This window comes from Trichomycterus rosablanca, chromosome 12 (assembly GCF_030014385.1).
Source record: "Trichomycterus rosablanca isolate fTriRos1 chromosome 12, fTriRos1.hap1, whole genome shotgun sequence".
NCBI lineage: Eukaryota > Metazoa > Chordata > Actinopteri > Siluriformes > Trichomycteridae > Trichomycterus > Trichomycterus rosablanca.
The window spans coordinates 4,366,113-4,488,008 of record NC_085999.1 but is presented as its reverse complement, the minus strand read 5'-3'; the positions used below and the strand labels follow the sequence as shown (position 1 = coordinate 4,488,008).

Below are 121,896 nucleotides of genomic sequence, written 5' to 3'. Positions count from 1 at the left end.
TCGTCAAAGTGCAAGTGATAAGATGCATACGGCTGCTGCCCACGTGTCGGAGGGGGCGTGGGTTAGCTTCGTTCTCCTCAATCAGAGCGGGGATCGGCATTGTTGGAGAGGAAGCATGAGGCAATCGGGCAATTGGACGAGCTAAAATGGAGAAAAAGGGGAGAAAATGCATAAAGAAAAATATAAAAATAAATACATTCAATCATATTAAAGAAAATCTTTGCATGTTATCAGTAGCCATTGGTCAAACAGAGTTTGTAAGTGAGCGAGACAAAACAAGTGTCATATATAAAACCTAACTGCAATAGATTTTTTTAAAGCAGTGCTAACAACAACCACAAACCAAAAAACAAACAAAAAAAACATCCTGTTGTTGATACTGCTATTGTTTACAGCTACCACGGTCTGGCAGACAATGCTGCTCCAGTTTACCCTCAGTCAACTCCTCCAACTTTAACAGGTAACGAGGCAGATCATGACACCGTCACGTCAGGAGGAGTGTAGCACCTGCATGAACAGAAAGGGTGTAGAAAAGGGACAGCGCAGAAATAAATACTAGTTGTTGCAATATGAAGCTACTCAGAGTGCCTGTGACAATGCAGTAAAGTAAAGTGGAAAGCAAGTAAACCAAAAAGAAGCCTTAGACACCAAACACAGGTGACACCCCACTGCACCAACCGGCACTGTCTGCGCCCAGCGTTTGGTCCAAACATGGGGTCTGCTCTGGAAAACGGGCTAAATCAGGGCAAATCCCAAGTAATGCTGGCAGAGAAGCTGGCAAATCTGTGAGGGAGGAACCATAATAAATAGAAACACTTCCACCTGGAGCAAACTGAGCCTCCATGACTCATCTGCCAGCCAAATTTGGGAAGGCAGAAGGACATGGTTCCGGAACTGAGCCACACCGTCAGCACATTAGGTACAATATGAACAGTTCTGAATGTGTGAACAGGGCGTAGACCCAGCCATGTGCACAGTGTCTGTTTACCCACACCGCTGGGAACAGTAGTAAATCCTCTCCAGTGATGACTGTTATACTGCACTTTATAGGAAGCTGTAGCAATCCCCTGCCTCACACACACACACACACACACACACACACATAGTTCGACATACCAAAATAAACCACAAAACACACAAGTGCTATAAAGGCTACACACACACACACATACACACATATAGCATACCGTAAGTGTAAACCAGTTATTGATTCATGCATAGGAAGTTAAACCCCACATGTAACCTTACACAAACACATTTTTTAGAAAAGGATGCAGCTCCAGCAGGCTGGGATTGATAAACGTTATGCAGGTTTGTCTGAGCAGAAAAGCCATAACCACTGGGGGGAAAAGGTAATGATCGCCCACCACAGGCCCTGTGGTAATCTGGAATGTTCCACTCTTCAAGTCTGCTGTTATTAAAACATGAAGAAAATTCACAATCAGTCCAGAAATGTGGGAAAGTGTTGAAGAAGAGGAATTTTTTGAGGTTTGTGGACACAAAGCTGTAGGGATGGTGGGTTGCTGCTTTAATGGACTCTTAAAATCCTAAAGGAGATCCAGATTGTAAAATAAATAAAATGAGTCAATGGCTGGCCTCACAACTCAACACAATAATTACAAGGTGTGTGTGTGTGTGTGTGTGTGTGTGTGTGTGTGTGTCTGCTTAATTGTCTAATGGGCCTAGATGGCCAGTTTCATCTTGGCCAAAAAAGCTTTTATTTAGGTCAGTGTCTTTTTTGTTAGTGCATACTGTAACCAAATGCTTCTTAAAATATGGGGACACTTCCTCATCAATCCATGGCCAAAGACACCAGTGCTGAAAACTCGACCTCACATCTACACAGACACGCGATTGGCTGTGTGTCTGTAGGGGGAGGGACAGTGGCTAAAACAGGGTTTCAAATCGCTGGGTAATTATGTTCTCCTCTGACCTGTTGAGGTGCCTGCATGGGGGCGGATGATCTTGGATGGCAGTGCGTGGCTCTCCACCCATGATACTGCGACTTGTGAGACCCTGTCCCTGGCAGGTGAAAAAAATATAAAGGATTAATAATAAAATCAGTTATGGAATTGTCCTTGGAAATGTCATTTATTAATCATTCATTCATTGTCTGTTGGACCACTGCTTTATCCTGGTCAGGGACACACACACAGCAATTTTTAGTTTTACTACAATTGACCTGACTGCATGTTTTTGTACTTGTAGGAGGAAACCAGAGCACCCAGAGGAAACCCGCGTTGGCACAGGGAGAACATGCAAATTCACATTGGAATTTTTAAGCTTATATGTACACTCTCACTTACTCACTTAGGGTTGGGGGGGGGTGCTATCCCAAGGCACACAGTAACACCCTGGACGGGGCGCCAGTCCATCGCAGGGCAGACACATACACACACATACACACACACACATTTACCTATAGGACAATTCAGTATCTCCAATTAACCTGACTGCATGTTTTTGGACTGTGGGAGGAAACCGGAGCTCCCGGAGGAAACCCACTCAGACACGGGGAGAACATGCAAACTCTGCACAGAACCCAGGAGCTTCTTGCTGTGAGGCGACAGTGCTACCCACTGAGCCACCGTGCCGCTCCTTATATGTACAGAAGGGGCAAATTAGTGAAATAGTGCTCTTATTCAGGTGCAATGATCTAGCCACTGATTTTCCATTAACGGCTGTGTATAAAGTGATCTTACCTGGGTTGCTGTCAAATGATGGGAAGACTGGCAAGTACCAAAACTGGAGAAAAAATAAACCCGCATTAAAATTAACTGGCAAGTTGCGAGTCGATGTGTGGGCTGTGCTTTTAATTACAGCATTTGCCAAAACAGTTAAAATATCACAGTATTGAAAAAAAAGTTGGTTCTTAAGTAAGCAACAGCTGACATGGCATTATTGCTTTTGTCAGTGCCAGCTGTTTAAAATCATGAGCCTACTACAAGAAGCAAATGTTATGCCTCCGATGTAATGAGAAACATGTCGAAATGTGATTGAAGAATAAATTGCGAGCCTGAAACCGATGCCGATCCAACAGTGCAGTCATGCATTCACAATGACGTTCCTAAGGAAAATAATGCAAATGAGGAGAGAGAGGATTCACAGTCAAACTTCTTTATTCTGTACTTTTACAGAAGTTAAATTTGACATCTTATTCATTACTTCACATTTCTTCTTAAATGGCATGAAAGGATGTGAGGGGTTAGAGATACAAGTGAGAAGCTCGGTGGTAAACCATAAAAAATCAGAAAACAGTCAAAAAGTCTGACAAATAATTCTCAAACTGCCTTTCTTTTTGTCTCTCTCTCTTTCTCTTTCTCTCTCTTTCTCTATAAAAATATGAGGCAATGAAAATGATGTCTACTTTGGCTATCCCAAAGTAACACTAGCAGAATAAAATTATGCATTATTTATATTGCAATTAAGGACCCTTCTAAAATTTCATTTTTTTCCCTTCCACACACAGACATGCTTTTCTCTCACTCTGTCTCTCCCCCGTTTTCTCATCTCTCTCTCTCTCTCTCTCTCTCTCTCTCTCCCTCTCTCTCTCTCTCTCTCTCTCTCTCACGTGCAACCATAATCATAGTTTAAGATCTGAATTTGATTATCTTTTGAATAAATAATCAGCAGAAAGGATGAAATATAGTGATAATAAAAGAACCCATTTTACAGCTTTACTACAATACTAAATTTCTACTTTTTATTAATGGCATAAAATGCATGAGCACAATTCTATAAAAAATATGTATAGAAGACGAGAGTTTAAAACATACTTAGTTATTATTTAAAAATTAATCCTGGAGAATAGGATAGGCACAATTTTAATGTTTAATAAAATGTTATCCTGGCAAATTATATCCATGCTTATAACCTACTCACATTAATAAATAATATGATATTATATTTATTCATGGTCTGTTTTACCACTGCTTTGTCCTGGTCATGGTCACCATGGGTGCAATTCACTGGGCAAAAGGTAAAAAACACCCTTGCCACATGGCACACACACACACACACACGCACGCACGCACGCACGCACGCACGCACGCACACACACACACACACTGGGGCAGTTGTAGTCAAGCGGTTAAGGTACTGGACTAGTAATCAAAAGGTTGCTGGTTCAAGTCCCACAACTGCCAGGTTGTCACTGTTGGGCCCATGAGCAAGGCCCTCAACCCTTAATTGGTTAGACAATATACTATCACAGTACTGTAAGTCACTTTGCGTCCACTAAATGCCGAAAATGTAAATGTAGGGCGATTTTAGTCTCAGCTCACATCTCAGCATGCCTACTGGATATCTCACAATGTATGTCAGCTCATCATCTAAAACTCAATCCCAGCAAGACAGGTCTCTCATTCCCGGAGACCAATCACCAACCCAGCACCTAGTCATCTATTTTGATAACTCCCAGATCAGACCGTCTGATAATGTAAGAAGCCTTGATGTTGTCCTGGATAACCAGCTGATCTTCTCTTCTCGTGTAGCCAACATGACAAGATTGTGCCGGTTCCTCCTCTACAACATCAGGAAGATTCAGCCATTTCTCTCCATGGAAACCACTTAGACTCTTGTCCAGTCACTTGTATTCTCATGGTTGGACACACACACACACACACACACACACACACACACACACACAGACACACACACACACACACACACAGCTAGGGCAATTTTGTCTCTCTAATTAACCTGACAGCATGTCTTTGGACTGTGGGAGGAAACCAGAGAACCAACAGGAAACCCACATGGACACAAGGAGAACATGCAAACTCCCCACAGAAAGGATCCAGATCACTCCACCTGGGAGTCAAACCCGGACCTTCTTGCTACCCACTGAGCCACCATGCTGTTTCAGTATTTAACTATTTAATTGGGTAGCACTGTCTCCTCACAGCAAGAAGGTCCTGGGGTTTGATTCCCAGTTGGAGCGATCCGGGTCCTTTTTGTGTGGAGTTCGCATGTTCTGCGTGGGTTTCCTCCGGGAGTCCAGGGTGTTACTGTGTGCCTTGCGCCCATTGAAAAGCTGGGATAGTGTCTGGTGATTTTCGTCACTCAGTGACTTTCATATTAGTACAGTAATAGGATGCCACTGTTTCTAAAAGGGTCAGTTTATCAAATAATTCATCTGCTAGCACAGTCCTGGTTAACTAAAGTGCTGTATCTAAATTGTGGACTAAAAAAAATTGAATTGAAAATATCTAAATGCAAACACAGCTCAGCTCCTGAGTGAGATGTCATACAAGTTCAGGAAGTGTGTATATCATTACGTTGTCCGGCCATTTGTAAAAGCCACTGACAGGATAGAAAAAAAAGTCTTTGGCAGCCGCACAGAATCTATTTTCCTTCTTAGACTTTTCTGAATTGTCTGAAGAGACAGGCATAAAATTAAGATCCCCGTGCACAATGCAAGGCATCAGCTAGAGCAACATAAAGCACATTACCACTGGACTTTAGATCAGTGGAAACTAATTGTCTGCAGCAGTAAATCAGCCTTCACCATCTGGCAGCCTGGACTTGGTGAATGCCAGGAGAACAGTAGCTGTCTAAATGAATAGAGCTTTTAGGAACTAAGAAAACGCTGAACACTGATGAGTCTCACATTGCTTTTACACACCACACAAATGACTCCTTAAATACAAATGCACACACAGCTTTTTCTATTATCAGTGATTTATCAGTCTATAGAGATGTACTGTACTGGACCGATCTCATCTCTGTTTGCAGTACAAAATAAAACACTCGAATTAATAATTTAATTTGATTATTAGAATGTACCACACCTAAATGTACCTACACCTAGAGCAGTGGTAGCTTAGTGGTCAGGTATTCGTTAATTAAATAAAAGTGTCTACTAAATGCCAAAAATGTAAATCCCACCAAGATTTTGGGCAATTGTACACTGTAAAAAATGAGGTGTTAAAATTACTTTAAAAAATTAAGGCAATACTTTTCATGGATCTTTTTGAGTTGAATTAACTTTCTGTTCTATTAAGTAAATGGAACCTATCTAAGCCACTTAAAATATACTTAAATAAATTATCACAGTATAACTAAATCACTATGTTGAGACAACTTAAATATTTTGAGTGGGGGGGGGGGGGGATTAAGTTAAATCTACTCAGGTTTTGTAATAAATACAACTAAATAAAGTCAAAATGAAGGACTACAAATTCAAGTTGTACCAACTCATTTTTTTAAGTTCTCCCAACATCCATGCAAACTATTGCCTTCATTTTTTTGCTTTTGTATTTCTTAAAATACAAGCACGCTTAAACTCAAAAAATTAATTTCCAGACATCAAATATAGCGATTCAGCTCGCTAGCAAAACGGCATTACCAAACTACATAACCACCTCCCATCTTTGTCCACACATCGAGTTCGTGTCCTAGCATTTAGCTAGCGCTCCCTAGCTAGCTAGCGAGTTCGGAAATAGGACTTACCGAATTACGTTTACCCAGACTAAAGTATATTCATATATAGCGATTTAGGTTAACTCCTCTGATTAAGATGCATACGAGCACCAAAAAGCACAACATTTAAGGTTATCAACCTTGAAATATGAGAAGCAGTGGTTCAACAGAAAGTTTAACTACAGGAAAAATGAGCTCACAATTTAGAAAGCAAATCAGTTAGCCAGTTGTGGCTTTAATGTCGACATACATCTGCAAATATACTCTTACAAAGTTATTTTACATGTAGAAATTAGGTTCTGACATACTAATATTTGAGGCATGGCTGGATTACTGACCGGGCCCTTGAGGTCAGGGGGCCAGACTATCCTTAATCCGTCCTTGATTTGAGGTGATAAGAAACTTACCTTAAATCAAACGTTTATGATGGCGCCCGTTGCAGCTTGCCTCTCTCTATGTAATTGGAAATAAACCTATTTAAGTTTCACACTGGTGGAGGATGTTTTTTCTCAAGTGCAGTGTTAATATAAATAAGAATTCTACCCAGTTTAAGTGACTTATGTAAAAAAAGCAGCTTTGAGGCAGCACGTTGACTCAGTAGGCAAAAAGGGTCTGTGTTTCATTACCCGGCTGGATGGCAAAGGTCCTTTCTGGGTAGAGTAGAGTTTGCATTTTCTCCCAGTGTCTGCGTGGGTTTCCTCTGTTTGTACAGATTAGCTGTGATTAATGGTTACATTACAGTTTTTTGTTTTTTTTACTATTGATACAGTAATTTTAACTGATAGTTCAACTTCTGTGACCACATTATATTAACTGCATCATTCTGTATGGCAACAAAAGAAACTGTGGTATTATAATGATTAAAAACCTTATTAAACCTCCTCCACAACACATTCAGAATGTCTCTCCTTTTCAAATTCACAATCTCCTAAAAATTCTCTGGAATCTTTTCACTGGCTTTGTGTAAGATGCTAAATGAATCCTGTGCTATGAAAGTTCCCCAGGGGTCAGCTGTCGGAGCACTCTGACGTCCTTATATATAAAACATAAGGCAGACATACATTTAAAAAATACACAGCACGACATTATTGTCCTTATTGTGACATCATGTGAAAATGATTTTGTCACGCACATGCTTTCTGCTTCCTCGGGGCACGGCTGTGACACAGTGTGAATTGCCTCTCATTATCATAGTGTCACGCTAATTTAGAGGAATGGTAGCGCGAAGCCCTGGCTTTATTGTGTTATTGGGCTCCAAGCTGTGAAAATACAATAAAAAGTAATTACCCACATGGAGTATTAGATAAACAGCAAACAAACATATTTTTGTATCTGTCAGGGTTTGAGTTTCATCACGAGAGAAGTTCTGTTGAGAATCTATTGAGGTTTTCTTTGACTATGATTGGTAAAATCTATTGAGGATGGAAAAATAACATAAATCAGTAATGTAGAGGATTTATATAGCAGAGCTTATGAGAAGCAGTGCCAGCCTTTGCCTTTAGAACATATTTAATCCTCTCTTACAAGTCCTGAATAATTGTGCTGGAATACTGAGCTGTTCCTTAAGAAGAAAGTCTTCCAATTTTCAAGGGATGGAATAAATTGAGATGTAATTAACCGTCTGAGCTTTAGAACTTTCCATAAGTATTTAATTAGGTTTAATTCTGCTGACTTAAAGGTGCTTAAATGCTTAAGCAAAAATAGGTGGTAAATGGTGTATTTGGTGTACAATAGGAGGGGACACAGTCAGTAATCAAACCACTCAATTGACCCAAAAATGATCGAATCTCAGCTCTGCCATCCGGCTGGGCTGGACAGCCACATGAACAATGATTTGCTGTTGTTCAGGGATGGGATGAGCCAGACCAGGGTTCCTCATAACTGGTGCAATAAAGACCCCTGCAGTCAGAGTTGAGGAATAATGCTGATCAGGGTGTGGCTCTCTGTGCACAAGGCTGATCTGCATATGAACTCGCCTCAAGCAGGTGAAAAGAGGCAGTCGGTACTGCTCATGTGTCGGAGGGGGCGTGTGTCATTTGTGAAGCTCCTCAGTCAGCAGTGGAGGGTTGTATCGGTAGAGCTAAAGCGTAACGCAATCAGGGTAATTGGATACGACTAGATTAGGGGAGAAAATTGGGGGGAAAATCAGAGAAAAAAAAAAAAAAAAAGACCCAAAAATAACTAATTAATTTGTTTACCTTTTTAATGCTGTTTGTGCCATTGAAATGGCAACCAAAGCCAAGTCGTACCACTACATCCTATAACTTCAAGTACCCGAGTGCCTTAAACCTCAAATTGACCTTCATTATGATGAATGGACTGGGAAAACAACCATTAACATGTTCTTACTCTGTCTGTACTCTCTACTTCTTCATTTGGGTCTCAGTAACTCTGCACGGATGCTCTATCTCCCTTTCCCAGCCTCTCACCACTGACAGTGTGCAGCTCCCTGCTCCTTCCTCTTTAGGCTCTCGAGGTTGTGGGCTGATACTGATTTTAGGAAACATGATGAAAGCTTACTAGATAAAAGGTAAAGCCCTTAAACCAATGTTTTTGTTTTTCTATCCGAAGATCAGAGAGTGCTCAGGTATAGTTATATTGCTGTCTCTGTGGAAGACTGGAACAGGAAGAAAGGAAGGAAAATAAATTAAGATGAATTAAGATCACATAGTAGGGCAGGTCAAACCCTTTGAGAGATTATAATTGGCTTCTAAACAAATAAGGTCTGGTTTGATGAGTAATATGGCCTTACGGGGAATGGAAATGAAAAAGAAAGACTGGAATGTCAGGGAAGTGAGTTGCTGCCTTCAGTTGCTGATGAAATGTTCAGGTAGGTTTCAATCTGAGGAATTAGCATTTTCAAATATTTATTTATTGAAAATAATACAAACAGTAAAACATTGGCATCAGTTTGATTTTCAATTTGTTAATACACAAATGATTAGGAAAACATTGGTGAAACCAATAAACTGAACGGCACCAGAGTGGTACTGCTACACTAAATTCAAGTTTTGGTAATATTTTGAAACATGCTCATATTTGATGATAATTTTTTGTAGTTTTGTGTAATTGTTTATTTATCTTGTTTAATGTTTAGTCTAGTTAGAGATGAACTCAGACAGCATTATGACAAAATGGCCAATATTGATTAATGTCTATGTACTGTATATTGTTTCTGTCACCTAAATTAGTGATCAATAAAGAAGTCAACACTTCAAAAACTACAGTATTGGCAATATATCTATATATCTATATATCTATCTATATATATATATATATATATATATATATATATATATATATATATATATATATATATATATATTCTATTTGTTTATTAAAACATTTTTTCCCATTTACTCCCAATTTAGTGTAGTCAATTTGTCTTTTGCTGCTGGGGGATCCCTGATTGCAGTCGAGGTGGGTATATTGCTGCTCAGGCCTCCTCCGACCCGTGCACAGCCCTTAGCGGAACCCTCCTTCACACATGAATTGTGCACAGGCGCCTCTCTATCTGCTAATCAGGGTCCTTACACAGCGTTTGAAAACCCCACCCACATAGTCCGGTCATCCCGCCCAAGCAGAAACCTGTCTGCTGCAGGCACTGACAATTATGCCTCCTAGATGGCACCCAGCTGACCGGAGTTCAGAATCTCGGCACTAGTGTGCTAGTGGAGCACATTATTGACAATATTGATGGAAATCTATTTTTAATAAAAAAAAAAAGTTATTATTTTTATTTTTTTATTTATTTTTTTTATTAATTTTTACCCCTTTTTCTCCCCTTTTAGCGCATCCAATTGTTCAATTAGCATCGTGCTTCCTCTGTGTCTATGCCGAACCCTGCCCTGACGGAGGTGATTGAAGCTAACCCGTATCCCCTCCGAAACACGAGCAGCAGCCAGATGCATCTTTGCCACCCACACATTGACGAGTTTGGCGCCACCTAGCGTTGCATGCGGAGAGACACACCCTAAGGGCACCCTCTCCCATCTCTGTGTAAGCGCCTCCAATCAGCCGGCAGAGAACGCAATCGCATTCTGACAGAGAGAGACCCACATCCGGTTCTTTGTCCCACCCCCCACATGAGCAACCGGCCAATCGTTGCTCATACAGTGTATCACAAAAGTGAGTACACCCCTCACATTTCTGCAGATATTTAAGTATATCTTTTCATGGGACAACACTGACAAAATGACACTTTGACACAATGAAAAGTAGTCTGTGTGCAGCTTATATAACAGTGTAAATTTATTCTTCCCTTAAAATAACTCAATATACAGCCATTAATGTCTAAACCACCGGCAACAAAAGTGAGTACACCCCTAAGTGAAAGTTCCTGAAGTGTCAATATTTTGTGTGGCCACCATTATTTCCCAGAACTGCCTTAACTCTCCTGGGCATGGAGTTTACCAGAGCTTCACAGGTTGCCACTGGAATGCTTTTCCACTCCTCCATGACGACATCACGGAGCTGGCGGATATTCGAGACTTTGCGCTCCTCCACCTTCCGCTTGAGGATGCCCCAAAGATGTTCTATTGGGTTTAGGTCTGGAGACATGCTTGGCCAGTCCATCACCTTTACCCTCAGCCTCTTCAATAAAGCAGTGGTCGTCTTAGAGGTGTGTTTGGGGTCATTATCATGCTGGAACACTGCCCTGCGACCCAGTTTCCGGAGGGAGGGGATCATGCTCTGCTTCAGTATTTCACAGTACATATTGGAGTTCATGTGTCCCTCAATGAAATGTAACTCCCCAACACCTGCTGCACTCATGCAGCCCCAGACCATGGCATTCCCACCACCATGCTTGACTGTAGGCATGACACACTTATCTTTGTACTCCTCACCTGATTGCCGCCACACATGCTTGAGACCATCTGAACCAAACAAATTAATCTTGGTCTCATCAGACCATAGGACATGGTTCCAGTAATCCATGTCCTTTGTTGACATGTCTTCAGCAAACTGTTTGCGGGCTTTCTTGTGTAGAGACTTCAGAAGAGGCTTCCTTATGGGGTGACAGCCATGCAGACCAATTTGATGTAGTGTGCGGCGTATGGTCTGAGCACTGACAGGCTGACCCCCCACCTTTTCAATCTCTGCAGCAATGCTGACAGCACTCCTGCGCCTATCTTTCAAAGACAGCAGTTGGATGTGACGCTGAGCACGTGCACTCAGCTTCTTTGGACGACCAACGCGAGGTCTGTTCTGAGTGGACCCTGCTCTTTTAAAACGCTGGATGATCTTGGCCACTGTGCTGCAGCTCAGTTTCAGGGTGTTGGCAATCTTCTTGTAGCCTTGGCCATCTTCATGTAGCGCAACAATTCGTCTTTTAAGATCCTCAGAGAGTTCTTTGCCATGAGGTGCCATGTTGGAACTTTCAGTGACCAGTATGAGAGAGTGTGAGAGCTGTACTACTAAATTGAACACACCTGCTCCCTATGCACACCTGAGACCTAGTAACACTAACAAATCACATGACATTTTGGAGGGAAAATGACAAGCAGTGCTCAATTTGGACATTTAGGGGTGTAGTCTCTTAGGGGTGTACTCACTTTTGTTGCCGGTGGTTTAGACATTAATGGCTGTATATTGAGTTATTTTGAGGGAAGAATAAATTTACACTGTTATATAAGCTGCACACAGACTACTTTTCATTGTGTCAAAGTGTCATTTTGTCAGTGTTGTCCCATGAAAAGATATACTTAAATATCTGCAGAAATGTGAGGGGTGTACTCACTTTTGTGATACACTGTATAGCCACTCAGCTTCGAACCGGTAAAGCAAGGCTGGATTCGATACCACGCTTCTCAGAATCCAGCCCTGGTTGCAGCGCGTTTCTTTTTACCGCTGCGCCACCTGAGCGGCCGCATAAGTGTGTTTTTTAAAGAAAAGGTTTACTTTTTTTTTTACAGCTTTTTTTTTTATTTAAACCCTTTTCCCTATCCTTTACACATGACAATTAAATGTATTGTTTTGTGTTTATTTTAGTTTCTGTTGATTTTTTCCGTCACACATTATTTTGAATTTCAGATCATGGAATTGCTGTGCTGTACACTGATTTTTATACAGCTATTACACAGAAGAACAAATCACTTTCATCAAATTTTACGAATTTAATACTTCATTTAGAGCATTCAAATCTTGAAAAGGTCAGAAATCTTTGGCAGTTTATGGCTGATTTGCTAACATTACCAACCATCATCCATGTGCAAGAATTTTTTTCTATTTTATTTTATGCATTTTCTCCCTTTTTCTCCATTTTAGTGTAGTCAATTTGTCTTCCGCTGCTGGTGGATCCCTGATTACAGTCGAGGTGGGTATATTGCTGCTCACGCCTCCTCCGACCCGCGTGCAGCCCTAAGCAGAACCCTTTTTCACCCATGCACTCTGCACAGACGCCTCTCTATCTACTAATCAGGGTCCTTACACAGCGTTTGAAGACCGCACCCACATAGTCTGGTCATCCCACCCTAGCAGAAACAGTAGCCAATCAGTGACTGCTGCAGGCACTGCTAATTATGCCTGCTAGATGCCGCCCAGCCGACCGGTGGCAACGATGAGCAAGGATTTTAAAGAATTATCAGTACAGAAATATAAAGGTTGGTTATGTATCTGAAATCTTACCTCTGCCATCCAGCCACAAACTACCAAGGTGGCGCCCAAAATCCTTGCTCATCGTTGCCACCGGTCGGCTGGGTGCCATTTTGTGGGCATAATTGGCAGTGATCAGATTGGTAGTCTGTGGCTGGATGGCTGAGATAAGATTTCAGATACATAACCAACCTTTTTATTTCTGTGCTGATATCTTGCAGGGATAATTGGCAGTGCCTGCAGCAGTCACTGATTAGCTATTGTTTGTGCTAGGGCGGGATGACCGGACTATGTGGGTGGGGTCTGCAAACGCTCTGTAAGGACCCTGATTAGCAGATAGAGGCGCCTGTGCAGAGTGCATGGGCTTTGTACTACAGTTCCGGAGACTTATTGAAACTTTAATAAGGTGTTCTGCGATTAAAGCTGTTATGTGTTGATAAATAAACTTGTTTTTTTATTTATTTATTTATTTATTTAAGTATAGTAACGTTTGCAGGCGTCTAGAAGCTGCCATCCACGTTTTTATCCACCTCAACAACCTAAAAACATTCACATCACACATACGTACTATTTATTTATCCTTTATTAAATAATAATAATAATAATAATAACAATAAAAAGAACATTTTCTGTACAAAGTCTACAAAGAGAACATTTCTGTATAATCTGACCAGTGCCGGGATGTCCATGTCTTTTGGTGTTGGCCCCCTGTCCCAGACAGAAGAGGTAATACTTTCACAGCTCTGCAGCAAAGCTAAACAGGTCAGAGCTCCAAGGCACTTGAAAAGAGTCAACAAAGTTCAGTGACAACAGAGCTGGACACACCGTCTTTCTCTCCGAGCGATCCTTATCGGCTGCTGCTTTCGGCACATCCTAATCAGTGCACCTACGAGCCCCGGCTCCCAGCATGCCTCTGTACGGGACGGCGGGAGCGTGTTGTTTTTATTCCGCTCACTCTCCCTCGTCATGGTGAGACAAACATGCTGTGAAATTTCAATCCGTGTTTGTGTTTTACAGCAAACCTGCTTTTGTGGTGTAGCTGACCTTTACTTTTCAACAACGCATCAAAACAAGGAGACAGTCTGAACTGAAAGAAAGCATAAGGCCCGATTCTACCAAGCTCCTGAAGTTTTTAAATCCAAGAACTAGTGTTTTACAATGGCTCTCATCCAAATACAGTTCACTTAAGGCTCGGCTGTGGGTCCGTGTAAGAGGTTTGGGATTTTTCTTAGCACCTTCGGTAGAGTAGTTCTGTGCTGTGTTCTTTTCCTTTAGCGTATGGGGTAAGTGAAGGAAATGCAGACGTTCTCTCCACGCGTGGATGAATTAGCTTCCATTCTCTTTAGTCTCTAACACTCTTGAACCAAGTGGCTCCGATTTCCTCGCAATCCATAGGTTGCAAATAAATAATTCTGAAATGGTTCACACAGTGCTTCACCATGTGTACAGATCCAACAATCAAATGCTAAAAAAAACAAAACACGATAGACGAGCTGTAATACTTAAACCTAATGCACTGGGTCAAAGACTTTTTAAGGTCCAAATGTTTCTTCATCTACCCGCTTTAAAAAACAATGTTGCACAACATAAACAGACTGAACGTGAGCGTAAGCTTAAGACTGGCAAGAAATTTGACACAGCGTAAAACGGTGTGATGGCTATGGTACAGAGCAACAACTCAAGCAGATGTGCATAAAGACACAGGTCTAAAACTAAACAACATGTCCACAATCTTCTAGACCACGTCTTTCACAAATGGAGGCAAAGACTTCACAAGCAATGATCCGTCTACAAAGTCCTAATGCCACTCACTTCTAACTCCCATTAGATCTTTTTATATCTTTACAAATCTATACTCATATACACTTTCCTTAATTTGCTTCGTTATATTTGGGATAGGCGTTCAGTTGATATGTGTCGATATTTTCTTTCACACCTGCCGAGCGATCTGCTGCGAGCATGTGCTTCAACGAATCGGCGATCTGCTCAGAGTGGAGCGTGGCAGGAGAGTGAGGTTTAATCACAGTCTTTGACTAAGCTGTAGAGAGGCCAAAACGTTCCAGCAGGTCTTTATGCTTCTGAGCAGCAGCGCTGCTGGTTGATGACTTTTTGCTTGATGCCGTCGTACAGCTCGAAGTTGTAGTTCTCCAGTGTGGTGGAGCTGCGTGACGAGAGGCCGTTGTAGGAGCACGTGCAGTAGAGCAGCAGACCGGCACACACCGCACCCAGCAGCACACCCAGAGAGCTCATCACGATGATGGTGACCAGGATGGGGTCAAGCGTTAACAGCCAGGCGTTTTCCTTCTCGGAGACGCGTGTTACCGGAGGTGTCCGCGAGGGCATGGGTGTGCTCCAGGCTGAGAACGAGAAACCTGTGAAGAAGAGAGACAGACTTTCAACCAACTGTTCATTATTCACAATAATTGTCTATAAATTCATTCATTCATTTTCTTATCCGCTTATCCAATTAGGGTCGCAGGGCTGTGCTAGAGCCTATCCCATTCTTTCAATGGGCGCAAGGCAACACCCTGGACGGGACACCAGTCCATGGCAGGGCAGACACACACACACACACATACACACACACACACACGCAATTCAGTGTCTCCAATTAACCTGACGGCATGTTTTTGGACTGTGGGAGGAAACCGGAGCTCCCGGTAAAACGGAGGCAAACTCCGCACAGAAAGGACCCGGACCCCCCCGCCTGGGGATCGAACCCAGGACCTTCTTGCTGTGACGCAACAGTGCTACCCACCGAGCCACCATTGTCTATAAAACAGATATTAAATTAAGCTTAATAGCCAGAATAAAGAAGGAAAAAAGAGGAGGGGGGCTTTACCTCTGTCTAGGTGTTCTCTGTTATCGAACTGGGGATTGTTTCCGAATTCAATAGGTCTGTGTTCTGAAAAGGAAACAAAAACAGAAAACATTTAATGATGCTGAAAACCTATTAGGACAAATTACAAAATAATGTTTTAATGTTAAAATAATGTAATAATACCAAGAAAATCAAAGTGTAACTAGCCTGAATAACACACACTGTACATTTACACATCTCTATCATTATCAACTACCAAATAAATGCACACAACTGCAAAACACCCCCAAAACCAGTTTTGTAGAAAAATATTACTTTATTATTACATTCCGCACAACATTTTCCAATACCATAAAATTTAACAAGCTAAAATATTTCTCAACTCTTTTAAAACAGGCTGAAATGCTCACAAATGGCACATAAACAGACAATCCCAGTCAAGACCCAATATACACAAAGAGAGGATGCTGGGAGTGAACAGTCACTATGAATAGAAAGAAGATCAGAGTCTGTAGTCAAAGCATGAAGAAACAAATAAAACACATACAAAACCAAATGTTACTGATTTACTAAACAAAGTCAATCTTAAAAGTGAACTTGCTGCTCTCTGATTAACTTAGTGATTCAGAAAGATTTCAAATGAACATAAAATATCCAGAAAATGACATTTTTCTCAGAAGCAACTTATCAGACTCTGCATACACAGTGTATTTTGTGCTGAGACAGACTTTTGGCACCGTAAGGCCAGTACACGGCCTGAAAGACCCTCCTAAGTGGTTTTGCTCATTAATATAGTTTGATGGACAGTAAAAGGAAAAGGTCCAGAAAAAAAAGAATGCTTACGGCAGGCTTAATAAAATGCAATCAAGCCATTATCTAATTAGAAATATTTAGAGCGCAGAGGGGCGGCCAGAGCTGATTTAAAAGCACATCATGATCATCAGATTGGATTTCTGCAAACCTTTCAGTTTCAGTGAAATAAAAGAAACATATTAAACTGCTTTCTTCAGCAGGAGATCATAAATTAAACACAGTCTGAAGCAAAATTAAATACTTTAATGGTATTGCGACTAATATGCAAAAAGCTTGATGTCAGAATTAATCACACAAGCTTATGAGCTAGAAAAGACTCATGGGTCCACAGTAAAAGAGCAAGAAGATAAAATGTGTGTAAGTTAATTCTTTATTATGTAAGATCTGTTTAGCAAAATATATTTTAATTTAGTCAGTCAAGAGTATGAGGCTAGCACATTTATTCATCACAATGTAACTACATCTTCTGTTGTTTTACCCCAAGGTGGTTCTGACGGAAACCTGTTTACCCTCTCGAGGTTAAAGACTGCAAGTCGAGACTGCAGTGCCAACAATGCTGCTCCTACTAGATGTGACGGGAACCTGGCGTGTTTGCACCAACAAATGTCCAGAACTTTTTGGTCTGTTGGTCCTGGATTCTGTAAAGTTGCTTTGAGACAATGTCCATTGTAAAAAGCTCTATATAAAGACATTTGACTTGACAATATGTGATGCCAGCCACCATCCCTTCAATTGCCATACATGCAACATAATTGGCAGATTCCCATCTAGTAAAATCCAGTTATGCTCTCTTGGACTTCTGGACAAAGATATCCAAGGTAATTTGGGGGCTCAGACTTAGAGGCCCTATATAATGAAGCAAAAGTATTTCCTCTGGCTAATCTGTCAGTGGTATTACATTGTAATTCAGTGTATTCATTTTTTTATGCATTTTCTCCCCTTTTTCTCCCGACTTATAGCGCATCCAATTGCCCGATTGCGTCATGCTTTCTCTCCACTAATGCCGGCCCCGGCTCAGATTGAGGAGGACGAAGCTAACCCACCCCCTCCGACACTTGGGCAATAGACGTATGCATTTTGTCACCTACACCAGACAAGATCAGCTGCGGACCAGCCCTGTGTACGGAGAGACACACCCTGACCCGCACTCTCTCCCCGTCTTTGTGCAGGTGCCACAAATCAGCCAGCAGAGGTCATATTTGCATTGGTCATGAGAGAGTCCCTATCCGGCTTAATACCACACCCTATATGAACAACAGGCCAATCGTTGTTCATGTGGCCGCTCAGCCCAGCCGGCGGGCAGAGCTGAGACTCGATACGATGTATTCGAGATCCCAGCTCTGGTGTGCTAGCGTGTGTTTTTACCGTATTGCCACCTGAGCGGCTCAGTGTTTTAAATTTGAACTTATTCCAGGTTCCTGTACGTTCTTTGCGAGACCAAAATCTTGACAACTGGTTTACAGACTGCTGCTATAAAAATAGAAGCGCAAGATCTTAAAGAACAGCTTTAATGCCAGCTTGAAATACGTGTGATAGACAGGCTGCATGGTACATGTTGTTATTACAGCAGCTGTAATTCCGTTAACAAGGATGTACTGTATGCAGGGATTAAGGCAGGAAAATAATGCCTGGCTAGAAAAGAAGAGAAACTATTTTCTCTCCGAGCGTCATCACGGGCCTGTCAGGTCAGGTGCTCATCCTGGCTGCCTACAAGTGGCTTTTATGTGCTTTTGTGTTCTTAAGCATACCCTTCAGACTCCGGGCCGAACCAGATCTGCCCTGTTCGCTTTGATCTCCTGCTCCGTCTTTCCACACATTTTTTGTGAAGAGTGGATTAATGGGGCGAAAATGGCCCGTGTCTTCATGATGGAAGGTTATTTTCACCTATTTCCATATGGACAATAACCCATAACAACATATGGGGATTCACTTTCTCCTTTAATCCCTTGATGCTGCCAAAACCTGAAGCGGCTGCATGAAGGCCGGCTCTTTATAACGGACGATGCCTCAAACTCATGGCTGTAAATTCTACCTTAGGCCTGGTGTTTTGGTTGTTATGTGTATGTGTGTGTGTGTGTTTTCTTTTTTTGTAATATACTGTACAATTACAATACTTTTTACAATAGACATATGGATGGCAACATAGGGCAGCATTTACAAAGACATTCTTGGTGTCTGATGTGCATTGCTGGTTTGTTACACGTAGGTATTATAACACTTGGAGCTACTGGTTACTGGTCAGAAATGTGTATGCAACTGGCTTTTTTCAGTACTGGAAACAACAGCTATAACTAGTGAATGACTAAAGGCCGCTTCTCTGGTTCTCTGACTTCATCAAAGCAAAATTCAAAATTATCCATCAACATTGCTTTACGAGTAATAAACGGGAGTTTAATTAGCTTTGTAAATGCAGCTTTAATCCTCTCAGATCTTTAGGTTGCCAAATTTTTCCTCTCAATTAGTCATGTCCAATTACACGATGGCATGTCACTTCCTCTACTGCTGCTGACCTCCACTCTTGACTGAGGAGAGCCGTGAGTAACAAACGCCCCCCTCAGACATGTGTGCAGTAGCCTACCGCTTCTTTTCACCTGCACAAGGTGGGTTCATATGGGGATCAGTATCGCGTACGGAGAGTCACACACTGATCTCCATTATCATCAATCAGCTAGCATGCGTCGTAACTGCAATCCTCACCCAATGGAAGAGCCAATCGTTGTCAATTTAGACGCCTGGCCTGCCAGTAGCAGAGCTGAGATTCGAACCTGTGTGCTAGCATGTTTTATCACTGTGCCACCCAAGCCTGTCACTGGCATTTCAACGAACCACTAATTGAATTACACTATTGAATTACAGTTTGCATGTTAAAGCATGATGAACCCATGTATTAAAGCTATCAGATACTTCAAAAATAAACATAAATTACAAAGTGTGTCACATTAAACATTACGGTTGGTATGGAAAATAAAGGCATTGACAAGTACGGTACAGCACAAAATAAAATATATTTTTGTGTATATTAAGAGAGTTGAGAGAAATCGTGACGGTAAAACCTTTAAATTTGACACAGTGTGCAGTTCTCTCACTCTGTAGTGCTATCAAATCTAAAAAAAGTCACAACTTTTAATTCACAGCTTGAGTTTAACACTTTAAATACTTACAAGTCAATAAAACACAGCCAACAACAGTCAAAATAGCAACAGAAATCAACACTGGCTATCAGAATAAGCCGTACAATAATCAGTGCATCAGTCGTGTGCATATGCGTTTCCATTTAGCCTTTCAGTCAGCAACCATGACATATTCAGTCGGATATAAAAATATTACAGAAAATAAGTAGCGTATATAAAGAGTTACCATATTTTGTAAAGGAGATAAACATTTCCTGCAAAAAGTGAGGCTCTTAGATACTGACTGGCATCGAGCAGCTCTGTGCCACTCGTACGTTTAAGGCGAATGTAGGGGCATGAAGATGGTGGGTTGATTTGAGGTGTAGAATGGCTAAGGCAGGGTCAATATTTTTGCATATAGAAAAATCAAAGCTCTTTAGATATAAATGTAAAGCAATATATAGAGCTTCACAGACTGTAAAACGAAATGCACATGTCAGATATAGATTATCCTTCCGTTAGGAGACGGGCTCAACGGCAGGGAGGAGGAAGGGAAAAAAAACCTGTAGGGGGTATAAGTCTGGGATAACAATGCCATGCAGCCACCCACGCACATACACTGATAACACTCGTACCCACACAGTACATCCAGCCACCCACTCACACATGTGCCTCCACAAGGCACGAAAAACACTTTTTTTTTTTTTCTAAAAATACAGATGATTTGTTACACTGCTGCCTGTTAAGCATCTATTTCATGCTTTCCACTCTGCCTCCTCCTTTATGATTCCAGAAACATCTCTAAACAACTCCTTTCATGGTGAAAAAGTGTGTGTATGCATTATGCAGTCCTCATGCAAACTCGCCGTTATACAGCCTGGGTTTTTCTCCTCGTACGTTGTCCTGGCAGCAGTGTGCAGCCCTTTCCCTTGGCAATAGGATTGGTCACAAGCAGGATTAAAACTGTGCCAAGTCAGGAGCCCATCCAGCCACTCACCAAGGAAAGGAGGAGCACATACACAGTGAGGTGGCTTCGTGCCATTTAGGGATTCTGGTGGCACACTTGTCTCTGCTTTGAGCTACAAGTGCAAACAAGGCAAAATCCCACACGGAGGGTCCATCAGGGCCAAATATCCATGATTTCCCGGCCTAAGTGTGTTCCTTTAGCAATTATGTGTCCCTTTTCATGATTGACAGTCTCCAAATGTCTCCAAAAGCTGGTGGATGGCTTATCCTTGGTGCATAATCTCTCTTGAACGGCACTGCAGATACATCACCGGGTGTCTGTGCCTGTTGGCGGCTATGAAGCAGCAGAAGAACGGAAAGACAATCTAGGACTCCAGCTGTCCACGTCTCCCTCGCTTCTTAGCACTGCGAACCGGGCTCACGTTTCTCTTGCTTAATAGTGAGCATGGGTTCCACGGTGGGTGCTGTAGAGCCGCCGCCCGGGTAGTGCGAGCTCTGATAGGTCACCGAATGTGTGCTTTTCTTGGCAGCCAGGTGGTAGCGATGGCAGCACAGCGCCATGAGCAGCGTGATGGACACCAGAAGCACCAGTGCGCCCCCTCCGGCTATTACGTAATACCAGTAGGTGGGCATGGGCTGCAAGGACACCGTAGTGTCCACAGTGGGGTCACTCATGCCAGGTGGGACTCCCCCTGGTGGACAGACACAGAAAGGTTGGCTTGGAGTAGAGAAGCATGCAGACAGCGTAGCTTAACGCCAGCTTTAGTTTTGCGAGGCCGATTGCTATTTTTGATTTCTCAGATCGGATTTGCAGGACGGAAAACAAAACAGACACTTGCTGCACACAGACAGGCAGATGTGCGTGCATGCATGTAGCCTCTCCCTAGCATGTATCATGTAAGCTAACCTTAAGCTTAAAGTAAATTTGAAGTTGGTAATACACACAAAGCTGCTATTTATAAAGGTTTTCTGCTCTGTGCAACCTGATTAGAATCTTAGTGATTCTTTAAAGTGTCAATAAGTAACACATAACATTACCATACTGTTTCATATTCGGCCAAATGTTCTAAAATAAGACGGATTTTATATGAATTGCAGATATTCTTAGCTAGAGAGAGTGTCATGGTGGATGTTTGTGTGCGAGTGAGCGTGCACATGCATACACTAGAGTCCCGATTCATCTCCGTGTGAGAGTCTGCGTGTGTTGTCTGCTTGCCTTCATGTCTGAAACTTGTTTTCTTTCATGCATGGATCGGTGCCGGCTTCATCTGCCTCAAGCCAAACTCCTCCATAAGCCCCATCCAGCATGGCAAAAAAAGCAACTCCACCATCCTTCCATTGCTTTCTCTCTCTCTCTCTCTCTCTCTCTCTCTCTCTCTCTCTCTCCTTTGTTTTTTTTCCTTTTTCTTTCTCTTTTTCACACATACTACACACATCACATCTAGCAAACCTCTGCCACTGACAACCCCCTACCACCTTCATCTAATCTAACTCCCTGTCTCTGTATTCAGGAGTAAAACAGGCGTGTAATTTGACTTGTCCAGATCTCTGCCTCATTTCTCCAAGAAGCTGTTCAAGGATCTGGGCAGAGACTGAAATTGAATGTGGACTCGACTAAGAAGTCCATGCGGTTCTTCCGAGCGGACAGAACTTTATATAAGGTGCTGAATTCCTCCAGAAAGAAGGAGAAGGGAAAACCTGGAGGGTGTGTGGAGCCAGGAATATGTAACAGTAAGTATGTGATGGTGCATAAGAAATATTGTTAAGCTTTAATCACACTAATGTGTATTACACCCAATGGTAGATTTGTTAAAAAATAACCATAACAATAGCATCACATAGTTTAATACCCTGATTATCGAGCTGCTACTTCATGCTTACCATCCCTCACGGCTAAATGCTCATATATTTCTGCCTTAGTGCAGAAAGCCTCTAACATGTGCAGTGAAGAAATGTTAATTTTGCATCCACACATAAAGTGATCATCACCACCATGCCGACCCCCGACAACAAAACTCAACATCGACCACAAGACATCACTGAATATTTATCATGAAACGTCAGTGGCATGCTGCGATACTCTCCATGCTTTGGATGGCAAGGTGAACACAATGGTAATGATGCCGAAGACAGTACTGACACAAAGCTGCATAAGTCACTCAGCACGTCTCTCACAGTTCCTGGGTCTGACTGGGACTGGCATTTATGCAGAGCTCTTATTCACAATAAAAGTGCAATTCTGAACCAATATAGAGCCTGGACAGAGCCAATCAGCTGCTGCAAGCTGTGCTGGGCAACAAGCACGAAGCACAAACATCTGCAAAGGATTAGAACAACCATCTAAGCGGCTATAAGATAGAAAAACTCACCAGTCATCTCAGGTGGGAACGCAGGGAAGGGTTCTAAAAAACAAGAAAAGAGAGAATGGAATCAGGAAGTGTAAACAATAAAAAGCTATTTAAAGGTTTGGCACTGATATTCACAGAAATTATTCACAGAAATTCATTTCTGTGCTCATCTTTGAGAGAACGAGGCAAAAATAACATCTTAGGATTATACTGCTAGGCATTAGGATTGACATATACAGCAAAACAGTGTTGGGTTGCATAACACAGCACACATATTTGTCTCTCAGTTTAATTTCTGACAGCTACCAACATAGAACAGGAAGAAGAGGAGTAATATGTGCAAATTTAAGACACATGAGGCCTCTTAGCAAATGTCAATGACTGATAAGTTAGCACAAATGCCAATTTTAATTTTTTAATACGTTTACATGTCATTTATCATGTTCAGCATTTAGCAGACGCCTTTGTCCAAAACGACTTACAGTAGTTAGAGTATACAATCTGAGCAATTGGGGGTTAAAGGCCTTGCTCATGGGCCCAACAGCAGCAACCTGGCAGTGGTGGGGCTTGAACCAATGACCTTCTGATTACTAGTCCAGTACCTTAACCACTAGGCAACAGCTTGCCACATAATACATTTTAACTTAGTGTTAAATCAAGATTTACTGTTAAAATCCATGAAAGGTGTAGCTTTCCATAGCATTATAAACTCATGCTCTAGTGATGTTCAGAATATTTAGTCCAAGTAAAGTAAAAATGAAACAAGGGAAGTAAAAGAATCAGATTTAGGGTGAGCCGCAAGTGACACGAGCACCTTCCAAAAATAGAAAGGCCGCTCATCGTTGCTGGAATGCAGACACAATTAAAAGCTCTGTGCGCAGCGAAACCAGAGATTTATTTGGCAGAGGTGCAGGGATTGGATGTGCAGGCTGATGAACATTAATTGAAAGAGCATTAAAATGTAAAAGCTGGGATTAGGAAAGATCATGTGCAATCCATCACAGCTAACCCAAACAAACTGTTCTGGCTTTAAAAGAAAACCTGTTTTCTTAGTGTCCACTATAATCAAGTAGTTTCTAAGTGTCCATTAAAAAAAAAAAGCACTGGGTATCATAAACAACAAGATTACTGTTGAATAATGGCTGCGTTTGTTTTGTAAAGCTCTAATTACTAATAAATCAGATTAAACCAGATTAAGATCAGCGCCAGTGATCTGTGTACAAGGGAAATGTTAATATTCTCATTCTTTTTGTTCTTATTTGGCTGAGATTTCTGTAGTTTAGCTGTCACCTTGTCCTAGGTGGAGTATGGTGAGTTGTAACTTTTACACTGATTAAAAATCAGTGTTTGTATTGTTTGCTCACATGTTTCTATGTCACTACAATAAATACAATAAAATATGTTTCTTTTTGGAGTAAAAAAGATACTCTATTTTGTTATCAGAGGAAACATTGAGCAGGTTTAGGAAGGTTATTATTAGACTCTTAACTTACCAGTGCACTGTTGCAGCTCTATACTGGAGCTCATGTGGATATTGTCGATGTAGATGTGGCCTCGAATGCCGTGCTCAAAAAAGCCCTCGATGACAACCTGATAAAAAAGGGGAGCAGTGAGATGATAAAAAGTGAGGAAAAATGTTCCACAGAGGTGAAGCACTAAAGAAAACGACTTAAGAATAAAAATACAGTGGTACCTTGTAATTCAACGTCCCTTAAACTCAAAATCTTTGAAACTCAACACCTCTTGTTGAGAAATTTGTACCCTTAAACTCAATGTTTCCCTGAAACTCAAGTAGTTTTTTAAAAATGTATTTATTTAATTTCAAATTAACAATGAACAGTCGCTTTGTTCAGCGCTCGGCTTGAGCGGTGCAGTAATACATCATCAAAGTGTGAATATGAGGCGAATCTGCATTTGTGTGGAAGAACCATCAGATTCACTCTGAATGTGTTTAGCTGGATTTTCCTCCTGTTTCACTTTTAAACTTGTGTTAGAGCTCGAGTTTCTGAGAAATTGTAAGAATCAGCTTTTTATTTCAGTGTTTAATATTATATTTGTGTTATTTTCAGTGTATAAGTGTCAAAAACAACCCCATTATTTTACATTAGCCTAAAGTATACGCAGTTCCACAGGACCATGGAACACATTAACAGGTTTCCCAAACATCCTTATGGGAAAAAATACCTTTTAAACTCCCAAAACCAATTGAGTTGAGTTTCGAGGTACCACTGTATTACAAAATCTACTAATAGAATAAAATATTACATAATGTGTTAATAATATGGTATTACATATTTACATATACTTAAATATTAATTCATATATATATATACACACACTGTAAATGAGTCAATAGGGGACTTCTGAATTTTTGCCCATAACTTCGGCAAATATTGATTAATTTTTTACATTTTTTCACTCTTGCAGCACCAGATCACAATAAATAATTTAGATTGATGAGTCCAGTTTCCCTAGAATTTGACATGTTGACCAGTGGGGCTGAGGTTTGTCCTCCTGGCTGAGCACCATGACATGATGTCACAGGTACGCTCACTTTGTCATTCAGTTTCTCTGTGGAAATTCAGCAAGTTCTTCATTAAAATTCTGTCCTCAGCGGTAAAGAACGTTTTATCTTGTGCAGTACTGTCGTCTGAGGTTCTCCGGATGTACAGGAACAATGCTCCACAATACATTTCCACTAACTATGACAGAATGTTAGATTTTATTAGCTCTCTGAAAATCAAACTTGTGCCACTGATACTTATGGTTTGCAGCCAGATAGAAACAGAAAGATTGGAGAATGTAGACATAAAATCAGCCTTCGGCTACTAATTACTTTTCTTTACTGTGCTGGCATTCTTTTGGGATCTAGTGTCAGCTCATATGTTGGAACTAGATAATGAGAGGGCAAACTCCCCCACACATTCACCTATCTGAGAGACTTGATGATTTAGCAATATTTTCTTCACTGAGCTAGACAGAATGCATCTTCTTACCTGGTATTCTTTAGGTGACTGAGGCAGGATGGTGCGTCCTTCTTTCCACTTAAGGCCTTGGTCTCCGCTCAGGGTCCAGAGCAGGGTCTCATCCTGATTGTCGTTGCGAATCAGGACCCGCAGCGTGCCCTGTGCCTCTCCCCAAAGCTGGTAGAGAAAGAGCAAGCAGAGCGGACCCTGTTCAGGCCCCACATATGGGCTCAGGAGCCTTGCACGCCTCTGCTCCGTCTTAGGATTCGCCTCCAGGTACAGGAAACTGCCATAATCTGTTAGGATGATAAAAAAAACAAGCAAACGGGTGAGTTTAATGCAGGTTTAACCTTGTGTTTGTGTGTGTAGGAGGAATGGCTACTGTTTTCTCATCTCTCAGCTGCCACTTCCTCTCTGTGTGCAGTCTGGGATGGTGTGAAAGGGTTTGGCAGGAGCTGAACATGTGAACCCAAAGCACAGACGGCAATTAATTACAGCACAACCGGCCACAACAGTGGTTCTTAATTGTAAACTGGGGAGCAAAAGGACACAAGCATTACGCTGCAAAAGTATTTCAACAATGATTTAAAGATGTAGGGTTGGTTTCACAGACAGGGATTAAGCCTAGTCCTAGACTACACAGCATTTTGAATGGAGATTCTCCATTTAAAGCTAAATGTAGTCCTGGACTAGCCTTAATCCCTGTCTGGGAAACCAACCCGTAATGTTTCATAGCTCAAAGGTTTAGGTACTGGATTAATCATCAGAAGGTTTGTGGTTTAAATCCCAACACAGCCAAGTTGCCACTGTTGGGCTCCTGAGCAAGGCCTCAGGACCTCAATTGCTCAAAATGTGCCTGCAAAACCTGCTTGTTTTGTTAAAACTTCCGTTTCCATTCCATTTTGTTGTCTTTGTTTAACTTCCTACCTCTATAAAACATGGATTCATATTGTTCAATTCTGATAACGTCGTAGCTAATCCAGCAGTTTAAACATGTAAGAAAATGACTGGGCAAGCATTGTTTTCCATTAAATGTAGGTTTTTACACCGACGATGCATAACATTATGAGCACTGACAGGTGAAGTGAATAACACTGATTATCTCTTCATCACGGCACCTGTTAGTGGGTGGGATATATTAGGCAGCAAGTGAACATTTTATCCTCAAAGTTGATGTTAGAAGCAGGAAAAATGGGTGACCGTGAGGATTTGAGGAGTTTGATGAGGGCCAAATTGTGATGGCTAGATGACTGGGTCAGAGCATCTCCAAAACTGCAGCTCTTGTGGGGTGTTCCCGGTCTGCAGTGGTCAGTATCTGTCAAAAGGAACAGTGGTAAACTGGCGACAGGGTCATGGGCGGCCAAGGCTCATGGATGCACGTGGGGAGCAAAGGCTGGCCCGTGTGGTCTGATCACACACACGAGCTACTGTAGCTCAAATGTTGAAGAAGTTAACGCTGGTCTGATAGAAAGGTGTCAGAATACACAGTGCATTACAGTTTTTGTGTATGGGGGTATGCAGAGCCGCAGACCAATCAGTTAGGAAGGTGGTCGTAATGTTATGCCTGATCAGTGAAATCTGTTCTCCCAACTCCAGCTGTTTTACTCTGCCGCTGTCCTAGTTTACTTGCTTCTCATGTTCAAGGAGAGACTTAGCCTAAATCGTAGTATTTCTCTAAGCAAACATGATTAAACATCTATTTTTTGCAACATTACATGTATTAACCAAATAGCCAATAGGAAAGGGAAAAGTCACACCTTACAGTTATCAGTATTTGTACTGTACAATATTACAGTTACTAGTTATTACAGTTTTTATCATCTCCATCCCTCAGACAATATGTATAATCAATATTATTCATTTACATGTTATGTATATTGTAAAAAAAAGCATTCTAACTCTCCGTACCTTCTATTCTTACAGTTAAAACTGAGTATCCGAGTTATTATAAGCTCGAAAACCTGCTGATGCAGTTACAAGATACGCCTTTCACCAGCTGAGGGCTGTGGTGTGCCATTAAAGTCTGAGAAGTGTCACTGTATCTCCCATTTGCACATCCAGCGTTATCATCAGAACATCTGCACCGAACAGACTGCGAGAGCCGAGCCTCGAGTTCTGCCCTATTTTTAGTCCTGCTCGTGTTTGAGTGACAGTGTGACTGGAACAACACTCCGGCTTACAGCCTACTTATGTTCTGGGTGAAGAATAAATCAATGATAATGCTGTTTCTCTTCATCAGTCAGCAATCATAGAATTTGCTCGGAGAAGCGGCGCGTCTTCGCATTAATGCCTTCTCTCAAACAAATAGTGCTTAGCATTGGAAAAATCTCTAAAGCAATTAGGGCACTTCAGTAGAAGAAGAGGCTAAGAATATGAACTAGACCTAAAAAGAAAGAGGAAGCAAGGGAGATTAATCTGAGGGGGAAAAATCTGAATTGGCACATTTCACTTTAACCATTTCCATATTAACCCTGTTTTTGTGATGGTGTGATGATACAGTGTCCATTTTATCAGCTCCACTTACCATATAGGAGCTAGTTCTACAATTACTGACTGCAGTCCATCTGTTTCTCTACATACTATTTTAGCCTGCTTTCATGCTGTTCTTCAATGATCAGGACCCTCACAGGACCACCACAGAGCAGGTATTATTTAGGTGGTGGATGATTCTCAGCACTGCAGTGACACTGACATGGTGGTGGTGTGTTAGTGTGTGTTGTGCTGGTATGAGTGGATCAGACACAGCAGTGCTGCTGGAGTTTTTAAATACCGTGTCCACTCACTGTCCACTCTATTAGACACTCCTACCTAGATGGTCCACCTTGTAGATGTAAAGTCAGAGACGGTCGCTCATCTATTGCTGCTGTTTGAGTTGGTCATCTTCTAGACCTTCATCATATCTTTGGTTGGTGGACTATTCTCAATCCAGCAGTGACAGTGAGATGTTTAAAAACTCCATCAGAAGAACAGGGTGAAAGCAGGCTAAACAATGTATGTAGAGAAACAGATAGACTACAGTCAGTAATTGTAGAACTACAAAGTGCTTCTATATGGTAAGTGGAGCTGATAAAATGGACAGTGAGTGTAGAAACAAGGAGGTGGTTTTAATGTTATGGCTGATTGGTGTATACAGTTGTACAGTACAACAAAATTCGTTCTTCGCATATCCCAGCTTGTTTGGAAACTGGGGTCAGAGCGCAGGGTCAACCATTGTACAGCGCCCCTGGAGCAGAAAGGGTTAAGGTCCTTGCTCAAGGGCCCAACAGTTCCTGCATGGCAGAGCTGGGATTCCAACTCTCAACCTTTCAGTTGATAGCCCAAAGCTCTACTCACTAGGCTACCACTGTCCACAAAACACAAGACTAGGATTAAACCCAACTTGTTATGATCGATATTGATGTGCTGTGCACCCACTTTGCCAGACAAGCCATGTGCAGGCCAATGTTTTTATATTTTCTACATGATTATTTGCTGTTGCTACAAAATGTGTTGTAATAATATTTTATTAGCAGTGTAGTTTGGATTAACAGTACATCAGATAGCTTTGGGTAGCCTTGTCTACAAGCCCTATCATTATTATGCTGCTAGAGTATTTTTGGGTTATTTTTGGTTGACAGTAAAGAAATTCACAAATATAAAAATGCATTGCTGTGTCAGAAATGTTTTCCTGAATATGAATACTGGAATGCTTCAAGAAGAGACGTCAGGAATATAAATGTGAGAATTTTATGCTACTGAGCAAAATGTAATGCAGTTATAATAATAATAATCCCTAAATAATTCAACTTCATGACACGTGTTAAACTCTTTTACAGTAACCAGTTTTTAGAGCTTAATTAATACCTAATCAATAAGCATCACTGCTTTATATACTGAAGTAAGATCAGCAATAAATAAGAATTCCTCAAGGGGCTTCACATTTAAAGGTCATCGAGCATGATGAGGTTCATTAAGCAGAAGAGACTTTTGCCCCTGTTGCACCTCAACACTCTTCAGGTCTGAAGATGAAGCTCTGTTTGCTTAAATGTTAGCAGCACTATTTCACCACGCTCTGCATCACTGCATCTGTGTTTTACTCGACTTAAGTTCATGAACCTGTAAGTAAATGGATTAAACAGGTCAGCCTGGAGTTCTTCTCTCCAAAAGCACTGTTTGGAAACGGTATAAGATGGGAAGTGATTATTCCCTGGTGTAAAGATAGAACTGGAATGAAGATTTAGATAGAAAACAGGACTGGGTGGAAGGGATTCTGTTTTTTAAATGATCTAAACACATGTAAACTCTCTTTCCAGCACCTAATTCCCTTTAAACAAGTGAGCATATGGTAAATCGTTTCTATTTACACTCTTTTCAAACTGATAATGCTCCAACATACACTGATTAGGCATAACATTATGACCACCTTCCTAATATTGTGTTGGTCCCCCTTTTGCTGCCAAAACAGCCCTGACCCATCGAGGCATGGACTCCACTAGACCCCTGAAGGTGTGCTGTGGTATCTGGCAGCAGCAGATCCTTTAACTCCTGTAAGTTGTGAGGTGGGGCCTCCATGGATCAGACTTGTTTGTCCAGCACATCTCACACATCGCACATCGCTCGACTGGATTGAGATCTGTGAAATTTGGAGGCCAAGTCAACACCTCAAACTCGTTGTTGTGCTCCTCAAACCATTCCCCACAACCCCACAAGAGCTGCAGTTTTGGAGATGCTCTGACCCAGTCATCTAGCTATCACAAACTGGCTCAAATCCTCACGCTCATCAATTTTTCCTGCTTCTAACATCAACTTTGAGGATAAAATGTTCACTTGCTGCCTAATAAATGCCCCCCACTAACAGGTGCCGTGATGAAGAGACAATCAGTGTTATTCACTTCAAATGTCAGTGGTCATAATGTTATGCCTTGTCGGTGTATTAGAGACTATTTAGGCAGTTCTGACAGTTAACTGTCTGCTTTCTTTTTAGCAAAAAAACAGAACCATGTGTTATTTGAGCAGCTTGTTAAATTAGCTTATATTAGCATAAGATTTCCATAAATCATAGATGTGGCCTTAGTCTAGTTAAGCTTCTTGGTCATAAAACTCACATTGTGAATTCCCACTTTATCCACATAATAGCCTAAATTTAGTTAAACTCCATGTCGTAAATTGTAACTTAGCAAAATTATTTTTATCGTTTCTTGCCCAAAACTACAAAGACAGGGCAGGAACACGTGCTGTTAACATAAAAATATGTCCCATTGTTTGATGAGGGATTTGGACAAAACAATGACAGTAAGCAGGAAAAAGGATGACCAGCAGCAGATAAGATGAAAGAACAGGACAGGAACTATTTTCAGTCCTTAAATTCATAATATTTTTTGTAGTATTATTAGGCTGCAGACGTAAGTATGTGTGTATAATTTCACAAGGGAAAGAGTCTTTGTGACTCACCTGCAGTGACATTACATTAGATACACAGTACTGTATCAGTCAGAGTACACGATCACGTCAAATCAGTTAAGCTAACTTTAAAACAAATGAGCATCATAAACAGTAGTGATTAGGGATGTCACGATGCACCACAAGACAGTTAAAAATCGAATCGGTTATTCATTTAGGATGAATCGATGTTCACTTTAAACAGCAGAGGGCACTGGCGCTATTCACCTTGCCTGGTTGACGGCACTTCACAAAGTTGCCAGGTAGGGAATTTTCCAGCAATATTTATTAATGTGAGGATACTTTCTTTATTTGTATTATTCACTTATTTATATAATGTTGGATTTGTTTAAAAATTTTGATTTCAGTTTTGTTACACAATAAGTATTATTTGGCATAGTTTATACCTACCTCAGAAATAAAAGAGCATTCATTATTTAGATAAATAAAAGATAAGCACAAATACAGTATTTTATTTTATTTTTGTTAAAGAGAAATAATAAAAGGAAACTTTGCCATAATTTGTCTTCAATTTCATTTTGTTTGTTTTTTTAATTTAACTTTTTTCCCCAAATTTTCTCCCCTATTCTAGTCGTGTCCAATTAGCCTGTTTGCGTCCTCTATACTGATTCGACCCTTCACCGCTGACTGAGGACGCCTCTCAACTGACATACGCCCCCTCCGGCATGTACAGTCAGTACAGACTGCATTTTTCACCTGCACGAGTCGAGTTCATACACTGATGGGCACTGTGTACGGAGGGCCACACCCACATCTGCAGTTGCACCAGTTTTGAGGACCTATGATCCGACTTCTTTTACCCCTAACCCTAAACAACAGCCAATCGTTGTTCATGCTGCCACCCAGCCCAGTCGGAAAGGCAGAGCTGAGATTCGATACGATGTATTCGAAACCCCAAGTCTGGTGCACTAGCATATTTTACCGCTGTGCCACCTGAGCGGCCCATTTCATTTTGTTTAAAAAAATCAGGGGGAAGATCATATTAGGAACCCAGTATCATGAATCGCATTGTGAGTAGAGTGTATCGTTACATCCCTAGTAGTGATTGTAACCGGTTCCTTGTGTAGTATGTCTTGATCTTATATGGCACAAGCTTAAATTTAAGCTGTTATGTAGGATGATGAGTATTGTTGCCTCCTGGGCACCTTTTTTGGGCTTCAACTGAAGCCAGCATCCAAGCAGACAGCATTTGTAATTTGTATTTGCTTTTATGAAGCGCCTGCTATATGAAGTGAATTATTTTGGCCACATTTATGAACAGCATGAGATACAAGTCTCAAAATAAAAAATAATAAAATTCAATATTTTTTAACCAAATCATGAATGTTTTATTATTGTTTTAACAAATATGATGGATGCCAAAGGCATGGTTGGCATTTTATCAAAAGTGAAGACCACGCAAGAGACAATTACAGTACATGCACAGATCTGGTTTGTCCTTCGTAAACTGAAAATTGGAGCTGAAAACACAGTCTCAGCGAGTACATGCCTCGAAGCTAAAGGCAAATGCAGTGTCTGTGCCCAGCGGTCTCCGATCCACAGAGTAAGCAAATCTTAACGATGCTTCCATTCAGAGAACGAGGAGGCAAAAAGTATTAATTCTGAAGTGCTCACCTGAAGGCACTTGTTAAGGTCATGGTAAAATTTACTGCTCATCAAAAACAAAGGAAGACAAGCATCAAGCTTCCTTAATAAGTACTTAGGTGTGTTCTAACCCTGCACAATATCCAGTGACATTTACGCTCATTTCTGTACACATACACTATATTGCCAAAAGTATTCGCTCGTCTGCCTTCACACGCATATGAACTTGAGTGACTCCCATTCTTAATCCATAGGGCAGGGCTGCCCAATTTGGGGCCCGCGGGCCAAACTTGGCCCGCTGTCTATTTTTTTTGGCCCGCCTCGCTAGATCAAAGTAGGGCTTACTTTTGTCAGTAGCTGGGAATTTCTTTCACCAGGTGTTTAACTGCTTATAACTCTAGCTGCAATCCATTAGTTGACCACAATTTTACATGAGACAGTGGATAGGAGAGGGGGGCGCTGTGGAGCTCCTGTCAGCAAAGATCAAGTTCTCTATGATGACACGAGTGAGGCTGTCAATCATGGAGCGTATGAGGCAGTGGCATATGGATAAACATAAACATTTAAAAACAGTTGGCAGCAAAGTACAGTGGCGAGGAGAAAATGGTGAATAATAATATTTTGCTCTGCATGTTTTTCTTTACAAATTTACATTTGTTCAAAGGTTTCTGCTCCTAAAAAGAAACATTTTCTATCGTCCTTTAAAATCAATAAAAGCACTGTTAATTAGAATATACAGTACTGTTTTATTTAACAATAAAAACGTGATATATTTTAATTTAATGCAATATTAAAATAACATAACCTTTTAGTTTTGGCCCGTGGCCCTTCACTGAGATTAACTTTTGGCCCCTTATAAGAAATTATTTGGGCACCCCTGCCATAGGGTTTAATATGATGTCGGCCCACCCTTTGCAGCTATAACAGCTTCAACTTCTCTGGGAAGGCTTTCCACAAGGTTTAGGAGTGTGTTTATGGGAATTTTTGATCATTCGTCCAGAAGCGCATTTGTGAGGTCAGACACTGACGTTGGACGAGAAGGCCTGGCTCGCAGTCTCCGCTCTAATTCATCCCAAAAGTGTTCTATCGGGTTGAGGCCAGTCAAGTTCTTCCACACCAAACTCGCTCATCCACGTCTTTATGGACCTTGATTTGTGCACTGGTGCGCAGTCATGTTGGAACAGGAAGGGGCCATCCCCAAACTGTACCGCCCCAAACGGTACCACGCTGGAAGCTCCTGAGAGCGACCCATTCTTTCACTAATGTTTGTGGAAGCAGTCTGCATGCCGAGGTGCTTGGTTTTATACACCTGTGGCCATGGAAGTGATTGGAACACCTAAATTCAATGATTTGGATGGGTGAGTGAATACTTTTGGCAATATAGTGTATGAAGCTTGAGTGAGGAATTGTGTAGTAAAGAGAAAACTACTGCAAAAAACTACTCCTCTGGATAAAAGTGTCCTCAAGATAATTTTAAAATAATCATAAGGGTGTGTGTACCCAACACAATAAGCTCCTTATTGGGTTAAAATGCTGCTCAGATACCTGATGCAGGTTCCAAACCAGCTTTAATAGAATTCTATGTTTATTCTGCTCCTAGGAAAAGAAAGCACATATGGAGACACTTGCTGTGTTAGTAAAAGATTTACATACCGTCAGCTCCCAGAGGCAGGTCCAGTCCAGGACTGGAGGGACTCTGCAATGCCCAGTTTAGATCTCCTGTAGGGTCGTGTGTCCAGCCGCACATATTCTGCTCGAAGTCACACAGACCTCCTAGAGATGACAGGGTGGTGGGAGCTGGGAAGAGAACGAGAGCAGAAAATAACTGATTACCTTTTGAAGACCTGTGGCCTGCTGTGTAAATAATGCAATTATTCATTCGTGTGTGCGCACATGCACACTGGCACACACACAGACGCAAACACGTGCACACACACAGTCTGAGATTTATGGTCTTGATCAAGGTCCTTTGCCTCTAGTCTGAGGAATTCATATCTGCTCTAAAAATTGAAGCAAACCAGCACTGAGCAAAATGACTTTTTCCACGTTTTACACAAAGCTACACAAAGCTAAATGTCTGCCATCACTGACCCCACCATCTTTATAACATTATGTACATATCTGATTATAATTCTTTATTCAGACCATGGAAATGCAGACGTTTTACTGCATACTGCATAAGTCTGTCTTATTCTGAGCTTCTCTCAGTCGCTGTCAGCACTTCTACCTGGTGCTTCGTTGCACGCTCACTCCAAATAACCACAAATAGTTTGCTGCATCATTAGAAAGTTAATCTGTCTACCACTTTAGTTATTTCTGTGTTCGTTGTGAATGCCACTTCACCACTTTTATTGTCTCTCACTTCACATTAACACATCGTGTAGTCTGCAGTTTGCAGGGTCTGAGCATGCGAACCTCTCCAGTCTTTCACATTATTCCATTATGCGCAAATATAATAATAACAATAAGAGTGATGCGAGCGAATGAGTATTATATGCAATATAATACAATATGCTTTACGCTATATGTATCTATCTGCAGGTAGAGTTATTGCTTTCCCTCTGATCCGGGAGAACAGGAGAGAGAAATTCGGCGGATCTAAGCCAAGAGGATTTACAGTGGCCGCATCTATATGGAGCTCTGCACCAGCCATTCATCAGCAATCAATTTAAACACAGTGCCAGCCTGCTTAGCATAATGTTAACACTCCTGCTGCACACTGCTGCTGCTCACTGAGACGGAAGACCTCAAAAAAATGCAGGTGCAGTCCATTATTAACACTGGTGGAAATATATAGTTCAGCAGTATTCATCTAGAACTCATCTCAGCATGCTGTAAATAAAGGTGGGTGCGGAGTTATTCGGTAACATGCTGACTCGTACATGTAGCGCCTTTTATAACATATAACATATAACACACATGAATGAAAACCAGACCTAGGCTTGGATTTTAAATTAAGACATGATTTATACTTTGACTTGGGTTGAGACTTCCAATGTACATATCCGAATAAATTAAACATCGAATATTAACACACTTGTGACTTTCACTTTTTGCAATAATTGTGTTTACTATTATTTTCTAGACATGTAAATAAAGTAAATGAACACTTTTTCCCATTTTCTCCCAATTTATCATAGTCAGTTTGTCCTCCACTGCCGGGGGATCCCTGATTGCAGTCGAGGTGGGTATATTGCTCCTCCGTCGCACGCAGCCCTTAGCGGAACCCTTTTTCACCTATGCACTTTGCACAGGTGCCTCTCTATCTGCCAATCAGGGTCCTTAAACAGCGTTTGAAGACCCCACCCACATAGTCCGGTCATCCCACCCAAGCAGGGACATGTCTGCTGCAGGCACTGCCAATTATGCCTGCTAGATGGCGCCCAGCCGACCGGTGGCAACGTCGAATTTCGAACCGAGGAGTTCAGAATCTCAGCGCTGGTGTGCTAGCGGAATATTCCGCAGCGCATAAAGTAACACTTTAAATAAACTCTTTTATTTAGTGTAGTGTTGTAAAAGATGTATTTGTTTATGATGTTATTAATTATTCATAAGAGATTAAATAAATCAACATAAAGGCTTTTATATGATATAAGAAGATCAGTATTGGTGTCTCAATTTAAATCATTATGTTTATGATGATTTAAATAGTAGCCAAACATATCAGGACAACCATGTTTTAAAATACAAATACCTAACAGCGACCTTACCTCAGTTAACTTTAAAGGTTAAACATATAGTCCCACTGATGAATTCTATCAATAGAAATGTCAATATCCTTACAAGCGTTTCATTTATTCAGACTTGACCTGGATGTGAGCACAGACTGGGTAGAGGGTCAACGATGTAACAAAATGCCAAAGAATCATAAAATTAAACATTAAAATGCACCCAAACCTAAACAGACACATAACCAGCTGTATAGAAGATAAAAACACTCACCCTCTGTCAGACTCAGGCTGGTATTGTTTGGTCTGGCATTGCTGATACAGTTTTATGATATTGATCTCAGATTATAAGAGTTGAATGCTATTCTGTTTTTATTATTAATGCTATTATATTACTACATTATTGGATCTCACTGCATACTATTGTGCTAACAGTTTTATATACAGTATAATACACTATTTAGAAGAGTAGTAAGTGATTCCGATTGCTGTACGTGTTTTTAACACAGACATGTACAGGCTGATGCGATGCTCTACTCACTGATCTATAGTAACCAATCACTGCAAGGATTGGTAAAGATTCTGAATGCTTCCATTTAGGAGAGTAGCTTTTCTAAGCACTGTTTCAACCATCTACCGGTATTGTCACTCACCTGGTGTTCTCTGGGCTGTACTGGTCTCTTCTTGCTGGGGCAGAGTCGGGGTGGCAGTTTCAGCAATCGTAGTGGATTCTGAAATAGACAATTGAACACATTTTATAAGGGCAAAGCAAAAAAAATGAGAGCAGCCGTCTGAGAATCTGAGAAACTGAGACTCCTGACCATAGAGTGACCCCTTAAAATTTTATCACTAAAGAAGAAAATCTCCCACACATAAACACACACACACGTTCCTGCTGCCATTGATCAATGTTTCAGTCACACTGACCTTGCAGCACAGCTGTACTAATACTACACACACACACACACACACACACACACACACACTATCAAAACATGTGATCATCAGCAGTGGTAGCTCAGCAGTTAAGATACTAGACTAATAAGCAGAAGGTTGTCGGTTCAATCCCCATCACCAAACTTAACCCTTAACCCTCAATCGCTTGAATTGTATTAAGTCATAATTGTTAGTCACTTTGGATAAAAGCGCCTGATAAATGCTGCAAATGTAAGTGGGTAAAGAGCGTGCTGGTACACACAAAGAAGGGAAGAAATCCCTGAAAAACACCAGGCACAAGCATGCACACAGCTGGAAATCCATTCAAATCACACAACCCTCCACAAGTGCTTAGTGAACGCTAATGTAACATTAAAAACTTGTATTGGACGAGGGAGAGGACCAAAGGAGGGAAAGTGGGATAGAGATCAGATGGTATGCCAGTATGTGTTTCTTTTGGGTAGCATGAATAAACACAGGCAACATTACAACAGTGTTATAAAATTGCATGGACCCCATATCAGCCCTACGCTACCACTTTGTTTCTACCTTTATCTTTTTCATAATCAGGTTTTAGCTTCATGACCACTGTGTCATTTCTGTTACATTTATTTTTCCTAAATTTAGTCATTTCCAATTCTCCATTGTAGTTTCACTGCCCCATTATGCTATGTGGTATGTGATTCCTCCACCACTTATGCTGGTGCCAAGGCCAGTCCTGGAAATTGCAAAGCTCCATCTGACCTTCTCTCCCTCAGGCATGACCCTTTTTGTCTTTTGCTTACCAGGTCAGGTTAGCAGCACTGCAAAGATTTGAACTTGTGAATTCAACACACCAATTTAATTGAATTGGAAAAAATGCTGTTCCATTCTTGTTGGCAGCTTGTCTTGGCCAATCACCTTCACTTTCTAGACAAATAACACTAGTCTACTGTCTTTGCATTATATTCCCAGTGTCATGACCTACCAATCCTCCAAATATTTCATACTAATGCATTAAAGTGGAACGTTTTATATAGATACATTAAAGAAAACAGGAAACAATCTGTCTGATAATTGTCAGCGTGTAGCTTCATTAGTAATCTTACTCTTTACACTTTACAGCCTAATTGCCTCCTATTCCTGCTGACACTTCTACAGAACATGAGAAGAACGGGCAGCTATGTAAATATATTATTAATATCCATAATTTCCACATGAAAGAGGAGCCCCAGCTGTTCGGGTTTCTGACATTAAAGTCCATTAATTAGATGCCCTTTGCAAATGCAATTAACCCACAGCGAGGGCAGAATCTTGGGGAAGTGAACTCAAACACATCCAAACACATGCACCCTCTTCCTCTTTTCTTTTGTAATTAACAGGAGCAAGTGTACGCCATCACAGACGACCCCCTGTAGGATTGTCACACCCCTGTCCCCTCTTTGTGTAAAGGTCGCCTGTAGTCGGAGTATAAACAACGTGCCCTTTTAGACACATCGTGCCTGTCACTGATGACAGGAGACAGAAGAGAGAGGTCGGCCATGAGAGAGACACCACCTAAGCTGACCTGATAAAAATACTGATTAGATTTAAGTAGCTTGTATATCTAATAGCTATTTTCTACAGGCAGTGTACGAGCAGCCGAGCTGGAACCTGTCTGCACTTTACCACAGGTTCTACTACCTAACAGTAGTCAAACTTTTTCAAGCAGCTAAACACTCAATAACTTGTATTATTATTTGACTTGGTATGGATGGATGGTAGATTATGTTGATAACTCCACACACCTACACCCTCCATTCCCCGCCCTTTCCTTCCTCTTCTTGCTTTCTTCAAGTATAAAGCTATCTTTCTGGCAGTGGTAGCTCAGTGGTTAAGGTATTGCTCCAGTAATATAGAGGTTGCCAGTTCAAGCCCTACCACCACCAATTTACCAACATTGGGTCCTTGTGTGAGTCACAATTGTAGGTCAGTTTGGATAAAAACATCCTCTAAATGCCATAAATGTAAAATCGTTTCAAATAATAGGGCAGCTGAACGTTTGTCTGGCTATCAGATATCTGGCATCAGGGTTTGGGATCTTCCCAAGACAGGACACATTCTTATTGTTGGTCAAACTCCTGATTCCTGCAACGTCTTACACCCCCGGTTTGCTTTAGTGATAGATTCATTATTGAACTGTTTGGCAATTGGATCACAATAGTTGTGTTAGCAGGTTCTGTTCTACTCTTTACTAATGATTAGAGACTGCCATGCTGATTTCCTCCACTCGTTCTGCTGCGTAGGACAAATTGTTGTCGCAGTGCATAGAAAATCAATCTGGATCCTACAGATATAGATAATCTATGGTTGCAGTACTTTCTTTCCTGGTGAGAAACTAAATTCATGAAATGGCACCTTGTCACTGCATCTGGGGTAAATGTTAGTTTAAATGCAAAGGCGGATTCTGGGTTTAGCCTTTTTTTAACCTCACATCCTTTTTGGGGGTAACAGTATTTACTCTCAGCTGGCCTCTCTGCCTTCACGGCTGCTGACTAAGCTTTCTGAGCAAGAGAGGAAAATGTTCAATTATGTAGAAAGCCTTGGAGTACATCTGCACCTCTGGCAAGCAGGCAGACAGGCAGAGAGATAACCACCCAGTGCCAGGGTGCCAGCTCTGCCAGCAGATGGTTCATGGCTGAATGGTATGTTTTGTTTTGAGGGAGGATTGCGGACCAAATGTGGCACTCAGGTCAGCAGATGAGAGAAGGGACTGAAAATCAATCCTGAAAAGGACGCTGGTTCAAGCCCCACCACTGCCAGGTTGCTACTGTTGGGCACTTGAGCAAGGCCCTTAACCCTCAAATGCTCAGACTGTATACTGTCACTGTAATGTAAGTCACTTTGGATAAGGCGTCTGCTAAATGCGAAAGTGTAAAGGAGGAGAGGGAGGTAAATAAAGTTTAAAGGGGCGGAAAGAAAAAAGGAAATGAAACACACTTACTGTATTCGTGCACGTTAATTCACCCAAACCTAATTAAACACTAATGACAAAGATGACAAGGCCCCAGGATTCAATAAAAACAAAACCACCTTCCTAAAGCACCAAGCCAATTAAAACCTTCATATCCAATTAATTTAGACAAAACATGAGTGATATTTCAGCCTGGCTGATATGTTAGCATTATATTAGCATTTACTCACATAAAGCTGGCTGGCGTGTTTGTTTGGCCTGTGATAAGGACTTTGCCCAAGAGCCAGAAAAACACAACAGATCATAACCGGGTGATGAATGCATAATAAGCTGTTCATACTGAAAAACATTTCAACACACACACACACACACACACACTATTGATATTCATATTAGACAGAGAAGTGGAGATAAGCTTCCCTCTGAAACTCACGGTGCAAATAACAGCACAATATCGCGAACAGATTCTAGAGTCTGAGGAAGCAGCCAAAACACAACAGCGAAAACAAAATCCAGAAACTGAGTGTTTAGAAAAATAATCAAAGGGCAAGTCGAGACTATGTGAGGACTAAAAATGAAGGCTAAGTGATATAACAATACTGTATACATTTAGTTTAAATACAATTTAAATATCCAAGCTCTGACTGTCTGCCAATAACAATCCAAATGTATTATACTGTATATAGTGGTATAAACAGTATACTTAATGAATTAACACATTTCTATTATCCGACATTGTATATTTCTCAGCCCTAGCAGTATGATATGGATGTGTTTAGTGTAGCTAGATGCTATTAAACATTAACATCATTCTTGTACCAATGATTATTATTTCATTTTCCTTTTCCTTGTTTCCTTCTAAAATACTTCAGTTTCTTGGCGGATGGATTAAAAATATAATTGTATAGTTTATCCTGCTGGCTTCACTGCTTGGGACTCTGTTAGCACATTCCTAGCAAACCTAAACACTAAACAGCATATGACATATTAAGTAAAATATTGCAATACGGTCCAAACGTCCATAAACAGACAACCTACCTAGCAGGAATGAGGAACGGAGTGGGAAACGAGAGCTCTGGAGCTGAGCCAGTACTGACACTTGAAGTTACGTATTGAGTTCTGTTTTGAGTTTGTGTGTGTATGTGTTTATGACTCTGGGTTTGACTCTTGTGCTCAGAACTAAGTAGAAACATGTGGACGACTTTAAAGAGCCAACAAAAGCTCGCGGAGGAGACTCACTGCCCTTCAACCATCCCATACGTGGTGTCAAATTGTGACATGGAAAGAGTAAGACGGCAAGAAAGTAGAAAAGCAGAACGATCTTTAGCAGAAGGGGCTTAATGATATATTGGCTAGCATACATTCCTTACAGTCCTTCTTTAAATGTATTTACTGGTTCAGTTTTGGTATTTAGGCATGTGTAATGTATCCCTACCTAGCAGTTCATATGTTTGACAAAGGATCCAGATGAAATTCATCCACAGTAGACAGGTTTATATTCCAACCAAGTTGGAAATACACCTGATACGACTAATTAGTAATTACAGATGGTGGTCAACTGATCTGACAGGCTGTATAAATACAGCACTCCTGACAGTTTTTATAAATAAAAGTGGTAAGAAATAACTCCTCCAGTCTATGAGACATGACGTGAAATACTGAAGACTGAAATATTCCGCTGATTACATTCAGCTGCAGACAAAAACAACCTTCCATCATTTTTTTCCTCAGGTCAAGATAAACCATATTCAGTTTCCTGTGATAGACAGCTAGAGGTGCCCACACAAACATGTGGACACGATTAGAGCTCTCCACATGTCGAGTCTCCGAATGAGAAGCTCCCCTGTTCCCTTATCTCTCTCTCTTTGTGGCGCTATTGATTCTTATGTGGCAGGTTGGTGCAGTGTTGTAGAACTGGAACACTGAGGGTAATGGAGGTGCTCAGGAAAGAGATTAAGCAGCCAGAATTGCTAAGTCACAAGATCTTGTCTGAACGTGCTGTAGCAGGAACATGAAGGGAAGTTTGTGTACAACTGCTTTCTCTTCCCCATGGTTTAGATCAGTGGTATTCAAACTGTGGGGTTGGCTTGGGGCATGTGGAGATATTTAATGGGGGAAACGAGCAAAATGTATACTTGTTTAATAAAATAAGTATAGAATAAATGTACTAAATGATGATTTCTAAAGTAGTATTACATATAAAATTAAAGGTTTACATTATTTTAAAGTAATGACCACACAATTCATATTACTCATATGTACACTATATTATGTACAGCTATATCTAAACAAGCACAAAATGGGCTCAGCCCATCAAACGCAAAGTATATCCTGTAACCAGGAACTTATATATTTATTTATTTATTAGGATTTTTAACATCATGTTTTACACACTTTGGCTACATTCATGACAGGACAGGTAATTACTGGCTACATAAGATCCATCAGCCCAAGTTTCAATATCAAACACAGTCATGGACAATTTTGTATCTCCAGTTCACCTCAATTGTACATCTGCAAACTCCACACAGAAATGACCAGAGCAACTTCATCTGAGAATCGAACCCAGGACCTTTTTGCTGTGAGGCAACAGTGCTACCCCATCAAAAGCAAAGTATATCCTGTAAAGTGGACTGTGGTAGCACAGTGGTTAAAGTCCCGGACTAATAAGCAGAAGGTTGCAGGTTCAAGCCTTACCACCACCAAGTTACCCACTGTTGTGCCCCTGAGCGAGGCCCTTAACCCTCAATTGCTCAAACGTTATTCATTCATAATTGTAAGTCGCACTGAAGTTCATTCAACACTTTCATAACATTTAGGCAAGCCGTAGGCTAGTGGTTAAGGTACTGGACTAGTAATTAGAAGGTTACTGGTTCAAGCCCCGCCACTGCCAGGTTGCTGCTGTTGGGCCCTTGAGCAAGGCCCTTAACCCACAATTGCTCAGACTGAATACTGCAATGTAAATCGCTTTGGATAAAGGCGTAACTTATAAACATAACATAAAAACAAACACAAAATGCTCTATGCAAACAAACCATTTTCATAACCACAAAACACACTTTTTATCCCCTAAAAATGCACCGACCATGGCCGCAGGACATCATGGGACGCGAGACTCCCACAGCCAATGACGCACACAGGGGAAACCACCCTGTGTATTATAATGGCAAACCAATAGATATAGCTTTGGATAGATAAAGATTGCCATTTATAAACACAGTTACCATATAACTTTTGCTAAAATTCATCATTCCGTACAACAGGATGCTAGCAATGAACAACCTGGTCTGTTTTACACCCAGCATTAATGCTTTGGGTCGATACTGTATAAATACTTATACTTATGCTCTATATGTCCTACCATATATTACGTTTGCTCTACCAATCAATTTTAAGGTTTTCAATGTTTGCTGCAAGAATTCCAACTAAATCCCTACAGCCACCCTCCTGACACAGTCCTCTGGCAGGGCGTGACAGGAAGACTGCTGATAAATAATGGAAAGGCCAGTCTGATTAAAATGTCCAAGGACCTGTGTGCCTTTCACGCTCTTCTACTCATCATTGCTTCTGAGGGGCTTTTACTTATTCATCAATGAATTACTGCTGTCCCTCCCTCAATCACTTCCAGTTCCACTACCCTCACTTTTCCTTCTGATGAAGGAGAAGCGCTTAAATCAGGTAAGCAGTTTACACTGAGGCCAGAGGATTTACTATCGGAAACTTTTGTTCAGGTCCGGGTTGTCTGACGGAGGGACAGCACTGCTGCCTCTTACCATGTGTCTTTATAGGTGTGCTTGGTGCGTTGAGTCTTTTTTGGTAAACTATGGGTGTGTTTGTAGGTACATTTTTGCCCATTATTGCTTGATACGGGACTTCAGTTTTTCGAGTCAGTGCTTCCATTTGGGGTGGCTCGGTGGGTAGCACTGTCACCTCACAGCAAGAAGGTCCTGGGCTTGATTTCCGGGTGGGGTGGTCCGGGTCCTTTCTGTGTGGAGTTTACATGTTCTCCCCGTGTCTGTGTGGGTTTCCCCCAGGAGCTCCGGTTTCCTCCCACAGTCCAAAAACATGCAGTCAGGTTAATTGGAGACACTGAATTGCCCTATAGGAGAATGGGTAAGTGTATGTGTGTGTGTGTCTGCCCTGCGATGGACTGGCGCCCCGTCCAGGGTGTTACTGTGTGCCTTGCACCCATTGAAAAGCTGGGATAGGCTCCAGTACCCAAATGCGACCCTAACTGGATAAGCGGTTAAGACAGTGAGTGAGTAAGTGCTTCCCTTTGTCTGGCAACTTGAATGTGACCATCAAGCTTACTGGTAGGCACTAAAGTCTCAGCTTTGTTTATACAGATATTGGAAAGCATGTTAATATGTATATATGTGTGATTAAAGGTGATGATGGGAAATTATGAGTTGTTATTTTTCCGGTGAGTGTGAATATCAAGAACGACAATCAATCAACGTACACAGGCCTGCTTTTATTTAGAGAGATTTAGTGTGTATGAGAGGTATATTGGGGATAATAGAATGTGTGTGTGTTGGGGGGGGGGAGTATTCCTAAAAGTAGTAAGTTAAGGGCAGGGTTGGTAGAAGCAGGGCGGAGGAAACTCGACCCCCTGCGTCTTAAACATCTGGTGCACAGAAAGGCCTGCACAGCTGTATTAGTTACAGAATCAGTCATTCTGTTGCTTCTAGCCTACACGTTCAACACCGTACCGCTCTATCACTTACACACACTCACACACACACACACATACACACTTTCTTATTTCTAAACATCTAAACAAAATTAACCAACCTAACAGCTTTTGTTTTTATTCATTTTTCACCAACTTAAGAGTCAGTTTCAATGGTTATATTAATGACAGGAACTCAAGCATATCATTATCTTATGTGCGAGCAGTAATACCAACTACAGCATGGCTATAGCATCGCCAGGCTACAGATACAGCCCAAAAATACTGGCAGCTAGGGACGTAACGGTAGGTACAAACTATGCAAAACAATGCTGCACATTTCCCTTTTTGTGTAAAAAAAAAAAACTGAAATGAAATAAATCCCACATTAAATAAATAAAGAAATAATACAAATAAAGAAAGTATCCTCACATAAATAAATTTGGCTGGAAAATTCCGAACCTGGCAGTAGTGATGTCAAACAGGCGAGGTGAACAGCGCCAGGGCCCTCTGCTGTTTAAAGTGAATATCGATTCATTATACATGTAAACCGATTTGAATCGTTACACATGTGAATCGATTTTTAATTGTCTTGTGGTGCATCGTTACATCCCTACTGGCAGCACTACTCCCAGCATACTGCTGTAATTTTAAAGGCTTCGTTATTTCCATGGCTCATTTTTGCTTGCACTTTAACTGGGGTGGCAATATTTTTCACCATGACTGTGTGTGATTTCTGAACTTTAGGGGTGTACATATTTTTGCTGCATCACTTGGGAGCTCCTGTTGGTGCCAGATTTGAGCAAAACATCTGTACCAATGAAAAAATTCAATTCCAGTCTGCTTATTCATTCAGCATTCGACATGTAAACCAGAAGTTCACTCTTCCTTCGTTTTTCCTCGTACTTATAAATCTTTTTCTGACGCCAGCTCTGCCTCAGAGCCTCACCACGGGCACTTTAGCCCTGGCGCTCCTACCAGTGATGTGGACACAGAGTCAGAGCGACAGGTTGTCAATGGCGGCCCCCGGGCTTTTCTTTATGATGCTCTGGCAAGCCCCAAGGGAAGTGGGCACGTCTGTGCCAGTGTTCATCATGCTGCGACAGGTGTTACATCCAGCATGACAGAGAAGGAGGAGGAACTGAGGTGAAGGGCGACCGGGTGAACAGAGCAGAGGCTGGTACAGCAGATGTGTGCACTTTTTATCTACATCTACTCATGTGCATTTCTCCATTTGTTTTGTTTGATGGATAACTAAGACAATTTTTGGACATCAGTGATGTGTTATGTGCTCATATGTGATATGTGCTGTGTGTACTTTCTAACCTGGTAGATCACATCCCAGGATCTCCAGTCTCATCCCAATGCCAGGTGGTGACCACCGTTCTGGATACACTCGGATAAACTGGGCCACGATCTCATCGAAACGCCGAATCTCCGGTGTGTCAAAGTGTGTGTTCCCTTCAAAAATCTGAAAAGGACAGACAGCGCAGGAGTTTTAATACAGCCTCGACAGGAAACAAAAAAGAGTCTGTGGGATATTTTCCAGATTTAGGAGCCTCCCGTGGCCCGAGGACGGAGTTCTGCAAGGGAAGTTTTAATTAACACAACTGTAAATGATTTCACTAGAATGATATCAACGCTGGCAGCATAACTGAGGGTAATTGAATTGTGCTCTCAAAACGAATGGAGAAAAAGAGATGATGCATGTTAAAGGGAAGTGCTGAGCCGTTAACAGGAGCAAAAAGAAATGAAATGGCCGTTAGTACTCACTATTGATTCTGAAATTGAGACTACATCAGACCGTTAGTTCAGGCGGCGCGTAAAATTTCACATTATGCAAATAACTAAGATTGGATTCCTAAATGAAGTCACACTTTTATGAGGTTTTATGATCAACATCAGTTCGATGAGACACACACTTGTGTTTAATTCTCACCTTGTGGTGGCCGGTCTTGGGGTCGATAAAGTTACTCCAGTCTTTCCCGTTCATGCTGTGCGCCAGCCGGTACTTCCTCACAAAAGCTCGGTTCTCGGCGCTGGTACTGCCGTCCACGCCGCGGGCTCCCTGTGTGATGATGCCACGCACAGTCTTGGGGACGCCCAGATCCACCTGAAGCCATTCCTCTCCGGCTACAGGCTGCGTGGGACTCGGGTACCATCCAGAACGACTCGCGACCAACCGAGCTGCCCCCATGGAACCGTGGATGTCCCGCATGGAGGACGCGGATATCTGGGAGTCCGGGAGCAGTCCTGAGAGCATGCCTTGCATCTCTGAGCATGGAGCATCTAGAAGAGTTAAATAAAAAGACACACAATAGAAATCACACCACTTAAGTATAAGATAGGTGCCGTTGACCCCAATTATCCCCCAATGTGTGCGCCATTGGGCAGATGTTTTTGGATGTAATTGTCAAGCAAAATGAGAAAAAAAACTTCACTGATCCCCTTGACAGCATGATTAATATTTAAAAAGCCTAAAATGAGTAAATGAAAATGTGTTTGTTTTTAAAGAAGCTTCTGTGTGGGTGTTTTTTTGTTGTTATCTTTGACCATTGCATCCAGGTGCTAGAAGGCTAATCCCAAAAGAGCAACTAAGCATCCTACTCTGCTCGCTCCCACTCTGAGCACGCATGATGCCAGAAATAAACGATTGATCGTAGCCTGTGGCTTAGGAACAAAACCAAAGACGTAAAACAAGCGGTACCTATTCCACACCATCTTTATTGAATTCCACCCACACTCACAGAAAAATAAAAATAAAAACATTTTAGAACTAGTTCCAGGATTTTGAGTGACTGTTTCACGAGTGTTTTTATGGGCTTCACACTGCCTGGCTAAGTCCAAGATGCTCATCAGTTCTCCATAAGGTAGGGAGTGAGTGTACGCGCTCGTCCCACTAAAAGCAGACCTTTCTGGGCTGGATGCCCACAGGCGACGAAACACTGCAGGATCGGAGCGGCTAATATGGTGGCGAGCGCCATGTTTATGTGTCATTTGTGTCAGTGTTAAAAAAGGCCCCGTCCCTAAAAGCGCATTTGTTTTGCTTACTGTCGATTAAAATAGGAGCGAAACGCTGCTTAGTGCCGTTATGATGTAGTGTGATGGAGATCTGTGACAGGATCAGGGCATAAAAGCAGCCCACATCACGTCCACATCAGGAGAAACCATCTAAATGAAGGTCCTCGAATCTTTTTATCTCTATAAATAGCCAAACTCAATTACACAGCCTGAATAGAGCAGATAAATCCAGTGTTGAATTCATGTGAGAGGGACAATAGAGCGACCTGAAAGGTATTCATCATCTATTGTACACCACAGACTCCTGTTTGCTTTAGAGGTGATGTTTCGGACAGTTCAATTTATGGTCTAAGTCTGTATCTTCATTGCACTAAAAATAGATCTTATAGAGGTTCTATAAGTTCTATAATGACATTGCCAACATTTTAATATACTGTACATTAATAAAGAATCATAAATATAGAAAACAAACATAGTACTGTGTATCGTAGTGTACAGTACCTGTGATCTGACAGCCGTAGAGCTCAAAGCGCAATGCAATGCCGTTCTTCCACGTCTGGGGTCTGATCCGGACAAACCGTGTCAGCACGGGTTGAGGGATCCTGTTCAGAACCACCTCAGATGGGTCTGCGTTGGCATGGAAAACCTACAAAGAAAAAAGATGTATTTTAGAAAAGGATAAAAGCTATTCCAGTGATCTAGAGCATCGGTTAATGCAACCTTTCCAGCACAAGCAAACAATGATACACAAAATCCACAGTACTGCAGTCACCAGTCATCATTTCTTTATATTTCTTTATTTACTTTACAAATACACACACAGACTGTTATATCCCTGAACTTTCAGCTATAGCCTTAATACAAATAGTGGTTTTCCTGCAGATTTAAAAGAAAAATACGTTATAAAAAAAGAGGGTATGCTCCACAAACTAAACTTTGTACATTTTTGCAAATAAACGTGTTATAAAATAGCTATCTACTACATGTTTTTAAAAGTACTAAAGGTAATGTAGTATTTTGCAAATTTACAATGAGATAATTCAATTAAAACTAATATTAAGTCATTTAAAGTGCAGAAAAGCAAACCAGAAAATGGCAAAAATAAGCAATTAAGCTGCACTACACAATCCAGTCTGGCTGAAAACAAAATCAGCTTAACGTTCCTAATATCCTATTAAAGGGATCCAAATAAATCACAAAGCACAACGAATCACTTTCCTATGTTTTTGTTCTGAGCTGATAGCAGCTCAGTTTACCTCTTTACAAACCCACAGTGGAACTAGAAGATACGAGGTCAAATGACACATGATCAGTGGGGGGTGGACTCTTGGCAAGAGTCTATCAAAAACAGATTATAGCACCAGCTGACTTAAACTCTGGGAAATGCTGAGAGAAGAAAGCCCACAAAGACACGATCGGCCGAAACAGCAACTGTTCTGCAATGTCAAGGCTGTGAGAGCAAAATCTTCGTAACATTTTAGGGCCAAATCATGTGTTCCTACAAACTGGTGAAATTCTAAATAGAATGCCTTTATTTGTCATATATACATATACAGACATACAGTACAACAAAATTCTTTCTTCGCATATTCCAGGTTGTTTGGAAGCTGGCGTCAGAGCGCAGGGTCAGCCATCGTACGGCGTACCTGGAGCAGAGAGAGTTAAGGGCCTTGCTCAAGGGTCCAACAGTGGCTGCACAGCAGAGATGGGATTTGAACTCTCAACCTTTCAGTTGATAGCCCAAAGCTCTACCCACTAGGCTACCACTGTCCCTCATGCTACAGTTTTATTTTATTGTTTTAATACAACTACAAATCAGAGTAAGTTGAGGCAAGATATAAAATGCAGATAAATGAATAAATATAAATATATAATTAATACATATAAATAAATTATTGTTCAGTGATGGTGTTTGATGTAGTCCTTTCTGAGGCATCGAATGCTTCAGTGTAGGCTTGCACCCTTGCCCTTTATGCACTAAAATTCCACCAGAATCCTTAAATCATTTAATAATATTATGCACTGTAGAGGGGGAAATATGCAAATTCCTTTCTTTTCATTCATTCATTTCTTGATTCTCTGCCCATCTTTGCTCCTCAAAGGCTCAGCTGGATAATATTGCCTGTTTAAAATTATTATTATCATTATTTAGTTTGTTTTCTACCTCACTACTAGCCCTAGATTACAAGTCCTGTTTTAACTTTTTCGGAACGAATGGATGCGCATTAACAAATGAAAAGACGTTGACCAGACAAAACATGAAATAGCTTGGGTTCAGAAATATCATTCTGTCTGCAATCAAATAAAAGTCAAAGTAAATGTAAGACACTGAATTTCCATTTTATTTGCATTTTCCATACTGTCCCAACTTTTCCTGATTTGGGGTTGTACTTTCTCAGATCACCAGGTTTCTTTGCCCCACATTGAAAACTGTGGAACTCGGCAAGAAACTTCTGAGCTTTTAAAGCACCGGATCAAGCGGTGATGATGGAAAACAAGATGACAAGTTTAGATAGCTTATCTCCATCTTGCCCTCCCCTTTCTTCCCTTTCATCGCTCTGTCATTCTCGTGCCAGGCTTTGTCAGGTCACTCTCAGTAGAGCGGCAAAAGAAGTTCCGCATCAAGGCACACCGAGAAATACACAACCCTTAGGACATAACCCACCTTTGGATCCAATGATGCCAGGGGCCGACCGGCCTGGGACTGGACCGAGTCAGGCAGAAAGAATGAAACAGCATACCAAGAAAAAAGAAGAGGAGGAGGTGGACAAGCGGGACGCATTTCCCCCATCAACATTTGGCACAAACTCCCAATACATCATGAAATGAAAGAGAAGGAACTGAACTGAAGGCCCGCGGTCATTAATCACAGGGTAGATGGTTTGTTAAAAGGCATTAAAGGCAGTGAGAGTGAGGAAGTGAGAGCGGTTGGGGGGTGAGGAAGCGAGATATGGTTTGAGAATGCGGGAGATGAAAGAGTGAGCATGATAAAGAGTTGGAAAGCCTGGGAGAGACTGGTGCACACTCGCAACAGATTCAAAAACAGCAGATTGCATATCCTTTTTGTTGACTTTCACACACACACACACACACCAACAAAAGTTCATGGTTGAGTAAATGTGAATATGAACCATTTCACCACAAAACAGTAGCAGAGCAGAATAGAAGTGTGTGTTCGGTGTGTGTGTGTGTATCGACCAAGGGCAAACTGTGTGACACCAAGAGTGTGTAAGACAGCGCCGCATTTCACATTCCGGTGGTAGAACCTAAATTTATAACACTTATCGCATACTGAGTGTGGTAAATATTCATATGATCACAGGCACTGAGTTTCAAAGTTATCTATTAAGTAAAAGGCACCTTGAGGCCTGAACAGAGGCAAACACAATCAACCTGGGAATAAAATACAATTACTTCCTAAAACAGACATGGTGTACATCAGTGGCGGCTGCTGATCTTTCAAAGAGGGGAAGCTCATTGTCGGCTTACATCATAAAATTTGTCAATTTATTTACACATAAATTCTGCCCTCTGTTCCTTTTACAAGAAAATGGCCTGAAATGGGTTGCAGTTTGTCTTTCGACTTCACTCGCAAAATCCGCGATGGGACTGAAGCTCCCAGTGATTAAGTGACTAATGAAGTGTATTGCTTTGGCAATACGAATGTCCCTATTTGTCATGCCAATAAAGCTTCTTTTGAGTTTGAGTTTGAGAAGTGACGGTGTAACGCTCAAACTAGCTGTCAATCAAAATGGGATTCAGCCTTTCCACTGATCCTCCAATCATCTTGCAGAAGCTCAGCGTCCACACCCGCCCACAGCCCCATTCACCCCCAGAGACGCTCAGCGTCCGGGGGCGGGACAAAATCGAGGCATTTATCCAATGACCGGCGAGTTTCGGAGCATAAAAAGAAAACCTCAACGCAGTCCCATAGAAGTGAAGAGACGCTCAGCTTCTGCGGGCAAATGCATTGACGCTACGGGAATGTATGAGTTAAGTTAAGAAAATCGAGTCGATTTGTGATAATTAGCTGATTCTGAACGAACTCGTCTTCGAGATGAACGTGTTCTAACGCATTTGTAGTCAATGAAATGTTAACACAACTGTACATATTTGACCATTTAATTTTGGACATGCAGTCTTAGAGAAATCGCCACTGGTGTACATAAACTATGGCACAAATTAAAGTCTACACACACATGCATACATATTACACACACTTTCTACAGTATTAGAGATTAAAACACAGATCAAGAGATCAGTGAGTAAAATCAGAGACAGAGATCAAGTGCACAGTAAAATCTGGCTTATAAGGGAATTTTAAAGAAAGCACTTGTTAAATTAGTTGTGTTGAGCTATTTAAATTCTTGTGGTTTGATTGGTTAATGTACAATAGGGGATTTAATCTTTTGATTGCAATTGTAAGAGTGCATCAGGGCATTATTAAATTGCAATATCAATATCATACTGCTAAGAACTTCTTGATTACAGCTTGCTAGTGAGAAGTAAGCTGGTGGGCCTCCAAATAAACAGCTAATGCACATCAGAATTAAATTAACTGTTTCTTTTTCTTAACTTTATTATCATGAATTTAAAGAAAATGTGAATCACTCTATTAACTTACATTCTATTTAAAACCCATCTATGTTAGAATGGTATTGTTTATTTGATTTCCATACTACATCTATAACAAAAAATATACTCAATAAGTGTTATAACAACACCTACTAGCAGGACAGAGATAGATGCCATATTGGGACATATTGGGACAGTGGTGGGACAGTGGTATTCCAGTGGGTAGAGCTTTGGGCTATCAGTTGGAAGATTGTTGATTCAAATCCAGCCTCTGCTATGCAGCCACTGTTTGGCCCATGAGCAAGGCCCTTAACCCTGTCTGCCTCAGGGGCGCTGTACAATGGCTGACCCTGTGCTCTGACCCCAGCTTTCAAACAGGCTGGGATACCCGGAAAAAGAAATTCATTGTACTGTACATCTGTATATATGATAAATAAAGGCGTTCTTCTTCTACTGGACTATTTAGGGAGCGGATAATTTAGGTAAAGATTAGATTTAAATTAGCTGGGGCGACCATTCAAGGAACATCATGTTTTATTCAACTATGAAATATAAACCTTTTAGGGTTAATTAAAAACAAAAAAAGCATAGTTACTTAGCATTAACTGCTGGTATTTAACAAGTCAGAAGTGGGTAGAAAGATTGAAAATGCTTTAAAAGGAATAGGAACTCTAATTATTGGCAGAATCCTTTGGGGAAACTGGATAAAATTGGACTGAAGTGTGATGATTTCCCTCACAGTCTGTGGTCATTATGATGTTCATGGGTATTAGTTTGCTTTTACAGTATCTGTAGGTCTACAGACTTGTGATGGAGCAAAAAAAAAGACAGAAAACCAACTCTATCAGTTTATTAGGTACATTTATCAACTCTTGTATAAACACAATGCAGGTTTCTCAGTTACTATAGATATTTCAGAACTGGCTGGATGTTTTGGTAGGTGGACTTTTCTCAACCCACCAGTAAACACTACCTAAATAATAACTGATCAGCCGTGGATCTATAGATGTTCTGTTCCATGATGGAGGTGGCTGAGTGGCTGAAGTTCTACACTCTGGAATATTGCTATAGTGTATGTGCTATATGCTATATGCTATGTGTACATTACAAGCACATAACACATAATAAACCAGCAAGTGAGTGTATACTGATGCATATTTTTCTGACACAGTGATGCAGCTGTATGCAATCTTCCATTCACCGAGCCTCGTCTGCTCTTTCTTCTCACTTTCTCAGTCACACACCTGCCATTGCTCTTCTGTACCAGCTTGGCCCCCGACTGGCGTTGCACTGACAGACACACAGGTGCCGGTAATGACAGACTCCCACATGCTGAAACGGGAGGGCGACTGTCAGTCCTGCCATGAGCCGCCCGCCAGCCACTGATCCAAGGCCACCCTTACTCTCTAATTCTCTCGCTGTCTGTTATTCACTCTTGCATGCTTTCTCTCCCACTGTTGCTTCCCCATGATCTTCCCCGTACGCTTTCTACTCCCTGCCTCTGCATCCTCGCTCGCCTCCTGCACCGTACCCCGGCTATCTATCTTTATCTCTCTTTCACGCTGAACAGTGTCTCCGCAGAAGCTGCCACTCACTCACTCACTTCCTGTGCATAAGCGCCACAGCTATAACAAATGGCTGCAACACATCACGGTGACATTTGAAGGCTTCGACTAAATTGCAACCATGCATTAGCATGCACCGCACATCCAGGATTCCTACCGGTCTTGAAGATAGTGTTTCAGAGTAATCACTTCAGAGATGGGTTGGATCATGTTCCTAGTGGCTTTCGCAGGCTGTTATCAAAGTGAAAATGCAGGAGTGTGATAGAATACACCTGGGTGCATGTGCTAAGAACCATTATGAGACATACGCATGTGTATGTAATATATAACATTGTTGATATTGCTGGTATATGCTGGTTCTTCATTGGGCTTCTATGCCTATTCAAGGTAGCTCTGACCAAACAAGTCATTTACATTTGGGGCATTTAGCAGACACTTTTATCCAAAGTGACTTACAATTCTGTGACAGTATATAATCTAAGCCATTGAGGGTTAAGGGCCTTGCTCAGGGGTTCAACAGTGGCAAGCTAAATGGCAAGCAACAGTGGGGCTTGAACTAGTACCTTACCCACTGCCCTAGTCAAGCAACTTGGAACTTGGAACATCAACACTTTTTGGATGTCTTTGGATTCGCGGGAGGAAACCCACACAGACACGAGGAGAACATGCAAACCACACAGAAATTGAAACCAGGCCCGTCTTGCAGTGAGGCAACGAAACAAAGAAATAAATGTCCATTCTCTTCTTTTAATTGCCCAGTGTGTCCAATGTCCACAGATTTATGGGTTTAGCTAGATATGTACTATGCAAACCCTATCGGTCAAATAGTGTAAAAGTCATTATGCTGGCAAAACAGCATGTTTAAACATTGCAGCATTTTCTGACAAACACTTTTCCAAGCAACACTGTGTTCCAGAATGATCTGTTTTATTACAGGCATTAGCGTTTCTGTGAACATTCATTCTGAAATGGCACATAGTGCAGAAATGCAGGTAATTTTTCTTTCATTTCTTTCTTTCTTTTAATTTATACTGCAGTGACTCACATGACATTTACTTCTGAGGTCGATGGCTCAAATTAGGTTCAGAATGATTAAAAAAGCCTTATATTAAAGATAACAACACCCAGGAACTGTAATTGATGGACGTTCAAAGTAATATTAACAACTACAATAAACAAATGTGTGGATTTGTTCATCCAGTGCACTGTTTTTTTTTGCTTGTTAAATTTCCATTCTGTTTAACTGGAACTTAAGGACACTGTGTGTAATGGTAGCTGTAAGTCAAACACAGTTAAATTCTACAGGTGAAAAGAGGAATAAGATATGCAAATAACAACACATCCAGTACACCATGCATGCCCACTACAATTATATATAGGAGGTGAAAACTGGCAATTGCGGAGGGTCATTTTACTCCACGCAGGCACTTAACTAATTTTTCTCCATCATTTCCTCCTCTATTTCTGTTCTTCATGCTGCCGGTGTGCAGTGCAGGTTTACAGCCGTGCAGGTATGTGCGGGGCTGATCTCATTACAGCAGGACTGAGTGCAGTGCTGTTTTTATACTGATATACTGTGCTGATATACTGTACATGACTCTGCAGTGCTGGTGGCAGATTTATACAGTCAGGACAAATCACTTGGATGCTTCCAATCTCTGAGCCCACAAAAACATTTCCATTACAAGGTGAGGTCACTCCAGATTGATCAATGAATCTATTGACGCCCAGATATAATTGTGCTATCAAAAATATCATGATTTGCTACCAGCTTCATATCAACACTTCACTTAATAAACAGCCATTAAATGTTGAAGACTGGTTTATTAGAAAATAAAGACTTTTTGTGGAACCATCTTCTTTCTGGGAACAATGGTAGAGCTTTGGGCTATCAATCCAGATTGTAGGTTTGAATCCCGGCTCTGCCATGCAGCCACTGTTGGACCCTTGAGAAAGGCAATCAAACCCAGGGGCACTGTACAAAGGCTGACCAAACAAGCTAGGGTATGTGAATAAAGTATTTCATTGTACTCTACATGTGTATCTGTATATATTACAAATAAAAACGTTCTGTTCTGTTCTATTTTATTCTATTCCAAGCAACTGCCTGATCATTTTGGCTAATATACTGTATAATAATAATCTGTATAAAGACTATGGTTAAACTGGTCTTAAACCAAAGGTCACTGTGAATACGAATGTGGTTTATTGGGAACATAATACATTTAGTAAAGTCTAGCATGACATAGTTCAACAAGTTCAACATTTAATGTCGCTTATTGTCATTTTCTCCAGCTTTTTTTCACATGCATAAAATAATGATGCACTGTCCTTTTGAGTCCTGATAGCAGACAAATTAAAATGAACAATAGCAGCTTTTTAGTGCCAAGAATTTCAGAAAAATGGTCCATGTACACAGTTAATTACGTCTTTGGATGTACAGAGCTTAACTCCCAGACAGATGGACAGACTGGTGAGTGCGACCGAACGTAAACAGCTGCGTGAATAATTGAAAAAGGAAGTCTGCCAGTTTTAAATATGTTATTTTCTGTGAATACTTCATTACTCCCTGAGAGGACAGTGAAGGGGTGATAGTGTGCCGTTTTTGGAAAAATGCAGGCGTGAGATGAAGTGTGTGAGCGTACAGTATGTGAGTCGTCGGTGCTGGAATATTGCTGGAGTTGTGTCTGGCGAGAAATAATTGAGGTGGGTGCAGAGCAGAGGAATTCCGACTTAAATTATTCAAACTGTGTCTGGTGGCACAGGGGGAAGGTTGAAGTGGCAAATACCCTCTGCTGCAAAAGTGAAAAAAGGTAATCAATAAAAGAAAAGTAAGAGATAGAGAGAAAGGTAAAGAACAAAAGCTGTAAATGGTATTATATGGTATTATATAAATATTGGTGGATCATTCTCAGCACTGCAGTGACACTGACATGGTGGTGGTGTGTTAGTGTGTGTTGTGCTGGTATGAGTGGATCAGACACAGCAATGCTGATGGAGTTTAAACACCTCACTGTCACTGCTGGACTGAGAAGATTCCACCAACCAAAAATATTCAGCCAACAGGGCCCCGTGGGCAGCATCCTGTGACCACTGATGAAGGTCTAGAAGATGACCAACTCAAACAGCAGTAATAGATGAGCGATCGTCTCTGACTTTACATTTACAAGGTCAACCAGCAAGGTAGGAGTGTCTAATAGAGTGGACAGTGAGTGTAGAAACAAGGAGGTGGTTTTAATGTTATGGCTGATCAGTGTATATCACTCTCTAGTGTGCATATGTCCCAAGCAACTCTTGTATATGTGTATTTTAACAATGAAAATCAGAGAAAGGTGAAGAATAAACGAAAAAAAATAATTTGAAATGAACTAGAGGGTAGAGGAAGTCATCGGTTATAAATGAAGGAAATAGAGACTTGGAGGATATCATCTTATTGAAGACTGTGACTGAAATGAAACAATTTCCCTGCCGACCCAGCGCCTCAAATTGAATCCTTTACAGCCTCTCTCCACCGCTCCTCTTTCCTGGGATTGGCATGCTGCCATGCCGTACGTCTTCAAAATGATGGCACCATTGGGAACTGTGGTCAGTGCTCATACCTCTGCTCCAGCAATTACTCCAGATCACTTTATCTCTCATCATCTTCATTCCCTCGCACTGGAGCTTCCTCTCACTGTCTTTCACCTCATTCTCTCAGCTTCAGATGAAGATGTTGACAGGAGGAACTGGTTCCAGTTGGCTAGAGGCCCACAATGGCTCACAGTGGGGTGGAGGTGGGGGTGGAATGGGAGTAGCAAACAGAAAACACTGGTGGGGATCTGGAGATGTTTGTATACAGCAGATTTTGTCAAAGCTTCTGCACGGCTTCCTGTCTTGTTCTTTGTCCTCACATGTAGACCGTCTCTCTCCAGCTCTTCAGCTCCTGGCATCTGTGTCTATTTCTGCCTGTGCTTTCTTTTTAGGAGCTCATCCCATTCTAGGTCCACATTGGCACTGGTTCCCTGGCCTTGGCTTCTCTCTACTGCTGACAAGCTGCTCTGTGGCTGAATAATGGCCCAGGTGAGCTTCCAGACTGAGGTCTGACTTTATTAACATAACTGCCAGAGATTGGAGTCTAATCAAAAGCTATCTAAGCAGTAGCACAAGTTTACTTTGGTTTGGATTGAGAATAGGACTAGGCATACATAACATTAAAACCACCTCCTTGTTTCTACACTCACTGTCCATTTTATCAGCTCCACTTACCATATAGAAGCACTTTGTAGTTCTACAATTACTGACTGTAGTCCATCTGTTTCTCTGCATGCTTTGTTAGCCCCCTTTCATGCTGTTCTTTAATGATCAGGACCCCCACAGAGCAGGTATTATTTAGGTGGTGGATCATTCTCAGCACTGCAGTGACACTGACATGGTGGTGGTGTGTTAGTTTGTGTTGTGCTGGTATGAGTGGATCAGACACAGCAGCACTGCTGGAGTTTTTAAACACCTCACTGTCACTGCTGTACTGAGAATAGTCCACCAACCAAAAACATCCAGCCAACAGCGCCCCATGGGTAGTGTCCTGTGACCACTGATGAAGGTCTAGAAGATGACCAACTCAAACAGCAGCAATAGATGAGCGATCGTTTCTAACATTAAATCTACAAGGTGAACCAACTAGGTAGGAGTGTCTAATAGAGTGGACAGTGAGTGGACACGGTATTTAAAAACTCCAGCAGCGCTGCTGTGTCTGATCCACTCATACCAGCACAACATACACTAACACACCACCACCATGTCAGTGTCACTGCAGTGCTGAGAATGATCCACCACCTAAATAATACCTGCTCTGTGGGGGTCCTGACCATTAAAGAACAGCATGAAAGGGGGCTAACAAAGCATGCAGAGAAACAGATGAACTACAAAGTGCTTCTATATGGTAAGTGGAGCTGATAAAATGGACAGTGAGTGTAGAAACAAGGAGGTGGTTTTAATGTTATGGCTGATCAGTGTATATTAATAAACATAAACTACAACTAAATTACACACAGGTGATAGAAAACGATATCTATCATATAGCTGTTAAATTTTCTGAATGCCACTTCATTCCCACAGTAGTTAAATCACAAACAGTAGAACGCTGGACAGACAGAGGTTTGGATTCATTCCAGTCATGATAAAAGCATATGTGTTACATAACACACACAGCACATGGTCTTATTTCTTGTCTTAATAATGTTATTTTTAAAAAATCCTGCACCCAGCGGACACACACATAATGTTCCCGAACCGCAGTGGGTGGAGGAGTCGTGAGGAGGGAGCACAGCGTAACTGTAAATCAAACAGGGGAGGAAACACAAATGTTTGGCTTTACATCTGCTTTTCTTTTCCGGTGACGGAAAGAAGATTAAGACCTCTCGAGTCTACGCGCTTCCCGCCCATCCGAAACAAAGTAACACTTGTGGAAACAGCATAAATTGTCCTGTCACTGCGCTGATGGCTTTATCAGATGCACCGGCTCTTTTGCAGCGCGGAGGGAGCGGACGGCCACTAGAGTATGAGAAAATGCGCTGTACAGATTGGGTTGAGAGTGTGTGTATATGTGCGTGTGTGTGTGTAGGACTTGTGTCCTGGCCTGAGAGTACACAGCCTTTCAGCATGTTAAACTGTCTATCCTAGTTAGACTGAGATAGGCCAGTGAATGGTGCTCGGAAAATGGGTGTGTGCGCTCTTATCAGACCTGATTTAGCTTCGGCTGAATGAAGCTGGAGCAGGTAATTTAGTGAAGGACAGAGAGCGAGTGAAAAAGGTCATCGCTGTTGAACTGTCACCGAGGCTGGGAAGGTAGAGGGCCATTAGGCAGAACAATGCTGATGCCACACTTGCAGCATTATATTTTCTAAAATATTTACATATTTAATGTTTGATTCACTCTACATCAGGCAGTGGGTTAGGATTAGTAGATTAGCTCAAAGCTTCTGCCCGGCCTCCTGTCTTGTTCTTTGTCCTCACATGTACACAATCCTTCTCCAGCTCTTCAGCTCCTGGCATCAATGTCTATCTCTGCCTGCGCTCATCCCATTCACACTTGCATAAGATATATATATTCTACAATATACTGTATACATATTTAATGTACGATTCACTCTACATCGTGCAGTGAGTTAGGATTAGTAGATTAGCTCAGTGGTTAAGGTACTGTACTAATGATCAGTAGGTTGGATCAATTTGCCACTCTTGGGCCCCTGAGCAAGGTCCTCAACCTTCGATCGCTTGCATTGTATTCAGTCACAATTGTACGTCACTTTGTATAAACCCCAGGCAACACAATGCATCTTACTCTCTCTATACAAGATGTATCATAAAGCCTCACAAGTGGGGTGGCACGGTGGCTCAGTGGGTAGCACTGTCGCCTCACAGCCAGAAGGTCCTGGGTTCGATTCCCAGGTGGAACGGCCCAGGTCCTCTCTGTGTGGAGTTTGCATGTTCTCCCTATGTCTGTGTGGGTTTCCTGCGGGAGCTCCGGTTTCCTCCCTCAGTCCAAAGACGTGCAAACGTTTGATATTAAACTTGAACTGATGAATCTTGTGTAAGCAGTAACTACTTGTCCTGTCTTGAATGTAACCAAAGTGTGTAAAACATGACATAAAATCCTAATAAATAAATAAATAAATAATAATAAATCACGTACAAGTAAATTTAATTATTAATTTTTCTGTGACTCCAAACCACTTTAGGATCTCCGTAAAGCATTTAACCAGTTCTTACATAACGTTATGAGCTAATACTTAAAGTTTATGAAATAGAAAGCTTAGGTTAGCTCTAATTTTAAAGATGTGAAAATCCCTGACAGGGATGATGACTCCCAGTGCTAAATAAGGCATCTGGGAAATGATGCTAAGGCAGGACTGGTGAGATACCATTCACACACGACATATTTTGCCTGTAGCAAGTCTACAAGTACAGCAGAATGTTAATTATTTATATACAGACTAGTACTTACACATCTCCTCCTAAAGATCGATACATACACATATTTTTCTCAGTCCATTTGTGTGTACTGGACCAGAGCTGCCCATGTAAATCCCTACAGCCTGTGTGGTCTGCAGCGCTCCTGCTGATGCTGTACTGTTTGTCTAACACCAGTTCCTCTATATTCTGCTCTCTCAACTCCCACAACTCATTTCACACTAACAAGTTCTCACTGTGTGATGGGATGGAACAATGTGTCTGTTACACACTGTACGCTCTCCAGTGTCGGCACATTTTTAATGCCAATCCCAATTATATCATCTGGGATTAAAATGTGCCTGAAACATGCAGATGGGTAATTAGTGATACCATTTCTTTTGTTTAAGACAGAATTATATCATAAACACACAATATTTACTAGTTTTGCTAATTAATTTAGACTATAATTTAATAAAGTAATGGTTTTGATATAGTAACTGCTTCTTAATAAAGCTTAATCGTACTGAAACTCAAAACTGTTAGCACACACTACGCATGGTGATCCACAGAGGCCAGAGATTAGAGCCAGGGCTATGGCAGCAGGACTCCCATTGCTAAAGATTATAACACCCGCTGGACGTTGCTTTTTTCTGATGGTTTTTCCTCACCCCCACTCCCACTACAAATCATTACCTCAAAGCATGTTTTAAAGTCGACAATATCTATTTTTTTACATTTACATTTTTGGTATTTAGCGGATGCTTTTTTTCAAAGCGACTTACAGCACTGTGACAGTATATTGTATAAGCAATTGAGGTGTAAGGGCCTTGCTCAGGGGCCCAACAGTGTCATTGGCTTACATTGGCTTACTAGTCCAGTACCTTAACCACTAGGCCACATCTGTCCCTGCTTTTTTGGGCGGTCTATTGTTCCTCTAAACATGCTCCTGTCACTGTGTGTGTGAAGGTTTCTCTCTCACTTCCTATCATAGTTGCAAACCCTCTACCCTTTTCCCCAAGCCCCTCCACCCTTACTAATGCCTTCACATCTGCCTGTCTGCTCACTCCATCATTCTAGGCTGAGTGCTGAAGACTTGTGGGAAACGCCGTCCTTTGGGGACGTCTGCGTGGTAACTTTACCACTCAAGTTTCTCCCCGCAGCCTGAGAACAGGGAACCATCAGGGCAAGAAGTGAACCCTATTACCCAGCTAACCAATAGGAGCTTCTTTATAGAGGATGTCAGGTCAAACCAGTGATTAAGATAGAAAAATAATGGGGGATTGTGGGTTGAGATCAAAAGGGGGTTCTAAGGGTGAACATGGGGGTAGTATAAAAACTGGAGACAGTGTGTTGCATTAGCTAATGGTATTTCTGTTTTCATAGGAACATACTTTACGCCAATTACCTATATTATAAATCCCATGGAACTACTTGACATTGGAATTCCAGCATAAACAGTAGAAACCAAACTTACCAAGCTAGCACAGCCTAATATGAGCTGGAATAATCAATAGAAGTAAATCACTTTAAATGAACTCAAAGGGGATGGAAAAGGTTGATGCCAGCATTACCAGACCAATCATTTTCTTAACCAAAGAGACAGCATATCCATCAAATCAAGCCCTGATCAAACAGATGGTCACTACTTCAGATTGCACGTACACTGGCCCTTCCTGCACCAACTAACGGCCCTATTAGAGCCAACACCCCACTGTACAGACTCGTTCCATCCATTGATTAGGACACACACTCATACAGTTTTGCAGTGTTCCCCAGGGCTCCTACCTTGTGGTTCTTTCCATGACGGTAGACCATCCAGTCCTCTCCATTGGTGCTGACCTCCAACTTGAAACTGGTGACATAGTAGGATTTGTGCGTCTCTTTAGAGATAGCTCCCTGGGTGGCGATGCCCGTCAAGACCTTTAAGAAATGCAGGTCGACCTGAGAAGAAAGAACAACAAGTGATGAGAAAACTTGGGAACATGACAAAGTGATAAGAACAGAGATGTCAATGTAGCTTTTTATTATTTTAATGTTAGTTGTTTTGAAACACACACCCCCCCCCCCCCCCCGGCATTTTAAAAACAACCAACATTGCTTGACCACTTCTAACTGTGGGATGTTAGGTGTTTCATGCCACTAGCTTTACATAGTGACTGCTATCAGTACTCAGAAATAGCTGACTGGATGGTAAAGCAATTTTTTTAAGTTAAGCAGTTAAATTCGCAAATAAAAATATTAACATTTTTCCATGACTGTTTTGCTTGGTTTTCTGATTGTACTTCAGTACATTAATAGACAATAAGCAGGTAGAAACACAGCAAAAAGAAGCCATACCCAGATTTCTATTTATATTTATATAAATCTGGTATATTTAAGACCTCTCTGGTAGAAGTATATTAATCCAAACCACCTATAGGTGATCTTTTCAGCAGCAAGTGGTCATAAGCATTCAAGCCATGAAACATGACATGCATAATTGTCACGATTCCAGCCTCTATGTGCTCCTGGAAGCTGGAACTCAGGTACCCCTGCCACGCTCCTCTCTCCAGGAGCACATGTTTCACTCTCAGACTGAAGCCAACACCCCTTTTTTGATTGGTCCCCTGCTAATTAACATCAGCTGAACTTTGTCTGAGGGCATTTAAAAGGGGAGCTGGGGATTGGTCAGTGGGAGACTATTTTGATTAAACTTAGTCGGTTTGGTTTGCTATATGATACTTTGCTTTTGATTCCGTCCGTCCGTCCGTCCGCCAGCCTTTGCCTTTACCCTTGTTTGTAAGACCTGTTTAGCTATGTCTAGTCCTGTCTATCCTTTGTTTGTTAGCCTTAGCCTTTGTCCTTGTTTGTTAGCCTTTGCCTTAGCCTGTTTAGTCCTGTTTAGCCCTGTTTAGCTCTGTTTAGCCCTGTTTAGCCCTGTTTAGTCCTGTTTAGCTCTGTCTAGTCATGTTTAGTCCTGTTTAGCTCTGTCTAGTCCTGTCTAGTCCTGTCTAGTTCTTGTGTAGTTTAAATATTGATTTGATAAATGTATGTGCAATATTTGATTAAATTAAATGAAAAGTTGAAAAAAACAGGTTTAAATGGGAAACCCATCCAACTTTAGGCAACCCAGGATGATGAGATACAAGGACTTGAGGAGTTTTAGAGGTTGGGGAGTCCAGGTAAAATTACTGAATGTAGTAAAGATCAGTGGATTCGGGACCATGCCCATCTCTTCAGTATTACATGTTACCAACCCTTCAGTCAGAAAACTGCCTTTTGTTATCATATGTAGTTCTAATGATTCATATTGTGTATAACAATATTGCAAGTATTAGGTTATGACAAGTACAATATTGCCCACCTAAGTATAAAGGCACTGAGGTGACATGGTGAGAGAGATGTAAGTTCTAGGAATATAAGTTCTTCAAGTCTCTGGAGATGTGGTGTTATCAGTCTGCACCCTGACTTCAGCTGTATTAATCACTTTTGCTCAGATCAATACAAAGACAGGCCTGAGCTTGATGGCCCCGCTCGTACCCATATACACCCCAGCACTAGTGAGAAATCGCACGGTCCTTCACAAACACTTGTTCATCTCTCTGCCCCTCACTGAGCCGTTGGGTGGGCTTCTAATCGACACGCTGCACGAGCACGTATGGAGGGATCGTACCCGCGGTCCCCGCTCTATCCGCTCAGCGGGGTGACATCTGAACATGAGCCGGAAAACTGCAGCGTTTGTTATCTGTCAGGAAGGCCATTGTAGATTTTACACACACACGCTCGTACACACACGGCTCCCCTAGAGTCGCTGCTTAGGGGCACGGAGAAACACACCTTCACAAAAAATCAATAGCACAGAAGACTGCTGCTAACTATTTATTCTCAGGAAAGGACCATCATCAATCAAGTGGCTGTTACCATCAGAGTTTGGCTCGCATCAGCAACCCGCAAGAGAGAGAGGCGGAAAAGAGAGAGAGAGAGTACGGAAAATAGAAAGAGAGAGAGAGAGACTCTTAATCTTGGGGGAAGACAGACAGCCGTTTGCAAGCACGGCATTGTAGAGCATCGTTTTTTGGCTAAAAAAAATATAGAAAAAGGAGAGAGGACTAAGATTAAGACTTGTACCTTTATTCTAAACCAGAGTCCATTTGGATCTCTATGATTGGTAAGTTTGGGCATGTGTAAAAGCAGTTTTAAACCAAGTGCACTACCACTGATGTGGGCTGTGGCTTTATAACTCTGAGGTACCAACGCAATCTGCTGCACCACTGTACTCATTTAAAAAATAATAAATTATAAGGTCAACTTAATGCAACCATACATCAGTAGTTAGAGGAAAAACTATATTTATATATAGACATATGCTGCACAGCAACATTCTCACCCCTGGTTACAGAAGATCTGGTTAAAAATGAACTTCCTGTGCGTGGGTGGGTTTTTACTAGGGTGCTTTATTGTCCATCTACCTCTCAACAAACATGCTGATGTTAAATTGGCTCTACTAAGTCGTTTCTAAGTGTGAGTGAATGACCATGTGTGTTGTCCTGTCAGGGTGTGTTCTTGCCCTTCTAGGACGTACCAAATACACTATGACCTCGACCAAGTTCATTCATTCATTCATTGTCTTATCCGCTTATCCAATTAGAGTCGCCGGGGGGTGCCGGAGCCCATTTCAGCCCTTCAATGGGCGCAAGGCACACAGTAACACCCTGGACGGGATGCCAGTCCATCGCAGGGCAGACACACACACACACACACACACACACATACACACACTCACACTCATTCACCTATAGGGCAATTCAGTGTCTCCAATTAACCTGACTGCATGTTTGTGGGAGGAAACCGGAGCTCCCGGAGGAAACCCACACAGACACGGGGAGAACATGCAAACTCCGCACAGAAAGGACCCGGACCGCCCCGCCTGGGGATCGAACCCAGGACCTTCTTGCTGTGAGGTGACAGTGCTACCCACTAAGCCACCATGCCGCCCCTCGACCAAGTTAACTGTGTTAATTAAATAATAAGTAAATATATAAATATATGCTAATTTTTATACTTATAATCAGAGCAGCTACACAGTAGAGAAAAACTACAATTTTCTCTGGTTTACTAAACAACAGCAGCACCACGTTGATTGAAAAACAGTTTCTGTTTCCAAAGTGGCGTGACACCTTCCTGCAGCCGCACTGAGTCTGAGACGAAATTCAAATTCCTATCCATTACCCCAAATCCCTGTTGGGAATCGAGAATGAGGCATATAAATGAGAAAGGACAGACCGAAGTGTGAATGAGAATGGGCGAGGTATTTTATTCCGAGTGTCTCTTTCTCTCATTACAGAGAAGACTAACAATGGCTCGGCTTCTCCTAAGCCTCTGCTGTCTGTGCACACACTGCGGCGCCCATGTGGCCTGTTAATGAAATGTAGGAGGCACCTAGAAAAGGTTATGCCATTTTGTTTTCTTAAGGGTGCGTAAGAGAAAGAGAAATCGTGGAAATATAAAAGTCAAAGTGAGAGAATATGTGCAGTCGGTTAGAGTAAGCTCACCTGTATGTATTCTCTGCTCGTGTCCTCGGCAGGCGTCCAGGCGTTGTTGTCGTAGTTGAGGCGAGCCTGACGTGAAAACCACAGGCCATCGCTGAATGATGAAGAGGCTGTGATCTGGTCATCGGCGATCTGGCCTGACTCCATGCCTAAAGGATTGCTGCAGTGGAAATCTAAGAGAAAGGATAGAGCACATTAGCTACTGAGAACATGTGCTTTTAGTATTCATTGAGAATTTTTGTAGAGGTTCTGAATAAAAATGGGTACTAAGCTAGTGCACAATGCACAAAAGTCTCATTAAAAAAGATGTAACAGGATGATTAAGAAACAATCGTTTCTACTCTGGACCAATCAGAGTAGGGTAAGAAACTGATAGTTATTTAGATATCTCACACGGAAATGTAATATATGACATTCATGTCCCTATATCAATAATGGATTTTCCACATATGTTACCTGTAAGGTGATATATTATTATAACATACATGTATCCTCTGGATATATGTAGATGTAAGTTTATAACATATATGAAACGCCCATGATAAAATGTGTGTATGTACATATACTATATTCAATTTCCATGTCATTCAAGGAAGACGCTTCTTTCCTTCTTCATTATATATATATATATATATACAGGTCCTTCTCAAAAAATTAGCATATTGTGATAAAGTTCATTATTTTCCATAATGTAATGATAAAAATTTAACTTTCATATATTTTAGATTCATTGCACACCAACTGAAATATTTCAGGTCTTTTATTGTTTTAATACTGATGATTTTGGCATACAGCTCATGAAAACCCAAAATCTAATCTAAAAAAATTAGCATATTTCATCCGACCAATAAAAGAAAAGTGTTTTTAATACAAAAAAAGTCAACCTTCAAATAATTATGTTCAGTTATGCACTCAATACTTGGTCGGGAATCCTTTTGCAGAAATGACTGCTTCAATGCGGCGTGGCATGGAGGCAATCAGCCTGTGGCACTGCTGAGGTGTTATGGAGGCCCAGGATGCTTCGATAGCGGCCTTAAGCTCATCCAGAGTGTTGGGTCTTGTGTCTCTCAACTTTCTCTTCACAATATCCCACAGATTCTCTATGGGGTTCAGGTCAGGAGAGTTGGCAGGCCAATTGAGCACAGTAATACCATGGTCAGTAAACCATTCACCAGTGGTTTTGGCACTGTGAGCAGGTGCCAGGTCGTGCTGAAAAATGAAATCTTCATCTCCATAAAGCTTTTCAGCAGATGGAAGCATAAAGTGCTCCAAAATCTCCTGATAGCTAGCTGCATTGACCCTGCCCTTGATAAAACACAGTGGACCAACACCAGCAGCTGACATGGCACCCCAGACCATCACTGACTGTGGGTACTTGACACTGGACTTCAGGCATTTTGGCATTTCCTTCTCCCCAGTCTTCCTCCAGACTCTGGCACCTTGATTTCCGAAAACAGTACTTTGGACCACTGAGCAACAGTCCAGTGCTGCTTCTCTGTAGCCCAGGTCAGGCGCTTCTGCCGCTGTTTCTGGTTCAAAAGTGGCTTGACCTGGGGAATGCGGCACCTGTAGCCCATTTCCTGCACACGCCTGTGCACGGTGGCTCTGGATGTTTCTACTCCAGACTCAGTCCACTGCTTCCGCAGGTCCCCCAAGGTCTGGAATCGGCCCTTCTCCACAATCTTCCTCAGGGTCCGGTCACCTCTTCTCGTTGTGCAGCGTTTTCTGCCACACTTTTTCCTTCCCACAGACTTCCCACTGAGGTGCCTTGATACAGCACTCTGGGAACAGCCTATTCGTTCAGAAATTTCTTTCTGTGTCTTACCCTCTTGCTTGAGGGTGTCAATGATGGCCTTCTGGACAGCAGTCAGGTCGGCAGTCTTACCCATGATTGCAGTTTTGAGTAATGAACCAGGCTGGGAGTTTTTAAAAGCCTCAGGAATCTTTTGCAGGTGTTTAGAGTTAATTCGTTGATTCAGATGATTAGGTTAATAGCTCGTTTAGAGAACCTTTTCATGATATGCTAATTTTTTGAGAAGGACCTGTATATATATATATATATATATATATATGATTAAATATGTTACATATATGGCTTCTTTCCTTCTCACCAACTCCACAATATGTATATATATATATATATATATATATATATATATATATATATATATATATATATATATATATATATATATATATATATATATATATATATATATTGTGGAGTTGGTGAGAAGGAAAGAAGCCATATATGTAACATATTTAATCATATATATACAGTATATATATATATATATATATATATATATATATATATATATATATATATATATATATATATATATATGTGTGTGTGTGATTAAATATGTTACATATATGTCAAAAAATACATTACACATACATAAGCATACATATTTCTATGGGCCACACATATCTGTCAATATATGAAATTGTTCAAATTTATAATAGGTTTGATATATAGTTTGCACAAATATGACCCGTCTACAACACCTCACAACCTTTAACACATGAGGAATACTTTATATTTAATCAGTCCCAAATGAGGCATCAAATTTTAAGAGTAGAAGTAGTAGTAGTTCTAGTGATGATGACGTTAGTATAAGTTGTAGTAGCTCTAGTAGTGAAAGCAATAGTAAATGTCCCCGAATATCCAAATATGTTTCTAAGTTAATTAAATTAGGATTGAATTAGAGACAAAAACAGATAACACTTACTGTCATTGACCTCCTTTACTGTCATGTTATACTGAGCGGAGAAGCCATCTTTAGCCACGGCCATGTCCGTGTGGAAGGTGAGCGAGAGGATCCCGGTGGACGACTGGATTTCAGGCGGGATCTTGGTCCCACAGTGACGTCCAATCAGGGGTCCGACTATAAAATACACAGAAATAAACTATTTTAACCAGACACTGATTTAATTACACAACAAATGCTGGATTTTTATAATTTCCCATGGACATGTAATCAACAACAGGCATTTTTTCCATAATTCCCAGAGTCTCACGCTCAGGGTCTGGATTTTATAGCATTAAACAAGCATTTTACAGGAGGATGAGGGGAGCGTGGGGGAAAAGGACCTATGTGATTCTTATTTTAGATTAGCTTAGTTTTTACTGTAGTCATGGTAAAGTGTAAATGTGTTGAATTACACTAATGATCATCACTTTTTTACTTCTAACCTTCTCGTTTACATTTATAGCCTTCAGCAGACACTTTCATCTGAAGTAACTTACAACTGAGGTTAATCTGCGGTTAATACAGTTTAAGCAACTAAGAGTTCAGGGCCTTGCACAGGGGTCCAACAGTGATAACTGACAGTGGTGGAACTTGAACCAGCAACCTGCTGAATACTAATCTAGTACCCTCTCTGCCTGCAGAGTCACATAACGAGACCTCTTTAGCTTTTATTGCCCATAATTCTCAGGTATTTATACACTAGGCCCTGTGCATTAAATTTTGTAGAAGGATCAACCCTAAAATAAAGACACAATTGCACAGGAGACGTGGCCGTGTATCGATCCTACCATTGATTTTCCTCCCTGTAGCAGACAATGAGGATTTGAAATAGAAATGTCTCCTGAACAAACGCTTGAGATAACTCATTCTTTTCTGCTGATGACTTGGACAGCTCGCCTCTCATCATGCAGTGTGAAATAAATTCAGGGATGCCAGATAAGATCTGAAAGCTGAGACTTATTCTCAGAGGACAACCAGCTCTCATATCTGTGGACGTATCTGAGCACGTGTTCATATATGTGCGGACGGCTGGTTGATCGATTGCCGCGTGATATGAAGAGCTCCAGGACATGAGCAGGGATGAAGGATAAACACATGTAATAGCAGCCGAGCTGATGGTCAAAGTCGCCGGGAGCTTACAGGCTTTAGCAACTGAATTCTGTGTGAACAAAAAATCTATGGTGCCATGTTTAATACATAGCACTCATCTGTATTGTGTATCTATGGATGTGCTTTATTTGCACAGGTCTATTCAGGAATCCAGAACGGGATGAAGCAGGACTCATATTAGATTCTTTATTTCCCATGTTCCTGTTCTGCAAAATATGATCAATGATCAAACTTAATGGTCAACAGTAAAGCATGTGCAATATCATCTGGACACCACAATCTTGCCATCTGTGGCTGCTTATTGGAAGGAAATGCTGGGGCAGCATGGGTAGCACTGTCGCCTCACAGCAAGAAGGTCCTCGGTTCGATCCCCAGGTGGGGCGAACCGGGTCCTTTTTTTGCGTAGTTTTCATGTTCTCCCCTCATGTTCTCTGTGTGGGTTTCCTCTGGGTGCTCCGTTTCCCTCCACAGTCCAAAAACATTCAGCCAGGCTGATTGGAGATACTGAATTGTACTATAGGTACCTAGCCGCTAGGATGCATAAACCAGTGCATTGTAGTGCCGGTCCCAAGCCCGGATGAATAGGGAGGGTTGTGTCAGGAAGGGCATCCGGCGTAAAAACTGTGCCTAATGCAGATCACGATCCGCCGGCTTGGAAGGAAATGTTGGCACTCGTTTCTATCCTAGTGATCATAGTAATACTAACCGATTTCTAGGTTTATGACTATAGGATGAATTTGTTGACACACTCGTTCATGGGCATTCTGTTACCATGTGACATGGTATGATGAGCAATTAAAAATTAAAAAACGTGGTGGCTGATAGTATATCGCGAAGGAAATATGGGCGGACCCCAGTTTTGATAAAACAAGACTCCACTATATGATTAATGGATGAATAAAACACTAAATTGGTGAAGGCAGTGGAGAATTTGGGGTTTAATGGTTCAGAAATGCCAAATTATTAACCCAAATATTGAAAATAAAGCATATTCCCGTGCCCTCGCTCTTTCAGACATGGTTTAAATCCTATTGCAGTTTTATTCACGCCCTATTTTACTCTACTGATAAGGGTTAACAATCCTCTGCTTTCCCTCTTTTGTCTTGCTTTCCCTCGCTGTTCCTTTCTTCACAGAATAGCACGGCTGCCTCCGGTTATTGGCCCGACTGGCACAGATAAGCCACCAAGGCCTTGGGCTGTGCTCTCATCTTACAACAAACTGCTCTAAAATAGACTAGAAGGGTGAGTTTTATGACAGGAATCTGTCTGGGCATTATAAGACTGTAAACCTGGGAATGAGTTGACAATTCATAACCAGATGATTAACAAAAGTGGTTGACAACGTTTCTACATTGCCAGAATGTCACTATAATGATCAAATGAAGATCTCATGTGGATTCGACTGTACAGATCAGCACAGAACCAGACAATGAGGTCAAAAGCATGAAGGAACTGAAATCCTCTTAAAGGGGCACTGGATGTAATAGCCTGGCAGAAAAACATTACATGTGGCACACGTAGGATTTCGGCGTCTAGACTTACCCTGCGGCAGGCCGTCCCACACCTCCAGCCAGTCGTACTTGCACTCGCCCTCAGAGCCCTGCAGAGGATCGTTCTCCAGGTCAAACGTCATGAAGGTGAGAGTGACTTCCATGTGTGGAGGGACTACGATGATGAAGGTGCACTCCAGATTGTGAGGGTACTTGTCAGGGAAGCCAGGTGACTCGATTACGCCCGATGGACTGGTGAAGTTTCTGGAGCAGTCTGAACCTAAACGATGAGGAAAAAGGTGTTGAAGAACATCAGCAACAAGGACAAAGACTCCATTGTTCTCTCATGGTTACATTTTTGTAATCATAGCAATGGCATGAAGTCATTCAACAAATCATTATCACAGCAGTAGCCCTGGGAAAGTCCACATGTATTTAGGCCAAACACTTAGTCATGTGTCTGTTCTCAATAACCAGTATATCAACATCACTGTCAATAAGTTTTATCTTATGTCTTGAGTGTGTGTGGGACATCGCTGCAGAAAAAAGCAACAGCACTGCGCAACATTTTTATGGAAACTTCTGCACCATTGTAACTGATTATATTTAAATGCTCTAATTGTACAGTGGATCAGTGGGTAGCACTGTTGCCTCACGACAAGCAGGTCCTGGGTTCGATTCCCAGGTGGAGCGGTCTGGGTCCTTTCTGTGTGGAGTTTGTGCATGTGTGTGGGTCCAAAGACGTGCAGTGAGGTGAATTGGAGATACTAAATTGCCCTATAGGTGAATGGGTAAGTGTAAGTGTATGTGTGTGTGTGTGTGTGTGTGTGTGTATGTTTGTCTGCCCTGTGTTGGACTGGCACCCCGTCCAGGGTGTTACTGTGTGCCTTGCGCCTATTGAAAAACTGAGATAGGCTCCAGCACCCCCATGACCCTAATTGGATAAGCGGTTAAGAAAGTCATGAGTGTGTAAAACATGATGTTAAAATCCTAATAAATAACTATGAATAAATAAATATACTAATTATCACTTAAACCACTACACAGCTATAACAAATTTGACTGAATAGCACCTTGTATCTAATTTTACAGTATCACAATTACTAGCAGAGACCACAAAAATATGAGATAATGTAGATATTGCCATTACGTACTATTTACTGCTCTCATTACTAACATACACACACACAAACACACATCTCCAGTGTGTATCAGGTTAGATTGCTGATGGAACACACTAAAGCTGGTGAATATTAGATCATTCACCCCAGCTGAGAATTCAGTCTACACAGAAAAATGCTTCCCTCTGCAAAAGCGCTAAGAGTGATATCCCGACCTTGGCGCTGCTGTCAATACCAGTGCAGAGAAGCTGCTACAGCTTACACGCTCATTCATAGATAATGCAGATGCTCCTACAGGCAGGAATATCATTCAAGCACAGAACATCCTCAGACACGCAGGAGTGTGGGCTTTAAAACCGTATTACGCTCTGTGGCTATGAAAAATAACAGCAGAAGATATTACAGCCCTTCTGAGTTTGCTTCTTTTTAAGCCTTTTCTTGTCTAGATACATTGATCTGTTCCATCACCAATTTTATTTTACTTAATTAAGTTCAGTTTCATTTAATTAAGTTATATATGACTCAATTCACTGCAATACGGTTCAATTCAGTTCAGCCAATCATTTCTACTCATTATCTTAATAAGGATCGCAGGGTGTCATGAGCCGATAACTGGGACAATAAGTGCAAAGCAATTACATTTAGCAGATGCTTAAGGCTGTGTTTATACGTGTAGTTTGAGTCCCTTGGTCCGGACCAAAAAGAAAATGATACAGAATGATAAATTAGTGCATCATATGTGGATTTACACTTGAAAATGTAAAAAAAATATATAATGCACATATGGTATATATTTTGTCAGAACAATGCACAATGCTGGGCTTAATGCAGGACTGTGTATATCTGATGGTATTATTACCAACTGGAAACACAGCAAGTGGTGGTAAAATGAATAAAGAAGTCAAAATAACATCCTGTGACATCACATCCTGTGTTTGGTTTCGTTTAGATGCCTTTGGATTGTATTGTCTGTCCATAAATGGACCAGGATCTACCTGTTGAGGAGGTCTTGGTCTGCTTATTTGGTGCGCATTAGAGAAGGAAGTGTTCAGACTCAGTGTAATGAGCCGCACTAACAGACCAATCACACCAGGGTTTGTTATAATCAAACCAAAGTTGCCAAGTATAAACACAATCTAACTGACTTACAGCTGTAACCAAATACAGTTCAGATGACTGAGGGTTGAAGGCTTTGCTCAAGGGTCCAAAATTGGCAGCTTGACGGTTGTGTGGCTTAATCCAGAGACTTTAAAATCACTAGTCTACCGTGATCTACCACTAACAGATACTTTATAATTACAAGTCAAGTATCTTAACCGCTAAGCTATCACTACATCCTTACTTACTTAAATGCTTCTAAGCCTACAGAAAAAGAAGTGAGATAGTTTATAAAAAGGTTTCCTGGTTTCCTAAACTACCACTGCTACAAGAAAAAAGAATTTTCGTGACACAAATACCACCATGGTGGGTTAAACACAGCTCGATCTGAGTAACCACGGTCTAAAAACAAAAATCCTCTGGCACCTCTAGCAGACACAATTACACACCGGCACACTTCAGCGATCTGTACATCAGTCTTTTCCTAGAATAAGTGCCTCTCTTTGTAAAGCCGAAGTCAGAAAAGCAGAGCATAAGCCCACCTGCAGAGTTATTGTTTCACAGCAAGACAGCCCGGCTTTCTGAAGGATCCGCGTGAGCTCCAGGAGGCTCCTGTAAAAATGTGTGACCGACTTCTGCAGCGGAAACGTCTGTCTCTGTGATCAGCGGTGCACAGAGCAAGCAGCCATGCATAGCAATTCTCTAATTCATATTTCATACCTCTGTTGTTTGGGTCTCTTTATCTTCCCTCTTCACTATCATTTCCCCCCAGTACCCTTTCACACCAGTTTCCACTCTTTATTTCGACTTCCTCTTGCCATTTTTCTAAATTACAAGGGCAGAGCAGGAAAACATGTTGGCATCCTAAATGAAACACTCAGGGTCGGTCTGGGCTTTCAGAGCATCTTGGGTATTTAAACATATGCCCGGTCATGCTTCACCTTCAGCAGTGCCGCACGTGTTTAACATGGCAACTTTTCTCTGGCTTAGGACTGCAGTGCCAGGCAATGTGCCCCTTAACTGGCTCCAAAGAGACACAAAATTGCTGTATTAATACTAATGTGAACAGGAGTGCACGGACAAAGATGCTGTAATATGAGAGATCTGAAAAAGTGCTACACTTTCACATAGCATCGGTGCAAGCAACTACTTAACATACAAGAAACAGCCGAAAGACAAAAAGACAAGAGGGTTTGTTGGTGTGGGTGTCCAGGAATCCTTCTACTGTCCGAAAATACCAATAATTTGTGTATTTTATGCTGGTTATTTTAATTTGCTAGCAGTAATAACTAGTAGACCATGGTAGCAAATAACCAGGTCAAAACTAAGAACAATTTAATGATAATTATTAGAAGTGATTTTAAAGTTAAGAAGCTGTTTGTGTAGAGGACAAAATTTGCATTTTAGGCATTTAGCCGACTCCTTTATCCAAAGTGACTTACATTACAGTTACAGTATACTGTCTGAGCAATAGTGGGTTAAGGGCCATGCTCAAGGGCCCAACAGCAGCAACCTGGAAGTGGTGGGGCTTGAACCGGCGCTCTCTTGATTACTAGTTCAGTACCTTAACCACTAGTATACTTTTTTTGTATATTTACATATGCATATGACAACATTTACATTTCTGTTTATTAGATGCTTCTATCTAAAGCAGTACTGTGACAGTATACTGCCTAAGCAATTAAGGGTTAAGGGCCTTGCTTAAAGGCCCAATGGTGACAATTTGGCAGTAGTGGGACTTGAACCAGCTTACTAGTCCAGTACTCTAACCACTAGGCTACAACTGCCTGTTTTAATGTTCCACAAAACCCACTGTGTTTTGGGGTGGGGGGGCCACCGTATTTGTAAATGAAGTCAAACCAGTAAATGACTGTTTGTCTAAGTATGTGGGATTCGAACCCCTAGAGCTTAGGAGCTGCTTGTTTCATAAAGCTACAAGAACTCACTCAATGAAGTCATTAATCAATTCATTCAGACCAGTACAGAGAGCAACAGGTCTATAAGTAACAATGTGTATTTGTATGTGTGGCCGATCTGTTGACATGGTCCGGGAATAGATTGAGTTTGCTCAGGGATGAAATCTCGAGGGATCAGAGAACAAACAGTCCATAATGTGCAGCTCTTAACTCTTAAATAACTGTAATGCTTTAACTATTTATACATTTCTGACCAGCTGGAGGTCTGACTGCACCCCGTCCGACCTCTGACAATAAGCAGACTGAAGAGAAGCAACAACTGTGCTAGAAACAGCCTTGACACACACCCAAACACACAGCCTTGCCACCTGCATACGCGTGTTTATACACACACTCAGTGAGGGTCTACATCTTCCCTGCATGGCTCCCCAGCAGGCAGATCCTTAAAGGGCTCCTGGCACCGTGCGGAGATTAATAGCGCTCTATATATGGGTTTAGAGCTGGAGACGTAGGGACGCGCTGTCTGAGGACTTAATGAGGGTCACGGCCCCCACGAGGACAAGCCTAGACTAGCTCTGGACTTATACACACACTGTTCTCATACACACCCCTCTTATAGAAACAGTTTATATGCATGTGGTGTGTAACTGTGTGTGGCACTGCGGTAGCCGATGGCACGAGGGAGCTGCACAGAGCCAGCTGGTCTAGGTTAATGTTACATGTTGCCCTTCTACCCTACCAAACAGTTTTATGGGCCGTCTGCATACCGTATGTGCAGCTTTATCAGACACACACACACCTGCGTGGACATACACGCCAATTTAAATGCTTCTTCTATACATTTAAAATTGCACTTCTCTCTGGCACTTATGCCAGCTCTCACAAGTGTCTAAGCGATATGTTTAGCCCTCCTCCTCTGAAGTAATCACACATAAATAGCTCATTACCCGTGTCTGGACATGGCCATCGAAATATCAGGGACATCTGATCTAGCAGTTTTCATGCTAGGCTATCTATTCCATGCATGGTTTTGATGAGAGTGCCTGAATGTAAGTGTACAGTGAGGAACTGGTGGCTCAGCAGTTTCTCTACTTAGACTTTGGGCCCTTGGACAAGGATTTTAGTTCTTAGTAAAAAAACCTGCATTTGTATTAAACACAATACAGGCAAGTGTTATTGCATTAAAATAAACAGTGGTAGTCTAGTGGGTAGAGCTTTGGGCTATCAATCCAAAGATTGAGAGTTTGAATCTCAGCTTTGCCCTGCAGCCACTGTTTGGGCCCTTAGACAAGCTCTTGGCTCCAGGGGCCCTGTATAATGGCTGACCCTGCACTCTAACCCCAGCTTTACACATTTATATGTAAAAATGTATTACAGGCGTTCTAGTCTATATGGGTGCCTGTAACGGGCACACCAGCCACAGAGACGTGTGTAAACACTATCCTTGGCTATAATACAAAAATCGAGCGGCACGGTGGCTAAGTGGGTAGCACTGTCGCCTTACAGCAAGAAGGTCCTGGGTTCGATCCCCAGGTGGGGTGGTCCGGGTCCTTTCTGTGCAGAGTTTGCATGTTCTCCCCGTGTCTGCGTGGGTTTTCTCCGGGTGCTCCGGTTTCCTCCTACAGTCAAAAGACATGCAAGTGAGGTGAACTGGAGATACTAAATTGTCCATGACTGTGTTTGATATAAACTTGTGAACTGATGAATCTTGTGTAATGAGTAACTACCGTTCCTGTCATGAATGTAACCAAAGTGTAAAACATGACGTTAAAATCCTAATAAACAAACATAATACAAAAATCAGATGTTGTGGGTAATAGAATCCATAGTTTTGTGGGTTGTTTTAATCCCTAAACACTAGCCTAGCCTCACTACAGTTTCAGGTACCTTAAAAAAAAGAGTCGGAAGGAATCATTTTGCTCTTTTTACTGACAAAGAACCGACTTTCTCGCTGATGTGAATCAATGGCTAGGAGAGTAGGTGCAGGAACTACCCCTACCTGTGCTTGACACCACTGTCATGGTGAATAAACCATTAAAAAAGTTAGCATGCCACTCATATGGTTTAATTCATTTTAGTACACGGATTGTCCTAATCAGTTTCATTGCAAATCGTTCCCATTACAACAAGTCATTTACGTTTCCATGGCTCGGTTTACAGATGCCCCCAACATTCATCTGCAGCCCCGTGCCAGCAGATTACGTCACAGAACAAAACGGTGCATCAGGTAAGCTGGATCGGCAAAACATTACCAATGGATGTAATCAGCTCAAGTCTTATGTGTTTTTTTTCTCAGTTTGTGGCAATATGAACTGCTCCATTATGGTTGTTGTTTTGTTTTTTTGCAATTCATACAGCACGTAAGCTGAGTGAGCTATAGTAAATATAAAAATATGCAGTTAATTGTCAGTTTGATAGCTGTTGATCAAAATGTGAAGGTTCACCTTCTGGATCGACAATAACCTGCCACTGGTGAGCTCTTAACCTTCCCTCTCCTGTATTATTGATAAAAAAAAAAGGTACATTAACACTGTCGGGGAATAAAAATCTACTTCTGCTTTTTTTCCCTTACATTTTTCTTTAACACCCCACACACACAGTCACAAACACGCAGGATTCAAGCTTTTATCATCAGTCTTGACTGCAGATTTCCTCACATTAGCATGTCAGTTCATCTCTGCCGCCGGTCTGTTGTTTAGCCTGCAGGATCTCTGTTCAGCAGCTCTAGCATACGCTCACCCACACTTACACTAGCTCCTCATGCACGAATGTGTCAAAATGTGTTTTTTTTTTTTTTAGACTTTATGTGACCCTGTCTGCCATGCGCTGACCCCCCTCGCCTACACTCACAGCCGGTAAGGCAGGACAGCAGATCTCTAGCGTGTATCCGTACTTCACAGCATCTTGCACGCTTGAGTAAACCTCATACTTCATACCATCAGCCCTTATGTTCCTGCTCATTAATTCAGGGTAAGTGAGGGTGGAAAAAAGGTAACCCAAAACAGGCCAAAGAGAGGGTTCCTAACTGGACTGTGACAGCTCCGAAGAGAAAGGAGGAATTGTTATTGTGGTGGGTTGATGGGTAGAACTGGAAATGTTTGTCACGGATGAGTGAACTCAGTGTGTGAGAAGCTGATATTCACAGCCATCTAATACGTGTGTGTGTGTGTGTGTGTGTGTGTGTGTGTGTGTGTGTGTGTCTGGGTACTAGCAAAGACAAGCAAGTCGCCCTTTATTCATATCTGAACTGTGCTGGAGCTGCTGTAACACTCGAATTTCCCCCCCATGGGGGTCAATAAAGGAATCTTATCTTATCGTATCTGGTCTACTAGCCATGCTTTCTCTCACATGTTTTATACCAGGGTCACGACCCGTAATGGGTCACAGAGAAAAATAATAATGATTAAATAAAGGAATTTTAACAGGCAAGTAAACACGAAATGAGCTCGTACACAAACGCCCCCTTGTGGAGGCTTTACGTTACATCTTGTAAACCACAGTGGGACCAGATTGTCACAATTTTTATTAATTATGTTTATTTTGTTTTGTGTTTCATTTTGATGCATCGTTTGTGTAAAAAATCATGGACAAACTGTGGGTCGCTTGAAAAAACCCTGCAGACACACATACACACACCCATTACTTATAGGGCAATTCAGTGTCTCCAATTAACCTGGCTACATGTCTTTGGACTGTGGGAGGAAACCAGAGCACCCGGAGTAAACTCACGCAGACACGGGGAGAACACAGAAAGGACCCAGATCGCCCGATCTGGGGATCGAACCCAGGACCTCCTTGCTGTGAGGCGACAGTGCTACCCACTTAGCCACCAAAATGTGTGTCGCTTGAAAAAAACCCTGTTCTATACAACAGAGCCCAAAGTGGATCAGATGCATTTGTTATAAAACAGGGCTGGGTAATACGATCCTGAAAATGGCTATATTAGATTTGGATAAATTATGACACTCTACACAATATAACAATACAGAGACAAATCATTATTACACACAATAGAATACAATAAAATATGTTCATATTTCTTTTATACTGTCCATCTTCTTTATCTCATATGACAGATTGAAATAAAACGTTCAGCCATCATAAAACTCTGGTTCATTTGAAGCGGCTATTGCCATTGTTGCTGAAAGACGGCTCAATGGAAGTATTGGCATCCATCAGCAGCTGTTAATTCACATAAAGCTTCCAGACTGTACACAGATTTGGTGGGGGCTCGGAGCGGACTTGTAAACTGAGGGATATGGTTATGGCTGAAAAGGGATGGGGTGTGGCTGTCTGATAAGCTCATACTAGCTTTGGCGCTCACTGGCTCTTGCTACCCACCGTTCCAGCTCACTTGTGGTAGAGATCGGATGAAAGTCTGCCAACTGTAACCGTAGCAACAGAAGGATCTGATCAGAAGAAGGGTAAGTCAACGGAACTGTTATTGCTGATGGATGTAGAAATACTGTAGGGCACGAGATGCCTTAATTGCCTCACTGTTTGAGGTTAGTGAGACCTACAACATCACTACACCATCATCGCTTTGTGATGGTTGGCTGCACAGATGGGTCAGCTTTCTCCAATGCTCTCCGTCTCACGTCGCTTGTACCAGACTATCCCCTGCTAACACGTTCCATGTTGTAATGTTGTCAATTCAGCTTATTCTTTGTCTTCTTGTTTCTACACTCACTGTTCATTTTATCAGCTCCACTTACCATATGAAGCACTTTGTAGTTCTACAATTACTGACTGTAGTCCATCTGTTTCTCTGCATGCATTGATGGTCAGGACTCTCCCAGGATCACTACAGAGCAGGTATTATTTAGGTGGTGGATCATTCTCAGCACTGCAGTGACACTGACATGGTGGTGGTGTGTTAGTGTGTGTTGTGCTGGTATGAGTGGATCAGACACAGCAGCGCTGCTGGAGTTTTTAAACACCTCACTGTCACTGCTGGACTGAGAATACTCCACCAACCAAATATATCCAGCCAACAGCGTCCCGTGGGCAGCGTCCTGTGACCACTGATGAAGGTCTCAAAGATGACCGACTCAAACAGCAGCAATAGATGAGCGATCGTCTCTGACTTTAAATCTACAAGGTGGACCAACTAGGTAGGAGGGTCTAATAGAGTGGACAGTGAGTGGATACGGTATTTAAAAACAGCAGCAGCGCTGCTGTGTCTGATCCACTCATACCAGCACAACACACACTAACACACCACCACCATGTCAGTGTCACTGCAGTGCTGAGAATGATCCACCACCTAAATAATACCTGCTCTGTGGTGGTCCTGTGGGGGTCCTGACCACTGAAGAACAGGGTGAAAGCAGGCTAAAAAAGTATGTAGAGAAACAGATGGACTACAGTCAGTAATTGTAGAACTACAAAGTGCTTCTATATGGTAAGTGGAGCTTATGAAATGGACAGTGTGTGTAGAAACAAGGAGGTGGTTTTAATGTTACGATTGATCGGTGTATATGACATATAGTGGCAGTTTGATAAAAGCTTTTTCCCAGGAGGCTGTGCAGTACTGGGGAGACACAACTCCAGGATGTATTTGCCTAAGACTGCTACCACCACTAAAAACGGTAGAAGGTTTCTGCCAACACATCGCCTGCCAACACGCTAAGAAAAACAGTCCCAGTCTCGGTGCTTTCTTTTTTTGGTTTGCTGACTCTTTTTCTTCAATTTTTTTCTCTTTTTTGTTGTTTCTTCTCTCTCAGGCGTGCGTTGCGTCTCATAAATGGTTTGCCGACGCATTCTGGCATCAGGCTGGTGAGTTCAAATGAATCAGCAGCGATTGGAGAAGGAACCCAGTCTAACACAATCAAATTAGAATCTCTCTCACACGTACACATTTAAATTCACGTAATTACCCAACTATCTCTGCATCCACACAGAGATCATCTGAGCACGCACACACACACACCCACACACAATTTCACCTGAACCGTCACAAGCGTAACAAAATTATAGTACTGCCATGGCAACCGCATGCCTCCACGTTCTGACAGCTCTAATCATTATAGCCTGTTTATGATGGAAAGCCTGCGACTGCCAGATACCATAGTTCTCATCCCAGCATCTGCTCAGGGTTCAGAGGAGAACCGCCGGACATCGTTCTCACTCTCGGTTCATGCCCAGGGGAACTGTGATAGCAAGTCTTTAGTTCTTCTCGTGAGAGGAAGTGAGAGATCCTGCACTAGTAGTAAAGTGTCGATTTCTTGAGTGGAAGGTGTCGGCGCTAATGAGAGTGTTAAGTTGCAGTTTAGGCTAAGGGTCTCATTAGAATTGAAGAAGAATAGTTATTTCTAATAGTGCTTTAAAGTGAATGTGAAATTTGTTTATCCCTAATTCTAACAATCTATTTGGTTTTACTAATAACCTTATTATTTATTTATTTGATAATCATGTTATTATGCTTGTATTATTGATTCATTAAACTAATGTGAACAGGGACTGAAGCAGACTTACTTAAATTAAAGGAATAAATTGTAGTGTTTAATGTATGTGTAAATATAGATAAACAGAGAGACAGACAGACAGACAGACAGACAGACAGACAGACAGATTGATAGATAGATCGATCGATCAATAGATAGATATATAGACAGACAGACAGACAACCAGACAGACAGACCAATTGATCGAAAGATAGATAGACAGACAGACAGACAGACAGACAGACAGACAGACAGACAGACAGACAGATTTTTTTTACTGCTACTATTTCTACTATCTACTATCACTGCTACTACCTCTGTTGGTGAGACGCCATACAAAGTTTATTGTACTTGTATATAGTGACAATAAAGATTCTATTCTATTCTTTTTTATTCTATTCCATTCTTATTTATCCCAAGTTGATTTATTGTGAGGCTATAAAAGTGTAAGGTAGTCTGTAATGTAAATAAATTGATTTAATATGTACAATAAACCCATATTACTTTTAAATTTGTTGTATTGTTTTGTTTACAGCATCTGTTGTCGGCCACCCTTCTCCCATCAGCGACTGAAGATCAGGTCTCGATTACAGAAACATTCCTGGAATGCTTTGTGAGGGATGAAAGGAGAACTGAAAATGCCCGTCCGCTATTTTTTTTCTCCCCACTGCTGCTGCCTTGAACTGAATTCGTCACACTTTTTGTCGAAGAGACATAAAAGGGAAAACTGAATCACATGGGAAGATTAAGGATAATCAGGACACATCCAGGGGGCAGTGGTATTAAAAGACATAACAGTGCAGTGCTTTGTGTATCAGGGATCTGCTACTGAAACGAACCAGTCAGACATCAATCGCTTTAGTTTACACTGTAAAATAGCTCGAACATTTTCCTGCTACCAGACAAATCCTGACCAACATCACAGCTTCCTCCGGTCATTATTAGTAAATCAACACTTGTTATTTAGGTAGTAAAAATAGGACTCCAGTCCCTCCAGTACTTAAAAGCCGGTCGTTACTTGTTGTGTTGGTGGGACTTGGCACGTTGTTTAGAGGAAGGGCTGTGGTGTGTGTATCCTGTGTGAGATGGTATTGTACTATGTGCTAATGCATGCAACTCTGTCATAGAACAAACTGTGATGGTCACAAACTCAGTAACACAAAGACCTGTTAAATTCCCACTGTCTGAGAGTACAAACAATTACAGAGAATAAAAGGCTTACATTTATTTAATCTTATATCACAATAAAGACCACATTACAAAAGTACATATCTGTTTTATTACTTAAGATAAGATAAGATAAGATAAGATAGCCTTTTATTATCCCACAGGGGGAAATTTGTAGTGTTACAGCAGCTTTTTTTATTTTTTTATTACTTAGAATAAAGTACTGCAATCAATGCAAGTTAAATTTTACTGTAAAACTACAAAAACTAGAGTATGATCTTTGTGTACGTGTACAAATCATTTATGCACTAAAATTGACTCTCAGATTTAAAATGGCTAATTAAATCCCAATAAATTACTTTTACTACAGTAAATCCCAGTCAATCCCCATGCAAACATGCCTGTGAGTCAATACAAATAACACATTTCTACCGTGACAGTGGTAAAGAACGTGCAACATTGGGTGGCTTACCTGTCTTGTGGATTTCATAGCGTAGCGAAAAGCCGGCTCCCTGGTGAGCATAGTCAGACACGAATCGGATGTGGAGTACAGAACCAGATGAGATGATTGCTGGTGGGGCGATGTTACTACAGTGCCTCCCCAGTAAATCTCCAGATTCTGAATTGCCATCACGGATCTCGACGAAGTCATATCTGGAAAACAAGGGGCATAGCAAAGGACGTGTTTAAGGGCAACAGTCTAGCACAGCATTTAAATCTGTAACTTTAGCATGTTTGACTTATTGACCTGAAATACATGTCACATATATTCAGATATTTCTTTTAATTTCCTAATTTGTCTAAACAAAAATGTTTTCTTTCATTTTAATCAATCGTATATCTTGGATCTAAAGGATCGGGTTCCACCTGGAAACACTGAAAGCAAAGCAAGGATATCTTGGACAGGGTGCCAACCTATTGCAGGGCTTTGACCCCCAAAACCTGAGACATAGCCAATCAAGTCTGTGTAAACGGCCGCTCAGGTGGCGCAGCGGTAAAATATGCTAGCACACCAGAGCTGGGATTTCAAATACATCGTATCGAAACTCAGCTCTGCCATCCGTCTGGGCTGGGCGGCTACATGAACAACGATTGGCTGAGGGTGGGATGAGCCGGACCAGGGTTCCTCATAACTGATGCAATTACGACTTCTGCTGGCTGATTGATGGTGCCTGCACAGAGTTGGGGAATAATGCTGATCAGGGTGTGGCTCTCCGTGCACAAGGCTGATCCGCATGTGAACTCGCCTCGTGCAGGTGAAATGATGCAGTTGGTACTGCACACGTGTCGGAGGGGGCGTGTGTCAGTTGCGAAGCTCCTCAGTCAGAAGTGGAGGGTTGTATCGGTAGAGGTAAAGCGTTAAGCGATCAGGGTAATTGGATACGACTAGATTAGGCGAGAAAATTGGGGGGGAAAATCTAAGAAAAAAGTCTGTCTCAACGCCCAGCCAGCTGATAGCACAGCTGAGATTCAAACCCGGATTGAACCTGTAAACCATCAGCATTGTAGACAGCTGTGCTACCCAAGCGCCAATTAAACAAAAAAATACACTGTTAGCACACAGGCAGAGTGTGAGCACAATTACTGCTAACAGGACAAGAACATAGTTTGTAACAAGCTCAAAACTATACTTGCTCCCATACAAATGTATATACATGCAATTATGCGCCTGTATTCCCACACAAATGCATAAATGTTTGCATCCTGTTTCGTTGAACACCTTCATACTAACTAATGAGTTTTCTCTTTTTCTCGTTACAATTTCTGTTCCGAAGCTGCCTTTGCCCGAGGAGGTTACATACGCCGTGGTGGAAAGGAGTCTGATTTCAGTTAACTACGGAAAAAACACGTCTATTAAGCGCCCCCAACATTTCCTGCCTGATTACACCAAATGGACTCCATTCCTCAACGACACAAAAAGCTGATCCTGATGACAAGCTAATTAAAAACCGCTAAAACCGAAGACTTTACATCTTGTACTAAAACAAATGGATCATTTCAATTGTTTTTAAACTAAAACAGATGTAAAGCAGGACTGCCAGCCTGATTAGTACCGCACTATCAAACTAGCTGGTCTTGTTTTCTTTACACTTTGTGATTTTAAACTGTCTAGCTCTTTCATAACTAGCTGCAAGACCTGTTATAAGCGCAAGCTAATAACAGGGTAATAGAGAACTCAGAAAATGCATGTTGCACGATTCAGCATTTAAACATTTTATCATATTATTCAAGAACTCTCTGTATAATTGCACACAGAGGAGAAAAAGAGTGCTACCGCTAATCTAAACCCAGGTCTATTAAGTCTGTGTCTCCTTACTGTACCCGAGCAGAAGAGAGTCATTGTTCAACAATCAACATCATCAAAAGAGTCAAGATTCTCCAGCTGGAGAAGTCAACGAGTCTCAATGTGAAGTGGTTCGTCTTTTTCCAGCTGCACGCTCAACACAATAGCACTAGTGTTGATGCGAAGACAAGCCGTGTTCTTAAAATACACGTAAGTCTTGAAAAATAAATGACAAATGACAAGGATCTTTGCTTAGGCTGTTGTTTTGCTATTGACGCGTGTACAGCTCGGCTTTTTACATCAAGTGACTAGACAAGAGCCAGACAAGGTCAGCTAATCAACTGCTATTGACTTGTGTCTTCTGTAAAAACAATAGGCTGGGTTAGAATGAGTTAAATTGGGTTTGCTAATGCCAAGTTCACACTACACGATGGTCGCTGTACAGTTCACACTACTCAGCTGGATCTCTTGTAATCGGGAGTCTTTCAAGTCGGTGTGTATTTCACACTACACGACTGATCGGTGATAGGGGGTTTCACACTACACCATCTATCACCAACTGGAATCGCAGGCGAGCTTCTCTGGTCTCCCAAACTACGTTTTGTCATGAAAACAAACGCGAGAAGTGATGAGGGGTTTAATGATACCACGTCCAAATATGCACGTCAACAAGTAGCGAGTGATCAAAGTTTTGTGCGCTGATGTACAGCATATAAACAAGTGGGAAAAACAGGAACAGCATGGATTGTTCTATAGTTAGTCGGAGGTTAATAAATATTTTTTGCAATGCAACGTTGGTGTTACATTTTGTAGAGAACGATACGGTCAGAAATACTGTAAAGCTTGTGTGTGTGCCAATGTATTCTGATATAAACTATATTACGCCCCTGTCCCACCTTTTTACAACTTCTCCCCTGCGTTTCCCCTCACCCTGTATCTTGCGTTCTCATTGGCTGTTCGACATAGCACTAATTGCCAGTCGGGCAACTTAGATTCAGATATTCGACAAGCTGAATATCTCGCTCGGATCGAGTTGTTGAGTAGTTCACACATAGCGATTGAGAGCCGAGTTTTGATTGCCGAGCAAACGCCGAGTTGCTCCCCAGCCGGCAAATCTAGCGCCGATCAGTCGGCGAACGAAAATCAGGGCAAAAATCGTGTCGTGTGAACCAGGCATAACTAGCTTTTCTGTGTAAATGGTCTGATTAGAAAATGAACAGCCCAATGGGCTACATAAAAATACAGCAAGCTAAAGAACATGAGCAGCCACTTGATGGTGGTTAATGACGGACGGTTTGATTGGTGTGTCAGGACCTCTCCATTTGTCCTGTTTGGCTTTGGCTTGCTCTTGAGTTCAAAGGTCATACCACTAAATTCCCAACTGGCAGATGATGGGTTAATAAAAAGATAAAGTAAGATGTTTGAGTAGAAGTTTGCACTGTTACTTCAATAACACTGGACCCAATGATATCTGTGTAGTTCTCCAATAGGTTCTGAGGTCGACCTGCACGTTTTTATAGCGGCCAGGTCCACCTTTTCCTCTTTATTTTCCAGCCTTTTATAAATAGCCCAGCTCTGAATGATGGACGACAAAGGTGCGAAAGACATTTCAGTAGGTACACACTGTGCGCTGGGGGAACTAGAGGAAGAAAGAGAGCTTCCGAAACCTGACACTGTGTCCGGCTCATTAAGTGACAGACACCAGCAGGTGTCTTCAAAACCCTTAACACACACACACACATCTGATAAACACATAAACACATTTGTGTATGTACATCAAGTTAATCCCTCAGAAAAACAACCACACGATTACTAATTGGGGAGGCAAACACACACCACAGAGACACACAAAAAACAGTACACTAATAAATCAATACAGTCATGCCTTCAGCATTTCATTTTTATGCGTGAAGCAGATAAGCAGACAACCATCTCTGTAACTCTGTTGTTTTTAATCAGTTCAAGTAGTACAGCAGTAAAGAAAAACATATTGAGTAAACCAGATTTAAAGATTTTAGAGATTTAAATGGGAACCGGACGGATCTATCTTTTTTCGGCTGCTCTCGTATTAGATGGATCTGGTCTGTGCATTAGACTTACGCTGGATGCCACTTCCAGACGCAACCCTCCTGGTTTAATCCGGGCTTGGAACCAGTACTGAACACACACTGACAAGTGCACCTACCCAACGGCTAGGCTGTTTCAGCCAACCACCAACAAATACCAACCTTCAGACATTAGCATTTCAAATCCGTGCAGACGCCTGACCAGATAAAAGAACAAACTTTTAGAGATGTTTACATTTTCGGAATTTAGCAGAAGGTTTTATCCAAAGCGACTTACCGTACTGTGACAGTATACAATCTAAGCAATTGAGAGTTAAGGGCCTTGCTCCAGGGACCAACAGCAGCAACCTCACAGTGGTGGGGCTTGAACCAGCAACCTTTTGATTAGGAGCCCAGCACCTTAACCGCTAGGCTACAACTGCCCTCGTGGGAAGTAATGTAAATATTAAGCTTGTAAACTTTAATGTACAACCATTCAGTTATGTTAAAAAATGTATAGACAGACGGATAATAATAATAATAATAATACGAGGGATCTGCAAAGGGTTTCTGCACTTCTATGTACAGTGCCTTGCAAAAGTATTCAGCCCCCTTGAACTTTTCAACCTTTTGCCACATTTCAGGCTTCAAACATAACGATATGAAATTGTAATTTTTTGTGAAGAATCAACAACAAGTGGGACACAATCGTGAAGTGGAACGAAATTTATTGGATATTTTAAACTTTTTTTAGAAATAAAAAACTAAAAAGTGGGGCGTGCAATATTATTCAGCCCCCTTGCGTTAATACTTTGTAGCGCCACCTTTTGCTGTGATTACAGCTGCAAGTCGCTTGGGGTATGTCTCTATCAGTTTTGCACATCGAGAGACAGAAATTTTTGCCCATTCTTCCTTGCAAAACAGCTCGAGCTCAGTGAGGTTGGATGGAGAGCGTTTGTGAACAGCAGTTTTCAGCTCTTTCCACAGATTCTCGATGGGATTCAGGTCTGGACTTTGACTTGGCCATTCTAACACCTGGATACGTTTATTTGTGAACCATTCCATTGTAGATTTTGCTTTATGTTTTGGATCATTGTCTTGTTGGAAGATAAATCTCCATCCCAGTCTCAGGTCTTTTGCAGACTGCAACAGGTTTTCTTCCAGAATGGTCCTGTATTTGGCTCCATCCATCTTCCCATCAATTTTAACCATCTTCCCTGTCCCTGCTGAAGAAAAGCAGGCCCAAACCATGATGCTGCCACCACCATGTTTGACAGTGGGGATGGTGTGTTCAGGGTGATGAGCTGTGTTGCTTTTACGCCAAACATAACGTTTTGCATTGTGGCCAAAAAGTTCGATTTTGGTTTCATCTGACCAGAGCACCTTCTTCCACATGTTTGGTGTGTCTCCCAGGTGACTTTTTATAGATATCTTTGAGAAATGGCTTTCTTCTTGCCACTCTTCCATAAAGGCCAGATTTGTGCAGTGTACGACTGATTGTGTCCTATGGACAGAGTCTCCCACCTCAGCTGTAGATCTCTGCAGTTCATTCAGAGTGATCATGGGCCTCTTGGCTGCATCTCTGATCAGTCTTCTCCTTGTTTGAGCTGAAAGTTTAGAGGGACGGCCGGGTCTTGGTAGATTTGCAGTGGTCTGATACTCCTTCCATTTCAATATGATCGCTTGCACAGTGCTCCTTGAGATGTTTAAAGCTTGGGAAATCTTTTTGTATCCAAATCCGGCTTTAAACTTCTCCACAACAGTATCTCGGACCTGCCTGGTGTGTTCCTTGGTCTTCATGATGCTCTCTGCGCTTTAAACAGAACTCTGAGACTGTCACAGAGCAGGTGCATTTATACGGAGACTTGACTACACACAGGTGGATTCTATTTATCACCATCAGTCATTTAGGTCAACATTGGATCATTCAGAGATCCTCACTGAACTTCTGGAGTGAGTTTGCTGCACTGAAAGTAAAGGGGCTGAATAATATTGCACGCCCCACTTTTTAGTTTTTTATTTCTAAAAAAAGTTTAAAATATCCAATAAATTTCGTTCCACTTCACGATTGTGTCCCACTTGTTGTTGATTCTTCACAAAAAATTACAATTTCATATCGTTATGTTTGAAGCCTGAAATGTGGCAAAAGGTTGAAAAGTTCAAGGGGGCTGAATACTTTTGCAAGGCACTGTATTTGTTGGAAGCTGTGAGGGTGGGAGGAGTAGTAATCGGTCGTGTCTAAGAGACTGAGAGAGACGCTTATAGTCCAGATTTAGCGCCATCTGATTTCCATTTTTATGGACGCTCAAAGAAGCTTTAAGGGGAAGAAAATTTTCCTGTGATGATGATGTGAAAGCAGCGCTGCATCAGTGGCTATTGGTAATAGATAGAGTTGTAAAATAAAGTGTGGAAACTTTTTGAAGAACCCTTTTAATAATAATAATAATAATAATAATAATCTATTCAGTGCCTTCATTATGCTGACAGCCTGAAGGAATCTGAGGTCTCCCATGCTGACAGACCGGAAGAAGGGGCGTGAGTTATTTGGACTGGTACTTAGAGAAAGCTGCAGGCGGTTTTTGGACCGTTCTAGTTGCTGACGGAGTCCAATTCAGCCCACTCCTCAATTACCACACATACTGCCATGGCTACAATAACAGCATTCACACAGTGATAAGGACACACAGGGAGTGACGCCAGATCTCTGATCATTACAATCTGCCTGTTAATTGTCTTTCACACTTACTACTTCGCAGACGAGAATCTTTTTCACAGCTGTACTTACCCATCAAGCTTCAGGGGTCTGCACACACCCACTCCAACACACACGCTGGGGTAATCAAAGGCCACTCTCTATTTAGGAGTTTCACACAATGACCCTACTGTTTCACCATCACCCTCAAAGCAACAACTTATTTACAGTAAGAAAAGCACAAGTGAAGCTAAGAGCTAATAATACTTATTACAGCTAAGAATATAAAGCCCTGCCAAACAGCCCACATTGCTGCCAAATTCTAATTCTAATCAATGTGACCTGAACCTGCTGGTAAAGAGTTGCTTACTTAGAAAGACAACTTTGTAAGCTGCAGAAAGTGAATATGCATAAGTGTATGTAAGTGTATGTAAACGACTAACGCGGTATCCAAGTGAAACCACACCTGAGTTCACAGAGGCCGTTAGTTTCACTGTTAAAGCAAAAAGCTCATGCTAGTATTTTACTGCTGACGGTAGAAGATGGAAAATAAAAAGACAATGAATGGCAGATTCTAGTTAGAGCTAAGTGCTGTAGCCTGGTTTTAGGTGTTTTTCAAGTCTGTAGCAGGTAAAACTTAAAAGCAAGTCTTCAAAAATAGAGACAAACTGCTAGCATAATCTCATTTGCACACTCATACATATGCCTCATATGCCTGTCTATATGTAAAATGTAGCATTGCACACCCTGCACACTTCCCCACTGGACTGAGTGTATATACTGCTTATCCAACTTTGTAACTACTTGCATATGAAAATAAAGGTATTCATATTCGTATTCATAACTGTTTTCCGATTAACTCATTTACAAAAAACAATAGTAGCCTGGCAGTAGTAGCTTGGTGGTTGAGGTAGCAGAATTACTGTCACCATCAGAGCTTGAACAGTTCGAACAGTCTTAAATGTGCTAAAAGTCTTAAATGTAAATATAAAACATACTTTTACAGAATGTGAGATTTGACAAATAAAGAAGTGCATAGAATTAGGACATTTTATGTGGATGTATTAGTATAAGATCAGTACTGAGTATGTTTTAAAATGCAGAAATTAGTGTCATGCAACTAAAATGAATTAAATAAAAAATACACATCCTTTTCTGTTAATATAATGTTATTTATTATTATATTTTATATTATATTTATATATTTTATATTTTATTATATAGTGTCTGCGTGGGTTTCCTCCCACAGTCCAAAAACATGCAGTCAGGTTAATTGGAGACACTGAATTGCCCTATAGGTGAATGGGTGTGTGTATGAGTGTGTGTCTGCCCTGCAATGGACTGGCACCCCGTCCAGGGTGTTACTGTGTGCCTTGCACCCATTGAAAAGCTGGGATAGGCTCCAGCACCCCACCGCGACCCTGATTGGATAAGCGGTTAAGAAAGTGAGTGAGTGAGTGAATGAGTGAGTTTTATCTTCCAGAACGAGCCTTCTTACACGTTGTGCGTAAACAAACAAAAAAAAATAGCAACAGCAAAAATAATGGCCAAACACTTAATATATGGCTGTGTAATAACACAGAATGCTACCAATGAAGATCTGAAGCGGCGTAATTACAGCAACAATGGTTCCTACTTTAAAATTACTATTTAGTAAGCAGTGTTTAATTTGGGATGAAGGCCGTGTCAACACACACGCTGCAGCGGCACCGAATGACCCCTGCTGTGTGTGTACTTCAGCATGAGCAAGCAAGACTCGGAAATTATACCCAAATTTTTTAATACAGCTTCCAATTCAATTTATTGACATATTATTTAGTGATATTGTGCATGATTTAACACAGTTCAGGCATGTAAACACAGAACACACAGCTTTAGCCAGCTAAAGCTTACACAGATTTAGCTTTGTTACTGTAATGGATCAGTATCGGCTGATACACAGAGCTTTAATAAATGTGATATATTTATATTTGAGCCAATTTTATACCTCAGAACAATTTTGTTTACAAACAAGCCTATTGTCCTTCGCCTATGATAAATGTATCTGCAACCTAAGCATGACTTTTATACATAAGAGACTAGGACAAGTCCCCTGGAGTCCGGTTCTCTATCACACTGTCCATTGATTCTTCATTACACTTGGAAGAATAGCCATTGATCAGACGGACCCCCGGGAAGTGGTGTAGGACAAGGTTATCATCACTGCAGCTTAGCGATGTGTCATTTTACACGGGAGCAGAGCTTGTTAGTTCACCGCTGCCATAACAGTTCAAGTCTGCCATAACTACAGATTTTTTAAGCAAACAATTAACAATAAAATGAAGCAGTAATGTGTTTGTTTGAGAGCGTTTACAAACTGTCAGATCTGGTTATGTATTGAATTAGCAAATATACTTAGTGTAGCAGATTAGCATCAGTGCTAACCATCATTATCCTGTACTGATAGCACAGGAAACCTGGCAGCTGGGTCTGTCATTTCAGCTTGGAATTATTATCAGGATTCAAGACTGAAGATGCTTTAAGGCTACTGTCACAATCTATGCTCACTATTCAAAATGTCACATCACACAAAACCTTCAGCTCTCGAGGCAAAGCGGAGCACATGTGGAGTGTTTGAACACATTATTCACAGAACCGGTGCTAATCCTCAGGGTAAATACACCCGCAGTGGCACAAATAAAAGGAATAATGACTTGTGTACATACATACAAACCATGACTCGTGGAGGAAATGCACACAGACATGGGGAGAACATGCAAACTCCACACAGAAAGGACCTAGACTGTTCCACCTGGGAATCAAACCCAGAACCTTATTTCTGTGAGGTGACAGTGCTAGCCATCAAGCCATGGCATTTCACCGATCAGCCATAATGGTTTCTACACACACTGTCCATTTTATCAGCTCCACTTACCATATAGAAGCACTTTGTAGTTCTACAATTACTGAATGTAGTCCATCTGTTTCTCTACATACTTTTTTAACCTGCTTTCATGCTGTTCTTCAATGGTCAGGACCCCCACAGGACCACCACAGAGCAGGTATTATTTGGGTGGTGGATCATTCTCAGCACTGCAGTGACACTGACATGGTGGTGGTGTGTTAGTGTGTGTTGTGCTGGTATGAGTGGATCAGACACAGCAGCACTGCTGGAGTTTTTAAATACAGTGTCCACTCACTGTCCACTCTATTAGACACTCCTGATCGCTCATCTATTGCTGCTGTTTGAGTTGGTCATCTGCTAGACCTTAATCAGTCACAGGATGCTGCCCACAGGGTGCTGTTGGCTGGATATATTTTTGGTTGGTGGACTATTCTCAGTCCAGCATTGACAGTGAGGGGTTTAAAAACCCCAGCAGCGCTGCTGTGTCTTATCCAGTTATACCAGCACAACACACACTAACACACCACCACCATGTCAGTGTCACTGCAGTGCTGAGAATGATCCACCACCTAAATAATACCTGCTCTGTGGTGGTCCTGACCATTGAAGAACAGCATGAAAGGGGGCTAACAAAGCATGCAGAGAAACAGATGGACTACAGTCAGTAATTGTAGAACTATAAAGTGCTCCTATATGGTAAGTGGAGCTGAAAAAATGGACAGTGATTGTAGAAACAAGGAAGTGGTCATAATGTTATGCCTGATCGGTGTAAGTTCTACATTAGGGTAACTAATATTCATCAGATGCATTGAAATGTGTGCTGTGCTTTGTAGTCAAACCACAGTGTGATAATCCTGAACACTTCGGAGTGATCAGAATCGGTCAGAATTAATAAATCCTCCAGAAAAGAGGGACAGTGAGAATATGCACCATATTAATGCAGCAATAAGATAAAATCTAATTGGAATTTGGCACCAGCTCGAGCTCGAGACAGAGAAATAAAAATGGAGAGAGAGAGAAAAGAGAGAGAAAGAGGAAAGCAAGTTAATAAGGAATACAGAGAGATAAAGAAGAATGGAAAAAGCACCTTCAACAAGCTCATCCTGAGGTCTATATCCATTATCCATGTCATTCACGAGTGTGGCTTAGCTGATTGAATTACAGATCGTTCATAATAAATCATGTAGCTCTTTTACATTCATTCAACATCAATCTGTTTATAACCCTGGAGGGGGGGCAGGAAGGTACCGACGCTGTGCCAGGCTTGGGTGGAGTAATCTGTTGAATTACAATGCACATTGAAGTGTGAGACACAGGGGAAAAGCTGTCATGATCAATCCAACAGAGTCTTCAGCCTTGGCCTTACATGCTTACCCTGAACCTGCCTTACTTTCCACTGTAAACACCGGCACGGCATTTGTCCCGGCATGAATGCCAACACTACAGCTCTACCAGAAGAAACATGGACACTGCATCAGACCCAAGGTTAAAAACACCATTACTACAGTTCTATCAGTGTCAACACTAACGCAATACCAATCAACACTGCAACACCAGCACTCCAGTTCTACTACTTGCTACTAGCTATGACACCACTTTTGTCCTAGCATTACTTCAAATATAAGCTCAAAGGCTGATGTGTTCTTGATATCTGCAGTTTATCCAGTGAAAGAACTCTGGTACTAGCAGGGGTGTCAGTACAAACTATGATCAAAATTACTGGCAAAGTGGTCACATTACAATTTCAGTCAATGGATTGATTTAGAATTAAAGTATCTGTTAACCATTCCAGTTTAGGACAGAATTCTTTATCTGGTGAACTGATTGGATGATAAAAAATTTGCATTCACGACATTTAGCAGAAACTTTTATCCAAAGCAACTTACGCTTGCGACAGTATACAGTCTAAGCAATTGAGGGTTGGGTTAAGGGCCCAACAGTAGCAACCTGGCAGAGGTGGGGCTTGAAGCAACAACCTTCTGAGCATTAGTTCAGTCCTTTAACCACAAGGCTACAACTGCTCTGAATTTAAACCGATTTCATTCATTGGATGTGAATCAAGAGAAAGACAAAAGATGACTCCAATCCAAGAGTTTGAAATATAGTTTAGAAATGGGATGCACCAGATTAGTTAGTTAGATTTGTTACTTGATATGTGACTATACAATTTAAGCAATTGAGTTTTAAGAGCCTTGCTCAAGGGCCCAACATAGGCAACCTGGCAGAGGTGGGGCTTGAATCGACAACCTTCTGATTACTAGTTCAGTACCTTAACCACTAGGCTACAGCTGCCCTGAATCAGTTCCATTCATTGGATGTGAATTAGGAGGAAGACAAAAGATGACTCCAATCCAAGGGTTTGAAATATAGTTTAGAAATGGGATGGATGTTTTTAGATTTGGAATTTGTTACTTGATATGTGACAATATACAATCTAAGCAATTGAGGGTTAAGGGCCTTGCTCAAGGGCCCAACAGTGGCAACCAGGCAGAGGTGGGGCTTGAGCTGCTACAGCTGCCCTGAATTTAAACTGATTTGTGAATCAGGAGGAAGACAAAAGACAGATGACTCCAATTCAAGGGTTTAAAATATAGTTTACAAATGGGATGGATGTTTTTAGATTTGGGGTCTGTTACTTGATATGTGAATGTGTGTATTTTTGCTCCAAATTTAAAAAACCCTCAGTTCAAACCCTTAAATGTATACAAATAATGTCCTGAACCTAAGTATGAAAAGATTGAAAGATGGTAATGCTCCTCTAACATGCCTTTGTTTCCTTAGTTTGCTTTATTCTTGTTTTTATTTCATGAATCTGATGATTATTCTATTTCGCTTTTCTTTTCTTCCATCCATCAGGTTCAGGAAAAGTGAATTCATTTGCATATTTATAACCATTTGCTTTAGCTTGGTGTGCTCATCCATTCCAGATGAACTCTGACACACTACACCAACATCAATTTGAAAAACCGTTGAAAACAGTATTCACACTCACTCAACAACTACAGGGTCTAAACTGTGGGTCTATTCATTTATCACAGTAAATGCCGGTAGTGTGGCTGAATTACTAACACTGTTTACCCCATCTTTGTCTGATTAGAGAGGGAGAAGATTGGAGAGCCCCTGGAACAGAAAACAGATTGTGTCTCTGGAGAGGATTCGTTTGAATTTGATGGAAACTGGAAAGGAGAGGCGGGGATGAAGTAAACAGAGGTGGAAACAGAAGGAAAAGTAGAACAGGGATGAAAGAAAGTTGAAGGGTGTGGCTGCAGATGACACCAGTGAAGACTAAACTTGCTGCAGCTGGGCAAAGGAAAAAATAAGGATTTTCTCTTCTGTGTCTAGTAGAGTCTGTTATGGCTGCATTACGACCTACGTTTACTGTGCACCCTGTCTGGCCAGCGTTGAAATGATCTACGAGCTCTATAACCGTGTCTGACGGCTAGAATTCTTTAGGATAAGTAAATTAAATAGGGCACTTAGCTGCATAAGTAACGGCTGTGGGTCCTGTACAGAGATACTGACCTAAATGGGGCCTGCGGATCAGATATACATGTCTGCACCACACAACGTGGGAGAGGGCTAGCGTTATTCATAATTCACTGTGCACCTTTACAAATGTTCTTTACTGTATAAATGTTGCTGTAGTCTGTACATACACATGAGTTTTACATGTTTGCTTTAACTGATCTGTTATCTGAAGCAATTCCAAATTGCTTTATGGTTTGTTAATAGATTAAATGACACCAGCACTGTGATTTTTGACTATTAAAGTCAAAAACTGCCGACATTTTACATATTTAGACTATGTCTATCCAACATTAAAACAAAGAAAAAGCAGACCTTTCAATTTTTTTGGTTATTAATGTTTGGCATCCTTGAACAGTGGGCAGCGGCTATCGTGCCAAACAGCACTGAGATCCTGGATTCAGGTCCTCGTCAGTGTCTGCCAAAAATTAAGCAAGTTCCTTCCACATCTGCATGGATCTTCTCCAGGACTCCAGGATTTCTCTAGCCTCACAAAACAGTCGAGTGAATGAAAATAAGTGTACGATGCTCGATAAGGGTTTGTCGACTTGTTCAGAGTACATTCCTGTCTTGTGCCAAGTGCTAGACTCACTGTGACCCTGATCAGGATAAAGCAGTTACTGAAGATAAAGAAATAAATACATCGTTTCAGAGTATATATGTCCAGTTTGTGATTTCTATGCCCTGATCTTGGCCTCGCTGGGAGCCTGAATAGAGAGTCTGAATATTAAAATTGAAACTATGCTATTGTTATGTCAAAATAATTTGTTCCAGCAAGATTTGTTCACATCCCATTTTTATTATATTTTGTGTGTTATTTGTTCATTGTTAGTAAACCATTTAAAACAGGCCCATTATCCACACACACAATCTGTTAAAACTGCCTAGGCAAATTATTAGAGCTTTATTGGAATCTAAGTACACAGAGCTTTAGTTGTGAACCCAAATGGACAGCTGAGTATGTTGTTTTTCATTCCTCTTTAAGTCTGGACGCAAGCCTGAGGGGCTGTCATTGCATGAGCCATTAATACAACAATACTATTAGTTCATCTATGAAATCCCCCAACATTACACACACTTATATACAAACGTCTGTATAACGGAAACACACTTATTGCTGTCTGTCCGTGACACTAAATGCTACAACAGAGACGCTTGTCCACCACATGCTGACACACCAACCCTTGCTGGGAGCTATAAAGCACTCTGGTCTTGTGACAGAGTTTGTCAAAAATAATTATCATCACATCTGCTGGGAATTTTGGAATGAAAAATCCTGATTTGTTGCCAGAACTGTGAGTACTCGTCCCAGGTCAGTAGGTTTGACTTAATTTAGAGCTTTATAACACATTTTTTTGTATCCTGATGCTAACTAACATCTAGCGTGAGGAATATATTGTTTTTTTATATTGCTCTGAGCTGTAATCGTGTCTTAATACAGTAGAACTGAACTGTATTGCATTACGTATCGCATTACTGGTGTTGTGCAGCTGTCCACTGATCTACAGTCCAGCTTCTCCAGCTCAAAGTGAGGGTTAAAGTTAAGGACGATGCCTCGAGAAGATGGTCCAGATGTTGCTGTTTCTCTACATCTCTAATATAACAGCCTAATTAACTCTTGCTCTCATGATGATGACGAACTGAAAACGTCTAACGCGCAGGGAATGAAAATGTTGCGTATCACTGACCAGCAGTTTTATTACTTATTTTAATGAGATACTCCGGATGTGTTAAATGTACACACACACACATATGTATATATATATATTAAAAGCCACCTCTGGCTCCAACTGTCTGGCTCCAGAATAAAAACTGTAATAACACAGAAGAGGCGATTATAACGGCAAAGTCAAAATGTGCTGAAGAACCAGCCGGTACTTTGCTTTGGGGTTTTAGATGCTTCATGCCTCATAGACAGTGATGGATCTGAACAGGTTCTTTAACAGGTTTAACAGGTTCTATAGACAAAGCGGTTGCTGCGCTGTCATCTCCACAGCATCCAAATTCTTATGGCTTATTTCTCTGACCATAAACCAACTGGTCCATGCAAAACTGACCACCATGTCTTTTCTACAGTTAATTTAGTCTTAGTTAATTTACATTTATATTTTTGGCATTTAGTAGACGCTTTTATCCACAGCGACTTACAGTACTGTGACAGTATACAATCTAAGCAATTAAAGGTTAAGGGCCTTGCTCAAGGGCAGTGGTTGGGCTTGAACCAGTGACCTTTCAATTCCTAGTCCAGTACCTTAACTACTAGACTACAACTACCCTGGCAGTCAACTAGAGTCAGAGATACATTAAACTGATAATGTATATTGCAACAATAAATATAAATAAAAGCAGGCCTAACAAAAAGCATTTCTGTGGCACCCGGCAGCAAATGCAACATTTAGTACCATGCAGACCTAAACACCAAAACTGCACTGCTAGAAATCCAATATGTGCATATTATTATTGGCTCTGACATGACTCTGAAATGTTATTAATAATTATTATACGCCTACACATTCCTCCTACTTGTTTCTGGCATGATGACATAGTGATCACACTGTGGGTGCTAATTCAGTCTGCTAACATTGGCGCTGTTCACACATAAACAGCCAACATTTAAAAGACGTGATCCTTTACTGACGTGTTCGGAAAATAACCGTACACGTACGTATCTTGTGCAGGTCCAGGTGTTTTGCACAATCCACATGTTTCTGCCTACATAGAGACTAAGAACCTGGATGATTTTTCTGTGAAGCTATAAAAAATATTTTGAAAGATGTGAGGCAGATGTGAGACAGAAGGAATGAAATGTTCTTCGCTGTTGATTTTAGATTTGTTTGCCTGAAACGGAGAACATTCTCTTTCTCGCTTTCTCTCAGGAACAGAGGTACACGAACACTGGTTTGTTTTTTCTTAAAGAATGATGTGCACTAGGTTTTCATAAATAAATAAGGGTTGTTCTTCGGAGTTCAGCCCACTGAAGCGGTCGTGTCGGAGGGAAGCTACTTTGCGATGACCCGTGTTAAGAAGTGTGGGATGTAATACAGCATTAAAATACAGTGGCAGTGCATAAACCACTGAGAAGTATATTATAAAGGGAAGGATATATAGATCAGACTCTGTCTTTCTGTTCTTGTTAGCTGGGATTGAGAGCACTGAGAGAACTCTTTCAACAACAGCTGGTGAAATATTAATGCTCCGGTTCTAACAAAGCTTTGTCGAAACCTGGTTTATTAATATCTTCTTAAACACAGCTGTCTATAATTCATGTGGAGAAAATGTTAAAAAGAACAAAGGGCATGCTTTGTAGGATCTGAATCCAAATGTATACGCAGTTTCCCTGCAAAACATAGTATTTTAGAATAAAAATGTGCTGAAATAAATCGTTATTCTTCACCATGTATTTCCACTACTGACCAACAGGGGGTGGAATCATCACAGCAGCCTTTACGTTAATGGAACGTACTCCAGTCTTTATTGTACATTTCCATAAATCCCTAAGATGCAGCAAAGCTTTGTTTATTGTATATTTAATTAAAGGAAAGGCTTCATGTCCTTTGGGCACTGCCTGCCAGACTCAATAGTCTCCAGTCAAGCACTGGGAGACACACCAGCTCTAGCTGGGAGCCAGATTCGAATACGCCGTTTTTAAGATAAAAGCACTACGGTCTTGTGACAGAGATTGTCAAATATAATTATTATCAAGTCTACTGGTAATTTGGAAATGAAAAATCCTGTCTGTCTCACAGCAGGTCAGTAGGTTTATAACATGTTTATTTGTGTCCATCATGGCACAGTCTTATATAGATCCTGTTCTAAGCTAACATCTGGCGTAAGCATTATATTGCTTTTATATCTAAGCTGTAATCGTGTCAGATCTTAGTTGTAATACAGCAGAACTGCACTGTATCGCATTACGTATCGCATTACTGGTGTTGTGCGGCTCTCCACTGACCTGCAGTCCAGCTTCTCCAGCTCAAAGTGAGGGTTAAAGTTGAGGACGATGCGCTGGGAAGGTTCAGGAGCCGTAATGGTCCAGCGGCAGTCCTGGTGAGGCGGGTACTCCTGTGGGTAACCGGGTGTGGTGATGTATCCTGCATCGCTGGCGTCTCGGTGGCCACCGCATGGCTCTGGAATAAAGAAGAGACCAGATTTAAACATTAAGATTAAAGGGATCAAATATCATAAGCAAAACGCTAGTTCCAACAGAGTACTGAGTTTTCTCAAGGCCGTGCAAACATCTTGTTCTTATCTCATGAACAATGGTAACATTCTTCTATACACAGCTTGTTATGCAAAGTATTAGTTTGTCTGTTTTCTGTTTTGTCTTGCTTTTGTTTTTCCTAGCCACATCATGCGCCAAAGCCGATCTCTAAGCAGGACAGGTCCTGGTCTTTTGTTTTCTGTTGTAAAAGTGTGTTTTACCTGACGGGTTTATTTCTTCTTCTACTGTATTTGTTCATTCATTAATACTCAGCAACAGCTTTTTCTAATTAGGATCGTGTGTTGCACAAACACACCCTGTGCATGCTGCCAGTCCACTGCAGGATAAAACTCCATCACTCACATCCACTTACATCTAGAGTCCATTAAGAGTAGACGGTCCACCCGCTGGCATTTTATTAAAAAGTGGAAGGAAATTGATGTGAACATAAGGAAAACATTCCAAATCACTACCTGCTGTGCCTCCCAAAAAGATTTGATAAAAACATGCTCAATCCTGAAGTGCTCTACAGTTCCGCTTGTGGTTAACAATATACTACAAATCTTCCAAGTAGAAGACGTTTTACAGCACAAAAGGCATGACGGTACCATGGTTTGGTTGTGTAGTGGAACACAGCTCAAACAGCCCAGATCTCACCCCTACTTATAGCTATAGTGTGTAAATAAGGAGGAATGGTGACATACGGGTAGCACTGTCACCTCACAGCAAGTTTGATTTTGCCCTTGTGTGCTGAGTTTGCATGTTCTCAAAGACAAGCAGTCAAGCCAGTTGAACCTACTAAATTGCACTAAGTGTGTGTGTCTGCCCTGTGATGGACTGGCGACCTGTCTGGTGTGTTTCAGGGGTTTAGTGGGTAGAGCTTTGGGCTATTAACTGAAAGGTTGATAGTTCAAATCCCAACTCTGCCATGCAGCCACTGTTGGACTCTTAAGCAAGGCCCTTAACCCTGTTTGCTTCAGGGGCGCCGTACAATGCCTGACCCTGCGCTCTGACCCCAGCCTCCAGAAACAAGCTGGGATATGTGAAGGAAGAATTTTGTTTTTTATACATTTCTATTCTATTCCTGCCCTTCGCCCAAATGATCAGACCCTGACCAGAATAAATCGGGGGTAAAACAGACAGTGAATGGATAAGTGAATGTTCTGCTGGTACTTAAATAAATTGGAGGGTGTACTGGCTACCCTAAGTGAATGTGTGGGTGCTTAAATAAATAAAGGAATGAACGATCCACACCCTATAATGAGTGCATTATAAAAATCAATGTAACTGAATATTTTTGCTTTAAGTTTTGAGCAAACAATACAACAAAGGCTGCATAAAAGCAACTGTATTGCTTCATAACAAAGGCAGTCAGAATGCAGGTTCTGTACCATGTTCAGTATCATAACAGCCAGACCTTGTCTTCATAATCTCAAGCATGTACTGGGACCAAGGACAAAGCATTTACAAACATTGGGAGACATTCTCTGATATCTGCACATCTTTAGAATAATAGTCCTTTAGTATCCCGTGACAGGAAATGGCAGAGAGGCTGTGTGTCTGCTCCAGGTCAGAGGTCACGCCAATTCTGTGAGATCAGCAATCGTCCACAAAGACGTCTTTTTTGCAAGTAGAAAGTATATAGGGCATTCTTTCACTCATTCATTCCTCTATGCCTTCTCTCTCTCTCTTCTCCACAGTGCTTGATCTGTTTACTAGGTTTATCCATTAAAAGCCCCCAGGCCCCTTAGCTCAAATAATTGATATTGCATTCATTCATTATTTCTCACATGTGTACAGTTCAGGCTGTTTAACCTGAGCGGCTGCTCTCAGATCCAGCACGCAGGCAAGTCAACATATAAAATATTGAGCGTATGGAAGGAACTGCAGCCCTGTCTCACACTGATAGGAGGCGAACGACTCACATGACAACAAACTGCTCACATTCTGATCTAAAAATATCCAGTCGCGAGTTACAGTGAACCTCAGCAGGGACGAACCAAACGTACGCTTCTTCATCCAGCTCGTGCGGAGATTAGCACACATAATACACATGACAGCGCTAATCAGGTGGATCTACACAGACGGACCCGGTTGGGATCTAGGAATGGATTCGGAGGCGGAGAACGGTTCTGACTGACAGTTTGGGGTCTGTGGCTGGTTTCCACAACGCTCTGTGAACAATTACAACTCGCATGCATCATAGTGCGTGTGTTCACTCAGTTATACGCCGTTCCTAATGCTCACTGTAGCTTCGGTTACTGGCACCAGAAAAACCTACACATGCCAGGCTAGCACAGAACCACCGTGTTTATAAAGACCTCAGGGTACCTAGTGATGTAATCTAGGTCAGATACATGTATACAAATACTGGGTGCAGGTTATTTAACCAGTTTGGCATGGTGGCACAGCTGGGAGAGTGGGTGCCAATCAGCAATATGAACCCTGAGGACCTGGGTTTAGCTTTTAGGAGTTTCCTTCCATCTCCCAAAAGAACTATATAGGTGTGTAAGGACATGAGTGAGTGTGTATGTTGCCCTGTGGTGGAATAGCACTCCGTCCAGGGTATTTCCAGGTAGGCTTCCAGGTAGCTGTGGTTAGCAGTGGTAGCCAGGTTGTTAAAGTACTGGACTAGTAATCATAAGATCACTGGTTCAAGATCCACCACTGCCAGGTTTCTACGGTTGGACCCTTGAGCAAGGCCCTTACCCCTTAATTTAATGGATTGTAATTGGTCAAAAGTGTAAGTTACCTCTGACCAATGAATCAAAACGTCTGCTAAATGAAGTGTCAGTGAGGTGTCACAGTTCAGGTAGGACCAGGACCCTGATCACTGTTCCAGAAAACAAAGGTAATTTATTACAAAATGTGATGCAGCTCTCATCTGGATTCCTGATGTTTACCTCATAGCTCTTAAATAATGTCAGTAGGTGGACTGGATACTTTAAATGGCCCCTGAGTGTGTATTAATTAATGTAAAGCCCTGTGCGTTAAATAAATAGGTTCCAACCCCCAGCAGTTCTGACCAAGACGAAAAATATCCAAATAAAAGATAACCTGGTTAATTCGGCCAACAACTTAAATGTTTTACTGCATAGCCTAGTATAATAGCAAGTGTTAATGACAGTATAAATTGAAATGAAGGGTATGCTGGCGTGTCCCAAATAAAAATAGAAATAAGGCTCAGATGAACTAGGCCAATTCAATTCTGAATAATTTAAACCAGTAAACGTAATGAGAGCAAATGAAGATCCAGCCAGCTTAACGTCGCAGTGTGCATCTCTCCTGCTGCCAAACACGCCATAAATCCATCTGCTCCTCTGCTTTCCCACAGACGATAAAGCCCGAAAGAAGCCGTCAATTGATCCAACCTGTGCACCTCTCACAACCAGGCTTGGCTCCTTCCAAACTCCTTGTTGACAAATATTAAAAGGAAAAGAAAAAATGACCTGATGCTTGAGCAGTAATAGACTTCCATGGGGTGACATTTGGAAGGCTATTAAAACTTTAAAGGTGCGCTTTCTGCTCCATTGCGTTTGATATGCCGACTTGCCCTTCTCCTATTTCCCCAATGGCCACGGAGCATGACTCCATCCACTCCACTACATCACATAAACAAACACACGAGAACAACAAAAAAGAAATAGCCTCAAATATGTCTACATGTTTGACATAATCAAGCAACTGCTACTGCCTACAGCTCCTTCAGGGCTGTTTAGCATGTGCAGGGGTGAGCGACAGAGTTCCTTTTTCCTTTTTCTATAAGTCTTGTTCTGTGTGTGTGTGTGTGTGCGTGTGTGTGTGTGTGTGTGTGCTGTAGTAAGACCTTCTCAGTCAATACAAATATAAAACCAAGATTTTTAATGGTCAAGACCAGGACTATGCAGCATGAGATAGGAAATTAAACTTTCTATGGGATTTTAGATGTTTTGGTAGAGAGTAGAGTTTCTTCCTACAGAAAAACAACTACACTGACATTGTAAATTGTATTTGTGCAATAATGAACTGTGGTTTTTATAAGCAATATTCCTGAATTAATAATAAGTATGAGAACAAGACGCAGATGTTTTAGATGTTTTGGTAAAGAGTACTTATACCGATCAGTCATAACATTAAAACCACCTCCTTGTTTCTACACTCACTGTCCATTTTATCAGCTCCACTTACCATATAGAAGCACTTTGTAGTTCTACAATTACTGACTGTAGTCCATCTGTTTCTCTACATACTTTTTTAACCTGCTTTCACCCTGTTCTTCAATGGTCAGGACCCCCACAGGACCACCACAGAGCAGGTATGAAAGCAGTGAGTGAAAGAACAGGGAGAAAGCAGTGAGTGTAGAAACAAGGAGGTGGTTTTAATGTTATGACTGATCGGTGTGTTTTAAATTTCAGCCTTGGTACAGAAGTCTGGTAAAAATTACTAATTAACATTTTAATTTGTGCAATATTCATTAAAATAAACCTAAATTAGAATACGGGTGTGTATTTTAAATAATCCAGTAGTAAAAGTAAATGATTTATTTGTATTGAGCTTTTTAATTGCTGGCTTTTATTTTTGTAGGTTTGTACCGTTGCTATTCAGGTGAGTGAGAGCTGCTTAAGCTGCTACAGTTAATTATTCCACGATTTATCCATTCATTTATTACCAAAAACTGCTTCGTTCTAATTAGTGCCACCAATCATCACAAGACATCACACTCAGTTAATCACTGTGTCGCACCCCGGTCCAGGAGGAACGTTGTTTCGTTTCACTAAGTACTTAGATAAAGCTAAAATTACAATAAAGCATTTTGAATCTTAAATCTTGAATCAGCTGCTCACTCACTCACTCACTCACTCACTCACTCAGTCACACCTAGGGGCAATTTAGAGCAACCAATTCACATACCGGTGTTTCTGGGAGGTGAAAGGAAACAGGACCAAAGGGAAACCCCACTAACATACAAATAACATGCCAAACTTCACAAAAGGGGAAACCTGGGTTTACATTACCCAGGTACCCGCACTACCTGCTGCACCACTGTGCCGCCCACTATTCTATGACGTTTATGTAATTTGTACCAATGTATAACACTTATATATGGACAAACGTATTGGGATGCCCATTCTTCTTTTTAATTCATGTCTTTCAGGACATAACAATTGCTAGCAGAAATATGCAAAGAAAACTCTTAGCAGCAACAGTTTAGGGAAGACCCTTTCATGATCCAGCATGACTGTGCCCCTGTGCACAAAGCAACCTCTATGTCCTGACTTCAGCCCCTCTGATCAGCTCTGGAATGAATTGGAACATCAACTGAGGCTTTATGGACCAAGCCAGACAAATGCTCCTTTGACTGAATGGCACAAATTCCCACAGACATACTACAAAGTCTTGTGAGAAGCATTTTCAAAAGAGTGACTGTAGTTATATCTGAAAGGAGCACATTCAGGTTTTAATACTATTTGTTTTTAAAACTGGATGTACAACAAGCTCTCATGGTCAGGGGTTCGAATACTTTTGGTCATATAGTGTACACATTGTGCGTGCTTGTGTGCAAATGCTCTTCAACATCAGCGAAATTTCATGAGATAAAACATAATAAACTAAAGAGTGTTGGGAAATTTTGGATTTGAGACCAAAACCAGTACATTAGACCAAGAGCTGTGTGCAGGTTGGACAGTCAGGTGGTTCTCATTAGGCTGTACTCTTCCTTTTTCGGCTCTGGGCCTCAGCAGCACCTATCTGCCACTGTGTGAGAATTTATTTCTTTATAGGAAGGAAAAAGAGAGAAAGACAGCTCGAGTGAGAGAGCGAGAGAGAGAAAGATGCTGCTGCTGTGCAGTGTGATGGCCTCATGAATTATTGTGCCTGTGCTGCTAAAGCAGTCGATCCATCCACACACTCTTCCACACGCTATCAGAGCGACACACAGCCCCGAGGACTGGAGCCATGGCACCAGTACAGTCACTGCCTAAACTAATAGTAATGCCATGCTGATTTATCACTGGAGTGAAGTGTTAGGTTTAACGGTAGATGCAAATTTCTTTCAACTGTGCGGTGGAAATTCTGGAAATATGGTACCGCAACGTTTTCCCTCAGACTGAAAATAAAATGCAATAATCCTGACTGGCACACGCTTTTACAACCGGCTTTGAATAAAAAATAAAGATGATATGCAGGGAGACTGAGATTCATGGCATTGCAGAGATATTGTGGGCTGCTGACAATCAAGCTGTTACATCACATCTTAGTTACTCCTACACTAAAGCTCAAAATGACAAAAAATACAATCAGGCAACAAATTTAAAGACAAACCAACAATCCTTTGGTCTTAGTAACACCTTTAGCCACCAGCACCTACAAGAACAGCTTTAATTGTCTTGGAACAATATTGGTCAGACTGAACTCAATTCTTATATCAGATATTTTCTCTGCTGGTGTTTTATGGCGGGCGGCACGGTGGCTCGGTGTGTAGCACTGTCGCCTCACAGCAAGAAGGTCCTGGGTTCGATCCCCAGGCGGGGCGGGAGTTTGCAAGTTCTCCCCGTGTCTGGAGCTCCGGTTTCCTCCCACGGTCCAAAAACATGCAGTCAAGTTAATTGGAGACACTGAATTGCCCCATAGGTGAATGTGTGTGTGTTTGGATGTGTGCCTGCCCTGAGATGGACTGGCGCCCTGTCCAGGGTGTTACTGTGTGCCTTGCGCCCATTGAAAAGCTGGCTCCAGCACCCCCCTCCCCACGACTCTAACTGGATAAGGGGTTAGGAAAGTGTCGCCAGTCCTTGACGTCCATGCTTAATGTTCTAATTGCACATTTTTTTAATCCAAACCAGTCGATTGATTCAAATCTATTAGCTGGGCCGATGGGAAGCAGGGGGAAGCCAACGTTTTTTGGTTTTGTTTCCCAAAAGCTGATAATGAAAGCAAATCAGCAAGCAGGGCTCACAGGTTATGTTCGACCAATCCACAAGGTGGCATTCTACTGCGTGTCAATCATATATACATAAATGTCAACTGAGCAATGGCCTAGGAGGGAATACAAAGAAGCCCTTGAGTGACCTAATGTGTATTCATTGTATTTTTGTAGTACTATGTAGTTCATAGCGGTGATACAAACACAAAGATCCCTAAATATAAAAGCCCCCAAACTTTCATTTATTTATTCACTGTCTCACAGTAGGTCTGATCCATTGTGTTAAAGGCAGAAAACACAACACCAACACTTCTAGCAATTGCTAGTAGGTTCAATTGGCCTGACTAGAGAGAAAACCCATGCAAACACTGGGAGAACACATAAACAACTCTGACCATCCAGCCTGGGATTGGAACCCAGGTTTTTCTTGCTGTAAGGCAACAACCCTACCCACTGCGCCCCTGTGTCGCCCTTCGCCTCTAACGTTTCTCATAAATCTGAATGTTAGAGGATAATGAAGCAGACATACATGCTAGTATCCATCTCTGCCAAAAATAAGTAAACACCAATTACTTAAAAACTCTTCTGTTTGGAAAATAAATGACTGACCTTTACGACTAACCAGTCACACACTGCAGTATGCAAACACAGCCTATAGTCTTACTCAGCATAGAGTTGTGCTGAGTGGAGATGTTCCTCTGGATGGAGCTATAGGAGATGAATGGTTTGTCAATACAAGACCTGCAGAATTGTTCTCCTTCATTTCCTATTCTCAAAAAAGACCAAGCTCGACTCTTTTTGAGCAGATAATGTACATAACACCATCTCAGACTATCTACACATCTAAAATGTATGCAGTATGCACGTCAGTTTAAACGTATCTCAGTCATCATCGCTGCTTGAGTCATTAGAAATAGTAATATGTACTAAGCAGGCGTGCTGGGAGAAACAAAGCTGCATTTATTATTGGTTTGAATTTCATTGTAATAGCACTTTTTCAGCATTTTTTCTATCGCCTGATGACAAAAGAAAGCTGAAACAATCAGAGGCATAAGGACTGAATGAATGAGAGAGCACTTATCGACTGCTATTGACTCGAATGCAGATGGACGACCTTCTTTTTGCAGATTCGCAGATTCATTTTCCGTTAAAGGACAGTTTATTGCTCCATGAATGAAAGATGTGCAAAACAAAGTAACATGACAACAAGATAAGGCAACTACAATCTCCATAATGGTTGTTGTTTGCTGGGATACCACACATTTATCCAATTCTGCTCAATTAGATCTGACAGCAACAGATGCTGTTCTAACGGGCTTGCCACTCAACCTAAAGCAATTATTCTTGCTTTAGCCCTGATTTGAATAGATACTGTGGGGTAGCAATAAATTTGAAGCAAAACAACAGAGTGGGTGTAGATGCCATGTTTTTTTTCACTCGAGTTAGGATCCTTTAGAGTTTCATGGCATGAACTTGGCTGAAAGATCGCTCCATGTGCTAGGAATGCACTGATCTGCTGTCTCTGATTTTGCTGTAAGCACATGCGCACACACACACACACACACACACATCAGTGCTGTACTGTGCCGTGGATGCCAAAGTTCTACATCTGTGTCTCATCAGTGTGTGACTGTTTTAGCAGTATGAAGGACTAAAGAGAAGCTGGACTGAACCTGACTATGCACCTCTGGTTGCAAGCACACACACACACACACACACACACACACACACACACACACACTCACTCATGCACAGATGTATCCAGAAGATTTCTAGCTGATGACTTTTAAGGAAACAGTCCAGAGAATGTGTGTTCGGTTAAAAGCCCAAGGTCCCCCAACAGCAAAAACAGAAAATGACAAATGCATTTAGCATGCCTCTGATAAAAATGCAGATGAAATTTTAAACAGATCGAATTCCCTCAGATTCCCATGAAACACCCGGCTCAGAAGCATAAACATTTGCCTATTCCCCTTTGAAAGGCAGCAGCAAGTGCAGCCAACCTCCCATTAACCAAGTGAACGCTTACAAATAGAAACCAGTGTGTTTTCCATCAAAAGAAACTAATTTTTATACCATGGTTCTGCATATTCTCCCAGTTTCCATGTGGTTTCCTCAATACACTTTGCCTTTCTTTTACTTCCCCAAAAACACAGATGATAAAGTGGCTGCACTTAATTGCCCCGAGGTGCAAGTGGTTAAGGGAATGTGTGCCAAAGGACCTATTGTGACCCTGACCATGATGAAGCCAGTCAAGTCATAATAAATTGCAACTAATAAATGATAAACCAGATTTATTTTAATTCGCAAATGTTTTACTATTTATTGTAAATCCAGGCACACTGTGTGCTAAAAATAAAATAGCCAATCCACCTTCAGAATGTCTTAGGAGGTGGGAGGATGATTCACACCAACACGGACACAGTAAGAAAGGACAGTGACCAGATTTAAGGGTTAAACACAGGTCATTAGAAACACGCTGCTCTCACTACCTACTAAAACAGAGACATAATCAGTTAAATACATTATAACCATGGTTACCATAATGTGCAATAGGTATATAATTAGCACGTAGTTACCAGAGAGTACAATTATAAAATCACAGCCAACTAATAATTAATTAGGGTGATTTTTCGCAAGACAAAGCTCACTGGAAACCTAGAAAAGCCAGATGTTAAAGCAGTACTCTATTCCTGTCATGCTGCTTCAGCAAACGCTACCAGCGACAGCTCCTAGGCACCGTGTCGGTGCATGTTTACAGCGCTGGTGCTCTGCAGGTGGCTAGGTAGGCTTGTAAACACATTCACAGTGGCCTACAGACACATGTGACCAATCCTTTGCCAAAATACACACACGCCAAGATATGCTCAGGTAGTTTTCCAATTTGGTCCGGTCAGGAGAAAGCAGGCATATATGAAACAGCTATGACTTTTTTCACTGAGTGGATTACCTGCTGATAATTAACTAACGTTTAATCCATTTATTCCATCCATTCATTTCTTTTGTGCTCTTGCACAACCATGCCGACTGCCCTCCTGCTTCACCCAGCTCATCTAACAAACCTCATTCTTAGTCTTGCACTCGCTAGACACCCAAATTAAAGAAATCCCAGAATGAGCTTCATCTACTGCTAAATCCAGTACAGTGCAGCCTTTATTAGACAAATATTTTAGCAAGGCAATGCGAAACAAGCACTGTATTATTTTTTTATTTTTTTAAATCAAACCTACTTTTTTTGTGGATATCAAAAAATATCCAATTAAATCAGTGTAGAAATTATGCTAAAAAAAACAACAAAACAAAATGACTAGACATGTCTTGTGTCTGTGCTGTTTACAGTACAGTACAGTAACTGTGGGACTTTGGATTTGAATATGCCTTTTACTGTATTTTATGTCATTCATATGCTTTATTATTGTACTGATTTTACTGTACAGCGCCTTGGATGACACTTGAGGTCTTTGATGGCGCTTTATAAATAAACCTGACTTGACTTGGATTTTTAAAGGATGAAGACTCATGTAAGGATTCAGTTCTGTCCAGAAGGAATGCTAGCAATCTGCTTGAGTTATACTTTACAAGTCATATTTTTGCATCATGTGCATCACTAAAACATATCTACCTATGTAGGTAAAACTGGAATGTGAAAATGTATCAAAAACTATATAAAATAATCTATTTTGGCATTTCTGATGCACTGTGTAGATGTATTTCTGTCATAACCCAGTGGGCAGGTTAAACACTGGGGTTGGGAGAATCCATGGTGAAAATATGGTTTACACACCAAGCACAGGTCTTACATACATGGGCTCTCTGGTCAACATCTTCATGGAAAAGAATACACAACACCATACTGCCTAAAACACATTTAATCCTGCCTTAATTACAGAAACAAAATAAATCTGGTCATTCAATAAAGAACAGCAACTGCTTAATCCAATTGTGGCGCCGTACAACCCAGGCTTCAGGAGATATAAGAAAAATGGAACAATGAAACAATATAAGACTATAATACATGTATACAGTGCTGATGCTTAATATAATTACAACATCTGTAATTATCTAAACAGTCTAATCACTGGTTATCTTAGAAGCAAGCCCGTTCATGCAATAAAGCAACAAGTACAAAGCAGAAAGTTAAAATTAATACCTACTATGACACATTTCTTCCAGTTACACACAGTTTAGAGGAAGGAAAACAGAAACTGACTAAGGTTTTAATTTGATGTTCCATATAAGTGGTGGCTCACAGAACAGGGAAGGGCAGATTTTTCAGTCAAGTTAAAAGGCTCTGTAATTGCTGAACAGCCTAAAGAAACTAAATGCTCCTCTGAAAATCCATGGTATTATCTGAATATGCCATACACTCTCAATGGATCATTTAGAGGGACACAGTGGTTTTATGTAAAATTCTATATCAGAATGTCATAATAAGTAGCAAACGCTCTATATCATTTAAATGGTCATTCAGGTAAAATTTATCTTACTCTGGACATTAACACCCCAAAGAATATTTGAGTAATTGAGCAAACTAAACGCGTCTGTATTTTGTCCCTTTGGGAACTCTGTGCCTTTCTGTGTGAAATGGAAATAATACAAGCAGGGATTCCATAAATTATGGAAAAATTTCAAAAGTAATCAGGAGCAGCAAATAATCTTTATATAGGTTACAGGTTTGTAAGGTAGAATTGGTTCACATCTCAAAGAACCCCTTACAAAATAGTTTTGTATTGTGTTTGGGTGTGCACAGGTTTGCTCAAGTCTATAAAGAGACCTGCAGCCTATAAAGGGACCTGATATGAAAAACATTATATATGGTATTTTTCCCATTAATTAAGTGCAATTGGCATTTTAACACCAGTTGCCCCATGACTTTCCAAACGCAGGCTATAGTAAAAAGACCAAAAATCTATTCCTGCTTTAAATATACAGTGTATGACAAAATACACGCAACATAAACGCAGAACTGCACTTAAATATTTGTTTTAAACCTTTTCGAAATTCGAACTGCACTGTATAGAGAACAGAGATCTTAATGACTGGTAATGAAGCCTAGACTCACCCTCATCTCCGTAAACCAGCGATGACAAACAAAACACAAATAAGCATCCAAACAGTCTGCTGGCTAAATCCATCTTTCCTTAGGATTTCACCACCCGGTCGAGGTGGCTCTAAGGGAAAAATGTGAAAGTGGCTGAGTCGTATTGTTGGTTTTCTTCAGTAATAAACTGGTTTATCCACAGTATGGTGATGACTTGCTCTCTTCTGCAGCTTATTTCTCGGCGCACAGGAGCATGGATGAGCTCAGTGTTCACTCTTCATACAGACACGAGTCAGTCGAATCTAACGTAACAAAACATGTCCAAACTGTATTCAGATAGCCGTCTGGTCCTAAACAACTTTCTGCTCCGGGTTCAGGTTTGGAAACATCACCGAGTGCGCGTACAGCTCCGGGTTTGGTTTTTCTCAGGATGGATAGTAGCAGTTCATGAAAAAGTGAGTTTTTTTTCCAGGCAAGGATCTCCCCTCTGTTCTTCTGTCTTCCCTCACTTCTGAAACTCACTGCGCGTTTGGAGAAGGAAGAAGCGCGGTCGGGTTCACGTTCCGTGCCGCGCGTTGAGGACTGAGTGCGCACGACGGAGAGACCGCGTCCGGGTCCGAGAGCTCCTCCGCTGTGCGAGTGTGTGAGTGAGTGAGAGCTGGAGCTCTGAGCAGCGTGTATGAGGGAGTGAGAGCGTGTGTGTGTGTGTGTGTGTGTGTGAGAGAGAGAGGGAGAGAGAGAGAGCTGCAGCGTGTACGGGTGAGTGAATGAATGCTGAGGCTCTGAGCAGCAGTGTGTGTAGAATAGCATCAGGACGACGCGGCTATCGCGTTACACACACGCAGCTCCTCGGACCGCCTTCTTTACTCCCTCCCTCACACTCCCTCACACTCTCACCCCCGGAGTGTGATTAAAGAGGAGCACAGTTATAAAAAGCCGGGACCAGGAGGAAAGACACAAGCGCCACACGAGCGTCCAAACCCCTTTCTCTGCACCGCAAAACCACCACGCACCGGGCTGAGAGTATTTTCAGAAAGGGAGGGACGCACCGCCTCGCCCTGCTGCCCGGAGAACATACATATGATTATTCTAATTGTACTGTACACTGCCATGTCGAGGTCCAGCCCGGGAGTTAGATACCTCCTCAATGCCTTTTATCTACATCACACGTGTACCCAAAATCTAAAACTCAGTCAGAGTCAGATCTACCTATTACGCATCTATTAAGCATCATGAAGGATCCCTTAACCTCCATACTTTTACATAAGTTCGTTTTTGTATTTAATTTTCATTATTTATATAAAATTAAGTTATTTTTTAAGCAATTTTCATTTTCCTACTGCCACAATTTTGATGTTCCATATCGGTGCGGTAGGTGGCACAGCTGATAAAGGGGTGCTTTGTCGATTTAGGTTTGATCCTCAACTTTGACTGTGAGTTTGGAATGTTCTCTTCTTGTTCATACGGGTTTCCTCTGGGTTAACGTGCAGAAGGTAAACTGGCTGATCTAAATTTAACCAAGTTGGTGCCCTACCCAGGGTTTATACTGTCACCAATAAATACATTTATAGGTTTATTTTGTTTGGTAGTCATATATTATTTATTATATCTGTTTGTTCCAAAATCTTTGTGGAAAACTGATATTCCATTATTCTGTATAGTAAAAATCTTGCTTCGTCCTTTCAAGTGCTTTTATAAAATAAAAAAGCCCATTATTTATTCATGTTTGTGGTCCATTTAATCATAGTAGCAATGGCAACTCCAAGCAACAAGACTAGAGCCAATAAATGCATATATAGTTCTTTTGGTAGTCATATATTATTTATTTACATCTGTTTATTCCTAAATATTTGTGGAAAACTGATATTAAATTCTTCTGTAAACTAAGAAATCCTTCTTGGTCCTTTCAAATGTTTTTATAAAAGAAAAAAGCTCTAATTGTATTTATTTATTTATGTGGCCCATTTAATCACAGTAGCAATGGCGACTCCAAGCAACAAGACTAGAGTCAGCATTCATTCTTTCATTAATTCATTTACTTATTCAGCAGTCGTCAGTGCTTTACTCTGGTCACGCTTTTAGTCGGTTCAACATAGGACACAGGGCAGAAATACTCTGTAAATGGGCACCAGTCCATTGCAGACATTTATTTACACTTACTTGCTCACCTCTAGGAGCAATAAATAACAAGCAGTCCAGATCCTGAATCTGTTATCTGTGCCGGAGCTGTGTTATCGGCTGGCTGGGCGACTACACAGACATGATTCAGGATGTGGGGTTGGGGTGCCAATCCACAGCTCTGCGATGTATCACAGGGTATCGCACCCAGTATCCCTGGCACACTGAACAGGATAAAGCAGTTGATGAAAATGAAATGAAATAAAATAGCTGGTTCATGGTGCTCATACATGCTACAGATTGAGTGGTTAAATATTCAGTTAAGTGGAAAAGAAACAGAAAAATCAACCAAACAAAACCTAATCAGACCACATTAATAAAAAACACAGCCAGAGCTAAATCTGCCAGGACACCTTCAGTTAGTCATAACATCATTAATTTCCTGTTGAGCACAAAGTAAGAAAAAAAATCTTACAAATACAGCTGTATCAAAAGCAAGTAGATGCTCCCTGTTTGATCCTGTTACTCAAAGCAATGAAAGAAATAAACAGAAGGAATCATTTGGAGAAGTGTCCACCTACACCACATTTAGTCAGTCTCTAATTTGAGACCCAGTGGCATGCGGAAATGCATGTTGAGAAATGATACAGAGATGATACTCAGCAATGAAGACCAGAAAAGGGAAATTATAGTTGTACAGAAATAGACAAAATCTTCTTAACCACATTGCACACATCAAAGCTCTTACCCTATATACATAAGAGCAACCGAAACCAACTGCCATCTGCGTGTATGTACTTTGCCTTATTTTTGCCCTGGCCCCCTGGCCCCTCGGCCCCCCAGCTTCCCGCTAACTATACACATACAGAGACCTCAATGACACAGCAGCGTCCTAAAATAAATCCCAAAAGCTTCTTCTCCTTAAATATGCTAACCAGCACACGGCACAGCAGCTGGCTCAAGACCACAGCAGCGTTACCACCCTAAACACGGACTAAAAGAAACACATAGTTAATCTAAACTACTCTTCATCAAACAAAATCTGTGTGCCAGCATGTCTTTGGGATTCCCAACCCATATGCTCATTCACTTTCAGTTTGAGTTTTACTGCAGTCACACCTGAGTTATCTGAGCCACATTCACACACAGAGGAACAGAAATGAGGGAACAATGCGTTAGTTTTTGCAATGATAGTGAGTCAGCAGGACGAATCCTCGGGGGTTCTCGGTCTCTTATCCGCATCTGAGACCGCGGGCTTCTGCCAACACTGAGCTCCGAGCTCTGAAGGCTGTGACACTGTTTGACCTGAGAGCTTCAGGCTGTCAGCAGCAGTGCCGATAGAAGCTGTCCCCATGAACTGGTTCCAGATCAGTGATGCATGGTTTAGCTGCCACAGTTGAAGTTTTATAGAAGCTGTTCCAGGAACAGAACACAGGAGTTATCCGGGTTAAGCGCTGACAGCACTGCTCTGCCCTGTTCGCACTTACTCCGACCCTGCAGCGGCCTGACATCATCCATCTTTAGGGCCAGTGGCAGCTTGAGTTTGGGGATTTTCGTAAAGAACTCTGTGCCCAGCGGTGGGTCTGTCTGCACTGTCCACCTCACAAGGAGAAGAACGCAAAGGCGGCCAAATTGTTTTAGACCGCCTGAGGCTTTCAGCCCACAAAGCCAAACAGGTGAACTTCCTGCTCATGTCGTCAAGTCTTTAGAGGAATATTCACGTCATTTTTATCCTGATTTCCATCTACTACATCTGGCAATGACCATATTTTAACATTCTCTTGTATCAATAAAAGAATTAAACATTTGTTCACAGAAACATCGTTAAACACTCCATTACACATGCGTGGTTGGGCTGTCCTTCAAAATGAATTTTATAATTTTTAAGTATGTGTCAAAAAGCCAGTAAGAGTTTAATGCAGCACATGGTCAAAGCTGTACAATGAATGATCAAGTGGCACCCAGTGCCGAGATTCTGAACTCCTCGGTTCGAAACTCGGTGTTGCCACCCGTCGGCTGGGTGCCATCTAGCGGGCATAATTGGCAGTGCCTGCAGCAGACACATTTCTGCTAGGGCGGGATGACCGGACTATGTGGGTGTGGTCTTCAAACGCTGTGTAGGGACCCTGATTAGCAGATAGAGAGGCGCCTGTGCAGAGTGTATAGGTGAAAAAGGGTTCTGCTAAGGGCTGCAAGCATATTGGAGGAGGCATGAGCAGCAATATATCCACCTCGACTGCAATCAGGGATCCCCCAGGTGTACAAGGTGTATGCAATATTCAACATAAAATATTTGGCTACAGTATCTTAGTCACTGTATTAGGTTGCACACAGTGAGTTGGGTTTTACAGGCTTGGTTTTAAACCTCGGCAGTGCTAGAGAACTGCATGGTATTAAGTCAATGTTGTGGTATTTGAGATCCGCTTCTCTTCTCACTCTATTATTGATTAGTTATAAATCCTGGGCTTGTAACTCGTTGCAGATTTAACACTAAACTATTTGCAGATCATTTTAAACTAATGAAGCTAAAATATTTATTAGGATTTTAACGTCATATTTTACACTTTGGTTACTTTCATGACAGGAACGGTAGTTACTCATTACACAAGATTCATCCGTTCACAAGGTTATATCAAACACAGTCTTGGACAATTTTGTATCTCCAATTCACCTCACTTGCATGTTTTTGGACTGTGGGAGGAAACCGGAGCTCCCGGAGTAAAGCCACGTAGACAACATGCAAACTCCACACAGAAAGGGCCCTGACCGCCCCACCTAGGGATTGAACCCAGGACATTCTTGCTGTGAGGCGACAGTGCTACCCATTGAGCCACCGTGCCGTCCCAAAACAAGCTAAAAATGTTGGGTGTTCAGTGACTGGAGTTGCAGATTTCATACTAAACTATTTGCAGATCATTTTAGACACACTAAAATGTTTGGGGTTCAGTGACTGGAGTACTGGGTGTACTGGTTAGGCGTAAACATTTATTTATCAGCCACTTTTATACTTTTATTTGCCAGTCAAAGGTATTTGTAAATTCATATCTAAATCTTCTGTGACATCTGTTTTGGGTTCCCAAGTGACAATAGAAATTGGCATTCACCCTGTTGACCAAAGATAGTAAGATAAATCCCAGACAATGCCATAGTCATTTATGGCCACTAGTCCAAAGTACAACTGGCTGTGCTCTCTAGCTGGGTAGTGGCTTTCCCGTCACCTCTATTAAAGAGCTGGATACCAGCACAGGCATCTCTATGCTGATGTTTATGTAAGGGCCCATTAGTGCCCTTCTTCAAGCGCACTAATCTGCCCAATTTTGGTATGATCTAGCTGACTGGGAGCAAATGTTAGCTCTTACCCTCTCAGTTTGGAAGACTTCGTAGACTTGAACTGTTTTTAACCTGTTGTTAAAGTTGGCTTGTTGGCAGCCCTGGTAATACAATTCCTTAGACAATGTGTTTTAATAAGGTGTTAGAACAATCATGACAAGCTGCCAGAAAATCCTTCATGTGCTCTCTTCTCTTGATCTGTACTAAAAAGATGGAACAACCATTCTCTCAAAAAAAAAACTTCCATGGTTGGAGTTTGATGATAATGTTAGAGAGCACTGAATAACACTGTGATCCCAAATCTCCTATAATTGTTTCTAATGTCAGTTTAATAAATTACTAGCCAGTTGAGCGGCCCTTGTGACTGAAGATCCTGTAATCATGACCTTGTGACTGCCATTATGGATTTAAAGAAATATCAAAGCATTTGTACAGAAATGTTTTGTCTTCTTTGGGGATAATTTAACTTTCCAGGAGGACAATGATCACAAACATACTTCCAAAATCCTGGAGTGGATCTTCTCAGTCTTCAGATTTAAATGCCTTAGGAAGTATTTGGTGTTTAGTTTAATATTTAGGTAATGTAAGAGACTGACACTACACTATGTTTAAATATACATAAAGTATACAGTCCAGGTGTCTTCAACTGTGGTACAAAACCTGTACTGGCATGAACAGAGCAGCCCAGTACTAATATTAAACAGGTCTAAGTGGATTTGAAGTTTTATTATATGTAATTGTAAAACAGAAATTCCACTGTGGGGGCAAAGGGCACGTTTGGTAAGTTTGATGTCCTTATCAAGGCTATTCTAACAGGCTCGCTCAGAGTGAACCATGGGTGGGGTGTTTGGTAAGTGGTGCTGTAAAGAACCATGACGTCAATCATTCTGTCTTTGATGGTCTGGGGAGCATGTATAGGTTTATATGCGGCTCTGCTTCTGACACCATTTAAACATGCTGTAGGTGTCAACATATTCTTGTTTACAGCCACATACACAATCTCACAACCTCCCCAGGCTTCAGCGCTGAGGTGAACTGACCTCACCGTACAGAACATTAAATTAGTATGTCACCAGCAAATGGATGCCAGTGACAATCTAATTTACAGCCCAGCTCGGCTGATAGATATTTTTCCTTCTACTGAGGAAAACATTCACACACACACACACACACACACACACACACACACACACACACACACACACACACACACACACACACACACACACACACACACACACACACACACACACACACACACACACACACACACACACACACACACACACACACACACACACACACACACACATACACACACATGTCCTGAGTTCATTTTAGCACATGCTTCCACTAAATTTTTTTTATGTCACTTCCTTACAAGTTGCATTCACGACTGAATTTTACATCCACCCACAATCCATATCCCATTTGCTTGATTGTTCAGGCCTGATGTGAACATCAGAGCACAGAGGTTGTGTACAGCAGGCCTAGATCTGAGACCAGTACATCTTGGGCCAGGACTCTGCAGGAGAAGCCTTTTATTTGGCTATTTACAGCCGCTTGTCAGTGCTGCTGCCTCCGGCGTGATTATCACTGTACGATGAAGCGGTGTCCGGGGGTTCGTGAGCCACAATAGTGGCTGAGGAAACTGCAGACCTCATTATCTACAGAGCTATCTAAGCCCCCTGAGGCCTTTCTGCTCTGTACACTTACATTCATTCAGCCAGCCTGTGGAAACATCTTGTGTATGTGCTGCAGGCATGGCTATGTGTTTCTGGTGCTGTAAAATGTAGAATAAAGTGATAGACTGAGATTTTAATCTTTATTTAACTAGCACCATTTCGTTTTCTAATTCATTTTTCTAATAAAAAATAATATTTTACTGTAATAAAAAAAAACAATAAATCAATTGTGTGTGTGTGTGTGTGTGTGTGTGTGTGTGTCAGTTTGGTCACTACCCTACCAACGTGCTTTGGTAACAGTTTGAGGAATCAACAGCAATTCCACTTTGATCCATAAGGGGGCAGATGACTGCCAAGGGAGACCACGGAGAGACACGGCCAAGGATGACTGACCAAACAAGCTGGGTAATAAATACAAAGGACAGGGCCTGAATGTAAAAAGAAAGAGATGAATTGGGATACACAACATCAAATCTCCATCACGTACCAACAGATATTAAATTATTACCTGACTGCATCATCTAGGAACTGGGTTGTGGTTGGATCTGTACAATTTACTGCTTTTTGTAAAGAGATACAACTAACAATGAGCAGAATTAAGTTCAACCTGTTGTTCTGGTGCTCCACAACAGTCCCAGTTTCTTATGTGGCCCCTTGGAAGGTTTACTTGCCCACCTCTGCTATATACTATTCTATAGACAATACTATATACTGTGCTGTATACTATGCTATTGAGAGTAAACCTACTATCCAGATCACATATCAACCACATGCATGCTTTTCTGACGTCTTAGACTCAAGCTAATGTATCATTAAAAAGCCAGAATTACAAACAACAGCATTAACCAGGGGCGGCATGGTGGCTCAGTGGGTAGCACTGTCGCCTCACAGCAAGAAGGTCCTGGGTTCGATCCCCAGGTGGGGTGGTCCGGGTCCTTTCTGTGCGGAGTTTGAATGTTTTCCCCGTGTCTGCGTGGGTTTCCTCCGGGAGCTGCGGTTTCCTCCCACAGTGTGTGTATGTATGTGTGTCTGCCCTGCGATGGACTGGAGCCCCGTCCAGGGTGTTACTGTGTGCAGGGTGTTACAACACCCAACCCCCCCACCCGCGACCCTGATTGGATAAGCGGTTACGACAGTGAGTGAGTGAGTGAGCATTAACCAGGTATACCAACTTTAAAGAACTGTTACTGTAAAGATA

At 41.5% G+C, this 121,896-nt stretch overlaps 1 protein-coding gene across 1 annotated transcript; it reads right to left on the bottom strand.

The window, feature by feature from the left end:
- Positions 1 to 13,582: 13,582 nt before the first annotated feature.
- On the bottom strand, positions 13,583 to 114,277 carry nrp2b (neuropilin 2b). Its single transcript, XM_063005387.1, has 17 exons — positions 113,587 to 114,277; positions 101,378 to 101,552; positions 84,468 to 84,649; positions 72,300 to 72,527; positions 69,627 to 69,782; positions 66,895 to 67,064; positions 63,149 to 63,304; positions 48,795 to 48,939; positions 47,212 to 47,561; positions 46,599 to 46,743; positions 37,386 to 37,463; positions 34,718 to 34,861; positions 26,072 to 26,337; positions 24,569 to 24,665; positions 23,097 to 23,129; positions 15,860 to 15,922; positions 13,583 to 15,389 (listed from the first exon to the last, which is right to left on the bottom strand). The coding sequence occupies exons 1-17, from the start codon at positions 113,657 to 113,659 to the stop codon at positions 15,088 to 15,090; spliced, it is 2,763 nt and encodes a 920-aa protein (XP_062861457.1). The 5' UTR covers positions 113,660 to 114,277; the 3' UTR covers positions 13,583 to 15,087.
- Between the last annotated feature and the right edge of the window lie 7,619 nt (positions 114,278 to 121,896).

Coding starts and splice junctions, on each gene's coding strand:
- nrp2b (XM_063005387.1), bottom strand. CDS start 113,659: ATGGATTTAGCCAGCAGACTGTTTGGATGCTTATTTGTGTTTTGTTTG. Junction 47,562..48,794: donor CTACGGCTGTCAGATCACAG/GTACTGTACACT, acceptor TAACTCTTCTAG/ATGCTCCATGCTCAGAGATG. Junction 37,464..46,598: donor CCTGGGATGTGATCTACCAG/GTTAGAAAGTAC, acceptor TGTCTATTTCAG/AATCCACTACGATTGCTGAA.